The 144,179-nt window shown below is 41.4% G+C and overlaps 2 protein-coding genes across 6 annotated transcripts; both read left to right on the forward strand.

Annotated features, from left to right (window-relative positions):
• Positions 1–2,936: 2,936 nt before the first annotated feature.
• LOC140915185 (uncharacterized) lies at positions 2,937–6,892 on the forward strand. The gene is made up of 3 exons (XM_073354762.1): positions 2,937–2,970; positions 3,425–3,609; positions 5,773–6,892. Exons 1-3 carry the CDS (start codon positions 2,937–2,939, stop codon positions 6,775–6,777), a joined length of 1,224 nt encoding a protein of 407 aa, XP_073210863.1. The 3' UTR covers positions 6,778–6,892.
• A 7,647-nt stretch (positions 6,893–14,539) lies between these two features.
• BMS1 (BMS1 ribosome biogenesis factor) lies at positions 14,540–54,545 on the forward strand. Of its 5 annotated transcripts, none has more exons than XM_073353246.1 (23): positions 14,540–14,618; positions 16,799–17,042; positions 17,450–17,640; positions 20,680–20,759; positions 23,920–24,108; positions 24,799–24,941; positions 26,618–26,739; positions 27,388–27,584; positions 28,279–28,418; positions 31,961–32,766; positions 33,445–33,546; positions 34,977–35,131; positions 35,752–35,833; positions 37,562–37,638; positions 40,949–41,131; positions 43,088–43,276; positions 44,190–44,370; positions 44,949–45,007; positions 48,862–48,984; positions 50,101–50,248; positions 51,743–51,918; positions 52,980–53,141; positions 54,004–54,545. In XM_073353246.1, exons 2-23 carry the CDS (start codon positions 16,867–16,869, stop codon positions 54,232–54,234), a joined length of 3,912 nt encoding a protein of 1,303 aa, XP_073209347.1. In that variant the 5' UTR covers positions 14,540–14,618; positions 16,799–16,866; the 3' UTR covers positions 54,235–54,545. The 5 variants fall into 5 exon arrangements, with proteins under 5 accessions (XP_073209347.1, XP_073209344.1, XP_073209348.1 ...); XM_073353243.1 differs by lacking the exon at positions 14,540–14,618 and adding an exon at positions 14,852–14,959; XM_073353247.1 differs by lacking the exon at positions 14,540–14,618 and adding an exon at positions 14,852–14,959 and having other exon boundaries at positions 31,964–32,766.
• Positions 54,546–144,179: the final 89,634 nt, after the last annotated feature.

The raw sequence follows: 144,179 nt of genomic DNA on the forward strand, positions 1-144,179 counted from the left end.
AGCAGATGCAAGTCTGCTGCAGTTTCCACGGTAAACATCTGATGAAGTGAGCTGTAGCTCACGAAAGCTCATGCTCAAATAAATTGGTTAGTCTCTAAGGTGCCACAAGTACTCCTTTTCTTTTTGCGAATACAGACTAACACGGCTGTTCCTCTGAAACCTTTCTCCCCTCAGTTTCCCCACAGCTGCCAATGGGCTGCTCTGCACAGTACTATGATATATTTTGGTTTCTGCCACCAACTCTCTAACTTTTTTTCATGAGTAAAGTACCCGAATGCATGGATGCTAAATAGCTAAACTGTATTCTTAAATTCATTCACCTAAATGTGGGTTATTGCTGATTATGCACTATATATATTTTATGACTTTAAAAACAGACTTTGTATTTGTGGATAATCTAAGCACTATGCCCAGATGTACAGACACTCTTTTCTCAACCTATGTATTATATAATTTTTTTAACATTAGCTTTAATAATTTTTTAAAATCTGTTCCTTGTTACCTGTTGCTGCCCCCCAGCATGTGTCTAAGCCTATGCTGCCCCTGTGCTGTAAGTATTTTCTGGGTATTTCCTGTCTGTTTTCGCCCTCTCTTAGGCCCCTTTATACCAGCAGACTGGCCTCCCTGAAATCAATGGCAAAACTACCATAGTTTTCAGTGGGACCCTGATTTAGTCCCAGATACCTAAAATCAGGGCTCATTTTAGGCCAGGTCACATTGGATCAGTGGTGACCTGTTTTGGTGGGAGGTGGTGTTTTTGCAGGGTTGGGAGGGGGACCTTTGAAACTGCCATCTTGCTTTCTGGAATCTCACTTTTTTGTTTTTTAAATAAAACCTAAATCTCTAGCCATTAGCATTGCAAAGAAAACCTTGGAAACATGGAAGTGTAAAGAGTCTGCTCAACAGAGTCTGAAACAATAGCTCTGAAAAGTGTGAACCACCCTGTTCATCTCAATGGTGTGCTAACCAAGGCCTTCTCTTGCTCTGAGTCATCATCAGTTAATGGCTAGTCACTGCACCAGTTTTGTTGCTAAACCCAACTGTAGACAAGGAATCCCCTCCCCTGACTATGCTTCCTTTCCCTTCTCTCCCCTCTTCCAGAGCAGCAGATATGTAAGCCTGGTCTATACTAATAAATTAGGTTAGCATGACTACGTCACTCAGGGTGTGAAAAATCCACACCCCTGAGCAGCGTAGTTAAGCCGACCTAAAAGTCCCCGTATAGACCAGACTAGCTATGCTAAGATCACATTGTCAAGCTTTTCTTGGCAGCTATGAGAGCTAGAAACATAACTTAAAAATGAAAGTTCCTATTCAGACATGCTCACATGACTGGAAGCTGACGCTCTATGCACATGCTTGTTGTGCCTATGCCTTAATCCAGACCTGCCCCGGGCATATCTAAACCCCAGTAAAGAGGAGCCAAAGCAAGAACACAGATGGTCATATTTTAAACATCTGCACAAGATTTCATGAGTACAGTCTCACATGGGGAGAATGTGGCTTGTGGGCTAAGTTTGGGAGATTATTGCTGTGTGTCCACCCTCTCCACAATCTGAGCCCTACCTAAAATGTATTTATTTATCATTTGAATGGAAAGGAAAGTCTTCCACATAGTTCAGAGGGTTGGTGGTTGAAGATGGCTAGCATGAAGAAGATCACATGGAATTGTTGTGTGCCATAACCGCCCAAGTTACGGAAGTGATAGGGTAAAAGAAAGCAAACATAACAAAACAAAAATCACGCAGGACAGGGATGAGGGTAGGGAGGGGATTGTGGAGGGATTGGTCCATTCCATTAGTGCAGAATTGTTGTCTACACAAAACCCAGAAGTGTTTTTTCTATGCTATCATATATGTAGATTTTATTGGATAGTGCATTTGCCTTCTTTTCTCAACTACTGTGGTATTGCTGTGTGTTTAAGTTGTTGTGTTGTGACCCAGCGGTGGGTGATGTGAGCTCTGTGTATAGAGTATAAGGACTATAGGCTTTGGCCCTTAATGTGACTGAAGTATTCATGTTCCACTGTTTGTTTTTTATTTTAATACATGTTTGGTAGGACCACTGGCATTTTAACTAACTAATTTCCTTCATGTCAATGATAAAACTCCCCTGATGGAAACAGAACTGAACTAACAATTCTAAACAGTTAAAATTTATTTATTTTGTTTAAAAAGAGAAGCAGAAAAAACAAGTAATAATATCATAAAAGCATTAAAATCTGGGTTTGTTTTTGTTCTAAACTGGAATAAATCCACAGCCAGGAAGCCCATCATCATAATTAGAGCTCTACTAATGTTTAAGGTAGACCTGGATTTGCAGAAACAAACAATGCCTGTTCTGTTGGAGAAGGAAACCTGCTTTGCTCACCTGGAAGCAAGGAGAAACTACAAGGCCTTCTTTCCTCTGCCCCTCCTCCCTGCCCCCATAAAATGTTATATAAGAGGGGGAAATTGTACCCTTGAACGTTTGAAAACCCTATTTTCCAGTTGCCAGCACCGGCTTTATATATGAGAGTTTGAAGGCCTCCGTCAGAGACACTTTGGCTACTACTCAGGGGACAAGAGCTAATTGTGTGTATTTTGGTGATTTGATTACAATAGAGGTGTGGGACACCTTTCTGAGTCAGACTTTAAGAAAAAAAAAAAAAAAAAAAAAGGCAGCCCAACACAACACAAACCTACAGCTCAGTTTTCTTTTTAAATTGGGAACAAAATAGGACATGATAAAAGCACTTTGTCCCCATTGGATGCAGCAGAGGCAGGGGGAGGGTTGCTAACTGCTGGGGTAAAGGGGACTATAAAAGGATCCACTTTTACTCAAACGAGGAGCCTGCAGCTAAGTTAAAACGGGTGGGGCCTTATCCAGTCTCCTGGAGTGAAGATTTAAAAACAAAGCTGACAAATTTTGCAAATTACCAAACTCCTAGCTCAAAGATGGAACCTGCCAAAGTGAAAAACAGCGTTACAGGTAATTATTATGATATTCAGAAATTTCCCCAAAGTTTGATTAAAATTAAATGGTGGTCCAAGTATGGATGCTATTGGTTTGCAGCTGTGTGGATCCTGTCTAATATTAACTTCAAACGCTTTATTTCTATAACGAAGTAAGTTCTTTTAAAACTTACGAGTGAAACTTACAAGAGGTCCCATCCAGATCTCCTTCTTAAGCCCTTCCGACAAACCTTACTTGAAATTAGTTTTGGCTGTGTCAAGATTGTAAAATCAGTTGCTTTTTGCTATCTCCAGAGGTGGATCAAATCGAGACCCGTGTGGCGTATTGGGGCCAATACCATTGGTTTTTCCTCTTCTTGTTTTACCAGAGGAAAAAGTTCAATGGTTCTTTACAGCCGCTTTTGTGCTTCGTGAAAGGTTTTAATACTTTATTTCTCAAATATCTTGTCTTACCTATTTTTTAAATGCAGAACAAGTCACGCAATGCCCCATTATTTCCAATACGCCGAAAGAAGGAGGCAGGAGGAAACGGACCACGTTTAGCAAAGCCCAGCTGGACCTCTTGGTTAAAACGTTTGAAAGGGATCCCTACCCTGGCATCACCGTGCGGGAGAGGCTATCCAGTCTGACGGAGATACCCGAGTCTAGGATTCAGGTAAGAGCTTAAGGGGAACCATGTGCTTTGGTCTTTTTTGTTTTACAACGTCTGTTCAACACCCTGTTTGCCTGGTTAAGGAGGCTTTTCGGATTACTGCTATCCTGCCACTCTGTAAACAAACCACCCTAGAGCTAATTCTTGGGTGTCCCTTGACTGCTTCTGCCCCAAGGACGGGCCCTGGCACTATTCCGGGGAGGTTCACAACAAGCAAGGCCCCGATAAGCGGCGGAGCTCGGAGCAAAAATCCTGCCCTCGAACGACTAAGGCTATCCCGTCGGTCTATAGTAGGGTTCTCCTGCCACAGGGCGTACGGATCCCGGAGTGCCGGCTTGTTGTGAACGGCACTGCAACAGTGACCTGACATGGCTCTTTCTTGTAACGACGGGACCCGAATCCCGCTGTACCGGCTTCAACGAAACTGGTATTGGAGGCGGGGTGGGTTGGGGTAGGGGGTTTTAAAGACTGGGACGTGTTTTCCCATGGGGAATACCTGGAATATACGTTTCCCCCTTTTGCTGGCTTAGCGTTTAGAGAGAGGCGCCCCGCGAAATGGTGCTTTGCCCTCTCCTTGCTTCCCCTTTCTTTGGTGACTGGTCAGGGACTAGAGCTCTTCAGCAGGCCGGTAGCAACCACAAACGCCCTCCGTTGCGCCGTGTAAAGGGATATTGGGGGATCTGGATCGAGAAGTGTCTCCAGCAGGAGCAACGCGCTGCTGCCCTCCCACATGAGCTGGGAGGCTTGAGCGGTCTGGAGAGTCTCCCTTCTCCTGTCCCGTTTCGTTTTGGCTCCTCTGCTGAGTTAAAGGCTTTGTTGCACTCTCGGGGCCAGATCCTGCAACTAGATGTTGGCGGAATTCGGAGATCTGTTCCCTTCCCCGCGATTGTAACCGCTGTGGGCCCCCAATCTGGCTTGATCTCCCGGGGAGTTGAAACCTGAAAGAGGGCACGGGGCTCCAACGTGGCCTTGCCTGAAATTGTTACAATCTGCGGAGAAAAAATAACTGATGTCCAGATTACAGTATTTATTTGCGGGATGGGAAATGCCTGCCACCACTCACTGGAAATGTTTGTTTGTTTTGTTTATGTTTAAAAAAAACTACTGTAGGGCCTTCAAAACCCGCTGTTGTACACAACCCCAAGCAGCCTTTTGCTTGCAAACCTTATTCCCATAGCTGTGGGGCCATCAGAGGTGCAGTAAAATTAATAATATAGCTTAAATTAATAATAAAGCTTTGATTTAGAGTCCTGTGTGCAGTCACTATTCAAACTGAGCCCTCACTCAGGCAAATAATTCCACAGACGTCCATTAGACCGGTGGTTCTCAACCAGGGGTACACAAAGATCTTCCGGGGGGTTCATCAACTCAGCTAGGTATTTGCCTAGTTTCACAACAGGCTATGTAAAAAAGCACCAGCGAAGTCAGTACAAACTAACACTTCATACAGACAATGACTTGTTTATACTTCTCTATAAACTATATTTTGACATGTAAGTACAATATTCCAATTTATTTTATAATTGTATAGTAAAAAGAGAAAGTAAGCAATTTTACAGTTCTAGTGTGCTGTGACTTTTTTTGTAAGCAAGTAGTTTTTAACTGAGGTGAAACTTGAGGGACACAAGACAAATCAGACTCCTGAAAGGAGTACAGTAGTCTGGAAAGGTTGAGGACTACTGGGGAGAGCAAGCCCTGGCCAACATAAGGGGGAGCACAATCTAGCCCTTACTGGGGAGCTATAACTTGAATCTGTATTGTAAATAAATTAAAACAAAAACCCTCCAAGCTTAGCTCCTCACAAGGACAGGGGAAATTGATCTCTGCTACTCCCATTGAGGGCAGAAGGGTTCAATTGAATCATGGGTGGGGCCCATTATTTGCCAAGTAACAGGGCCAAACCCCTATTTTCCAACTGGGTGGAAAAGGGAAACTAAGGAACTGGAAAATGGGGGGGCGAGGGCCAAACTGGGGCCATATTCTGCACTCTTGCATGCTGAACTGCACTGAAGCAGTACATTGACTCCAGACTTACACTGGTGTAACTGAGGAGAATTTGACCTTGTAGATTTGTGTGGTAGGGGGCTTACATCAATAAATTCACCTGCAAAGGCCCCTCTCACAGGAATGATCATGGCTTCTTACTTTCTGTTAATTTCCTTCCAGGTTTGGTTTCAAAACAGAAGAGCCAGGCAGCTGAACCAAAAGAAGAGTGAAGCCCCCACCTTTCCCAAACCTGATTATGGCAACAAGAAGCTGACACACTTCACTGTCAATCTTCCAGACAGGCCAAGAATGACACAGACTCTTGCATCTGGTCAGAGTCTACTCAATCTACAGCCATGTCTGCCAGGAGGGAATCAAAATGTTCCTAGTCAGCCCATGCAGTATTCAGAGCAACAACTTCCTAGGTTAGATGGTCATTTCAAGAGCTTGGACAGCACTTTTAGAACAGGAACCCAAATCCAGACCCCATCAACTCATTTAAACTCATCTTATGTGTCAAGAGAAAACCAGTTCAGTTTAGGAGCCACGGGGAGTCCTTCCCAGATTCAACACCCTGTGCAGCCACTACAGCAACATCCATACTATCAGATATCTTTACCTGAAAACTACTACTCAGATACAAATCTCTTCCAGGCTGCTGCCCCCCTAGTTTTAGGGGGGCAGCAGTGCAGTCAAGGTCCTCAATATACAGCAGCCAAAGAGAATGTATACAGGATGCCTGTCACTATCAACTACTTAAACTCTAGCCAAGGAGTGATCAATGAGGAGTGTTCATCTGTCAAGGCAAGCACTTCTCATCTTGGTAAGAGTCCAGTTTTAGGTCATGATGGAGGAGACCCACAAGGAAAAATGGAGCCTGTGCAGGCTGAGTGGAACATTGATTCACCTGTTTCTTCTAGCATTACTCTTCCCCCTTCAACATTTGCAAACTGTCAGGTAACATCTCAGAGGATGTTGACTCCTCTGGTTCCTTTGTTTGGGCAACAACTGAAAGATATGATAGATGAATTTGATCCTTGTTGGTCATACATGAGAAATGAAGTCTTAGGTACTGGTCTAGATTTGTTATTTGAAAGTGAACAAAACGTAGAGCCAAGTGGTGGTAGAAGTTACCTCTTCACCACTGGTGAACAGCGTTCAAGCTGCCACTTAGGTCATACCTGAAAATGAGCTTGGTGGGTATGTTCATGCCTTATAAATTTGCATGATTGTCAGGGTGAAAGAGGGAAGAGGCTGAGGAGTGTTGCTGGCCAGTGTGTTTTGGGTTTGTTATGAGAGCTGTGGGTGAGTCAGTAAGGGGTGGGGGGGAAGGCAGGCGTGTAGAAGTTGGAAGGTGGCTGCTAGAAATGAGTGGGAAAACTTCATCACCGAGTGTTTTCTTGCTTGCAGTGATCTTGTATTAGTTTATAATTAGCTACCAGATAACTTTACTGGTCAGGGACAGTTCACTGAGTATTTATTTATTTAGTCTCTGGTAGTCAAACTGTTGGTTAGCTTTGACTGGAGGTATGGGAAAGATTTTAGGGGATTATGTCTGTTTCCTCATGAGAAGAATGTGCTACATATCTGGTGTGACTACCCCTGTTTAAAATTCACTTTCTATACAGTATACTCCATTTCTTTCACTGACAGCTAACACAAGAGGTACAAACACACAAAAAAGCAAATAGCGTGTATTTTTGTTTTTAAATGAAAACTTCAGTGGAAATTTCAGGGAGGTGGGGTGGTATTTTTCCTACTTGATATGTGCCTTTAGTTAAAGTCGCTAGTATCCCCTCTTTCAGAAGTATTTAATATACTTTTTTTAAGTGAACAAAATGCGTAGTCCTTAAAAGGCAATGTTTTTGTGCAAATTGGTGGTATTCGAATTGAGTGAATTCTGCTATAAGAAAGGGTTTTTCAAAACCTTATATTCTTTACCATTTCTTTCTCATAGTCCTATTCCTCTAAGAAAAAAAAATTAAGAATATCCTGATTAATATCCTGATTAAGTGGGCTGTAACAGGACTTGAAGGAAAGCATCCTTTTGAGCTGCACTCTGAATACTATATTGTAGAGCTTGATCCTGAAGAAGAGACTGAGACCCAGCTCCTCAAAGGTTTTAGGTGCTTAATTCCCATTGATCTTGGACATCAATGAGTGTTAAGTACCAAAAGACCTTTAAGAAACTGTGCCTAGAGCTCAAAATGCCTAGAGGCTACTGAATGGGCATCCCCATTTTTGCATGAGGTTTGACTGAAGTCAGTGAACTCGGTGGGGTTCTGACCAAGCTCCAGCAGTTGCGAGAGTTTGGCCAGGATGTCTTTATTATGTCTCTTTCATCAATGTTTGTATAATGCTCAAAAAATGGCTGTAGATTCTTTTTAAATGTGGGCTTAAAACTTTAAGATGTTAATTTTTTTAAATCAATTTCATTGCTCATTTTATAAAATAAGACAAATATAAGCTAAGTTTCTTTTTTTTTTACATTGATGTAGCTACAGAGAGGTAGTCCAGTGGCTTGCATATGGATTGAGAATTAACAAATCCAGAGTTGTAGTCCTGGCTTTTACGATGATTCCATCTGTGGCCTTGGACAAATCACTTAGCCTCTCTGCCTTCATCATCCCTATATTTAAAATAGAAATAATACTTAACTACCTCATCGTGGTGTTACAAAGAACAATAGGCTAATATCTGTAAAGCGTTTTGCACACAAGGCACCATGTCAGTGCTAAGTATTGTATTTATTATCAAATGATTTGTACTGATTTTTATGATTGAATTGTCTCAGTAAACTTTTGTTTCTAAAATGTATTCAGTAATGCGTATTTATTGTTTCTACTTTAATCTCTTGATTTTCTGGGGGAAAAACCTCTCTCAAGCATCTTCTAAAAAATTTGCTGGATTGGGACATGAGTTCTGATGTGACAGTGTTAAAACCACTTTCAGTCCTACTGGTTGCAATAGACTACTCACACTTAAAGTACATGATGAAAGGTTAATTGGGGTCTAAAGGCTAAACTTTTATTCCCCTACTTATTTAAGTAGCCTGGTGTGGCACAAGATGGTTTCTGTCAGGCTCCAAGTGGCCGGGGGGTGAGACTCTCAAATCTGGCTGCTGAACAGATTGAGAGCCACTCTGTAGCTCTTATAGTAGTCCTGAGACTGCATTGCCCTTTCTGCTCTGAAGGACAGTGTTAATGAATTCATGTAGCACTACAGGTGAGCTCTTGAAATCACAGCTCCTTTGAAGTCAATGGGTTTTTTGCCATTGACTTCAACAGGGCCAGGATATCACACCTGTGCTTTCTGTATGGCTTCCCCAAACTGGCCTGTACTGTAGAGCTTCAGTGGTTCAGCCCCTGCTTATTCTAGAGCAGTGGGCAGTCGTTGCTAATAAAAACCACTCGGGAGATCTTTGCCATGACTTTCAGAAGCGCTGAGCACCCAGAACTCCAGTTGACGTTGGAGCAGGTGTGGGGTCTTTTGGCCTTTCTGAAGATTGGGCCAGTCTTCATTTTAAAAGTGGCTCAGAGGAGGAATGTGTTGTCTTAAAGACACTTCTATGCAGCAGTGTGAATGACAAGATTTAAATCTCAGATGCAGAAATTTTCAGTTTTCAATTAAACAAATGTCAAGTGGAAACTGTACTTTTAAGAACAGAAGTATCTTTTTTTCTGTTTAAAAAAATTATGTTCCAATGGAACATAATTATAAGTGTAAATTTAGAGAGACAAGATAGATGGGGTAATATATTTTATTAGACCAGCTTATGTGTTGTGACTCTCCCAACAGTGCTACAATACTGCAGATAAGAGTAATTGTCAGGAGCCGTGCCCCTTCCATTTGTATTTGTTACGGATGTTAAGTGGGGCAAGTATTACTGAATCTGATCCTATGTCCCCAATAATTTTGTAACACCTTCTAGATGGCTACTAACTTTGGCCCTTGGGACCTGCTCCATGCGGGTTGGAGAGACTGGGGCTGCATCCCCTTACAGCCACCTTAGTTAATAGAATCAGGAGTGGAAGGGACCTCAAGAGGTCATCTAGTCCAGTCCCCTTCACTCATAGCAGGACTAAGTATTATCTAGACCATCCCTGACAGGTGTTTAGAGATTTTTTAAGAGCAGGTTATCCAATGATGGAGATTCCAAAACCTCCCTAGGCAATTTTATTCCAGTGCTTAACCACCCTGACAGGAAGTTTTTTCCTAATGTCCAATCTAAACCTTCCTTGCTGCTTGTCTTCTCAGAGGTTAAGAAGAACATTTCTCGCCCCTCCCCTGTAACAGTTTTCAAGTACATAAAAGGTTATCATGTCCCCTCTCAGTCTTCTCTTTTCCAGACTAAACAAACCCAATTTTTTTTCCATCTTCCTTCATAGGTCACATTTTCTAGACATTTCAAATAATTTTCAAAAACAAAAATGATTAAAGAAAACAAAACAGCATCCACCAGTCTACACTTTGAATTTTTTTAATTTGAGAGAAGTAGCACATTACTGCAGGTGGTGTTTTTCAAAACACATCAGATTAATTACAGCTGCTGGCAAGGGTTCCTGTGGCTGAGTTCCCGTTAATTTGAGAGTTTTTGGCTTAGTAAGGACTTCAGGAGTGGAACCTTACAGTCTGACCACTCTTCTCTGCTGTGGCCAAGGAGGGGCTACTGTGGAAAAGGGGGGCAAGACTGGGGAATCATGCAGAAGATCTGCACTCTGCATGCACTACGTGTGAAGGCTTGCTGTATCCCAGCAAGCAGGGATTTTAGGGGAATGGATAGCAAGTAGCAAAACCTTAATTTTCTAGGGTAAACTAGGCCTAAATCAGCTTAACTACATTGCTCTAGGGTGTGAAAACTCCACATGCCTGAGTAGCTATAGTCAAGCCGGCCTAACCCCTGGTGTAGACAGTGGTAAACTGACAGGGGAATTCTTCCCTTGACTTAACTACCGCCTCTCAGGGAGATGAATTACCTGTGCCCACAGGAGATGCCCTTCCCATTATTGTAGGTTGTCTAGAGTGAAGTATGGCAGTGATGAAGCTGTGTTGCTGTAGCATTTTTAGTGTAGACCTACACTAGCTAAGGGTATATTCAATTAGACAAATCCAAAAACCACTGTCTGCAGAGAAAAGAATTGCACCAATGGTGTGGGCTACTACAGCCTCAGGCCTTCAAAGTTGCAGTTGTGCCTGCAAAAGGTTCTGTAGCTTAGGGGGGCCTGAATCTTTCCCTCCATGAGTAGTACCAGCATGTCGCTCTGTCATACACTGGCTCTACACAAGTTCCAGAAGTCTTTCCATTGACAGGCTTTTCATCAGCCTTCAAAAACTAATGGCATCTCTACTTCTGAGAGACTTTAGCTGAATGTTACACCACCGAGTGTCAAGAGAATCAATTTCAAGAGACGTTCTTTTGAGAATCTCATCCTAATAATTTTTTTTTTTCCCAAGAGGGAGAGGCTGATGAAATCATCCCCTCTCCTTGCATGGACTGAGGGTATGAAAAGCGCAAAAAGTACCAGCTAAAGATGGCCACTGACTGAGTAGGAGGTTGGTGGATAGCCTAAGCAGCATTGTGTACCTCTCAATGTGCACCAGCCCTGCTCTATAAGGAGAAGGTGTAGTTGCGGGGGTGGGGGAAGGGAAGTACTGCATATGGTATTTTCTCCTGTGCTACAAAAGAGCACATAGGCTAACAGTGAGTCTGTGTAACAGTACACAGGGCCCCCTGTCTCCTGTGGGAGCTGGTTATTTACCTTGTGACCTTCCAGCTGCCTCTACCCCTCAGACAGGTGCAGAGCCTGCAGAACTGCTCCACGGGCAATGTGAGGTAGCTACACTAAATTTTTTTTTTTCTCTTGGAGGAGCACAGGCTGTTCCCATTTAGTATCCCTTTGTGACTGCTGCAGGGCTTGTGCTCTGTGTATATGAGGAATTGCTTTCTTCTCATTGATCAGTCCTGTAGTTTAAATATGAAAGCAGAGTCTATTATGGTTACTTCTCACAAGCATGCAGTATCTCAAGGCCACATAGAATACATGTTTTTCTACACACAAAGAATTTAGTAGCAAATATCCATGGCACACTGCAGTGCTCTATCCAAATGAGCTGGTAATCAGGTGTGAATTATTTGTCCTCACCCTTTGTTGCAAATTGCATTTATCTTAAACTGTCAGTCTAGCATGAATTTCACAGTAAGGAAATCTGCCTGGACTTGTTAAATACAAACACTCTCCTTTATAATGTCACTTTAAAGACTTTCCACAATCTCTTTTTAGAAGACTTTATTGAATTACATTTACTGCTTGCAGAAGTTGCAGAACTCAGAGCTTTGGAGACCAAAGTCTTCTGGTTATTATTCACAGAGCAGGAATAGCATAGGCAATGACATTACAAGCTTCCCCCAGGTTTGTATACCCCAAGTGCCAGAGCTCTGCTCTTCAGGGAGTAGTTCAAGATAAGAATGGATAGATTCTGAGACTGCCAAGAAAGAGGCCAGTTAATGCCATTTGTGGTGGTGGTTTTGGTACAGTGAATGTCTTGTCAGCTGGAAGCTTGATTGAGACTGACTCACTTCACATAGAGAGATGGGTAATATCTTTTATTGGACCAACTTCTATTAATGAGAGAGACAAACTTTTGAGCCACACAGAGCTCTTCTTCAGTTCACATAGGTCTTTTCACATAGGTCATGGAAAAAGAATTAGATGGTAACAAAAGCTTTATTCACTTACTAACTTGGCATGGATTCAAACTGGTAAATTAAAGGTAAAGATTCTGTAACCCGCTGTCAAGTCTCTGAGCCATTCAGTCCTTCATTTTCTACCTTTAACATACATTCTTATCTTCTCAGAAATGTCACTGAGCACAATGAAACCAACTGGAAGCTTGAGGACCCTTATCCCATGCAATCTCTATCACAAGCCGCCCCGCTAATCTTTGGCAGCAGGACTAGAGAGAGAGGAACACAACCAACCCTTTGCTCACTTCTTCTGTTAGCAGCATCACAGCGAAAAGAAATTAATGGCCTAAACCCCTTTTTAGCAGCTCTGCTTCCTGTATTGTTTGGCATAAGGCTGTTCCTGCATTTTCTTGTTGCAAATTACTTCAAAGAACAGCTGTCTCCATTTAATAAATCAGGGCCCAACCCTGCACCCTTTACTCTTGCAAATTCCTTATTAAAATTTATAGAAAATTTGCCTAAGTATGGAGTGAAGGTTCAGATCTCTGCTAAACAACTATGTCTTACTACTCCGAAGATATTTGAAATCAGATTCCACATCTTGCTATCATGTATTTAAGATATGTTGGATTTTGCCCCTATATGACGCATAGTTATTTCAGTGTATGGTTTTAAAAAACTCCTGCTCGTTTTCATTAATAAAAAAGATTTTCTATACTCCTTGGAAATGTAAACAATATATAGTTATGTTCATAGCAAGGATTATTAAAAAAAATAGGGGGGAGGGAATCAGGCAGATCTTTTATATTTATTTGCAGAAACACAGACGATTCCTCAGGGGTTGACTCAAGTAAACACAAATGTCTGCACGGTCTAGATATAAATGGGCAGCTTCCAATTATTATTTCATTTATTTGTATTTCACTAGTATCTAGTGGCCCAAACTGAGATTAGGAACCCATTGTGCTGGGTGCTGTATCTGAAGAGTTTACAGGCAAGTCCTTGATTCCACAAACAAGCATGTACTTAATTTTATTCCCATTGATTTCAATAGGACTACTCAGAACTGTAAAAATTAAGCATGTGTGCAAATGTCTGCCAGAGTGGGGCCTAAATAGACAGGACAAACAAAAGGTGGGAAGGGAAGTACTGGACCTATCAGATAAATAGTATGTAGCTGGAGAGAAATGGGGCTTTACACTTTTCCTATTCTACTATAATAGAAAATGTGGCACTTCACTATGTAATTAAAATGGTGCTATAATCAGACTACAGAGAAACACCACTATCCTATGCCATACTTTTTCTATGAGTTTTCCCTGCTCGTCCTGTAGATTCAATACAGAAGAAAGCTGGGTTCAGTGGTGCTTCAAGTATCATTAACAACATTGTCAACTAAACTAATTGCACAACCTTCACACTGACACCAAAATGACAGCTTTATCACCAAATCTGAAGCTGAGTTTGCAGGACTTTTAGCTAGAAAAAAACCTTTTGACTTTTGGCAAGGAACTCTGATACAGATTTACTGAGAGAATAAATATGGAAAATCATACCATTTTTACAGAATCACTTTTCTGCCTGGTGTGTATTATTTTTAAAGGCTACTGTGAAAGTAATAAACATTCCCTCAGGGAATCTTCAGCCCATGTTTAAATGAAAATACTTTTTGTTTACAGGTCCCTTAATTTAAGTCTCATTCCTGAAGGCTTTAAACACCTGCTTACCCTTCCCTCTCCCCCAGCCCCGTCAATAGCCCTGATTATCGCAGTGGGACCATTCACATTGCATAAAGTTAAGCAGGTGCATAATTATGTGCCTTAACTGTTGAATCTCAGAGCACAACATGAACAAGATGGGCCACGTGCCCTTTTTACGAGTCCACTTACAAGTCACGATTCGTCTGAAAATTTCCAGCGACCGTGTTGTTACAATGTTAGCCCTGTTACAACAGGCAGGGGTGCTAAAAAGGAAGGAAACTAGAAAACCCCACCACCAAGTCTGTGTTTCGCCGGTGTGTTAACTTTGGGCGCGCTCAGCTCCCCAGCCGAGGCGGTTTCACCTCTGGTGTGTGGGAGCCTCGCACACAGCGGCGAGGGAGCCGAGGAGGCAGACTGTCGGCAGGACGAGGCAGACCCGCCGTCGCTGTCGGGAGGGGGGGATCAGGGCCCGCAGCCCAAACGTCCTCGCTGTGGCTGCGGGCGGCGCTGACGGACCCCCCGGCGGGGACGGGCCGGCGCCGGGTCCTGGCGTGACCAGCCGGCGGCCGGAGGCGGAGCCAGGGAGCCGATGGGGAAACACCCAGCACCGGGGCGCTGCCGTCCAGGGGCGCTGTCCCGAGGCAAGGGTCCTGGGTCCCAAGCGGGTTTGGGGGGGAGGCTGCTGGGCGCCCGCCCGCGCGCCCGCCTCCCGGGTTATCCAATAGGTGCTCCCAGCGCAGACAATGGCAACCCCCCCGCGGCCAGTAAGGAGGGGAGCGGGTCAGCTCCTCGCCTAGCTCTGCCAGGGGGCGCCACGCTCCGCGCCCGGCCTGGTGTCCCAGCAATACCCGCCCCCCGCCCGGCCAGCCGCTGTTTCCGGGCGGGAGCAGTTGGGTGGGACGCACTTCCGGCCGCGGCGCCCATGCGGCGTTGCTGGAGGCGGCGGAGCGGCGGGATCTCCGCGCGGGGGGGAGGCCGGGCTGTGAGTCTCCCTTCTCCGGCGGGTGGGTCGCTGGGGTGTCCGAGGCCGGATCCTGCTCCCAGGGCAATCCGTGGCTCACCTCTCCCGGCCGGCTGTGGGGGCGGGGAGGCTGAGGACATGGGCCTCCCCGTGGGCGGGGATTTTGGGCTGCCCCCAACCCCACATCCCCCCCCCCCCAGCTCATTTTTTCCTATGCGTGGAGAAGCCTGCCTCAGACTGTGCGGGGGAGCGGCGGAGTGAGCTCTTGGTCGCGTGGCGATACCCCCAGGGCGCTGGGAGCGGGGCCGCTGTCGTGAGCCTCAGGCGCCAGCTCCTCCGCCGACCGCCCTGGCCACTCCGACCCCATCCTTCGCCAAGCTCCCCGGCCCGGGGCGGAGCCACTGGGGCTCTCTGACAGCCGCCGCGCCGGTTTCTGCGGGGGTCTCCCAGGCAGCCCCGCTCCTGCGGCGAGCTCCGTGAAACTTTGTGCCCACGTGGGGCTCTGTTGGGACTCCCCCCTGGCAGAGAGGCACAGGGCTTGTGTCCGAGGCCACCCCAGTAGACTCGGGCCCCTGCAGATCCCGTTGTGGAATTGGGGCCTAAATGTTAAACATGCATTTTATCAGTGACTATCACAATACTAAGTGTAAGATTTGCAGCTGTATTTTGCAACATTTGGGCAAGTAGAAATAAAGTTAAACATTTGTTATATATCTGGAATGAGAGAGTGCGCCTACTGCTGTTTAATTAACTAGTGTTAATGGAGCCCAGTGGTTGCAAACTTTTTATGTTATCCAGGGAGTTGAAGCTGCTTAAAGAAATCTTAATTCCTGATACACTTCACAATTCATGCTGATTATAGGGCATTGATGATCTTGTGTTTAAAATAGCGGACTAGGAGTCTGGTTATCTAATAAAATCTGTCTGTGGATTTTTTTTTCTCCAGCGGCATGTATTTTCATGGTAGTTAAGCACTGGTCTTAATGGACAGGTTTCAGAGTAACAGCCGTGTTAGTCTGTATTCGCAAAAAGAAAAGGAGTACTTGTGGCACCTTAGCGACTAACCAATTTATTTGAGCATGAGCTTTCGTGAGCTACAGCTCACTTCAGTTCTTCTAGCTTTGTGTATGTGTGTGTTTTGATCATTTGCTTTCTGTTCCTCAGTTGTCTTAGGATGCTTTTTATCAGGGGATGTCTTATTGACAATGTAGGGCTTGCATTTAGACCTGAACACTGTTAGGGTTAGTGTCAGTTTACTGATAAGAGTTCCATAGCTGAAGTATTCCTGCTGAAAGTACTTTGTCCCTTGAACTACGTCTGGAAGATCTGAAACATTTATCCCATGTCACGTAGTCCAAGAACTAAGCCTACTTCCTCGACTAAACTTTGCCTGCCAGTGCCCCATGCCATGAATCTCACCACTTCCTGCCTGGTCTCCCACTTATTGAATTCTGCCCTCAATTAGTGTAGGACCCTACCTCCCTTCCTCCCTCAAACCTACTTAATGAATCTTGAGTCACTTCTAAATAAAACTCTTTCAGTCCATCCAACGATAAACGGATGCTGGGCAACCCCACTGACCCTCAAAGCAATTTATACCATCCTCACCCATAGATCTCAGTGGAGATGATGAGCCTTTCATGAACAAGGCCCTCTTCCACAATCATCAAAGAAATATTCAAGTGGCAACTTCATTTGTCAGAACTCGCTTGAGTTTATTTTCTTTTACATAGGCATGACCCTCCTAGAGGAAAATTCAGCCTTTTATGTCTTAGGTGAAAAATAGGTATTTAAATAATCCTGCTTCTCTTTTGTGTGTATGTTGCATAATAAGTGTGTGTGTTTTTCCCCATATGCCAGCTATGCTCTGTATCATTGGCAAAAGCAATCCATTTGACACTGGTGACAGGTGATCCCTGAGAAAAGAGATGGAGGAAAAGGACAGGAAGAAGCACCGTAAGAAGCACAGTGGGCCAAAGGCTGACAAAAAAAGGAAACGTCATCTGAATGATCTAGGACTTGGAGATGATGAGGATGCTCGGAAGAGAAACCCAAAGGCCTTTGCGGTCCAGTCTGCTGTGCGGATGGCCAGAACCTTCCACAGGTGTGGAGTCTTTTAGAGCATGATGGGCTTGATTGTTTTGTTTTCCCCAGTAAACTCATTTTTAGGTGCTGAGAGAACTGTGTTTTGTGAATTAGTCTCTGACATGCTTATACAACTAACACGGTTTACTATGTCCACACAGCAATATATTTATTCTCTGTTATAAATGGGGCAGTAGTGTGGGCCTAACTGAGTCTATCATGCAGTACTAGTGTGTTTGTCTGCGTTATGGGAAAATCTGGTTAGCTCCTTAGTTGATGGAGTTGTGCATCTCTTCGTGAGTAGCTGAGTCCTTAATGATTACACCTAAGTGAATGAGTCTTTGAAACACTTAGCACCTTAAAACAAGTGTTCTTGCTTTTTTGTAACTTCTCATTAAACGTTTTCATGAATTTCTTCATAAATAGGACTCAGGATTTGAAGACGAAAAAACATCACATTCCGGTAGTTGACCGAACTCCCTTAGAGCCTCCTCCTGTGGTGGTGGTTGTCGTTGGCCCTCCAAAAGTTGGGAAGAGCACTTTAATAAAATGTCTAATTAGGAACTTTACGAGGCAAAAATTGATTGAAATACGAGGTCCTGTAACGATCGTATCAGGTGAGAACAAAATATATATGTTTGAAACACAATATGTAGGATATGGATAAATAGTGATAAACAGAAGGGTGACTTGATCTTAGCACATGTGCATGTTTTCTCTCACACAATACATTTTGTTGTGACCTCACATATTTAAAGTATTGCAGGCAGCGTACATTGATACAGTAATCTAAGGAAACTGTCAATTTGAAAATATCTTTTAAAAAAATGAGTTAAAAGTCATTTAAGGCACTACTCGTCTTACCCATTTTTGTAGTTTTATAATCACACTTTCCAATTTCTTTTTAAAAATTTGTCTCTCCCTGTTGTTGTTTGGAAAAACACAAGCAAAGGTGAGATTGACAAACTATTCACAAAGTGATATCAAATGCACCAAGTAAGCAAATATTTTCCTCCAGTTTTTCAATTACAGTAATTTTAAATGTTGTTTGTAACAGTAGTGTGTAAATATTTCCTAGCAGATGCGTGGCTTTCTTGTGCCTTAAGAAAATAAGATACTTTCCTTATCATAAATTTTTAACATTTCGTCTATACATTACACATACAAAAACTGTTACAAGAATATTAGTAAAGTTGCAAAATCAAGCACCCAAAAGTTAGGAAATGCCATAATTAAAGTTATCCAACCTTTGTGCATATTAATTATGGTACAGTCTTTAATTATATGATCATATACACTGGACCCTCGCTAGAACACGTGTCTATATAGCGTGAATTCGCATATAACACGGTCGCGGCCATGAATCCCAAATTTAATTACTTTAATTGGAATTCATTTTAATGCGGTCCATGCTGTAATACGGTGCCACGCATTGATCCCAAGTCACACGTTCTAGCGAGGGTCAGGTGTACTAATTTTTCCACAGCACCCCATTTCATTCAGCACACAGCCTGGATGGTGCTCAATTAATAGTTAGCTAATCAGTATTTTGTTTTCTTCTCATTTAATGTGTGGTACCAGGCCTTATTTACTACGTGCTATTCAAACCCTGCTCTGAAGACAGAATCCTTAATTTCTTCATGGATTTTTCTGTGGCGTTCATCACTATAGTATCTGAACCGTCACAAATATTAATGTTATTTTCACAACACTGTTGTGAGGTGAGGGGAACCAGGTGGCATTGTCTACGGCGCAGATTAAGGTCAAAAGTGTCTGTTGGTTTTTGGGTGCCCAATTTGAAATTTGGGTGATCTAATTTTTTGAAGTACTTTGTGCTTTGAACATATAAAATCCTAAACCCGTTGTCTTCAGTTGTAGCTGAGTACTCCGCACTTTTGCAAGTGTGGAACCTTGGTCTCCAGTCAGGCCACCTAAAGCGAGGAACACACAATTAATGACTACTTGTGAATAGTTTGGTTTAAGTGGCTTGATTAGCATTGCATAGGAACTCTGTGGTAGAAGTGGGGATAAAACCCGGTTCTCTGGGGCAGCATTCAACTGCCTTAAACATTATCCTTTCTTTGTAATTCTCCGGAAAAGTCAATACACACCTGCTTTCTGTAAAAATGAAACAGGGATCCTATAGATAAGGCTGTGAGTCTGTCACCGAGGTCACAGATTCCATGACTTTCTGTGACTTTTGCAGTGGCTGGTGCTGGCTCAGGGGCTGCCCAAGGTAGGCAGCCCCTGGGCCAGCAGCAGCAGTTTGGGTGTGTGGGAGGGGGCTCAGGGCTAGGGGTCGGAGGGTGTGTGTGTGTGTGTGTGTGTGGGGGGGGCCACTCCCCGGCTCCCATTGGCATGTCCCCCCTGCAGCTCCTAGGTGGGGGGTCCACGCCGCATGCTGCCTGAACCTGCAGGCCCTGCCCCTGCAGCTCCCATTGGCTGCGGTAGCCGGCACTTGTGGTGGAAGTAGCGGAGCTCCTGCCCTGGTCCCTGCATCTGCCACATAGGAGCTGCAGGGATGCGGAGCTGGGTAGGAAGGCCCTGCTCCTCCCTCCCCCCCCCCCCCCGCCCGCCCAACACCAGTTGGGGTCCCAGGCTATATCCCGCAGCCCAGCCCCCCTCTCCCCCAGTACCAGCGGGGGTCTCAGGTCACATGCCTCAGCACCTCTGGCATCCCTGGATTGCTCCCTCCCCCAAGCACCCACGGGGCCCCCCCGCCCAAGTTTTAGGCAAGGTGGGTATTTTTAGAAAAGGTCATGGTCAGGTCACAGGCCCATGAATTTTTGTTTATGGCCTGTGACCTGTCCATGACTTTTTTAGTAAAAATACCCGTGACTAAAACATAGTCTTACCTATAGATAACTGTTGTCTCTATTACTCAGTCCTGCTCCATCCCTAGAACAGGGCTAGCCTGTGGACCAAGTGAGACAGAAGGCCTGTGGCAAAAATAGTATATGCTCATGTAACAGACTATCGTAACAGAGCTTTGCAACCTGATCTGAAGCTGTCAGAACCAGATTACAAGTGCCTGCCTCTCGCCAGAGCCGTTCTCACTCTTTCTCTGGCCCAAAGACTACTGTTTGTCATTATGATTTACCACTGTAAATGTTGAATAATCATGGAAAATTTCAGCCCAAGTGGTTAAAGTTTGGCAAAGTTACAAGCAACTGAAAAATGGGTCTTATAAAATGGGGAATATCAGCCAACCAGAAGAGTCAGGGGGTGCTCCCAGCCCCCCTATCATTAGGCGCGTAAGAAGTTTGAACTGGGAAGAAAATGTTGGCTAATCTAGTCCATCCCTTCTATTATGGGAGAGCAACCTGTAATCCAGGAGAACAGCTGCACAATAAATCAGCACAAAGCCAACAGGAATTTAAAATTCTGCTGTCTCTGTCTGTTTAATCTCCTTCTGTTGGATATTTTTGATAGAGAAATAAATTTATCTATCAAAGGTGCATTACTTGGTATGAATCCTCACAATAAATAAATCTGAGTAACATTCCAACATGTAAGCATGGCTAATTAGAGAAGTCAACTATATCAACACAGTATTGTAGCAGAATTGATGAAATAGCTGAGACTATTGAGGTTAAGATAAAATATCTTTAGTTGGTTCACTTTTGTTTTTCCTTAAATTTGCATTTTCTTCACAGGTAAAAGGCGTAGGCTGACCATTATTGAATGTGGATGCGACATTAACACAATGATTGATCTGGCTAAAGTTGCAGATTTGGTAAGTCAGCAATTGTGGAAATAATACCTTTGCCTAGATCACACCTACATATTATTGTCTTGATCTTTACTCCCATTGCAGTCACTGGTAAAACTCCCTTTGACTTCAGTAGGAGCAGGAGGGGTCCCTAAAAGGCCTAATTTTCTGGAGCAGTCACTGGGACTTGACCAGAAGTAACAAGGGGGAAACTGCCTTTGAATGTCTACTGACCCTCTGTTGCCCATTCCACTTCTGAACCTTAATGAAAAATCTCTTTAAGAAACCAGAACGGAACAGCAACTTTACGCTAAACAAATTCCAGTTCAGCCCTATTGACATTTGAAATGGTTTGTTAAAACATAAGAATATAAGAATGGCTATAGTGGGTCAGACCAATGGTCCATATAGCCCAGTATCCTGTCTTCCGACTGTGGCTAATGCCAGATGCTTTAGAGGGAATGAACAGAACAAGCAATCATCAAGTGATCCATCCCGTCATCCACTCCCAGCTTCTGGTAAACAGAGGCTAGGGACACTCAGAGACTGGTGTTGCATCCCATTGATGGACCTATCTGCAGTGAACTTATCTAGTTCTTTTTTGAACCCAGTTATAGTTTTGGCCTTCTCAACATCCCCTGGCAAACAGTTACTCAGGTTGACTCTGTTGTGTGAAGTACTTTTTAATCTCTCCTTATATGGAAGTTGTTCCATACCCCAATAATTTTTGTTGCCCATCTCTGTACATTTTAAAATTCCAATTTTTTTTTTTTTGAGATGGAGCGACCAGATCTGTATGCAGTATTCAAGATATTGGTGTACCATGGATTTATATAGAGGCATTATAATATTTTCTCTTATCTAGTTTTTTCCTAATGGTTCCTAACATTCTGTTAGCTTTTTTTGTCTGCTGCTGAATATTGAGTGAACTATCCACAATGACTCTGAGATCGCTTTCTTGAGTAGTAACAGCTAATTTAGACTCCATCATTTTGTATATATACTTGAGATTGTTTTTCAATGTCCATTACTTTGCATTTATCTACATTTAATATCATCTGCCTTTTTGTTGCCCAGTCACCCAGTTTTGTGAGATCCCTTTGTAACTCTTTGCAGTCTATTTTGGACTTACCTATCTTGAGTGATTGTGTATCGTCACCTCACTGTCAAATTTTGCTACCTCAATGTTTACCCCTTTTTCCAGATCATTTATGAATAAGTTGAACAGCACTGGTCCGAGTACAGACTCCTGGGGAAACACCACTATTTACCTCGCTCCCTTCTGAAAACTGATCATTTATTGTAATCCTTGGTTTCCTGTCTTTTAACCAGTCTCTTATCCATGTCTCTTATCCCATGTCTGCTTACTTTGCTTAAGAGCCTTTGGTGAGGGAACTTGTCAAAGCTTTCTGAAAGGCTAAATACACTATATCCACTGGATTATCTTTGTCCGCATGTTTGTAGACCCCCTCAGAGAACTCTAATAGAAGAAAAAATTCTACAATGATCAGATTGTTCACTAAAATGTGGAAAGGGAAACATACTGCTACATCATTTGGGTTCATCTGATGCATCTAGCTGGTGAACCTTGGATTTGAAGGTCTGAGTGCTGCAGTCAGAGTGTTTTCAGATGAGAGCATCAATTCTGTAATTTACCTCCCTCTTTGGTCAAGCATATCTGAGTCTGTTGATCTTCAGGACAGGGTGCAAAGCCAACTTGTCTACTCAGATTTTTTGGCTGAGGTGGTGGATATGGAATATATTTTTGCTGATAGTTGATTGTGGGGTTATTTTTGGCAATTGTTGAATTGACCAGCTAATCTGAGTAGTCTTCTACTGCATACATGTTCTTTGAGACAATGAGATGCATTTAAAACATAAATAATAGATATGATATATGCCTGAGGTTATGAATGTATATGATGCCGAGAAGCACTATATCGGTTTGATTGTCACAAGGTTAGGAGGACTTAGTTACTGACGGAGCCATAAGCCATTAATTCATTTGCATCTTAGGGCTTGTCTACACTTACCGGACCTGCTAAATCAACTGCCGATCGCTCTCCCCTCAATTCCTGTACTCCCACCTAATTGAGAAGAGTAAGGGGAGTCGACAGGAGAGCGTCTCCCATCGACGTTGCGTAGTGTGGACCCCATAGTAAGTAGATCTAAGGTACGTCGATTTGAGTTACGCTATTCACGTAACTTAAATTGAGTAGCTTAGATCGACTTCTCCCTTTAGTGTAGACAAAGCCTTAGGCTCCTTGTTGCTGAGGACCTAATTAGCTTTGCCTCATGTTCATGTGACTACAGGAGACGATTATCCTATGTCAATGTTCTGCTCCGTTATCATCATCTCTGTGACACATTACAGTAATTGCAACATATGAAGGAAGTTTGTTTACCTCACTTGTACCAAAGGCCTGTTTATGATCTTAGATGCTCTAGTCCCTTAAGGCATTACTGCAGTAGTCTATTGAGGTAACCTAATCTTTGGTTGCATTTGTCAGATACCCAAAACAATCAGGGCCTTTATCTTTACTAATTTAATCAGACATTCCTGCAAATATTGATAAAAGCTCAGTCTTGCATGTTTTAAGAGCGGACAAAGTTTGTTAGCTGAGGAGGGCCAGATTCTGATACTCTTACGCCTGTTACGTATTATCTTACTTCTCAAAGAGCCTCATTACTGTTTGAGCAGTAAGAGGCTACTTAACTAAATAAGGATCTGTCCCTCGTTGCTGGGACTAACACTTTTTTTTGCAGAGGAGGAAGGTGGTGATTGTCCAGGGGGAGACTTTTGTTCTGACTCTTGTCTGTGGGGGTGTGGTTTTTGTTTGTTTTTTTTGTCCTCCTGTAATTTTTCTGGAGAGGGGAAAACAAAGTGAAGAAAAATTATAAATATATATAGATTTAGGAGAGGGGATTTGATTTCTTAGCCTTCTCTAAACTAAGAAGGGCTTAAGACACAACTTTTAATTTAAAAGGCCACAATTGGTTCACTAGGTTGTGTGAAAATCCTTGGGAGACTGCCTGACTCCTTGAGATTAAAAATTTATCAAAGCCAGCAACAGACTGAATGAAGAGATGGATCCTGTTTAAAAGCATGACAATTAAATTAGTTGAAGATGCTGATGAGGACATCTCAATAGCACCAGAGAAAATTGTTTTCATTCACTTTCAGGTTCTTATGCTCATTGATGCCAGCTTTGGATTTGAGATGGAAACCTTTGAATTCTTGAACATCTGCCAAGTACATGGGTTTCCCAAAATCATGGGTGTCCTTACTCACCTGGATACCTTCAAGAACAACAAACAGTTAAAGAAGACCAAAAAGAGATTAAAACACAGATTCTGGACAGAAGTATATCAGGTATAATACCAAACAGTTATTTTTCATAAATGTTTGAACTGTGGAAATTGATTTAGGGGTGGGGAAAATATTCAAGTATTTAAATGTACTGCATTTGTTTGTTCACAAATGTTACTGAAAGACAAGACACTGCTAGGGTAGCATTTAGCATTGACTCAGATTATACAATCTTTCTCTTTCTTGAAAATTGACTTGTGTAATTGAGCTCTATCACTAAACAATAGAGCTGTTACAGCACTAGAGCCCAGTAGTCATTCACACAAGTAATGATGTGCGTAGGGGGTTGCAGGATCAAATCCTAAATTCATAAAAGCCAGATGGTGTTGCTTTGCAGGCTTTAATGCGGTGTCTAACAATGCTAATGTTGTGTAGCTTCTGTATTTGTGTTGTGCCTGCTGCTGAAAAAATACATGATTTCTATGAAACATACATCTGCCCTTTAACAGATGCAAAAGCAAGTCTTTGCTGCTATTGTGAGCCTTGCACACCTGGTGCCAAATTGTTGGGGATAACTTTTTGCCTTGATGGAGGGAAGATAATTAACAAAGTTAACTCAAATCTATTGAAGGCAATTGTAACTTGTTGAATGCAGTCTCTTGCTTTAGTTTTAATGAGGTAGGAATTTAATTGGGGTAAGTTGTTTTTTTTTTTTTTTTTTTTGGTTAAACTTTTAATATAAATTTGATTTAGGGTGCCAAGCTGTTTTATCTCTCTGGGATGGTACACGGAGAGTACCAAAAGCAGGAAATTCATAATCTGGGACGCTTTATCTCTGTTATGAAATTCCGTCCACTTACATGGCAGACATCTCATCCATATGTCCTAGCAGACAGGTACGTGGTTTTCTTTTTTCCTCAATTCTCTGTTTGTCCTCTGCACTCCCACCCCCAAGTTCTGTTTTTATAAGAATGTAACAGCCAGTCAGTTGATAATAGCTAAATTAAAGTTTAATCTCTTTTTTCATTACTGACATAAATGAGGGGAAATCAGTGGTGTAAGAGGTGTATTTTCAATCCTGTGCATGTAAGTTTAGCCACGCAGCTCCACTCATATCCGTATGAGGGAATGGTGTAATTCTATTCCTGTACACTTCTGAAAAAAATTATTTTAATAGTACAGTTATGTAACTGTTGGGCATGCAAATGACCAATTTAATGTGTAGCTAGAATTTTATAGAGTTATCCATTACTGTGGCAGCTAGTGCATGGTCTCTATTGCTATAAATGAGTGCAACCCCACTAAATTAAAAAAACAGTTATAATAATTTGCCATCTGACTTCCGTGGAGCTGAGCCCACTTAAATCAGTGGTAAACTTGGCTTGGTGACTTCAGTGTAAGTTTGATTTGTTCACAGACTGTAGGATGAGGCAGTAAATGTGTCTTTAGAATGCTACAGGTTATTTGAACACTGTCCATAAAACATTTAAACAAAACTGCTGCGTGATTATGTTGAACTTCTCTGAAACCACAGCATCCCAATAGTTTAACAGCAGATAGTGAACATATCACTCTGATCTCTAATCACTGGAATGGCTCTCCATTGAATACGGAGTCTACTTCAAGGTCTCTATCCTGAATTTCAAAACTCTCCATGGGATTGGCTCTAGCCACCTGAGAGATTGTGTCTCCTTCTGTGTCCATGATCTCACACAACAGCTAGTTCCACTGGAACAGTGCATCTGTCTACAAAAAGGGGGAGGGGAAGTTTGTGGCTTCTGAAGACTGTACTTTCAGAGGAGCTGGATCTAGCTCACTCTTGGAAGAGATTAACAGAAATCAATTAAAAAAAACAAGCCTTGCTTCTTTCAAAGTCCCATTCACTCATAAATGAGGGGAGGGAAATACCTATGAACTGATAAGATTATTTTTCTTGCAATTTGGGAAAGAGTTAAGAAACAGACATTTTGTGTTTTGCTTTTAAATACCGGGGCAGTGCTTAAGTGATGTGGTCGGAGAAGTACTTAGAAAGATGATACACAAAGTTCTCTGAAATGCACAGAGCACATTTGGGGAAAAGAAGAAAAAATATTCTCTAAATCTTCCAGTTCCAGTTTTAGGTATTAGCTTAACCTTATTGTGCATGAGAGCCTAAAAGTGAAATTGGCTAGAAAGTGACTATAAACAAAAATGAAACTGATTCAGTTGTTTTCACTTTCTGCCCCCAGATAAAGGAGAAATGCCCCAAATGAACACACGCGTAATCTTTCAGAGATGTAGTATTAGATGAAATGTTATACATTTAAAATAAAATTATCATCTAAAATATTCACACACAAGAATCTTTAACCAAAAAAAAGACTTTAACATGACAGTGTGCTTTATTGTGTTCCTATTATCAAACAGTGAAAATGTCAAAAAATGAGATTATACAATGTTTGTGATTTTTTTTTTAAATAAAGCTGCAATAGTAGTTTAATGTAGCAAGTGCAATAATTTGCTTCAGTACTTTCTTTTTGGAAGATGATAGTTGAGAGACTGTATTTCTAATATCTCTTCTGATATTCCCTAGAATGGAAGACTTGACAAACCCAGAAGATGTTCGAGTCAATCCAAAGTGTGACAGAAAGGTGTCACTTTATGGCTACTTAAGAGGAGCATACCTAAAAAACAAAAGCCAAATTCACATGCCAGGTAATGTATCTAATCTCTTAAAATTCTTATTATTTTGATGATTTATAGCTTGTAATACTGTTAAAGGGATAGTTTACATCTGCAAAAGACCACCGTACTATAGTTAATATTTTAATATTAATATTTTGTAAAACTTTTAATTGAGAAATCTTCTTGCAGTGCTAAATCTAAACACAATAACAATGTACTAGCATGGAAAACCAGAAAATGAAATTGATCAGTGTAGTTACGCTCTCTGGGATGATTGAAATGCAAAAAAAAGTAATGTTAATAATGAAAAGTATTATGTAGCGTAATAAATGAATACTAATTAATGATAACTTAGTGATTTAAGTTATTTTCTTTTTAACAAGGCTGAGATGATGTTAGTAATGAAGATAAGTGTATATTTACAGGAGTAAGTTGCCAGTGATTTATAGTCCACTAGCTGATTAATTTGTAGAATGTTTTCCAGACTTAGTAGTAGGTCTTAAAAGTGTTGCATGTGGTTTATCTATGCAGCGTACTATTGATGTTAAAACACTTCATGCCACAGTAGAGCCCCTTTACCTCTTTATGGTGAACTGTACAGGTGTGTTGTTTTTTGTTTTTGTTTTTTTTAAATCAGAGCTTTGTCAAAATCCTTTTCTTCCTTGTTCACCAACCCAGGTGTAGGGGACTTTGCTGTGAGCGATGTGAGTTTCCTGCCAGACCCCTGTGCACTTCCTGAACAGCAGAAAAAGCGTTCCTTAAATGAGAAGGATAAACTTATTTATGCCCCACTGTCAGGAGTTGGAGGTGTAGTGTATGACAAAGATGCTGTTTATATTGACCTTGGTGGAAGTCATGCTCATCAAGATGAAGAGGTGAGGAGAAAGTCTGTTTCTTTGAGTTCTCTGTTCTCCAGTAGAATATAGCTTCTGCCTAAAGAGGCAAAGCAATGGTGCTTGGAAACAGTTTTTTTGTTGTTTGTTTTTTGTTATTTAAACATCAACCCAAATGATATGCAAACATATCCTTATCCTTAAATATCTTATTAACCACCTTTCTTTCTACAATGATTGAGAAACAAAATAGTTTGTGTGTGTTTGTTTTTCCCAATTACCCTCTCTCAGAAGCTGTGGAAAACAGCTAAGGAAGTAATTAATAATAAATTCTTACATAGCTTATTTTTCTTCAGATACTTTCCAAGCATTAACTAAGTGTCATGCCATCCCTGAGAGCAGGGCCTATGTATTTAGTCTCATTTTGCAGGTGGGGAAATTGAGGGAGAGTGGTTGTATCTCATCCAAGAAAGTTGCTCTCCGAGGCAGGGCTTGAACTTTTTCTCTGTCTTGTGCTCAGACCATTTCAAATATTATGGTGCATGAGTTAAAATATTGTTAAATGTACAATATGTTTTTTACACACTGGTAAGGAGCCCATCTCTGTAATTTGCATGGTTTAATATTGAGTCTGTTCCTGTTGCCCAGTTTAGGCAGTTTTAAAAATTTGTTGATAGTTCAATAAACATTTGTATAATTGATCTATTAAACAGAAAAAAATCTTTTGGTTTGTCAGGAAGAAGTGAGACCAAATCATGAACTAGTCCAAAGCCTCATCTCCACACATTCCACCATTGATGTTAAGATGGCTTCAAGCAAAGTGTCTCTTTTCATGGACTCCAAACCATTAGGTTCAGAAGATGTGGAAAACCAAGAGTAAGTTTTGAATTTTACCGAGCAGTGGGAGACAGAACAACTTGATTAGAAGAGGCATAACACAGGCAACAGCTTTGGCCACTTGTGTAGCTTAGTTAATAGCTGTTTCAGTGGGCTGATATTAAAGGTGTGTGGCTTGCTTGCATGGCACATGCACAGAAAGAGTTTGGGAGAGGTTTATTGTAGAAGAGAAACAGGAGTACGGAGCTCTAAAACTTAAAGCAGACCTGTTTAAACTTCATGACTCTGTTCCCAACCTTCATTAGAGCAGAGTAAGATGAGATCATCACACTTATTTTCAGTACTGATTTTATCAGGGTTTGAACTTGTTTTATGAGTTAAAAAGCACTGTTTCCTACTCTTCTGTATCAGTCCTCCCCTAAACGTGGAAAACATAATTCAACCTCAACTAAACAATAGGTGGGCATGGGAGTAAGGATGCTTCAGGATGTGGGCATGGATGTTTATAGGAGAAATAATTGTAGAATGGGTATATTTGCTTTATATCACCTTTAGACATGCATCTAGTTTTTTTTTTTTTGGCCATTTCTGTTTTTGGGCACGGTAAATTATGATTATCCATTAGGTATTAACTTTTCAGAATGGAATAATCAGTACAAGGTTCTTCTTTTGTCAGGTCTTAAGAGGAGAAGAAATCTAAGCTTTATTTGCACTTTCTCTGTTTAGTGTAGTTAGTCCTAAAAGATAAGTAATCATGGTTGTAAATTTCACTGGTCTTTGTTTGAGCAACTCTGGGATTGCAGACTTCAAAGTAATGTTCAGAATAGGAGTATATTTCTAATTATAGAAGAAGTTGGTAATGCCACCCTACAATTAGATTGCTTATCACTTCCCGTTATAAGACTGTTTTCTGTTGCTTATAACTCTTTTTAACTGTTCAGGCTGAAATGTTCCATGTTGTCCACCTTCAGCTAATTATTATTTAACTTTTGCTTAAACAGCTAAGCTGTTTTTTTAAAAAAAATTCTTATAATTTCATAAAGAGATCCTTTAGTGTACCTCTATGCCTTCTGTTAATGAAGTTTTTCGAGACAAGGTGGGAGAGGTAATATTTGTTGTTTGACCAACTTCTGTTGGTGAGAGAGACAAATTTGCAAGCTTAATAGAGCTCTTTTTCAGGTCTGGGAAACATATTCAGGGCAGGTATACACTTAAAACGCCGCATTGGTGCAGCGGCACTGATGCACCTCCGCCAGTGTAGTGCTTTAATGAAGACACTCTAAGCCGACAAGAGAGAGCTTCTCCTGTTGGCTTAGGGCATGTCTACACGTACAGCGGTGCAGCTGCATTGTGTCTGGTGAAGATGCACTATGAAGATGCACTATGCCGAAGCTCTCCCACCGACATAGCGCTGTCCACACCAGCACTTAAATCAGTGTAACTACGCCAATCAGGGGTGGAGTGTAGATCCAGGGCTCAGAATGTCACAGCTAAATACAAGGTAGAATAGATTGTTTAGCATAAGTAGTTAACACATTTCAATGGACCATTCAAGAAGAAGTGGCCTATGAACTCCCTTCTGATAGGGAGAAAGGAAGGTGGGAAAGCAGCAATATAGGGAGTTGCTAGTGGGTTGTATATCATTGTAAAAAGCCATACATCCAGTATGTCTCTTCAGTCCATGATGTTTAGTGTCCAGCAAAGTTATGAATTTAAGCTCTCAGGCTCGCCTTTTGAAAGTGTTGTGCAAGTTTCCTTTAGGCAATAGGTCAGATAAAGAGTGTTCACTTTGAAAAGTGTTCACCCACAGGTGATGAGGTGTTTTTGTCTTGCATCATTTTCCTGTATGAGTTCATTTGAAAGCATAGTAATTGTCTGGTTTCACCCTGGCACAGTTGCTATTGGGGCATTTAATTCACTGGATGGCATGTTGTGATAGGCAAGTGTAGGCACAGAGATTTTGAAAAGTGTGGTGGGGGGGGTGTAGATCATTGTAGTAGTGGAAATATGTTTGCAGGTTTTGCATCTATTATTCTGGCAGGGTCTGGTGCCGCTTTTTGAGTTGTATCCTGGTCTGTGGGGAGCTTGCTTCTGATGATGAGCTTAGATTTTTAGTGTCTTGCTAGATTCCTACACTCATGGACTGAATAGACACACTGGATTTTAAGGCTTCTTACAACAGTCTATAACCAGCTACCCCATATCATCCCCCCCCCCCCCCGGGTAGATCCTTCCCCTTTTCTTCCTATAACTGCAGGAGTGTTGATGGGACTCTTCACCTTGAATGATCCCTTGAAATATGTGTTAACTACTTATGCTAAATAATCTGTTCCATCTTGTCTTTAACTATGACACTAATAATCCACACCCTTGAGTGACATAGTTAGACCAACTCTGTGTAAAAGGGCAGGTCTACACTACAAACGCTGCATCGGTGCAGCTGCACTAATGTAGCACTAATGTAGCACTTTGATGAAGACACCCTAAGACGACAGCTGAGCGCAATCCTGTTGGTTATTCCACCTCTGTGACAGGTGGTAGTTATGTCGGCGGGAGAAGCTCTCCTGCTGACATATCACTGTTTGCACGGGGCGGGGCGGGCGGCGTAAGGTCGGTATAACTACGTTTCTCAGGGGTGTGTATTTTTCACACTCCTGAGTGACGTCATTACACCAAAGTAAGCATTACGCCTGCTGGAATTTTGTGCCACTTCTTAATGCAGAATTTCTGTTTTCCACCTAAATGCTTCCTTTTTCCAGGGCTGAATGCGGGAGCCCCAGCTGCGCAACGTTTCCTGGATCTATTTTGTTGTCTGTATTGTTACAGATATACTTGCTGACAGATATTTTGAAATAAATTGCCAAATAATTGAAACTGGCATGATTGTATTGTAGTGTTTTGACAAATAAAATATGCAGAATTTTAAAATATTGTGCACAGAATTTTTAGATGCAGAATTCCCCTGGGAGTAAAGTGTGTATGGGAAACCTGACCTAAGCTTTAAAGCTTCTCTCTCACCAACAGAAGTTAGTCCAATCAAGCTGACCTCATCCACCTTGTCTGTCTAATATCTTGGGATGGACATGGCTACAATAGCACTGCATACAACAATAGGTTTTTTTGTCATTTATTTCTCCATATAAAACAGTACTTTTCTCCAAGTTAGAAAGGTTTGAGACTCCATCAGCACTGAACACAGTACATTTTTTCTTCAATTTTTTTTTTTAAATAATTCACTGGCATAGCAACAGGTGATACATTTTTAGTTTTTGTGAGGGTCCTGGGAGAATGGCAATCATAATCTTCAGTAAAAAACCAACAACTTAGTGCAGGCACTCGGTCTAAACTAGTGGACAACAGTGAAGAATCGCTAATTTAGTTGTGACATTACCACAATGAGGCTTCTTGAACTAAGAGATTTCTTTGTCAGACAGTGTTGCTACTTGCTTTGATGGCACAGGTAGCCATACTTCTGCTGTCGGAGTGACACCACCAAAATGTTCTTCCGTATTTGTTTGTGACATCAAATGTTTAATTAAAGCCAACTGAATTTTTTTTTATCTTGTTCTCCATGGGGAAAGCAGATTTGTGATGCCAAAAGAAGAGAAACAAATTGATTTGAAGACTGGGAGAGTACGTCGGAAGGCAATGTTTGAAGAAGAAAATGATGATGGAGCAAGTGATGAAGAGAAGGGACAAGATGAAGAAATGTCTGAGGATGAGATGGATGGAAGTGAAGGTGGTGATGGTGACGATGTGGAGGGAGAAAGTGACAAAGAGGTACCAGGGCAAGAGCTAGGTCTCAGGAGTGCCAAGCGTCTGAAAAGAGAGGAGACTACAGAAGAAACTGCAGTGGAACTGCCGGCATTTGCTAATAGCGATGATGATCTTGAGATGAGTTCAGGGGACGAAGGGGAAACTGACCTTGATGAAAGCAAGGAAGAGGCAGAAGACCATGGAGATGAAGAAGAAAGTGACGAAAAGGAAAGTTCAGACAGCGCTTCTGAATCTTCAAGCAGACAAATAAGTAAATTCACACCCTGTGAATTAGGCAGGGAAGATAAAGAACGAAGAGAGAATCATAACATAGATCACCGTTTGGGTAAAAAAGTGGTTTCCACTACAGATTCTGGAAACTGCACAGCTGACGAGGCATCTGAATCTGAGGCTGAAGGATCCTCCCAGGAAGAGGAAGGATCAAATGATGACTCAAAAGTTGAAGAATCCGATAGGAAAGGGATTCAGAGTGCTCCAGAGAAGAATGTAGATGGTGTTGAATGGGCTGAATCAAAGACTGTAGAAGATGAGGATGATGATGATGTTGAAAATCTACTGAAGGAGGAAGAGGAGTATGGAGAAGAAAATGACTTTTCTGCAGACACAGCAGGTAAATTTTAAATTTCTCATTTTCCTTTACTGTGCATTTGGCATAATGTTCATTGCTGCAAGCAGTCTCTCTTTTTCTTCTTGGGAAGCACTGTTGTCCAGTAACTAGAGCAGGAAACTGCATCTCAGACCTTTTGTAAGCCATTGATTCTCTGCTTAAGCCTCAATTTCCCTGACAGTAAAATTGATTATACCTAGCTTTTATAGAGTTCTCTGATCAAAGGCCCGAAAGACCAGCAGAATTGTTATCTTTACTGTGATATGTTTTCAAAAAAGTGAAACTTGTGTATTGCATTTGGAAAAAGTAAACTACCTTTCAGTGATTTTATTAACAGATGTCAGTGGTGAATTTATAATGATGAAAATAGTCTATAGTTTAGTCTGCAGGCTCTGGTCTTAATCTTTCTTTTCCCCTTTTTCCTTCAAAAGTTAGAAACTGTCTACACTGCAAAACCAACCAAATCACAGGAGAGTGTTACAATACAGGATGAAAAATTAGAGCCAACCATGTGTATCTGTGTCACGTAACCAGTATAAAGTCTTGATCCTATCTACCAATTTTAAGTGTATTGTAATTGACTCCCTGTTTAAGTTTTCTCCCTAGTGCAGATGGTCCCTTAGTCTAATGCATTGCCAGTGGAGGAAGGAATTTACAGTGTTCTTCTCCCTCCCCTTTCAGGTGCACTTAAGTGGAAGGAAGACCTTACCCAAAAGGCAGCCGAAGCTTTTCTGAGACAACAACAGTCTGCTCCCAACCTTCGCAAACTTGTTTATGGAACAGGTAAAAATCCCATGTGTATAAGTGTAAGTTTCTCTCCCAGCCTCATGATGCTATTGTTCTGATCCCTGTATAGCCTTTTAATCATAGGCATATTAGTTAGCCATAGCTTTTGGAGTCTACTCTTCCATGGGTGCATGAGGAAATAATGGAATTAACTCTCCTTATTGGTAACAGGAGTTCACATTTTAGTTTTTCTACAACCCCCCCCGCACCCCCCCTCCGAAAGATAATTTTGTCTTCCTAATTAAACATATTTTATGCTAGTTTGACCTAGTATTTATCCAGAGGCTTGCTAAACATATATTGGTTGGGTCCTTCCTTTTTGAGATACAGCAATATTTTCCCAGGTGGATAGAAAGAGTATTGAGTTCCCTTTGGTATATAGTATTTTCCCAAAACATTTAAGCTCATCTTTTTAAAAATAAAAAAGATCTAGTAGTAGATGCTATACACATACCACCTATTTTGGCAACTGGTTATTTATGATCTGTCTGGTCACATGAGATTTTTTCTCAGTGAATTTTGTCTAAATTTAACCAAGCCTTCTTCGAAAGGTGAGGAAGTGTTCATTCAGACTATGAATGAGATTAATTTTATGATGTCTGTTATAGAATGTATTTTTTAAGATAATGATGGTAATTTGTCAAGAATCAGGCAGTTGGTTTAAAGTGAAGATAAAGCTGTCATTTACATGATGTATGCACCCTGTTTAATTAATAAACTGATACATTTCCAAGCAAGAGACTGTCCTCTCAACATGTACAACTCCTGTTGACGTTACTGGGAGTTCTGTATACTAAGGTTTGCAGTATAATGCCCTAAGAAATTACCAATACATTCACAAACCCAGTGTTAGCAGTTTGCAGATGGATACAAAACAAATGGGATTTGGTTTTGGAGAAATAGACAGCCTTTTTCTAATAGGCTGGGTTTTGTTTTGTTTTGTTTTATCACTTTTGTGTGAAACAGTTTCTACATGAGGTGTTGAACAAAGACCTCACAGTGGCTTAATCAAAGAACAGATTTTTTCAGATAAATCCAATCATCCATGAGGCACCTGATTTTTCTGTTAAAGTATGTGAAATTTTACATGTGTAATACATTTGTCCCACAGTCCCGTCCCGTCCCATTTGCTCTCCAGCTAAAGACCTGACTTTGGGTTCTGATCTCAGTATAGAATAATTCGCTTGCTGCTGCTTGCTCTGTAAGGGAATCAAACAATGTATTCGTTTTGCTGCTTTCTTAATACAAGCTGGAACGCTGGTCTCCTTACTAGTACACTTGTGCATAAACCACTTTTATGATTTAATTCCTCTTTCCTCAAACTACATCAGACATTTAAAGATGTATGGAGCAAGAGAGGTTTTTGATTAATTTAATATATACGTATGATTTGCAGATGATGCTTTTAACTATGGCATTTTATTTAGTGGCTGAGGATGCCGATGAAGAGGATGATGCTGATGAAGAGCTTGGAGGGCTGTTCCACGTCAGCCGTCCTGACAAAGAATCCAAACAAAAGGCTAATGCCCTTGACTGCTCCAAATTTCCAGTGGAAACCCCCCAGGATTGGGATTTAGATGAGGTACTGCTTTTGGACAGACAGCTCTTACACTCTTTACTCTTAGTATGTATCCACTTACACCAGTCTTGAATTTCCCTTATAAAGAATTGCTGATATGTCATGGAGACGTGAAACGAACCCATGTGAATTACAGACAGTTCTGCCTATGTGTCGTCTTCAGAAATTCTCGTCTCCTCTTTGTCCTCACCAGAGACATTTACACACAAACAAGATCTTGGTGGTTTTGTTTTTTTTAGCATAGGAAGGGGAAATGAAAGTAAGTAAACTTAATGCTAGTGAAAGATGCTGGATGGATTGCTGTGATGACTGACGTCATCTTATTTATTCACTAAATGGTTACCCCAGACTCACATTAATGTGCTGACTTTAATGAGCTTTTGCCTTTTTCTGGCAGGATGATTTCTGGGGGTAGGAAGAGGTTAATTCATTCCCCCTCCACCTCTCTGTGGAGGTTGCCAGCAAGGAAGACAGTTTTGATAGTTGTGTTGCGATGTGGATAGCAAATGGACTGAGAGCAAGCCGTCTCTCTAAGCCAGAACAAGTATTACAGACAAGGTGTGTCAGCTGTTGAGGTGCTTTGTAGTCATGAGAAGTGTCCAAGTAACACTTTCATTTTACAGGTTATGAACAGTATTCAAGACTGCTTTGTAACAGGAAAGTGGGAAGCAGATAAAGATGCAGCAAAACTGCTGGAGGAAGATGGTACGTCTGATGCTCTTAGAATATGAGTAATGGAGAAAAAACTTCTAATAAATGCTGTGACTTAATATTTAACCCAAAATTCTGTTATGTATTTAAAAATGTTTTACATTAGTAACACCCTTGCCAAGTTCTCTACCTGTTTTACATATTTGAAGCACTATGCAAGCATTAACTGATTTTATTACTGTAGCTGGTATCCATCTGTGCACAAATAGGAGAGAAATAGCAGTTTGAGAGAGGGAACAGTTTACGCTCTTTGAATATAGAATCTGTCTATCATATAGAATAGAAAATAGAATCTCCACTCAAGGCTGGTTGGCTTCCACTCAGGGCATGGCTACACTTGCAGGTGTAGAGCGCTTTGAGTTAAACCAGCCTTCGTAGAATGCAGTAGGGAAAGCGCTACAATCTGTCCACACTGACAGCTACAAGTGCATTGGCTGCAACATGCTTTTCAAATGGGGGGTGGGGGGGAGGTGGAGTGTGACAGGGAGTGTGTTGTGTTTGCGGGGGGGGGGTGGAGAGCATATCAGCATGCTGTCTTGTAAATTCAGACAGCGGCAGATCATCCCCCCCGCCCCCCCCCTCGCTCTCTCAAAAACAGCATTCCACAGGTAATGGTTGCTTTGCCTCGGAGCAGATAAGCAGCTGGTTGTCAGAAACAGAGCTTTCAAAGGGCATATCGCATTCCTGCAGCGATTCCAAAACAATGAGAAGAGTGGCCACTTGATTTAAGGGGATTATGGGATGTTTCCAGAGGCTGATCAGAGCTCAGTAATGCAACACCTTGTTCACAGGGCGCCTGGGCGTTTTAGCCAAGGCACAACAAGGGTTAATCCTCTTACCGAGGTGGAGTTCCAGGAGAGCTCTAACCGTGAAGTCAGAGCTCTCTATGTGCCTTGCCAGTGTGGACCGGTAGTGAGCTAGGGCTCTCAGGGCTGCTTTTATGTGCTCTAACTTGCAAGTGTAGCCAAGCCCTCATAGATAATCAGCTTTCAGTTTTGTAGGTGTGCTTAGCTGTTCCTTTTGTACAGATGGGATTGAAATGTACAGAAATCCTATTTGCAGTAAGTAAGTCTTGTCTCTTAGTTTTGCTGAAAAGTTGGGATTTTAGTGTTGGCGAATTTATGGAGATACTGTTTTTAATTTCAAATATGATTATATTATCTCCAAAGCAAACTGTTTGAATATTGATAACTTTTGTAGAGCAAACTTCCATTTATTTTTCAACTTTCTGAAATTACTGGATCCATTTTAGATTTTTGCTCTCCCTGCAGTCTTTGCCTCCACATCTGACGGAAGCTGGAGCCCAGGTTGCTGTGCTGATAAATTAGTGGGCAGTGCTGAGTCAGAGATAATGAGAGGGTGCTGTCAAAATTAAGAATTGTTTCACTCTTTCCACCTGTGTGGCTTTCACTCTGAGAGATGCAGGGAGGCGAGGCATGTGGGCTTTGCTAGAACTTCACTTGAATTTTGAGGCGCTGGAGATGTGTGAAGAAAGTTGCTGATGGTCCATTACTGAAAGGAAAAAGGAAGAGCTACTGAAAAGCTGGGCTGCCACTCGTTTTCTACAGAATGTGGGAAGAAAATGTGATAAATCTGTACAGCAATCAAAATGTGAAGTATTAGTGAGAAATAAATATGCACAAAATACAAGCGCTTAGAAGTGTTACAGAGCAGTGCAAAAATGTTGCTAACTTGCGGATTTCTTGGCTGCTCTATTTACAGAAGAACTGTATGGTGATTTTGAAGACCTAGAAACAGGGGTTGTGCACAAAGGAAAACCACCAGCAGAAGGAGATGAGGTATGATCTCTAGCTTGATTGTTCATCAGCTGCTCTTATTTAGTGTGTTTCTCTCTGTGTGGTGGGTTGTTCTGTTTCGAACATCCTTCAGCTCAGGATCCCAACTGGAAAGTTGCTCATAAATCAGTAGAAACAAGGCTGCTGTAATGAAGAGAACATTTTGGTATCTGAGGGACTGGAATGAAATAGATAAAGTTTCCTTTCTTTTATTTTCATTAGGATCAGATGTGCTTTTAATTTTAGGGGATCTAATAAACTATATTATTCTTTACATGGAGCTCATAATTGTGGGGGAGCAGAAATCAATTTACCATAGTTAACAGTAGAGGGCAGGCTTGATCCACTTGCTGGGTCTGAAAATCAAGTTTGTGATGCATGGTACAAGTTGAACATGATCCTGACTGCTAATAACTTGTATTTTCATGTAATCTTTCTGAAGTACTGTCATATAAAATAGAGGAAAACAAATGGAAGATTAGGGTGGATCTTAGACAAAAGATATATACGTGAATTTATGCTGTAGTGTTAAATGCTGCTGTGTAACATGCCCTAGTCTATGGGCTTGTCCACACTTGAAATGCTCCAGAGGCACAGCTGTGCCACTCCAGTGTTTCAGTGTAGACTCTACCTACACCAACGGGGGCGTTCTCCCATCAGTATAGGTAATTCTTTTGTTGATCTAGTGCTATCTGCAGTGCGGGTTAGGTTGGCTTAACTACTCCAGTCAGAGGTGTGGCTTTTTCACACCCCTGAATGACGTAGTTGAGCTGACTTAATTTTCTAGGGTAGATCAGGCCTGCATGCTTTCAGTGCAATATATATTTTGGGGGAAAGGGCACAATTGTAAACTTAGTTTCAGTAATAATTATGGGAAAATATTTGTATTATGTTGGTGATATGTTGCTTTTAACTTTGCCCTCAATAGGGCTTTCTAATTTTGCCAGGCATAGTAATGTAGAGTGTACCTGTGTGTTGGTGACATTCACCTTTTTACAGAAAGCCAGCCCTTTTTTGAGGGCTAATGTGGCACCTAATTGGTGATGGGGCCTTGTGCTAGCCCCAGGAGGATGAATTTCACCCAGTGTTTGATCTTTCATGGAATCATAGAAATTGGGAAGAAAAAAAGAAAATTTGGCCCACCTAACCCTGACTAGTACAAGATTGTTCCCGACAGTATATTCTCTGGTGACTTCAAACCATGAGCTTCCACCCTTTCTTTGGCGGGACTATTCCACTGTCTCATAGATCTTACTGTTGTATATGTATTTTTCTGATATTCAGCCTAATTTGTTCTTTGCTTAATTTCATCCTATTACTTCTGTTTAAACCTGCCTGAGTTGTTCTTTGTTGAGCAATATAGAGAGAGATACTGGGAAAAGCACCTTGCTATCATAGTGAGGCAGTAGCTCCACAATGGGTAAGGATGAGACTAGCTTATTGTTTAAAATGCGATTTTTCTAAATACTCAGAAATGTACACACTTATTTGCAAATTACTGTGCCTCATGGTGTGTGGTTCTAATTTGAGGTTGTTTGAACAAGGGGTTTCTGAGATACAGCTCCCTTAAAAAATGCATGGCATGAAAATATTACTTACAGTTTTTCCTGTACACACTTGAGCCTCAAACTATGGCTCTGATCCGTCCCAAACTGGTATCATCTGCTCAGGATTGATTTCAGATAAAGAGCTGACTGCAGTAATGAAAATTTTCTAAAGCTTACCTGCAAAGCAAAATTGTCTGGGAAACTGGTATTCCACAATAGGAACTGAGAGAGACTTTGAGGGAAGGGAGAGGAGAAGGTACTTTAAGATGAATGGGTCAGTCTATGACAAAAGTGCTCAGAGCTATTATATCAGCTTTTGTTCATCTTCATGAGGTGTTCTTATTGATTTGAGAAATCCCACTGAGATGACTGAACCATTTCATACCTCTGCTGCAGAAGGTTGTGCAGAGCGCCTTCCCTCTAAAGAGGAGTCTGGGGCTCCCTCCACTCTGTTTTGCTGCGTCCTGCTGGTATACGTGCTCTTCATAGCCCATCAGTCACCACCTTCTCTCTTTTTCCCGTGGCTTCTCCAGCCCTACTGGAAGGGACAGGAGACAGGCACAGCTGGTAGCTGAGTGGGAGTAAGTTTACAAGGAAGCCTTCTTATGCCCTCCCCGCCCCCACAATCATGGTCCTCTCAGTATCACCACCTACTAAAAAAAACAAGGAAAATTCACTGCTCCAAAACTTTGTTAGTGGAGAATTAACATTCACTGGCAGTGCCTTTTACCCTTCCAGAGCATCAGTGCACCTATCCTTAGACCTTTGAAAACCAGGAAATAAAAAGTTAAGAAGTTTAAGTATAGGCTCATTCAATGTTCTGGACGGGTATGTGAATTCGGTTGACAATGGAATCATGAGCTAATCTGTAGTAATAGGGACCAAATTTATTTAGGGCAAATGTTGAAGACATACAAAATATTGCAAATTTTAGGGTTTTTTTTTTTTTTACACTGTTTTTTTTGTTGTTGCTTATTTGTGAAATTATTGCTAATCATAGCATCTTGAACTAGGCGTTATTCATGTCCAAACTTCCCCCAGTCCATCATCTCTGGCATAGTACCTCACTCCTGATGGGCAATACTCGTGTATTATTCAAGTCCTGGGCCACTCTTATGCAGTCTTCTTTATTAATATGTTTATTTTAACTTAGGCATGGTAAATTATGCCAATTCCAAGCTCTAAGTAACTTGACATACATTAAAAATGCAATCCATAGCAATAAAAATACCATTTATTTTAATATTGGTTTGAAAAGCTTTCTAATGAGGACAAAAGGAATGAGACACCATGGAAACACATTTCCACTTCTTATGGAAGACATTCTTCTCCATATGGTGAATTTATTATTAAACAGTTTATCTTCTTAGGATAAAAAGCTGTGTTTATCACCGTTTGCATTATTAAATAGACCCTGGTCTGCCCTTGAAATTTAGATTGACCTGCCTGTGGTGCCCAGGTGTGTGTGACGTAGCCACTGTTGTAGATGCAGCTAAGGTCAATGCAAGAACTCTTGTCTCGATTAAGCTACCAGCACTTAGGTGGATTGCCTACGTTGATGGAAAACCGTCTCCTGTCAATGTAGGAAACGTACCCTGTGGTGTGCTACAGCAGTATAGCTGCAGTTGCTGCCCGTAGTATCGAACATACCCTGTGTTGCTCCTTGGTCATGTTCTGTAGGTGTAGTATATAAAATGTTGTCCAGACAAGGAATTTTGTGAACTAACTTTTCAAAAGCTGTTTGATAAACTTGTCTTTCTTTCTAGGCTGGAAGTGAAGGGGAGGAAGAGGATAAAGAAGGAAAAGAACCCAAACCAGGAGAGGAGGAGGAGAAGCAAAAGCGCATGGACAAGAAGCACAAATTGAAGGAGATGTTTGATGCTGAATATGATGAAGGGGATGCCACATACTTTGATGATCTCAAAGGGGAAATGCAGAAACAAGCTCAGGTAGAAGCTGTCAACTTGGCTATTTGACTATGAAGCTTCTTAAGTACCACACACTCTTTCTCTGGGGGACTCTTAGGGCACATCTTCACGGGCAACGTTAAAGAGCTGCTCCCACTGGTGCACTGTCGACCCTGGCTCTTTACAATGCTGAAACTTGCAGCACTCGGGGGTGTTTTTTCACACCCCTGAGCAAGAAATTTGCTGCGCTGTAAAGTGCCAGTGTAGACAAGCCCTTAGATTCAGCAGCCACTGATAGCTCTTCAGCATTTATGTGCAAAACACCATATGTTTAGAGGGAGTTTTTTAATTGGTGAATAGTGTGATTCCATTACCGTTTTTAAAAAAAACCAAAATACTAATTCTTTTGAAGCTCTTCTTTTTAATTGACTTATTGAATCATTATTGCTACTAAAATGTGGCACTCACCTAAAGCTACTGTGTAAATGTTAGCTGTTCAGGGGTTCCCAAGCTGTGATCCGTGGAGCAGAGAGCGAGGTGGTCACGTGGCAGGTGTTTTCAATGGAAAGAAATATCAGATGAGAAGGGGAAATGAAATTAAAAGCAAGTGTAGTCTGTGATTTAAAGAGGTCAAAATCTTTATTGCACTGACTACAGGTAAAAATATTTCGCTAATAATTACTTTTTCTTTTAAGCAATTGCTGTGGTTGCCATATGGCTATTAAGGCATCACAAGTGAGTAAGTAAGTGTCCACAAGGCAAAGTGTACATCAGAATGTATTCCACACTTGAAAAGTTTGAAAATCCCTGTTCCAGTTGTGTGGTGAGAATTTTCAAAGACATTTGAGAGACAATTTGAGCTGGTAACTCTGCTGCAATGTTTAGTTGTTAAATGAAACCCTGAATGTAGTTTTTAATATAGCTTTTTGTATTGCACTGACATCTTTCTGAAGAACCTTGCTGATGTATATCATAGTGTAAGGTTATTTAAAAAAAAAAAAAAGAGACCCACAGTGTACACCACCCTCTTATCTAACAAAATCTTGCTCAGATTAGCCATTAACTCAGTTGTACAGGTTTGCATTAACCTCTGACATAAGTACCAAACAACAAGACCTTGTGTTCCCATGTGCTTGCATAAGAACACTTAAAATGTAAACAAGCCTCTTCCAGGAAAAGAATGAGCCAATTTAGAGCTCCTGCACTAAAGGCCTGTTAGGGAAACATGTATTATAGTGATCCTTAAGCAGTGTATTGCCATCACAGTGTATTGCCAGAGAGAGAGTCCAAGTAAATTGGAGAAATCCAAAGACTTCAGAAATGTACTTGAGCCACAGGATTTATCCTATATGTTAGATTCCAACATCTGCACAAACAGCATCCAGAACAATCGGTAGTGGTATAGCAAAATATAGATGTTCCTAGCAGTACAAAAACAGAGGGAAAGAACCCTACTGTTAGTTACAAGGATCTTTTTTTAATTGCATAGAATCTTAGGTACACATAGCATCTCACAGATAAAGATAGGGCCCTCCTCTCTGGCACTTAAGGTAAAAATATTTCACAGATGCTTAGATTTAGAAGCTCACATCCCATTTTCAAAACTGATTTTGGTGCCCCGATCGTTTAGGCACTTTTTGAAATTTTACCCTAAATTCAGTATTCTAAGGATCTGTCCAAAAAGTCACTTGTTTCTTCTGGGCACTGTACTCGGGGTAGAGCAGTATGCCCAGATGTGTTTTGGACTTTCCTGTGTAAAGCTGGATCTGCTGTTTCCTAAAGGGAACTGCAAAGGAAAGAATTTGTGGTGGCAGACATCTGTTACTCTGAAGTAAGTTACTAGAACTATTCGGGCTATCCAGACAGATACCATGTAAATTAAACATTAATTTGCTTTTCAAGTAAAACTGAAACCTTCTGCACAAGCCTTGTTCATACATGGTTTTTCATGTTCCATTTTCTACCCATTAAAACTTTTCCCCCGTCTTTCTCACGTAGCTTAATCGGGCTGAATTTGAAGACCAGGATGATGAATCCAGAGTTCAGTATGAGGGCTTCCGCCCTGGGATGTATGTTCGAATAGAGATTGAGAATATCCCATGTGAATTTGTGCTTAATTTTGACCCTCACTATCCAATTATCCTGGGTGGTTTAGGCAACAGCGAAGGAAATGTGGGATATGTACAGGTATGGAGCCAAAGCTGTGTGTGCTGTGTATGGTGGTACAGCTGTGTTTCAGTAGGCATGGTATTGCTGTTGGTTTTTATTTCCTATTTGGCAAATGTAACTAATAGCTAAAAAAAGTTGAGACCTTTGTCTGAAGGTCCTTGTGCTGAAAAAAGAGAGGGCTTTTGGCATAGTTAATTTAAAAGTCCAGTGTTTGAGATTATAACTTGGCTGCTATCCTGTTTTAATATTTTAATGCAGGTTTGATGATCAGAAGGAAAATGTTATCAATATTGTTATTTTGGTATTTATTCGCACAAAGAGGCCCCTCCTCCCATCATCCTAGTTGCTGAACAAGCTCATGCAAAGACATTTGCGGTTCCCTAGGGTCTATAATCTAAGGCTTTGTCTACGCCACAGACCTTACAGTGGCACAGCTGTAAGGTCTCCTGTGTAGCTGCTGTATACCAGAGGGAGAGAACTCTTCTGCTGGCATAATTAAACCACCCCGACGAGTGGCGGTAGCCATGTAGGTGGGAGAGCATCTCCCACTGACATAGCGCTGTCCACACCAATGCTTTTGTCAGTGAAACTTTTGTCGCTCAGTGGGGTGTTTTTTCACACCCCTGACCAACAAAAGTTCTAGTGTAGACAAAGTCTAAATAAGGCAAATTACAATCAGAGGTTTGGGAAAGGGGATAGATAGATGTGTGTGTATGTATATTGTATACACACAGTTTTAAAAAATTTTAAATAGATGAAATGCCAGCTATTTTAAGTCACCCTGACCATCATGAATAGACATGTTTTAAAAAAAAATAAAGTTCTTTGGTTGTTAAACAAGCATTTAGGAAGGATGGAGATTGCTTCAATAATCACTGATATTAGGCCTAATGCTGTGCTTTTAATATTGTCAGTCTTTTCTTTTAACTAGTTACGTCTGAAAAAACATCGTTGGTATAAGAAGATACTTAAAACACGGGACCCTATCATCTTCTCCTTGGGGTGGAGGCGATTTCAGACTATCCCTATGTACTATATTGAAGATCATAATGGTCGTCATAGGCTTCTTAAGTATTCACCACAACATATGCATTGTGGAGCAACGTTTTGGGGTAAGGATTTTATTTAGATTTACAATCTACAGCCACATGGTGAACTGCAAAACTCCCTAGCCTTAGAGGAGGCATTAGGAATTTCCTATACAAATAACCAGCTGATCACTTTGGGGAAAGAGAGAATCACTTAAAACAAATGTTTATTCCCATAGGATATAAAATAATACTAAGAATTAGCAAATGTGCAATATGGTTAAGAGAGAGAAGGGAGGTCGAGAGGGAACTAACTCCTTCATGCAGGATTCCAGTCAAATTCTGATCAGCCTGCTGGGATATTGCATCAAGGAGGAACTGGTGACTATATGTCCAGAAAGAGAGAACATGTTAAGGACCCAGTCCTGCAAACACTTGCTTGTGGGAGTTACTTCACTCACACAAGTAATTCCATTCACTTCAAAGTGGGACTATTTATGTGAGTAATGTGCTGAATGGCTAGTTTAACCATCTTATTTTTTTTGGTGGGGGATCTAGAATACATAATTCTGAACATACTAATGTTCATACCACCTTTAAACAATAGCCAGTTGTTGGTTAGCCAAACACGTCGTCATTTGTTTTTTCAATTTTGCTTTTAGGCCCCATCACTCCCCAAGGGACAGGATTTTTGGCAATTCAGTCAGTCAGTGGCACAACGGTAGGTTTATTATCACAAAATGTTACTTGGCTCTTTCTGTAGATCATTGTATCAAACAGTGAATTTTTTTGAAAGCTTACGTATGTTTAAACAAGGATATGACAGGCTCTTAGAGAATCTTTTAAAATTTGTAAGGCACTCAGATACTGTGATGATGAGCATGGGATGAAGACCTAGAGAAGAAGCTAGATACTTCATTTGATAAAGGTTTGTATGGAGGGATGTATTCCTACTCCTGCTGGGCTGATATCCCAACTGTATAGGATAACCTCATTATAGTTAGACCAGATTAACTGAAAGGCAGTGACATACCTGATGCAAGAGTTTCTTTCCTGCACTGTGATTGATCTGAAATCCTGTTTGCCAAAAATATTACAGGTGTCCCTTCAACATTTTTATCAATGATGGTGGGCATACTATATTAAAGTACGTTTTTTGTTGTGTATACATTTTGTTGTGTATACATATGTGTAACACTTAGAGCACAGGTTCCCAACTGTGGGTTGCACCATCAGCAGATGGAGTTGCAGGTCCAGGGGATCAGTTTCAGCCTGCAAGACGATGCCATCTGCCCCCAAATGTCTCCAGACCCGCTTCATAGATGCTTCACCAGAAGAATGCCTTTTGTAGATCAGATGCCTCCTGGTGCGGCATTTGTGGAGCAGGTCCAGACATATTGCCTATGCGGAGGTGGCTCTGCGGATGCCAATTTGGGCATTTGCACCATCCAGCTGTGCAAGCATCCAGCTGAGGGACTTGAATGCAGAAGATCCTTATCTGTGGGCAGCAGCCTCATCAACAGAGCATCCTTTCTTCTCAAGCTGGTAGGAGCCTGCGCTAGCCTTTTCTGAGATGGAAATCGGCAGTGGCTTGTATGGGCCCTACCTTAGGGAGTTTATCTTCTTTTATGCCACTCTGAGCACCCTGTTGGCACTGAAGGATAAAGAATCATTGTAAGTCACTGTCTCTGTGCTACCCTAGTTTCACCACATGTGGCTTTCCTAAGTCCTGGCCTCATGTGCTTAACAGTGAATTCCTCTTTCTGCTCTGTGGTAAGAAGCACAATGGACTCATTTTTATGCATAATATCTGCTTCAACCTTCAGTAGTGAGTCTAGTGATGCAGTTATGAACAAAAAACAAGAAACCAAGAAAAATGCTCACAAATGTGAGGCTTTCTTTAATTATGGCGTCACCAGTGTTTTAGTCAAGAACGAAGAAAGGCCAAAATGCCTGGTGTGTTACACAGTGTTATCTTGTGAAAGCATGAAGCCTAATAAACTTAAACGACACTTGGAAACTCTTCACAAGGACCGCATAGGAAAATCAAGGTCATTTGTCCCGCTCCAGAAAGAACTTTCCCATCAACACGTGCAATTCGAGAGAGCCATGTCCATCTCTGACCAAGCTCAAAAGGCATTTGAGGGGAGTTACGACATCACACGGACCAAGAAGCCTCACACAATTGGAGTGACTTTGATTTTGCGAGCTGCAATTGATATAGTGAACATAATGTGCAGAGAAAACAAGGCAAACAATCTGAGCCATACCACTCCCCAATCCTTCACTTCAGCATGCTTTTGAAGTGATAGCAGCAGATCAGGAAAACACATGGCTGGATTATCCAGAAAACACGGATGCTTTTGCTCTTCAAGTTGATGTGAGCATGAGTGCATTTTTCAAAAGCCAAGAAATTGGCATGGGAGGGTGCAGATCTTGAAGACATTCTGTTCTGTCTCCCTCTTCCCGGACATGAGATACAATGTTTGCTGTGCTACATGCAAGACAAAAATATACCATGTGATCGCATGGTGGGCTTTTCCACAGATGGAGCTCCAGCTATGGCAGGCCACAAAGCAGGTCTGTGCGCCTCGGTAAAGAAAGTTGCTGTCTGCTGTGTGGATTCATTGCATAATTCACAGAGAACAACTGGCGTCTAAAACTCTTTTGAGTCCAGAGCAAGGTGAAGTTTTGCAGCAGGTCTCATCTATTGTGAACTACATCAAGGCTCGCATCTCTCTGCAAAACTGTATGAAGAAATAGGGTCTGATCATGATGTGCTGTTGTTCCACACTGAAGTTTATGGTTCTCAAGAGGAAAAGTACTGGGATGATTTTTTCAACTGAGAGACGAGCTGCATGCTCATGCAATAGACTGCAAAAAGAGTGAATTATTTGATTTTTTTTTTTTGTGACCAAAGGGAGATGTGCCTTCTTGCCTATGTCAGACACATTTGGGAAATTGAATTAATTGAAAACATGCCTGCAAGGACACCCACACCCTTCAGCTGAGTATTAGAATCCCAGGATTCACGAAGAAAATTGTTTCCTGGAAGAATAATCTGTTGAAGACAAACTATGAATTCTTCCCACAGCTTTGCAAGTTCCTATCTGACAATGTAATTTTTCTGCCTCCCACACAGGTGATGTCTGAGCATCTCAGCCAGCTGGAGGAACGGTTTTCATCCTTTTTCCACGACTTGGATATGACAAAGTATAATTGCCCTTTCAGTGCAAGCCTGATGCCATGGACTTGCCAGCAGCTGAAATCAAATAGCTCATCGAAATTTCCTGTGATTGATTCTTGTGAGGAACATATGTCCAACTTTCTCTCCTGCAGTTCTTGTTCACTGTCAAGAATGAATATCCTGCACTCTCAAACATACATTGTGAAACTGATGGTGCTATTCACAAGCACATATTTGTGTGAAGCTGGGTTCAGCACACTTGTGTCCATCGGCTGGTATCAATCTACCTTTGACGTCACATTGGAGATTAGAGGTGCAATTTCCACCACGCCACCAAACTTTGAGAAGCTGTGTTTCAACTCGCAAGCCCATGTGTCACATGAGAGAGCATTAAATAAGATGCTTAATGTGTAAATTCCTTGGATGTTTTTGGCTGCTATGTTGCTGCCTGGGGTTATAGGAAAGAGTAAGTTTCAAAATGGGGTCACGCAGGCAAAAGGTTTGGAAACCCCTGACTTAGAACTAGAGTTGTGATTCTCAGCACGCACACACACACATACATGTGCTAGCTCTTGCTGACCTAGCATGCTAAAAATGAGTAGTGTGGCCACAGGAACTTAGCAGGGCCAAGTATGTACCCACAGGAATCAGCCGAGTTGGTTCTAGGCACAGCTAGCCTATGTTGCTATTTTTAGCATGCTAGCTCCATGAGAGCTTGTGCAAGTATATCTGTGTGAGGTGGGAATCACAACCCTAGCTCCAAGTGTAGACGTTCCTTTAATGTACGTACACTTGTTTGCACTTACACCACATATTAAGGAATGCCGATCGCTCCCTGGCTAGCCAGGTAGTATCTCTTGAGTGGTTGTTTTGTTAACCCTTAACCCAGCCCTAAGAGAAGTGCATGTGTGTCTTCTTTTATATGGCCTTCCTCTTTGGTTTTTAAATATTTAAAGGATATCTTCATACTGTCTCAACAAGAGAGGTATGATTGCTATTACAATACACACAAAGTCCCTTTGCTCTGAGCCATTCTGCATGTGTGTGCGTGTAAAATTCTTTTTCATGAAGAAACAGAGTGCAGAGTAGAGTAGAAAACGGGGGGAAAAAATCTTAAAGATGACTTTAAAATTAATTTGAATAGCCATTCCAAATAGCTCATTAATGGGTGCTAGGGATATGACATTGGCAGTAACTCAGCCAGTTTTCATGAAGTTGATTTTAGTTTGCCATGCTGCAGCGCTACTGTTAGTTGTAAAGTCTGTGAACTCTGGCTATGGCATGTAATGAAATAGTACCTGTCAAGTGAGTTCTTCAGTCGCTGGCAGTAGGATTGTTGTTCTACACATTTAATGATCTATCAATCATCTATATGTTGTATATTTCAGCCTGATTTCCGGATAGCTGCCACAGGAGTCGTGCTTGATTTAGATAAATCCATAACAGTTGTGAAGAAATTAAAGCTGACTGGTTTTCCATTTAAAATTTACAAAAACACATCATTTATTAAGGTATGTGTGTGTGCTGTAATCTTGCTAGAATGAAGGAAATGCAACTTGGGGCTCAGTTCATCAGTCTCTTTAAAGTAATGGAAATTTTGCTCATTTTTTTTAAGTATATTCAATAAGTTTTGTAAAAGTATTTTACAGGGAATATAAATTATTATGATCTCCATTAGCCAAACCTCACTCTTCTAAACTCTGTTGTGCCAAATACAGTACTGTCTTCCAGAGGGTTTCGTAAAAGTGGGGTGTGGATAATCAGTTGGCCAGCTTCCCCAGTGTCTGCCATCTCAGCAGTATGTTAACCCAGTCTTTTCCTTCTCCAGCAGGGTTTAATCCTATAGCATTTACAAACTGCAGGATGGAAACTGAGCTCCTGCAGAAATTAAGACTTCCTGTACAGTTGTGGAGCTAGCTGGGGGAGGAGGTGGTGTAATACTGAGTTTCCAATGAGCCAAACAGCTTTGGTGAAGCCTGCAGGCTACCTTAAACAGAGCTTTAGGTTAGGCGATTTGGGGCTTGAGCCTGCAAGTTGCTGAGCACTCTGCACCCAGTCCAACAAAGCACTCAATCCCTCACTTAACTTTAAGACCATGAGTAATCCCACTGATTTATTGTATTTTATAAATGCAGAAACTCTTGTCCTAGAATGCTGCATTATATTAGATACTCTCCCCCCGACGCCTCCCAGTGATTTAAGCCAGTTACACCTTACAAGATGCCTGCCAAATGTTATGTTATGGCAAACAAATCTTTGAAGGAGAAATGGGCAGATGCTTTTTAACTCGTTCATGGTTGAGATGGATGGGTGCAAAGGTGAAAACCTGGATTTATTGTTAAGAAATTTTACCTCTATTTATATGGTGTAAATTAGATAGTTTTTAGTTAGATGGCTATCTTAGAGGAAAAAAATAATCACGATCATAGATACTTAATGTGATCAGTGTCAGTATAAATTTAAGAACAACAATTTATGATCTCAGTTCCCTGTTTATGATAAACCACTTGGGGATGATTGTGCTTTTGTGGCCTACACAGGTCTGTGTAGAGAGTGGTAGGATTGTATTTTATTCATAATAAACATGCCATCTTTAATAAATGATCTATAATCTTTGTGTTTCACAGGGAATGTTCAATTCTCCATTGGAAGTGGCTAAATTTGAAGGGGCGGCCATTCGCACTGTGAGTGGTATTCGAGGACAGATCAAAAAGGCTCTTAGAAAACCCGAAGGGGCGTTCAGGGCAACATTTGAAGACAAGCTGCTGATGAGTGGTGAGCAGCATTCCCCAAAAAAGAGATTATCATCCCATGCCTTTTCTCCTCCTTCCCCAAGAATGGAAGCACCATTTGTATTCTTGAATCTCTAATAACCTAAATGTGAATTCAGAGAGAACAGAATCTTTTGATTATTTATCACATGTGGTGATGAATGTGTGTGTGATAAAGAGTTTCACTTATGTTGGTTCTTTTCAATTATGCTGCTGTTGAGAATAATAGGAAATACAGATGAAGAACATCTATTAGGTGACCTATTTCTGCCCTCAGTGTTAGTTTATTTTGTAAACTATATTCTGGAGAATTTAGAACTCTGTTTGCCTAGAGAACTCAAGCATATGCTATATATAGTGGTGTGAGTGCTAGAAAGGGATTTTTATTATAAATCAGCGGAGAGTTGATAGCCCTTAATCAGAGGGTTTTCTCTCATCTGATGTGTGATGACAAAGCAGATGTTTAATTTTTAGTGATCTGCTGGGGATTCCCTACTGGACTGCAGTCGGATGATATGTGCATCAGGTCACTGTGCCCTATGCTCTTTTCTCATATGATTGTAGTTACACCATATTGAATTTGTGCTCCTGGAAAATAATAGCAGCATATAGTTTGGCTTTGAAAAGCATGTAGAGGGAAGACTAATTATTTGGATATGCTGCTACTAATAGGCACAATCTATACGTGACCTCCTTTGCTATAGATCATTATATGTTTTTTTAATCAGGTAGGAATATCTAGTACAGTGATACTGAACTTGGGACTCTTCAGGAATATGCTTCTCTTTGGGAACTTGTATGCAGGTTTTGAGGAATCCAGAGGTATTAATACATGCATTGCTCTGCCTGATGTTCTAGAGCAGAGATGGGCAAACTATGGCCCGTGGGCCACATCCGGCCCGCGGGACCCTCCTGGCTCGGGAGGGTAGCCCCCTGTCCCTCACCTGCTGTTCCCCCTCCCCCGCAGCCTCAGCTCAGCTTGGATAGAGGGCAGGGGAGTTTGGGGTGGTGGTCAGGGGGCGGGGAACAGGGGGGTTGAATGGGGGTAGGAGTCCGGGGGGGGCAGTCAGGAAGGAGAGGGGGGTTGGATGGAGTGGCGGGGGGGGGGCAGTCAGGGGAAGGGAGTCCGGGGGTGGTCAGGGAGCAGGGGGTAGTGGATGGGGCAGGAGTCCCAGGGAGGCCATCAGGGGGCGAGAAGCAGGGAGGCGGTCAGATAGGGGGCAGGGGCCAGGCCATGCCTGGCTGTTTGGGGAGGCACAGCCTCCCCTAACCAGCCCTCCATACAATTTTGGAAACCCAATGTGGCCCTCAGGCCAAAAAGTTTGCCCGCCCCTTTTCTAGAGACTGAGGATAAGAAGAGTGTTCCTCTTGTAAAATAGAAGTTAATTTAGTGTGCAGTTTGCAGTTCAGTTGACTTCCTTATTCAAATGTCTATCTGTAGCATGGATACAGTAAACCACATTGTCAAAAGCTAAGTGATCATGTTCTTTCCTTTCAGATATTGTCTTTATGCGGACATGGTATCCTGTTTCCATCCCAGCCTTCTATAACCCAGTAACATCCTTGCTGAAGCCAGCAGGTGAGAAAGATACTTGGACAGGAATGAAGACAACTGGCCAACTGAGGCATGAACGGGGCATCAGACTGAAGCAAAACAAAGATTCCCTCTATAAGGTATCTTCTATATTCTTGCAATCTGCGTGTTAAAATATGTGTGTGTGGCCTCCGCTGCTCCTAAAATCATTGTAAAATTAAGTGCAATATACGTGTGTGTGTGTGTATGTATATGTGTGTGTGTGTGTGTGTGTACATCTCGTCACTCACAGAAGAGCTGGCATGGCCCTTCTTGGGTGGTATGCAGAAAAGCTGTGGGGGATCGAGGTGATGAGTTGGATGGTGGATCAATGAGAGTTTACAAAGTGACCCATGAAAAATTGGAGAACCAGTGGGACATCCCAATTAAATGGCATTGGATTAATATAGGTAGACTTCTTAATTACCACAAAGACATTTTTCTTGGATGGCAAAGCTAATATCCAGAATCTCTTAAAAGCACATCATAGGATTTTTTGAAGACCTATAAATGATAGGGGCTTTGGTTTTACATCTCACCCAAAAGATGTAATGAGACACAGTTAAGGCTATAATTTTGTCACATAGGTCATGAAAGTCACAGAATCCGTGACTTCCAAAGACCTCCATGACTTCAGCCCTGGTGGCTGGGAGCTGCAGGGTCCCACAGCTTCCCGCAGTGGCAGGGAGTTGTGAGGTATCCTTGCCTCCTGAGGCTGTAGGCCACCATGGGCAACGGGGCTACCTTGCAACTTCCCAGCCCCTGTGGCGGGGGCAGAGGTACCCAGTTAGCTCCCCAACCACCTCGGCTGGGGGCCCTGGAACTCTGAGCCCCCACGGGTGGTGGGGGCCCTGGAGCTCCCGGCCACTTTTCAGCTGCCCAGCCCTTTCCCATTTTATCATGGATATTTTTAGTAAAAGTCAGGGACAGGTCATGGGCTTCCATTAATTTTTCTTTATTGTCCATAACTTTTACTAAAAATATCCATGACAAAACCTTAGCCTTAGGTTCACCTGTACCATTCTACTATGTCTGTCATCCCCAGCCAAGGGCAAGAATGACAGAGAACTCATTTTATTTGAAATGTAAATGTGCACAGGAAAAAATAGAAATACGTTATAGAAATACGACTCTTACGTGTGTGTGAAATTTGTTTTTTCAGCCAATAGTGAGGGAGAAGAAGCATTTCAATAAGCTCCACATTCCTAAAGCACTCCAGAAGGCACTGCCATTTAAGAACAAGCCTAAGAATCATGAGAAGAAAGCTAAGCCTACAAAGGACCAGTGGAGACCAGCGGTTATCAGGGAGCCTCATGAAAAGAAGGTAAATATGTTTTATTGTGAAATTAACTCTTCCTGTTTAAGATTGTGTTGCTTGGATCATGTATGACTCTTAATTTAGTTTTAGGATCACTGAAATGTGCAGCTATTGCCAAAAATTTGTTCCTGAGATTATATCTTGCCTCCAGCCATCATTCCATCTCTGTATGTGGTACATAGCAGAGCTCTATGCTGAATTGGTCCTGAGCAGACTACAGAGCAGATGGTTGCTAGGAATTGTTGTACTAGATCATGTATGACAAAAGTATGTCTCCCCAATTCTCCTAGTATGTCTTAGTCGTAGTATTCTCAAGATGTTTAGGTCACTGGTGTGCAGTTATGGGAGTTTTAGGTATATAATTGCCTGCTTCTCTTTGCTCTTACATTTGCCATCTATTAATAGTAAAGAGAGGCTTTGAACACAAATAAAGAAATTGTGATGATGCAGGATTTGGGGAAAGATAGAGGGTTTGTAAGGACGGGAGGATGTAAACCTCAGTTTAGCCTTCCTGTAACATTAAATAATCTTAATAATAACAATAATAATAATAATGATGCACAACACTTTTCAATAATACCTTCAATGCAAGGATCTCAAAATAGCTTCATAAATAATAAGTAAGCCTCTTAATGTTCCTAGGATTAGGCATGGTAATTATCCCCATTTTACAAAGGTGTGAAACAGAGTCACAGTGAGAGTAAGTGATTTGCCCAGTGTCTCGGATCCTGACACTGTTCATTAAATAATATCTTTAACTCATGGTTCCCCAGGGGTTAAATTTGTTCTTTCTTTTGGAAACCGTTCTGTGGCTCACCTCAAATGTAACTATTTGTATATTTAACTGTTTGTTTTCTCTTTCAACCAGATATCAGCCCTACTTACTGCTTTGGGTACTGTGCATAGCTACAAAATAAAGAAGGCCAAATTAAACCATCATCAGCACCGTAAAGATTACCTCAAAAGGAAGCACAAGGAGGAGGAAGAGAAATTTAAGAGGCAAAAGGAAGCCAAGAAAAAACTCTTTCGAATTATGGGACAGAAGGAGAAAAAAAGGCAGAAATCAAGTTTGAAGGGATCTGGTGAGAGAGAGAAGTGAGTTTCTGGAGGTCTCATCAGATCTAAAATGGAACTGGAGGATAGTTATCTCTGCAGTACCTACAAACATCTAGTCAAAAGACAATATCTGAAACATGCCTTGGAATAAACTGAACTTGCTATTGAGAAGACAAGGGGAAAAATATTAATATGACTTCTTATCATTTGGAAATGCATATAAATAGAAGTTATAAATTATTATTTGGGGGGGGGGAGCGTAAATCTATTGGAGAACTGTCCCCTTAGTATTTCCATGCAGTTACATCCATACAGCATGCTCTGCAAGCAACCATTAAACTATTTTAATGTTAATTATTGAATGTCATTCATTTATGAATGGACCACCTTGATTTCAATGGACTGCTCGTGGAGTAAGGTGCTACTTAATGTAAATAAGGGCGTCAGAATCTGTCTCTGGGTTGGTAATGCTCAGGCCTGGTCTACACTAGAAAAGTCAGCGTAACTACATGGCACAGGGGTGTGAAAAATCCACACCCTTGAGAGGCATTGTTAAGACAGTACAAGTCCCTGTGTAGACAGCACTAGGTCGACTTCTGTCGACCGAGCTACCGCCTTTCAGGGAGGTGGACAGGAGAGGTCTGCCCATTGGCATAAGTACTGTCTACTTTGAAGCGCTGCAGCCTCTGTGATGTTCTGAGTGTAGACAGGTCTTCAGTCTTTTCCTAATTCTGCCCTGCAGCAGAGCTACTGTGAAAAGGCAGGACGCTCACTAATCCACAACAGCCACATCCTGGAGAGAGCAGGGTGCGTTATTTGGCTTTGGTGTTACAGTAAATGCCATGGAAGTAGTCACTTCCATATATCTGGGTCTTGCATTCCTGAACTCGAGCACCACAGAAGTACTTCCCATATGCCTTCCGCTATAGTTCAAAGCCAAGTGTTCAAAAGAAAAAATGATTCACCAGCATCCTGCCCCTGGACGGTGGCTAGAACCATGCATGCATACTCCACAACTTGTGCAAGTACTTTGGGACCTGTCTGTCTGGGAGCAAAAGGTGTGATTTTTTTTCCCCCCTCACCAATCAAGTTGGCTTAGTTGAGTTAGGATAACTCTATTGAAAACACCCTTAATGCTCATGTCTAACCAGCTCAATTGATCGTAATGATACTAAACTGCCTACATGGTGGTGGTGGGGAGGGAAGGTCGAAGGGGGTTTTCAGTCATGTTAAAATAACTCAGTTGGAAAAAACCCAACACCTTTTGGGCTATGTGGACAAAGCATTAAATTGTAAGCTCTTAGTAAGATAGAGGGGACTATTTTCATTTTGTCATGTATAGCACCAAACATTGCTGGCACAAAGCTAATGATAATGCTTCCTCTCCCAGCTGGCAGTGGTCAGATAAAATTTTGGGATTATAATCTTTTGGGGTCTCATTCAGAGATGAGATCTTGTTTCCTCAAACTGAATTTCCTCATTATTTTTATTTTATTACTGCAGAGATCCCAATCAGGATCAGGGCTCCCTCGTGCTCACATTGTCCATAAAGGCATTATATTGAATGGGGTGGTTGTGGATTTTCATGTGAGCATTTAACATTCTAGGATTCTCTTAGTTAATCTCACCATGTTGGGGAAAACTTTTAGTATTGCAGTTCTAATGCATCTATTGTTCACGAGAGGTGGAAACCAGGCCTCTGTGAAAATATAACTATTTTCTTCACATGAAATGAAAAGTGCCTAGGTATGAGAAGAGGGGGGTTCACTTCGAAATAAAAGCAGACCCTCTCTGCTGAGTAGTTGAGTGGCCACCCTTAGATTTTTACCATGCAGCTCATGACGGTTCATCTGAAGCATGGAGGAGTGACCCACTGTTATTTTATTAGTGTCCACTAGTGGTTCCAGCCTCATTGTTCTAGGCACTGTACAAACATATAACAGTCCCCACTGAGACTTCAGATCAGGATGCATGTACCATCAAACCTGAAGTTTGCATGCTGCCATCTGTAGCTTCCACAAGCCACTCCTCTGCATTCTTCTCTAATTTATGCCAATTAGATGTAGCCCTTGGGTCCTGTCAGGTTACCAGTGCAGCCCCTGCCTGCACGTTTTTCTTTATTAAAGGTAAACATGGGAACCTAAAGTTGTGAACTGTTTCTGAACTCTGATCACGACACACTGAAGTGTGTAAAGCTTTGCTGATAGTACCTTTGCTGAAGAAGAAGAAAAAGGAGAAGAGAAGGACTGCAGTTGTGTTTTTCCTTGTGGTCAGATCCACTCAGAGCACTGGTCCAGGTAAGAAAACGTGTTCTGTGGCAGGCCAATTCCAAATGTGTGTTCTGATTAGGCTTATACTATTTTTTTTCCTATGCAGCCTCGATAAATATTGTCTAATTCAAAAGATGAGCAAATCCATTAATTTAAACAGATGCTTCCATATGAACAAACCAAATACACCTCAGTTATATATAAGGTGGGACACAGCACGCTAAATTTTTGAAAGGACCCATTTTTTAATTCTTAAATTACTCATAAATTCTCAAATTCATTTAAAGTAAGAGCTCTTCTTTTCCCAGAGTTGCAGTGTTTTAACTAAAGGTATGGTTTATCTGAACTGGGACATAGGAAACTTGGGCTTTATTCCTGGCTCTGCCACTGGCCTGCTGGGTGACCTGGAGCAAGTCTCTTCTCTGTGCCTCAGTTTTCCCATCTGTAAAATGGGCATAATGATACTGGCCTACCCGCCATTCCACCTTTTATTAAGCACACTGAGATCTATGGATGAAAAGCAGTATATAAAAAATAGGTTTCATTTTTTTATTGAACTGGTGCAAAAGGCTGAATAGTCTCTACATCAACACAAACCCCTGGTTTATATCAATTTAGCTTAAATTAGTTTAAACTACCCTGCAATAAATCATTCTTAAACTGACCTATGTTTAAAAATATCTTTAAGTAAAACTGATGTAACGTGTGTGTTTGGGGAGGGTAAATTGTATCCATGTTAAACCAAAAGGTAGAACTGCTTTAAGTGGAAAACTCAACTCCACCTTAACTATGAAAGTGTAACTACCTCCATAATAGAGAAAAAACTATTTTAAAATCACCAGTAGAGCCTTTTTATTTTGGAAATTTATGAGGGGGAACATATTAAGTAACCATCAAGGCAGATTTGTTTTTCATTGTTTTGGACTTCAGGGGGCCCCCACTTTTATGATGATAGAGAATCTGGCCAAGTTCCAATACATTTGTTAATTGTTCCTGTGCTTTGATTTAGTATGCTCTAAGGTAGGTCCCTATAAATCCCTGCCTATAACATGAGGGAAGTGTGACACGTAACATATAGATTAAAATGACCATGGAAAATAATGGCTATAGTACAGCCTTTGCACAGCAGGGAGAGCACATTAATACTTTATGTACCAAAAGTGAACAGAGCCTTGGTCGCATGCAACTACATGGTTTTCATTCTAAAGGACTGGAAGATATTTCTTTTTAATAACAATGGCCTCTAATATACTACTTTGGCCTGTTTTTCACATTCAAATGTTTTAGTTTTCTCTCCATGGAATAGGAGAGGGAAGTGGCTTGTTCTCAAATGTTCTGTAATGCTAGAGGGGGGCTAAATTCTAAATGGGTCCCTGGTGCGACACCATTGATGCTGGTGGACTTGCAGCTGAGAGTGATTTGGCCCAGTTCTGTGAGAACACCTGGGAAGCTTTCTGAAAGGAGTAAAACTGCTGGTCATTCTCTGGGCCTGGAGAAATGAAGGGCTTCATGCTACACTGGAGAAACCACCAAAGTGGAAGGGGAATGCCCAAAGTTTGTACTTGGGGAGTTTATTCCAGATTCTCGGGGGGGCAGAGGGGAGGGTTGGTTTTGCTCCCATTCAGAATGGGCACAGAGTTTGACATTTGAACACAGGTGATTCTTGTGGAGACCTTGTGCCTCTGCACTGGCCCTTACCTACTGTGCTTTCCGCTAGCATACTGCCCTCGCTCCCCTGACCTCTGCTGTGCTGTCATAGCCTGGCAGGAGGTGCACAGATGGGTTACTCCTGACTCAGCATTCACTCTTCTTGGTTTGGCATTGGGCTTGAGAGGGAAGAGGGTGGCAAAGCCCAGCCAGCCCCCTGCTCTAGCCTAGCCTTTCCCACATACAGAGCCTGAACGCTGTGATACACCTGCCATGTGTGCGGGTGGGGCATATCATGGAACAGTTGCTCCCCAACCCGTTCTGTGCCCTATGGGCCAGAATCCACAGGTCTAGGCTTCTCTTGGCTCCCTTCAGTAGAGATGGGAACACTTAGCCCTAAATTAGACAGCAAAAATGGCCTTTTTATGGGGCCGTTTCACAAATTGACTACCTTTTATCTAGCATGTTATCAAATATGGACTATACTTGATAGGGCAGGATATTTGCAGATGTTTCCAGGAGACATGTGGTAGGATCAGTCTTGATGAACATCCTCTCTGTACTGTACTAGGTAACGAACAGAAGCTTGACCAGGCTCTGATCACATTTCACACTCACCTACCTGAAACAATCAGCCTCCTCTGTGTGTCTGAAGATTGTTACAAGGTAAGAACTATCTCTGTCACAAGAATAATGTCTCAGTAATATATGGCGGGGAGAATGTTACAACAAAGCCTGAGTTATCTGAGAGACTCATTGGCTATGTTCCTACCCGTGATAGAACAAGGGTCCACAGCTGTTCTTATCTTGAGTAAACATGGTGAATGTCACAGGAGGTACAAATAACAAGCAATTTTGCTCATGCCTAATCCCCAGGCAAATGTAACAACAACCACCCTTTTACACGTTTTCCACATGCAAATCTTCCAAGTCAATACACCATCCAGCTCTCTGGGAGATGGAATAAAATATGTGCTGTGCAATCCATTTGTATTGATGCATCCAGCTATATAAGTTTGGAACCAAGGGGAGACATTCCAGCCCCAATCAGCATTTGGGAGATTTTTATTTTAAACCCATTATGTTTTTAAAATTGGAGAGCTACTCTGTAATGACAAGAAATTATGAAATAAAAGACCCACCCACATGGCAGAGCAAACCTAGTTAATGGATGCAGTATTTAAGCACATTTCAAGGGTTTCCCCTACAGTGGAGAAACTATCATAGAAACATATATATCATAGAATATCAGGGTTGGAATGGACCTCAGGAGATCATCTAGTCCAACCCCCTGCTCAAAGCAGGACCAAGCAGCAGTTTTTGGCCCAGATCCCCAAATGGCCCTCTCAAGGATTGAACTCACAACCCTAGGTTTAGCAGACCAATGCTCAAACCACCAAGCTATCCCACCCCTGTTAGAAGACTGTTAAAACACAGTATCCTGCTGATGTAATTAAAGCATAGGTTGACCTTGTTCGTGTAGGAGTGTGAAAGAAACCCCTCCCTCCCTGAAGCAGGGGCGGCCCTAGACTAGCTGCCAGCAACTGGCGCCCTAGGTGAACCATGCAATCGGCACCCTCAACCCCAAACCCAAGGGCAGATCTAGGCTGACGTTTTTGGTAAACTGGGAAACATTTTGCCCCTTTTTTCCTTTTAATGTTTTTTATGCTTTTTTTTTTTTTTAAAAAAACAGAGGCTTAATTATTAGGTTTGTCGGTCCGTCTGTCCAACCAATGTTTCTGAGATCAGATAAAATAGACACACAAACTTTTCATAACAGATTTGTACACGACCTAGATGATGATTCAGTCCGATTTCAAATATTAAATTAAAAATGTTAATTATAATTATTATTATTACAAATCCAAAATCCTCCATTAGGCTACCCTGCTTTAACTGCCATTACCACCACATCCAATATAGAAAGAAATAAGAAAATTCTTCAATGAACTTTAATCTGTATTTACAAAACACTCCGAATAAAAAAAACACTGCTTTTAAAACATGACTTTTCTTGCTTTAAGTTTTGAAAATTCAGTCACAAGTTCTTTTAGATCCAGTTTTCCAGCTATTTCATGCTCTATTGACATTGTGGCAAGTCCAACAAGTCTCCCTTGCTCCATTGTTGAACACAGATATGTTTTTATCAATTTTAACTTTGAGAAGCTATGTTCCCCACTAGCTACAGAAACTGGCAAAGTTAAAAGAATGCATAGAGCTATAAAAATGTTTGGAAAACTGTCTGAGAGTTTATTTTCATAAACAAACTTCAGTACTTCTTCAGGAGTGGAATGTTTCTTAAGTCCTCTTGAAAAAGCCTGATGCTCACTACACAAATCTGTAGCATCAATGTCTTTTGAATTTTCATAAGTCAATGCCAACTCCAGTTTTATACAAAATTATTTTATCTGTTTTGCTGTTTTCTTTTGCAAGCTGTGGATATCCTATAGAAAGCCAAATGCTGACTCTAGCTTCTGCATCTGTTGAAATCTTTCGTCAACCCAGTGAATAACAGTATCAAGGACTGCAAAGTAGAAATTCACTTTGAACCTTTGTTTTGGGTTCTGGGTGTGTGTCGGCCTTCATACAAAAACTGTGGTTTCTTTTGCCGAATGCGAACTGGCTCTGGTTCAAATTCTGTCAGAAAGTCTATTTCTTCAGCAAGCTCGAGAGAATCTACTGGTATTCTTTCGAACCCTTCATCACTTCTGAATTTCTCCAGAATATTTTTAGTTTGCTGCAGTTTTTGAATAGCAGAATGTATGTTCAAGTTCTTTTCCTGAAGCTGCTTACTAGTGAGGCTAATCTCAAAAAGGATATTATACCACAAAATGAGTCAAGTCACAAATTTGAACTTGGAAAGGCCATTTGCAAGAGCTTCTGCATCTGAACGTGCCATATTGCCGGATGATCCAGTAAAGGTAGTATCATCAGAAATTTCAATTAGGGCATCATAAATGTTTCCAAGTTCATAGCGAAGAGATTTCAAAGCATCAGTGCGACTCTCCCATCTTGTCTGACTAAGTGGTTTCACAGTTAGAGAATTCACATGGCGAGTCAGAATCTCCCTACGGCGTGCTGAGCCTGAGAAAAACACATAAACACGTTACACCAGGCCAAAGAAACTGCTTGCCTCCAAACAGCATCTCGCAGCATCATTGACAACCAAATTCAGAGAATGTGCTCTGTAAGGAATGAAAAAGGCCCTAGGATTGATTTCCATCATTCTCCTTTGCACACCATTGTCTTTACCCTTCATATTACTCCCATTATTGTAGCCTTGGCCATGTAAGTTTTCAGCAGATAATGACATTGTTTCAGGCTCTTGTAGAATAGTTTCAGTCATAAATGCTCCAGTCATCTCCTTCAGTGGTACGAAACCCAAAAAATGTTCCTTTATGAGTACTTCAACGTTATCTTCATCTGCAGACTTTTCCCTATCCACAAAACGAATGACCATCGTCATTTGTTCAACATGACTCACATCTGGTGTACAGTCCAGTATTATTGAAAAGTATTTTGCAGAATGGGCAATTTTCTTTTTAATGGCATTTGCTATTATCAGTTCATTCTGCATATTTTTTTCTAAGTAATGAACCTGTGTTTCATGATCAGTTATTTTACGTAGATGCTCCTTCATGACTGGATCAAACAAAGTTGGTATTCAAAAAATTTTAAAAAGTTTCCATTACCTGGAGTGTATAAATTTTCATTTCTACCATGGCTGTGGAATGCTAAATTTTGCCCACCAAGAACTCTCACTAAAGTAATCAGATGCTCTAATATTTGTTGCCAATATTCTTCTTTTTCCTTGATCACACGTAAATTTTCTTCTTTGATAGTTTTTCCTTTTTTCAATTGTAATTCAAGGTCTTTCCAATTTTGAAAATATTCCAAATGTTCTGTACTTCTTCATGTGAAGAGAAAATTGAAGATATGTTTTTCCAGTCCTTCAAATCATTTTCAGTAAGTGATGTACTAATTGCTTGATTTCTAAATAACTTGCAACAAAAGCAAAACACAGAGTCCTTCTACACTGAATATTGTAACCAGTTTCTATTAATTTCTTCCCCATTACTGAGTTTCCTCTTGTAATGCTGAGCAGATAATTTTCTTTTGTTTTCATCCTTAGGGAAGGGGAATTCATGAACTTGTTCGGGTCCATGTTCCATGAGAATTTGCCGCACACTCTCATCACATCTGAGCCATGAAGCTGGGTCCCCGTACTGTAACTTGTTTGTAACTTCCTCATCCTTTCTTCCTTCTACTTCATTTACTTCAATTTCTGCATGTGTCTCTGAAGGTGAATAAATTTTCTCCACTTCCATATCAGTCTGATGCTGTGAGTTGCCGTCATCTTGAGTTTCCAAACTGCTTTTCTGTGGATGTGCGCTACTTTCATCTCGAAGTAGTATATCTTCATCTTGATGTTCCAAACTGCTTCCATGTAAATGCGAGCTAACCTCCTCTCCAAGTAAAATTCCTTCATCTGGATGCTGTGAACTGCTTCCATCTTTATTTGGATTAAAGAGAAGATATTTCAGGAAAGATCCCTGCTATTTTGCTTGGTCCTTTTCCTTCTCAGCCTTTCATTTGTGGTACTCCACTCCTGAGGGTTTTCTTTTTCCTCTTTCTGCCATGGGGTATTTGAATATTGTTATGTACTGTGCTCCTGACGGCAAGCATTATCGCGTTAAGGATGGCTGACACACCCACCACATAGCTGACGATTTAAACCACATTGCAGCCATCCCAACACGTCGTTTCACTGCTAAAAGGTTCAGTGATTAGTAACATACACTCACTTACCTATTAAAACAGTTAGTTACAGCATTTACATGGAAACAAAATGACCTTTTTCGACATGATAACCTGACACCGATTGTTTGGAAAGTTATCCCCTTCCTCGCGGTTACCCGCTTGGAGTGTGACATCATCACTTTCATAGTCTATTAAGCATTAATGCTGTTACTTTTCTTTTATGGACCTTATTTATTACATGTGAACCAGTTATAACAAAGAAAAGTTCATAATTATACCGCCCAAAAATAACACTAAGGTTTAATAACACTTAAAGATACCCACATTTTGGATTTATAATGCTGAAAGTCGTTATTTTCCACAGCATTCGCTCAATTCTTAACCATCTACCTGCAACGTGTGTTAAAATGACCATTTGACGTGTATCAACTCGTGATATCTCTGCTCTACATGAATTTCTGGCTATGCGACCTTGATGTATATTCAAGTTAGGTGTCACTAGCATTGTAGCTTCTGCGGCTGGTGGATGTGTTTCATTGTGGCTGAGTTTTTGCTTATCAAAATTGCGGAGTGGGTCATCTTGACCCTACATCGCAAATCGAAAAAAATGTTGCTAAAATATTATTTATTTTTTGCAGTAAATAAAAGATTTGACATACTAATAAATTCTCAGAAATGTAGAGAAATGAATTATAATTCATATTCCCTCCGTACGCACACGGGAATTGAAACAATGACAGCTTCGTTATTTTATTTTTTCATCTTTTTCATGTTTTTTCATTTGATTTTTTTTCCCTAGAATTTGGCGTGCCATTTAATTTGGCACCCGAGGTGAACGCCTAGTTCGCCTATATGCATGGGCCGCCCCTGCCCTGAATGACATATAAGCTTTGCCGGCATAAGTGGTAGTGTGCACAGCACTATGTCAGTGGGAAAACTTCTCTCACCAACACAGCTCCCACTGCTCGTGGAGGTGGTTTTATTATGTTGATGGCAGAGCTCTCTCCTGTCAGCACGAGCGGCTACATGAGCGCTCTTACAGCAGATCAGCTGCACCGGTGCAGCTGTGCTGCTGTAAGCTCACGAGTGTAGACCTGGCCTTAAACATGTCTTAGCTGGGTCTCCAAACTAAGACAAGGTTCTGGTATAATTTAGGGATACAGTTAAAAACACGGGCCTGGTTTTCATAAAGGCTGAGCACCCACAACTCCAAATGAAGTCTGTGGGAGCTACAGGTATTCTACACTTCTAAAGATCAGGCCTATGGTTTGTTCCTATCTACACTGTACTGTGTGTTTTAAGATTCTTTGAAGGAGATAGCACAGCACCTATTGCAATTAGGCATATTAGATATTGCTTTCTCTGGAACCAAGCTTAAACACCACCCTTGCTCTAGTTTTAAGGTCACTGTTGATGAAGCCTTATATTCACAAACACCAGTCTTAATATGTTGTCTGTTTTAATGTATTGTGCCCTAAATTATTGGGTTTTGAGAACAGAATCTATTAGGAAGCTTAATGGAGCACCTCATTCCAATTATAAGAGATGCATTGGTGGGAGAAATTGAAATGCATAGAAGATGAATGTGTTAAATAGTTGCCGAAAATGAGGCAATAGCTTTAAATTAACCCTGTACATAGGAGTACCTTGCTACAGGATGGTGCAAAAATGTGGTGTCAAATTACAGAACAGAAGAAACAGGGGTTCAGTATGTAAATGATTAGAAAAGGCAGATAACAAAAATATACCCACAACTTTTGCACAAGCCAAAATCCTTCTCCAAGATAGCGTTCACAGTGCTTTGGCCTTGGCTTTGCCTTGACTCTTACCACATTGGGCTACACCCTCTTATTTTGGCTTTTCCCCATCTCCTGACTGGAAGACTTTTGTATAGTAAATTGATATGGCAACATATTCATATATCAATGACCCTAGTTCAGTGTATCCAGAACTGCTGGATTTAAAAGCAGGGGTTTCTACTGCTAAACAAGCAGGTCCATTAGTTCCCATGGCAGTAGTGGATTCACAAACCTCTGTGCATGGTCTAACCACCGCTGGGAAACAGAGCCATGCTCTGTTGACAGAGATTGCTCTAAATTCCTTGCACATTCAGTATGGAGGAAGGTTGTGCAAGAAGTTGCTAAGCTTTTTGGCAGGCATGTGCCTAGTAGATATTAGAGATGGAAAAGACAAGAGCTGGTGGATTAATCTGCATTATATAATTTACTTGATAAATCTCCCTCTTTGTTGTTGTTGTGCACCAATTGTCCACAAACAACTGACATTTAATCATAATTTTCCATTTCATCATAATTTAATTAAAACTATTCATGGATATGTTCTGTGAATTATTCCTGTTCTGTAGGTCATTCACAAGCAAGAAGGCTGGTTATAGTCTGCCCATGAATTAGCAGGTGGAGTTAAAGACTTTTTAAAGTTGGCAATACAGAACTTCCTTGTTTTTGTGAGGATTTTACTTCAAGTTAATGGGCATTAAGAATGCATGGTCCTGCCCTGCCCTTGAGGGCTTCAGGTGTAATGGAGCTGAACTGGCATAACAAGGTCCATGTTATGGATCTGAAAACTGTCAGGTCATTCCCTGCCAGTGAACGACATGGGGGTGAAAAAAATGCATCTATGTAAATATATTAGTGCAAGGACCCCAGAACATCTTTAGAAGTGAATTTGGATATTGTACTAAAATGAGACTTCCTGTTGCATTTTTATTATTTGTATTTGGTTAATGGCAGCTGTCACTTGAAGAATAGGTTTGAGTAGCAGCCATGCTAGTCTGTATTCGCAAAAATAAAAGGAGTACTTGTGGCACCTTAGAGACTAACAAATTTATTTGAGCATAAGCTTTCGTGAGCTACAGCTCACTTCATCGGATGCATCCGATGAAGTGAGCTGTAGCTCACAAAAGCTTATGCTCAAATAAATTTGTTAGTCTCTAAGGTGCCACAGGTCCTCCTTTTCTTTTTGAAGAATAGGGTATGCCATAGACTGAGAGCAATATGTGGCTGACTTTACCTGTGTAAGCTCCAGAAAGTGAGAATTGGATGTTATGAAGATTCCAGAAAGCAAGTCTCACTCTGGAAGGGGCATCATTAGCACTTATGGGGGACTGGGTGGTTCAGGGTATTACTAATAGATAGGTCACTGGTTAGAATCCCATGCAGCTAAACAGAGATTAAAAATAGTCCCAATTTAATGGATATTTGATAGTCCCTGGTATAAGATGACTGTGTTTTGCTCTAGACCAGGGGGGTGGGCAAATTACGGTCTGGGGCCCATATCAGGCCCTTCAGAGGTTTTAATCCGGCCCTCAAGCTCCTGCCAGGGAGTGGGGTCGGGGGCTTGGCCTGCTCCAGTGCTCCAGCTGGGGAGCGGGGTTGGGGGCTTGCCCTGCTCCACACATACCGTGGCTCCATGCGGCTCCCAGAAGTAGTGGCATGTTCCTCCTCTGGCTCCTACGCATAGGGGGAGCCAGGGGGCTCCGCATGCTGCCCCTGCCCCAAGTGCCACCCCCACTGCTCCCATTGGCTGGGAACCATGGCCAATGGGAGCTGCAGGGGTGGCGCCTGCGGCTGGGACAGCACACAGAACTGCCTGGCCACCCCTCCAAGTAGGAGACAGGGGGGACATGCCGCTGCTTCTTGGAGCTGCCAGAAGTAAGGGCCGCCCGGAGACTGCATCCCTGACCCCTTCCCATGCCCCTCACCCTCTGCCCCAGGCCTGGTCCCCCTCCTCCCCTCCAAACCCTTCAGTCCCAGCCCAGAGCACCTTCCTGCACTCCCAACCCCTCATCCCCACTCCAGAGCCCGCACCTCTAGCCAGAGCCCACACGCATACCCCAACCCCATGTCCCAGCCCAGAGCCCCTTCCTGCACCCTGAACTCCTCATTTATGGCCCCATCCCAGAGCCTGCACCCCCAGCTGGCACCCTCACCCCTCCCCACACCCCAAGCCCCAGTTTCATGCACATTCATGGCCCCCCATACAATTTCCATACCTAGATGTGGCCCTTGGGCCAAAAAGTTTGTGCACCCCTGTTCTAGACTGTAAACTTTCTGGTCCAGGGATTCTCTTATTTCTTCACTCTCTATAAATGTGTGAGCATTGGCAACACCGACATGCCTTGGGGGGTGGTCAGGAGCATGTTCAGCAAGGGAACATGAATCTTATGGGGTCTAGAATCTTATGTCCCGCGTATGTATGTTTGGCTTATGATGTTGGCCAAGATGCTCTGCAGGTGCTCAGGACCAGGAGTTACCTGAAGAAATGGCTGTGGAGTCCACAAAGTGCTGGGTTGTGTTCTGTTTGTTAGAAATCCCCAGTCTTCCCTTGCCCCCTTCCCTACCACCCCAAAATGAAACAGAAAACAGTGCCCCTACCGGAGATGACAGGAGCCTGGAGAGCACCTTTGAGTGTTTGATTCACAAATAATCCAAATAGGTTTAACCAGCTTTAATTTGGGCTTTGATCATATCTCCCCATTAAAGTAAATGGAAGGGATATTCATGGCTTTGCTACTGTGGCTAATGTTAACCTGGAGACACTTTACCGCTCTACCCCACCAAGAACAGACCTCTCTTCTTTCAAGAAAGAAGGGGAGATAGAATTTGCCACAGGATGCCCCCTTTGCTGCTGAAGTATGCTCCAGGAGCTAAGCTTTTCATTAAAAATGAATCCAGTGTAACTAATGCAACCTTATCTGCCTGACTCAGCAGACGCAGGGCAGGAAACAATAGCTCTGAAAGGTGTGAAATGCCCCATTCATCTCAACAAGGCATCAATTTTTGGAATGGAATAATGCCAATTTAAATGTCAATGTCATTAAGGCATACACAACAAGGTCAACAATGCAAGCTTAGCAGATAAAGCTTACACTTACCATAGGCATGGAATGGATAGGTCACGCTTTTCTTATGAGAGAAAGTTTCATGTTGATTGGCTTCTGACTCAGCCAATCACTGCATGGGGCCACTTTCAGACGGGGTCCCTCCCCCCAACCAGAGACCTCCTCAAAATTTGGATCTGTATTTGCCGTCAGATGCAGACAGAGCCCTGGTGTTTTTATCACTGTGCCACAGAATTTCAGAGCAGGTTTCAGTGGCTGCAGTCTCTGCTAGTCACTTGGTACCGTTGCACCTAGTCTGGGGCCAGGAGTTCCTGAAATACAGGTACTAATTTTGCCAGTGCATATGCAGCTAGGCTTTTAACAAAAGCCTCAATTCCTCAGAAACTGATGGGGCTGTAATGAAGTTCATTGTAACTTGGAGTCAATTCCAGCTGATTTTGAGCCCTATGGAAAACATGTTGGAATTAAGTGCTTAGAAGGCTGGGATTTTTCACTGAGCTGTTCTACCCCCATACTATTTGTGAATGTACTCCACAAAATCAAAGGAAGGGTGCAGAGTACTCTCATCAGGTGAGATGAGCAGTGGAGGATGGTGTATTAAACCAGCAGACCAAGCACAGCTGTGTTTCAACAGCCAGTTATTGTGGGGGGTTTATTACATAAAGTTGGGACTGAGCAGCGGTGAGACCAACTGGAGGGAGGGAGAGAGGGGGAAGAAAGCTTGTGTGTGTTGATCATAAACAGCTGCTGCCTCTTCAAAAATTACTCAGCACTGTGTGCTGTTATGCCATAGTTCAGCTCTGTGGTTTAATTGCAATTAGCCTACCTCCTTCCTGTGGGCGGGGCTTATTCTATAAAGGGGCTGCCCAACTGAGGTTTGCTTTTGACTACTATTCTTCGATCAAATGGTGTTCCTGGTGTAGAGAAGAAGGTAGAGTTGAAAGAGAAAGGGGCAGGTGAAAGAAAAGGCAGAAGGAGGAATGATCCAAGTTTTGACAGAGTGTAGTTGTCACTACAAGCTACTCTCATTCTCTTTCTCAAGCAAGAAAAGAAAGTAAGGGAAGGAAATAAATGAAATTACAGGAAAATCTTCTGTTTGAGCTACCTCTGTGGGATATGAGAATATTAGGCATCTCCTTGTTCGGAATAGAAACCACTATAAGACATGTTAATGCTACAAAAATAGAAGAAATGTTTTAAAAATTAAATAACTAGTACAAGAAGATAGGTAGGAGCAACAGGGATACATTTAATAATCAAATATGATGTTACAAAAATAAGAACTGATTAGAGATGACCCGATGTTCTGTTTTTCCTCCTAAGCATCTCTGATTTTCAGTTTGTAGGTGAGATATCTAATATCCAAAAATTCCAATCTATTTACCATTATAAACAACAACGAAAAATTGACTGTGGTGACCTATAACAAAGTAATGCCCAATCCTACAAAGATGCAGGCATATGTTTAACTCTGAGTGTATGCAATCCCATTGTCTTCAGTGGGACTATTGCACATGTACAAATGTTTGCAAGGTGGGGTCGAAATACACAGGGATTATTTTACTCATCAAGGACATGCAACCATCCTATTAGTGTGCTGCCAGCTGGCCTGAGCAGACATCTGAGTATATGTGACTATATGGGGCAATGAGGCAATTTGGTTGCTGCCGAATTCTAATTCACTCACAGTCTGCCTGAAAGCGTTGCCAGACAAGGAGTAGCCTTTGTTCAATAAGCAGTGCTAGGTGAAAATAAAAGGGCCAAAAGTTCAGACCTAGGAGAACAATCACCATGTTAGGGAAGGAACTTTTTGAGGAACTGTGTTCTTGTACTTGCCCATCTCTTGGTGCCCCCCTTTACTTGTTGGTTTAGGAGCCTAGCTGCACAGTTTAATCTGTTGTTTGTGTGGGGTGGGGACTGTATTATAACAGGTTGGCCTTGTTTGAACATTGTTTATGGGCAAGCTTAAGCCCACAGGTAAAATACAGTTTGGTTCTATCTACACAGGCAAGAGACAACTGGTTAAAATTAAGGTCCCAGGAACAGTTACGATCCCTAATACTTGCCTGTTGTATGTGGTTTGTGAGGTTTCATTAACATTTTTAAAGTACTTTGAGATTCTTAGATGAAAGGCAGGTATCATTGTAGGTATGGCTTGAATTAGTGCTGTCTGCTTGTCCATGTATAGCCAAGGTTCATAAAAGGAGATTTAGAAAGCATAAATCCTCAAGTAGTTAAAGCAACCCCATTAATCTGAGGCAACTCCAGAGTTAGAGTTTTTTGAAAGCTTCACAGTGCTTTATAAACCATATCTGATACTCTCTGAAAGCTGAAAACTCACTCTCTCCCCTAGCAAGCCAGCTTTGATGCCAAGAACACTTAGAGCTAATTTTCTCTTCTTTGCCCTTGCCGTTGACCTCATTTACAGAGATGAAAGGAGAGAAAACAATTAGTTCACTGAGAAATTCTATTATGTGCAAGGGATGTGGACATTTGATCAATACTCTAGGGTTATGGTCTCAGCTAGAAGGGGATATTTGTCTCCGGATTGACTGATGCCCATTAGTCCCAGAAGTCTTTGCGAAGGAGTAAGATAGTGATCCAACCTTTTACTGCTGAAAATCTAAAATATACCATTTAATCTTCTCAAGTGGTGGGCTAGGATGGATTTTAAACCTAATTCATCATGCTGAGGAAGCATAAGGGCTAATTAGGGAAATGTGCCTGCAGTTTAACTAATTTTGTAAAAAGATAACCGATTATTTCTTTGTATGTTTGTGTCTATATTCTCTACCTCCCGCCATCCCCTTAAGATACTAGCGAAAGTCCTAGTCCAATAAGATGGTCAGTGCAGGCTGGATCCTTCTACCTACCTGGAACAACATGGGCTTCAAGTTTGGAGCTGGTCGTGTTCTAGGAACCTACACGCTGCTGCCGTTCTGAAGATGTTCTGTCTGCTGCCCACCACAGCTCTCATTTTAGCCTTGTCAGTTAGCTCGCTTGTACCAATTCCAGACTGTCAAATATTTTGAATAAGCGATTCTTAAAATATTAAATATCGTGTTCAGAACCATAAACTGTAGCAGTCACACATGTACTCTTCTTTCAGCTACTTTCAAGTTACAGTAATTTACTGTCTTTTTAAGATGGGACAGAAATCAGCTGCACACAAGATAACAAAGAGGTTATTTCGCTGCATTATCTTACCTCCCTCCATCTCCTTAATATGCTGCCGTAAACTTAATCTGATGAGCTGATCTGTGCAGGCTGGATAGTTCCATCCACATGGAAAAACATGGCCTTCAGCACATCTGTTAACAGGCAGTAAAGGTTGAATGAATCAGCGTTCCATTTTCCAACTCTTAAGCAGAGACATAGCTGGCCCACAATTGTATAGCTTGTCATGTTGTTAAAATCTCATTGAATTGAGCATCAAGGTCAAGACTGTGTGACTCTGCAGACTCCCTATTCAAGTCAGTTGGGTGGGTGAAATGGCCCTGGCTCCTTTTTAAATTGACACTTCATTGAGGCACTGTATGTGTGTATTGGGGTTTCAGGGTGCAATAGAGTTATCGTCTTTGAGGCTACTGTTGTCTGTATGGGAGACGGTTTTCTGCAGGGCTAGACGCAAGGGTAGCTGTGAGTCAGCTGCATTGTTGAAGGCTCTTTGAAAAACAGAAGTGTTAAATACTGTGCAAAGCAGCAAAGGTAGGGCAAAGACACCAAAATTGTGGGTCTGATTTTTTTTTAACAGGATCTATGCAAATAATTTCCAATGAATGAAGCGCTGATGCTGTTATAAGAAAAGGGTTAAATCAACATAACACCCCTATGAAATGTACAGAAGGATGGCTGGTGATATTAATCATAATCAGCACTTCCTATACTAATGCACTTTAAGCACATTTATTAATTTCATGCCACTAGCAGCCTCCAGGAACAGATGATTTACCAGATTGAGTAAGACAGTTGGTCCTTAGAGTCAGTCATCCTGCCTCCAGAAGTGGCCTATGTCTGATGTGACAGAGAACAGATATTTTGCATTTGAATAGCACCTTCCATCCATAATGTATACCTCACAGCAACCCTAATAGGTGGTAATGAGCCGTGTTTACAGAAGGGGAAATAAGCATGGAAAAGTTAAATGACCTGCATAAGGTAACCCAAGCTAGTCAGTGGCAGAGCTGGCAAAAGTGCTGAAAACCCCTGGTTAACCTTATCTTTGCATGTATGCCTACACTTGTTATCAAGCACCAGAGCTGCTGCTGTGGGGCTGTGCAGAGGGATGGCCAAGAAACAACGCAGCTTCTGGATATAACCATTTTGTTGGGGCTGGGGGCTTCTTTCAAAGAGCCGTTTTGCAATGCTGCTCCCCTTTCTGGTCATTCAGTGTGTTCTCCTGAGCATTATCGTCACCACACATGTATATGGAGTGTACGAGGAGCCACCCACACTGCCACTCTGGGATTTGTAGCACGCTAGCTCGATCAAAGCTAGCACATGTCTGAGCTGGAAATTACATACCCTAAGTATCTGTGCAATGCTCAGCTCAAAGGGGGTCTTGATCTCAGATTGGAGGGGTCTCAGCACTGCTGTAATGTAAAAAATTAAAAGCTTCAAAGTTACTGGCCAGCTCTTTTAGCTTTGATTTTTTTCCCTTTCCGTCCCCCACACCTCAAAGATTAGACTGGCTAAATGGGGAATAAAGATTGGTTTATTATTGTTTCTTTTTATAAGAGCTGCCATACTGGGTCAGACCATGGTCCATCTTGCCCTGTATCCTGTCTCTGATAGAGCCCATACTGGAACTTCAGGGGGGTATACTGAACAGGGAAATTATGGAGTGATCCACCCAGTCTTCTACACCAGCTTCTGGTAGTTATAGGTTTAGAGTTGCCCTGAGCTTGAGTTTGTGTCCCTGTCCATCGTGGCTAATAGCCAGTGATGGACCTGTCTTCCATGAACTTATGCAGGTTTTTTTTGTAACCCATTTGTACTTCTGGGCATCACAACATCCCATGGCAATGAGTTCCACAGGTTAGTCGTGCATTGTGTGGAAAAGTATTTCCTTTTGTTTGCGTATTACTTTCATTGGGTGACCCCCAGTTTTTGTATTGTTTAAAAGGGTAAATAGCACATCTCTATTCACTTCTCCCAAGCCAGTCATGATTTTACAGTGATCTATCATATCACCCCCTTTGTCATCTCTTTTCTTAGTGGAACAGCTCAGTCTCTCCTCCTGTGGAAGCTGCTCTGTATCCTTGATCATCTTTATTGCCCTTCTCCGAACCTTTTCCAGTTCCACTATATCCTTTTTGAGATGGGGTGACCAGGAATGGACACAGTGTTCCATTTGCATTGTGGGGGCGAGGGCCTCTCAGAGCTACATTGTACTCAGTGCACTAGAGGATGGCCTTTGTCCCAAAGAGTTTACAGTCTCAGTTTGTAGATACTCGCTGAATTAAAAATCAACTCTGCAGGAAAAACAAAGCTGGTGAGACTGGACACACAGGTCTTTTCTCGAAATGGGACAAACTCCCAGTGCAGGCAAGGAACATAGGATTTCATGCAGAGGCAGTGGGCTCAGAAGTGCCAGTTGTAATTAAGAGTTTAAGACAGAGGGTTGGGGGGAAGACCACCACAATGGATTAATAGTATGAGGTCATCTAATCTCGTGCACTGTTAGGCCATTATTTCTTTGCTCAGGAAATCATGTTTTTAAAATATGTTGGAAAATGGTTCAAATGCTGTTGCGGCCTGTGTTAATCCCAGGAGCCAATTTGTAATGCCCTTGGTTAGAAACTGTGCTTGAAACTACAACAGACCTAGGGCTTGTCCACACTTGTGATTTTGAACCAATTTTTGCATGGATTTGCAAATAACTGTTCACATTTTTGCACTGCGTCTACACTGCAATTGAAGGTGTGCTTGCAACTCAGGTAGGCATACCCATGTTAGTCTAGCTAGCACGTGTACAAATAGTAGTGAAGACACAGCATGCGGGCTTCAGTGTGAGACATCAGTGCGAGTGCATACTCTGGTTCTCTGAGAGGCCCATATTGTCTTTCCTGTTGCTTTAATTTACCTAGCATGGATAAAAGTTAGTGCAGGTATGTAGGTCTGTACCTTCACTTGCAGCATAGACACATCCTAGAGTTCCATGGTCAGACTCTAGAGAGAGGCTAGGGCCCTGTCAAGGTTCCTCCCCCACTCTGAACTCTAGGGTATAGATGTGGGGACCTGCATGAAAAAACCCTCCTAAGCTTATCTTTACCAGCTTAGGTCAAAACTTCCCCAAGGTACAAAATATTCCCCCCGTTGTCCTTGGACTGGCCGCTACCACCACCAAACTAATACTGGTTACTGGGGAAGAGCTGTTTGGACGCGTCTTTCCCCCCAGTTACTTCCCAAAACCTTGCACCCCACTTCCTGGACAAGGTTTGGTAAAAAGCCTCACCAATTTGCCTAGGTGACTACAGACCCAGACCCTTGGATCTTAAGAACAATGAACAATCCTCCCAACACTTGCACCCCCCCTTTCCTGGGAAATGTTGGATAAAAAGCCTCACCAATTTGCATAGGTGACCACAGACCCAAACCCTTGGATCTGAGAACAATGAAAAAGCATTCAGTTTTTTACAAGAAGACTTTTAATAAAAATAGAAGTAAATAGAAATAAAGAAGTCCCCCCTGTAAAATCAGGATGGTAGATATCTTACAGGGTAATTAGATTCAAAAACATAGAGAACCCCTCTAGGCAAAACCTTAAGTTACAAAAAAGATACACAGACAGAAATAGTTATTCTATTCAGCACAATTCTTTCTCAGCCACTTAAAGAAATCATAATCTAACACATACCTAGCTAGATTACTTACTAAAAGTTCTAAGACTCCATTCCTGTTCTGTCCCTGGCAAGAGCAGCATACAGACAGACACAGACCCTTTGTTTCTCTCCCTCCTCCCAGCTTTTGAAAGTATCTTGTCTCCTCATTGGTCATTTTGGTCAGGTGCCAGCGAGGTTACCTTTAGCTTCTTAACCCTTTACAGGTGAGAGGAGCTTTCCCCTGGCCAGGAGGGATTTCAAAGGGGTTTACCCTTCCCTTTATATTTATGACAGGCCCTTTGAAACAGATTGCTACTTAAAACATGGACTAAGACCATGTCTACACACACAAGTTGTATAGCTTTAACTATACTGGTGTAGTTAAAATGGTATAGTCCCTCCCACTGTGGAGGCTTATTCTCGTAGTGGGAGGGGAATAAGTTATACTGGTATAAGGCAATATTACAAGGGGGAAAGGCAAAAGAAAATGCCTGATTGCTTTCTTTTGGGTACATGATGTCAGTCGCCTCTCCCTCCGTGAAAGCAATGGCAGACAATTGTTTTGCGCCCTTTTTCCATGCGGGCGCCATACTGCTTTCAGCAGATGGTGCAGTAGGACTGCTAACCTTCGTCATCGAACAACTGCTTCCACTGCCACACTGCTCTCCTGCTCTGGCAACAGACAGTGCAGTAGGTTGGAAAAACCCATCTTCCTACCACCGCTTCCGCTGCCACTCTGCTCTCCTGGTGGTCTCGCAGGTCCTTGATATCACCATGGTCATCCGCCGCAACTTTGCTCTCCTGCTCTTGTCTCGCTATACCATGGCAAGCATGCAGCCTGCTCAGCTCTTGTGTCCTGGCAGCAGATGGTGCAGTAGGTCTGCAAAACTGGTTGTCCAACCACCGCTTCCCCTACAGCTCTGCTCTCCTGCAGACCACGGCTTACCACTGCAAGTATGGAGCCCGCTCAGATCACCACAGCAGTTATGAGCATTGTAAACACCTCGCACATTATTATGCAGTATGTGCAGAACCAGAACCTGCAAAAGCAGGCGAGGAGGTGAAGGCAGTGCGGTGAAGAGAGTGATGAGGACATGGACACGGACTTCTCTCAAAGCACGGGCCCTGGCAATTTGGACATCATGGTGTATAGTTTTAACTATACTGGTGTAGTTGGACATCATGGGGCAGATTCATGCCGTGGAACACCAATTCTGGGCCCGCGAAACAAGCACAGACATGTTGTTGCAGGTCTGGGATGATTCCCAGTGGTTGCAAAACTTTTGCATGCATTTCATGGAACTTTGTGACTTGCTTTTCCCTGCCCTGAAGTACAAGAATACCAAGATGAGAGCAGCCCTCACAGTTCACAAGCGAGTGGCGATAGCCCTCTGGAAGCTTGCAACTCCAGACAGCTACCGGTCAGTTGGGAATCAATTTGGAGTGGGCAAATCTACTGTGGGGGCTGCTGTGATCCAAGTAGCCAACGCAATCACTGAGCTCCTGCTATCAAGGGTAGTGATTCTGGGAAATGTGCAGGTCATAGTGGATGGCTTTGCTGCAATGGGATTCCCTAAATGTGGTGGGGTGATAGACGGAATGCATATCCCTATCTTGGGACTGGAGCACCAAGGCAGCCAGTACATAAACCGCAAGGGGTACTTTTCAATGGTGCTTCAAGCACTGGTGGATCACAAGGGACGTTTCACCAACATCAACGTGGGATGGCTGGGAAAGGTACATGGCGCTCGCATCTTCAGGAACTCTGGTCTGTCTGAAGAGCTGCAGCAAGGGACTTACTTTCCAGACCAGAAAATAACCGTTGGGGTTGCTGAAATGCCTATAGTTATCTTTGGGGACCCAGCCTACCCGTTAATGCCCTGGCTCATGAAGTCAAACACAGGCACCCTGGACAGTAGTCAGGAGCTGTTCAACTATAGGCTGAACAAGCGCAGAATGGTGGTAGAATGTGCATTTGGACGTTTAAAAGCACGCTTGCGCAGTTTACTGACTTGGTCAGACCTCAGTGAAACCAATATTCCCATTGTTATTGCTGCTTGCTGTGTGCTCCACAATATCTGTGAGAGTAGGGGGGAGATATTTATGGCAGGGTGGGAGGTTGAGGCAAATTGCCTGGCCGCTGATTACGTGCAGCCAGACACCAGGGCGGTTAGAAGAGCACAGCAGGGCGCGCTGAGAATCAGAGAAGCTTTTGAAAACCAGTTTCATGGCTGGCCAGGCTATGGTGTGACAGTTCTGTTTGTTTCTCCTTGCCCTTGGTTCACTCTACTTCCCTCTAAACCAACCACCCTGCCCTCCCCTCCCACCTTCGATCACCACTTGCAGAGGCAATAAAGTCATTGTTTCAAATTCATGCATTCTTTATTAATTTGTCACACAAATAGGGGGATAACTGCCAAGGTAGCCTGGGAGGGGTGGGGTGGGGGAGGAGGGAAGGACAAGGCCACACTGCACTTCAAAACATCTTGAATGCCAGCTGTCTGTTGCTTGGGCAGTCCTCTGGGGTGGAGTGGCTGGGTGCCCGGAGCGCCCCTCCCCCCTGCGTTCTTGGGCGTCTGGATGAGGAGGCTATGGAACTTGGGGAGGAGGGCGGTTGATTACACAGGGTCTGCAGTGGCGGTCTGTGCCTTTTCTGCACCTCAACCATACTCCGGAGCATATCCGTTTGATCCTCCAGTAGCTTCAGCATTGCATCCTGCTTCCTCTCATGCTGCTGCCACCTCTCCTGTTGCTCCAGCCATCTATTCTCCCATGCATCCCTCCTGTATTTAAAAAGACATATTGGCCTTTCAAAAGGAGGGGCTGATGTTTTTGGGTTAACGGGCAGCACAAACCCAACGAACCCCCCCCGTTCCCAATTCTCTGGGATGAGCACTTCACCCCTCCCCCTAACGTGTGGCTAACAGTGGGGATGATTTCTTTTCAGCCACAGGCAAACAGCCCAGCAGGAACGGCCACCTCTGAATGTCCCCTTAATAAAATTCCCCTATTTCAACCAGGTGACTATGAATGATATCACTGTCCTGAGGATAACACAAGAGATAAAGAACGGATGTTGCTTGAATGCCAGCAAATGCTGCCATGCTTTCTTATGCAATGATTCCAGACTATGTGCTACTGGCCTGGCATGGTAAAGTGTCCTACCATGGAGGACACAATAAGGCTGCCCACCTGAGAAACCTTTTGAAAAGGCTTTGGGAGTACCTCCAGGAGAGCTGCATGGAGATGTCCTGCTCCGTCCCCAGACACATTAACAGACTTTTCCAGTAGCTGTACTGGCCGCGGATGCATCCCAAGTCATCAGGACAAATTAACCATTAAACACCCTTGGTTTTAAACCGTGTATTATATTTACAAAGGTATACTCACCAGAGGTGCCTTCTCTGCCTTCAAGGTCTGGGAGCCTGGGTTGGGAGGGTACTGTCTCCAGGGTGATCAACAGTTTCTGGCTGTCAGTGAGAACGGTTTCTCCGCTTGCTGGTGTGCACTATCTTCAACCACCACCTCCTCCTCCTCGTCTTTCTCTTCCCCAAAATCCTCATCCCTGTTGCTTGAGACTCCCTTGCAGGAGTCCACGAACAGGGGTGGGGTAGTTATAGGGGCACCCCCTAGAATTGCATGCAACTCATCATAAAAGTGGCATGTCTGGGGGTCTGACCCTGAGTGGGTGTTTACCTCTTTGGTTTTTTGGTAGGCTTGCCTGAGCTCCTTAAGTTTCATGCAGCACTGCTGCGGGTCCCTGTTATAGCCTCTGTCCTTCGTGCCCTTGGAGATTTTTTCAAATATTTTGGCATTTCGTCTTTTGGAACAGAGTTCTGATAGCACGGATTCTTCTCCCCATACAGCGATCAGATCCAGTACCTCCTGTTCGGTCCATGCTGGAGCTCTTTCGCGACTCTGGGACTCCATCATGGTCACCTCTGCTGATGAGATCTGCACAGTCACCTGTGCTGATCAGCTTGCCACGCTGGCCAAACAGGAAATTAAATTCAAAAGTTTGCAGGGCTTTTCCTGTCTACCTGGCCAGTGCATCCGAGTTGAGAGTGCTGTCCAAAGCAGTCACAATGGAGTACTCTGGGATAGCTCCCTGAGGTCAATACCATCGAATTGCATCCACACTACCCCAAATTCGACCCTGTGATGTCGATTTAAGCACTAATCGCCTTGTCGGTGAGGAGTACAGAAATTGATTTTAAGAGCCCATTAAGTCGACAAAAATGGCTTCATTGTGTGGATGGGTACAAGGTTAAATCGATCGAACACTGCTAAATTCGATCTAAACTCGTAGTGTAGACCAGGGCTTAGGCTTAGCTGACCTAGATGTGTCAGGGGTGTGAAAAAACCATACCCCTGACTAACATAGCAATGCTGAGTCCTAACCTCCAATGTAGACGCAACTATGTGGACAGAAGAATGCTTCTGTTGGTGTAGCTACTATCGCTCAGGGAGGTGATTTTCCTACTTGGATGGAAAAACCCCTTTGGGTAGTGGCATAATTTTCATAGTGTAGACACAGCCTTCATGCTTAAATGGCCCTAATTAAGGGCTGGGCTACACTGAAAAGTTACATTGTAAAAAATCCACACTCCTGAGACATCTAGTTAAACTGACCTAACCCCAGTGCAGACAGCCCTTAAGCCTGAAGAATTCCTGTATCGACTTAGCTACTGTCTCTCGGGAAGGTGGATTACCTATGACGATGGGAAAAACTCTTCTGTTGTAATAAGTGCTGCTGTAGCATTTAAAGTATAGATATAGCCTAAATTGTGAAATCACCTCAGGGAGGTGAACTGGGCATCTTTGCTGCTGCTCTTGTTTGCCTAGATCCTGTTTTTTCCATAGTGGGTCAACTAGGCAGCAGCACATGCGGTACTGTTGTGAAAGCTGCTTGCAGTGGAAAAAGCTGGGAGCGGTTTTTGTAACGAAATCTCAGGCCTGGTCTATGCACTGTTTTTGTACCACTATAACTGTTTAGGTTAGGGGTGTGATGCTTTTACTAAATTTCGAATGCTGTGAATATAGAAGCAAGAGGGCTGTTGGAAGTTGCGGAATCATCCAAATTCTTGTTCTTTTCTGAGTTTGAGAGTGAGAGTTTTTGCTCCTGTGAACAGTTACCTTCAAAAGGAATTAATGCACCTTGCTAAAGGAGTTGAATTGATTACTGTTGCCTGTGAAAAACTGCAACAAAAGAGACTCTGAAGATATTTTCTCAGAGATTTCATCCAAGCATCCTGTTTTGCAAGATGCATGTGACGAAGCCTAACATTAACATGTGCCACCAAAAGAACCAAGATATTCCCCCAGAATTTCAAGATACCATAGTCACTGAGGATTTAGCAGGATTCCAAAATGTAAATGAGCATCAGTGGTGAACAGACTTGTCAGGAATTGATTGATGAAACCAGTGGTGAATTGCAAAGGCGATTTTCTGAGAAGAACTCCAAGTTATACAAATACTTGTCAATAATCTATTCCACTGCTTCTCCAGACTTCATGAAATTGGAATCACTGTGTGCTTTGATTGAATTGCTTGGATTAGATATTGAGAAAGTGAAAGTTGAAAGGGCTGTATTTAAACTGAGAGATGAGAGAAATTGCAAAGAATTTAAAGAAGTTCTAGGTCCTGCCAACGAATTAAAGGAGGCTTTCTTACGTATTTTTGATATGTCTATAGTGGTCTTGTTGTTTGGAGCATCAACTGCAGCTTGTGAGCATTCCTTTTCTTGTTTGAAAAGAATTTTATCACACCACTGGATGAGAATGATCCAGGAAAGGAAGAGAAACCTAATTCTCATGTCATATGAAAGTGACTTGACTTCAGAACTGAACCTGGATGTCTTTGTGGAGGAATTCAGATATCGTTATTAAGAAGACTACAACTTTGGTTTCATGACTGTCTTTGTTACATAGCACTTTTTGTGTTAAGATCCATACTTTTTCTGTTTTTGAATCTTTGAATTTTTGGAATGCTTGAATATTTTCAATGTTATATTGAACAATCACATAAATATCATTTTTTCTTCTTGCATAAAAATAAAGTTTAAAAAAAAAGCTGCTGACTGAGATGGCATTTTTCATGATGTATGTGAATTTTTGAAGGCTAGGACAACTGCCCCTCTTGTCATTAATTTGACACGCCTCCCCCTCATGTTGATGTCCTTGCTACATGGCTGTTTTAATACCAAGTCCGCACAGCCCAACCCAGCTCCAACATGGGTTTTCAGATGGGCTCTGATTATTTTACCAAATAAATTGTTCATCCTGGAAAATATTTTGATTTTAGCCAGTCAGCAGGAAAAGGCTTTCATCCAGCCATTCTGCCCTTAGGCATAGCATAGGCTAAATAGTTTGCTGCTCAGGCCTTTACACATCAGGTGTCATCTCAGTTAGCATTTGATCCATTGTGATCTGTCATCAATAAACCAGTCCTGAACGGCTGTTCTCCACTGTGGAGCTCCTGCACACAACTGAGCAGAAACTGAGGCATCCTTTAGAAGGAGGACAGGATACTGAGTGGGCTCAGAGCAAAATGGGAAGAAGGATGAAGGATGCATCACTTTCTGTCTTCGCTTTGAGCATCTATATACTTATGGCCAGTCCTTCACTGTGGGCAATTACTCTTCCCCTATCCCTTGTCTTTCACCGGTGTGCTTCTCCCACATTATGGGCAGAAGGAATAGAACCTAGTTTTAGAAAGCTGCAGCTCAGTGCTTATGAACTGTGAATTCACATATAGCATTATCTAACCCACACACAGTGTTTGCCCTTTGTTCAGTGCACCTTGGAAACACAGCGCTATGTCTTAGACGTCTAATCTAAAGGCGGGAGTTTGTGCTCTTGAACTTGCAACACTATTTCACATCTGCATTGGGTCAAGGTCAAAAGTTGTTTAAAAAAAGGGATCAGGAATTATACTGGAAATATTGAGGTGTTGGGGCGAAAATCTCAGTGGATTAGACAGTGTCAAGGAAAGGAAAGCATTTGTGAGTTGCCAAGGAACCTTTCATCATTTATTGATTCTCTCTGAGTTAATAGAAAATGACAATCTAAGGTGTGTGGGTTTTTTTTATAAAAAAATGGTGAACAAGCATGGAGAGAAATACAAGGCTTGATTTAAAAAGTTATGAAGCTGATCTCCAAAACTTCAGAAGGATTTTTGTGTCGAGGTTCTTTCCCTAGCAGTATTTATAAATAATCTGGAGTGGATTAGATCTTCATGATTGAAAATTTCATTCGGGGTCATCTTTAAATGAACTCTAAAAGCATTAGATTTCACTTGGCTGGGCTCTTTGCTTTGGGCGTAGGCCCAACGTATCTTCAAATCAATTCCAAGGTCCCTTTATAGCCCAAGCGGCTATTGATTTTTTTTTTCTTTTTACAAAAACTCGTCTCTAAACTGATCGTGTTATATATCTTGCCTAGTAAATCAATAGGGCTGAATTCAGATCAGGAGAAACTGCTGTACCAGGAAGTATGTGCACCCTGGCTTTTCTGTGACTGGGGAGGACACCTGGCAGTTCCAAAAAGGATCAGCAGGTGGCATTTCAGGGCTAAGACTCAGTCAGCGAACGCGGTTTCTGTTCTTACAAAGCTTTTTGTATTCCTTGTAAAGAGTGTACAACCCGAATGCATAGTCATAGTCTAATCTTCTAGTATTCCTTTCTGTCAGAAGGCCTGGTCGATACCATACACCTCATCAGTGAACCATTTTGAGGAGTTACAGAGAAAATGTGCTATGAATTAAATTCTTGTGACCAGCTCGACATACTTGAAGGGTACGCAGTGGCATATGTTTTTAACAGAGAACGTGCACAACATGCAATACCAGCCTGGGTATGTGAAGCCCTTTGTAGGGCCTTACTTACAGCACACAAGCAGGTATTGAGTGCATTTCCTGAGAACCCATTCACTGGGAAAGCTGACCGCATACTTGGTTGGACTGACATGACAATCCTGCACAGTGACAAGGATAGGAAATCAGTGCATCAGCAGTTCTCTTTCTTGTCCTATCAGTGACAGGTCATTCAGATTCATGTATTTATTCATTTGTATGTGCATTGATGTCAGGAGCAAATGTGGCATGACACAGTGTATTCTGGTGTCTTACTGAAGGATAGAATACATTCTGAGCACTCTTTTGCTGGGAAGGCAATTAACAATCAATAGGACCATATAATCCAGAGTACAGTAATAGTGAATTGACTGGGGGGTGTGTGCGGGGAATATGATCCAGGCCTATAAAATCATGAATGGTGTGGAGAAAGTGAATAAAGAAGTATTATTTACCCCTTCACATAATACAAGAACCAGGGGTCACCCAATGAAATTAATAGTTTAAAACAAACATAAGGAAGTGCTTTTTCACGGAGTGCATAGTCAACCTGTGGAACTTGTTGCTAGGTGATATAGCAATGGCTAAAAGTGTAACTGGGTTCAAAAAAGAATTAGATACATTCATGGATGATAGGTCCATCGATGGCTAATAGCCAAGATGGTCAGGGACACAACCCCGTGCTCTGGGTGTCCCCAAACCTCTGACTACCAGAAGCTGGGACTGGACAACAGAAGACGGCTCACTTGATAAATTGCCCTGTTCTGTTCATTCCCTTGGAAGCATCTGCCATTGGCCACTGTTGGAAGGCAGAATACTGGGCTAGATGGACCATTGTTCTGACCCAGTATGGCCATTCTTGCATTATTCTGAATTGTTTTTCCATTTCACTAGCTTGGTTGCTTTTTTGACCAGAGAAGAATGTGCTTTGCTATAAGGTCCATTGGTTTTAACCTGAGTCAGGTTTACCTGCTACAGAAAGTGTCGGGAAACTGATTGTTTCTAGGAGAATCTTGAAAAACACAACGTCTTGCTGGTATTGTGTTTGTGTTTTCACATTTTGGACTGTTATTTTTAAGGTGTGTGTGTGTGGGTGGAGGTGTGGTGGTAAGGAGCCGCTTGTAAAGAACTACCAGAGGATGGGACATCCTTTTTCTTTCTGCTCACTTCACTGTCTTTTGTTTTAGGCTATGGCTACACTACGAGGCTTTTAGCAACACAGCTGTGCCGCTAAAAGGCATGCAGTGTAGCTGCTGTTTGTTGGCAGGAGAGACATCTCCTGCCAACAAAAAACTTCCATCCCACATGAGCGAAAGTGGCTTTGTCGGCAGGAGAGTGCTTCTGCCGACAAAGCGCTGTTCTCACTGGTGCTTTTCATTGGTAAAACTTTTGTCGTTCGGGGTGTGTGTCGTTTTTTTTGGTTTTGTTTGTTTTTTTTAACACCCCTGAACAACAAGTTTTGCTGACAAAGTGCCAATGTATACAAATATTTAGAGAGACAAGCTGGGTGCAGGTAATATCTTTCAGTGAATCAACTTTAGTTGATGAGAGAGACAAGCTTTCTAGCTCACACAGAGATCATCTTCAGGTCTGGCAAATGTATTCCAAGTGTCACAGCTACATGCAAAGTGGAACAGATTGTTTAGCATAAGTAAACACACATTTTGAGTGACCTCTCAAGGTGAAGTAGCCCGTTAACACCTTTCCAGTCAGGGAAGAGGGAAAACTAGTGTGTAGGGTCAGTGGGTGATAGATCGTTGTAATAAACCATACATCCTGTTTCTCTATTCAGTCCAGGATTTTTTGAGTGTCCAGCAAAGTTATGAATTTCAGCTCCCAGGCTCGTCTTTTGAAGGTGTTACGCAGGTTTTCTTTGAGGTTGAGGATCGAGAGATCAGATATAGTGTGATCGCTTGAGTGTTCAGCCACAGGTAATACGGTGTTTTTGTGTTTTATCATTTTTCTGTGAGAGTTTATTCAAGAGTGTAGTGATTGTCTGGTTTTGTAGTTGTTGTTGGGCATTTAGTGCACTGGTTGAGGTATACCACATGTTGTGATAGGCTGTGTAGGACCCATGGGTCTTGCAAGGTGTGCTGTGTGGGAGTGATGATCATCGTACCAGTGGAGTTACTTCTAGAGATTTTGCATCTGTTGTTTGGGCAAGATCTGGTGCCAGAAATTGGCCCAATAAAATATATTACCTCACCCACCTTGTCTCTTAATGTCCTGGGACCAACATGGCTAGAACAACACACCATATCTTTTTTTTTTTTTTTTTTTTTTTGACATTTGACATTCCTGAAGCAAGAAATGGACTTAGATCTACATACAAAGTTGCACTGGTTTTACGAAAGGGGTGATTTTAAACCAGTTTAGTTACATCAGTGCAACTGTCTGTGGATGGATTTAAATCTGGATTATGAGTTTGGCATTTGCCTATAAATAGGCTAGGCAGAATTCAATTTTGATGATTGAATAATTTCGATGGCTAATATCAGTGTTTATTTTTAAGCATTTTTCTATTTTTATCAATTTAAATGTTCACAGTTGCACAAAATTACGAGTTAGATGCATTTTTATTTGTTTGTGTGACAGCCCTGTAAAAATTTAAACTATGTGAAGGGTGTGTGTGTGTGGGGGGGTGTCAGACAATAATTATGAAAATGACAGCAGACATTGAAATTCAAAAAGTTAAAGCTTTATTACTGTTAAAACACAAATGATCAAAGTTGAATATCAAAATATATAAAGTAAATACCCTTACATCAAACTCTGTTTTCAAGCAGCATTTTTCTCATTTTGCCTGTCTGCAAATTTCTGTTATCGATGGAAATATTTTTTCCCATGGGTTTGTGTGTGTACTGTGAAATTGACATTTACTGACCTTTATCAATAAAAAGCGAATCCTAACAAACCGACCTATAAATTACTAGTTTTAAACCAATATATGTGGGTCCTCCATACAGAGGTTTGCACTGATTTGACTAAACTAGTTTAATTAAACTAATGCAAGCTTCCATGTAGACAAGCCCCGTGTCTCTTATGTTAAGCAGGATGTATGTGTAAGAACTAGGGGCCACCAAATGAAATTAATGGGTAGCAGGTTTAAAACAAATAAAAGGAAATTCTTCACTCAGCGCACGGTCAACCTGTGGAACTCCTTGCCTGAGGAGGTTGTGAAGGCTAGGACTATAACAGGGTTTAAAAGAGAACGGGATAAATTCATGGAGGTTAAGTCCATTATTGGCTATCAGCCAGGATGGGTAAGGAATGGTGTCCCTAGGCTCTGTTTTTTCAGAGGGTGGAGATGGATGGCAGGAGAGAGATCACTGATCATTACCTGTTAGGTTCACTCCTTCTGGGGCACCTGGCATTGGCCATTGTCAGTAGACAAGATACTGGGCTGGATGGACCTTTGGTCTGACCCAGTATGGCCATTCTTATGTTCTTATGTATATAAAGACCAGGGTCTTGGATATTTCTAGGGAGGGTTCAACCTGCAACCTCCAGACCTAGTGTATGAGCTTCTTCAGCTTAAGCTAAAGGGCTATGAGTTTGATTTTCAAAGGTATTTAGGTGCTTAAAGATGCCAATAGGGGTCAAGTGGGATTTTCAAAGCATGTAGGTATCTGATGCCCATGGATTTTAAATTTGCTTTTGAAAATGCCATTAGGCACCTGTCTGCATCTTTAGGTAACTAATGCCTTTGAAAATCTGGTCCTAAATACCCTAGTTTGCAGCTGGCACAGAGGAGCACCTATAACATACACTTAACACTTGGTTATGTGTTGATACCTTCTCTTCCTATCAGCACTACCTTCCACTTGGAAGAGGAGAAAGCTGTTAGGGCGTCTTTTCCCTTTGCATTTGAACAGTGTTGGTTGATAGACTGTCTATGATTCAGTCTTAGGGACTGGGAAGGAGACTTGCTTTTGTGATCTTGTGAGGAAACTGAGCTGAAGACGTTTGTGTCCACCTGTAATACATGAGTATTTACAGGGCGTAATTGAAGTTTGTAAAGTGCTTGGAGATTCTCGGATGAAAAGAACTGTATAGAAGGTGTACATTGTTATTGGAGTCCAGTATAGTGAAAAATAAGGATCAGATATGAACATAATCTTGAACAAGGAACACAGTGAAGAAATAAGAATTAGTCTTTTAAAATAAAGACCAGGTGGCAATGCAAACCAAAGTACCAGAGCCCTATATGCTGGCTACTAACTTGGTTAGTGCAGTTACCAATAATTACCACATCCTTAAATGACCATATTGTATTCACTAATGTCAGAGGTCAATTCCCAGTCATAGGATATAAAGAGGGCAGTGCAGTAGCTCCTAATGTGCATCAGGATGAGAAGATTGATACTGACAAGGTGACCTCGGGCTCTACAGAGGCAGTTTATTCTGAATGCCTCTAGTTGATCCTACTTATGTTGGAGACCCCAAGCGATAGGACTTGTCTTTTATTTCTGGCACAACACAGTTTACATGGGCTCTTTTAGAACAGGACAGCAGTGGTGGAAATAAATGGAAAAGGGTAACTCGTCCTATGGAAACTTGTTGCCATCCTAATACCCTGTGCCCCCAGGATGCCCTTTGGTCGGTCTCTGAATGACCGCAGTGCTGTGTGAACATCTGGCAGACAGTTCCGCAATTAAAATGCGTTGCCTGACATCAGTTCCGAATTTGTCTGTCTTTCAATTTTTCATGTCCATCCAAATTATGCCCTTATCCACTTAACCATCTCTGTGCCAGATAAGTGTGTATATGATTCCAATTCTCCTGTTTGCCTTCAGTTACCAAGTTTACATGCCACTGATTTTGTTTGATCTGTTTGTTTTTACATTAACTTTCGTGTTGGAAAGGATTTTTCACTGATCTTCTGTTCGGTCTGGAATCTGTGGTTACCTCCTCCTTGTTAATTTGTTTTAGTTTTTCAACTGATGGCAATTTTGCTTTGGAGGAATTTGGCTACTACTATCTTGTAATTTTAGCCTGTTAACATATTTTTGTCAGGGTTTTACATCCACGGGTCTGTCATAGAAAATCCATTGATTTTTTTTTTAAAGTCACAGAACAACAGAGTGTAGCATTTGTAAATGCTAAGAGTCAGGTTGTCAGAAGTATTCATCAAACTGTAGCTGGAATTTTGCACATTCAATTATATATGTATTTTAAAACTCTCATTTCTGTTTCTAAGATGCACTTAACAATGTAGTTTTGTGGGTAAAATGTGACCCTAATTACAGAGCACTTTTTGATGGTACAGATAACTTCAATGTTAAAACCTAGTTGATGCGATTTATCCTGAGAGGAAAAGAAACATGGGAAGCAATATTAATATATTTGCATCTTCTTCAGGATTTGAACTCATTACTTTTGCAATACAAGGTGAATATTTTGTGCATTATGCTGCACAATCTGTGTTTCATATGCTGTGGAATTAACTGATGTAAAATCAGCTACAGAAGGTGTCTGAGATTGTTCCTTGAATGAACAGAACAATCGTATTGAAACATACTGAGCTGTACAAGGAAAATGTGAATAAAAGTGCACATACATACCACCCTCAGCTTAAAAGAAGCCTATTTCCTTCTTCATACTTAAGGTATGCACAATGTCCTGGCAATTAGGGTCAATTTACAGAATATTTTGCTGCAACAAAACAGTGAAATGAAGAACAAGAGTGCTGCATTTTAGCTTTAAATTTTCCCCTCATTAGGGAAAATTACTAATGTGACTTTTTGTATGATCATGTTGGCATGAAAACGCAAACATGTCATTGTGGGTTTAAATACAGTAATGCTGTCCACAGTGTAAAATGAGCCTGACAATTAGGAATCCCAGTCTTACTGTCCTAAACCATGTAAGGATACAGTAAAGAGCAGAGTGGGAGGTTGTCTTTGCAGGCAGAATGCTCCACAGAACAGGTTAATGCACGGCATAAAGTTTCCCAGTATTTGGTGTTTAAAGACAATAGGCTTAGCTTCACCACTAGGTTCTGTTATACATACATAAATAACTTAATGCTCAGTCTCTGAGTCAGGGGAACTCTCAGGGCCAGATCTTTACCTGGTGTAAATTGACATAGTTCCATTAATTTCACTAGGCCTGTGCTGATTTGCACCAGCTGAGGATCTGGCCGTCAGTAACCAAAACCGTACTTACTGCTAACGGCACTTATATGTGAATCTGCACAGAAGTACTGTAACTTCAGACCTAGTTAATCTATGCTTGCCATTTGTTTGTCTTGATATATAGTAGCAGTATGTGTGCTTATACTACGCTGTGTATTGTTGTCTAACATCCTTACGGCAGGGGCGAGAGAAACACTCTTTTCCAGCTAATTTGGTTAAGCTAGGTATAACCGCCTGCCTTGTAACTTTCCTGTTAATCAGATCATGGGACTGTTCTGAAGAAACTTTGGCCAACTACTAAAACAAAGTCAATATGTACGTGTTGTAATAAGCTTGAATCGATTTTGCTCATATATTAAGATTTATGCCCTCCAGAGTCTAATATATCTGAGGTGGAAGACAGGTCAATATATGTCATTATACGCTGTCACTGGGGAAATAGACTTTCCAAAGAGATGTCTGGCCCTAGAGATTCATACCATCAGCCTGAATATCTAGCGTTGAAAAGGCTATTCTTTTTACTTGTGATGGTTTGATGTTCAGGACTTGGCTTGACAAATGGGCTCGGCAGTTGTTTCAGATTAAGGTGGCTCTGTGGTCCTCAGCCCTAGTGGGAGAGGTATAAAATAATGTAAGGTCTGGTTTAGACCTAAAATCTGTGTTGATTTAGCTACGTCGCTCAGGTCTGTGAAAAATTTCACTCTGCACTGAATGGCCAAAGGTTGGGAGATCAAAGGGGAGTCTCCTGATTGCAGCTGGTGCTACGCATTCTGTAAAGAAAGCATGTGAGGTAGTTTGATTTCTGTTGTTCTAGAATTAATTTTAAAGGGCTTGTTGTTTTGATAAACCCTCCCGCATCTTGCAAGCTCTGTCACCAGCTCCTCTGGCACAGCTAGAATCTGGGCAGGGTGAAAAGAGACCCTAGTATTGGGATTTACTGTTGCTGTAAGGCATTTAACACGGCCTGTGCTGCCCTCGTGCAGGTAGAGAGCCCATTCCCCAGAGGGGTAGATTATCAGTGAATGCTCTTCACCCATGACTCTGGTGAATGCAGCTGTGCAACTGAGAGGAGGGTACAAACCTGCAAGGTCTCCTTTTGTGGTTGGGAGCATCCCACTTTCAGCTGCATTCTGTGCAGCCCCTGCCCTGGAGCTTAAACCTCCAGATTTGGAGATCTGAGGAGACGCTCGAAGATATTTCTTGATGATTAGGGCTATACTAGGCTGGAGCCTTTCAGATTGAGGACGTTAACCATAGATATATAGCCTAGAGCTTCAACCATCGCTCTCTGGCCATAGTGGCAGGCAGGACCACAGACAGAGTGCCCCCCAGCCAGGCATATAAGGGAAACGGAGCAGCAAGAGCCAGACTCCCGAGCTAGGGTCCAGCAGCCTGGCCAGAGCATCCTCAGTTGATGATAGGTAGCAGTTTAATTGCAGTCCCAGTCCAGGGTAAGCAGCAGCCGGTACCAGGATCTAGCAACCTAACCCCAGCCCTCCTCCTGGTGCACGAGAAGGAGCAACAAAACCCAGAGCCTCAGGAAGCCGCTTCTGGACGAAGGCCAACCAGACCAGGGCAATTCCAGAGGCAGCTGGGAGCATAACAGTTCTTATGTTCCCAAACCTCATTCCATGCTGGAGCCTGTGTAACCATGCCTCGTGGGTCACAAGTGAGAATGCCAAATTCAGGACAAACTGCTGAAAAATAGGGCAGATACACACCAAAACTGGTGGTTAATTCCCCATAAGATATACCAAACCAGCAACAAAAGTAAACTGTCTCATCATACTGGCGAACAAGAAGTTTCAAACAAAGCTCTCAGCACAGCTCATGGAAATTCACAGGTGACAAGATGGTATTTGGAGTCACATGGGCAAGGTCCATGCATGATTCCGCTTAGTCACAGTAGAAGCCATTACCTCTACCTCAAACAGCAAGTTCCCAGGAAAGTCAATTCAGGGTAGGTGAGCATCTTCCATTGTGAGTTAAATGTTCTTTTGATGGGCTACTCAATTTGAATAGTCTCTCCGAGATGTGCTGGCTAACTACCTTGTGGGCGCTACCCAGGAGCAAACATTTTGAAATACAGGTATAGAGCAAACAATCATAACTTCAAATACCAAAATGGTACATGCATACAGATAGCAAAAGCATAACTAGCAAATCATACCCTTTCTATTGACACCTTACTTGATGCATTTTGTATAAGATTTGTTGCAATTATATAACCATGGTAGCAACAATGATTTGCATGGTCATATTATAATCAGATAATGTCACAGCCTGGGTCAGTGTTAAGTTTGGGTAATCAGCACATTTATCACTACTTATTTAATTAAAGTAATGAATATTCATCTGTTATGCAGGATATATATAAAATGTCCTTTTTTCTGAATCCTCAGGCTGAACAGGTATGAGCTTTACGGCCTGGCCACAAGATGGCTAGTCAGGGGCTCCTGAGTCCCTAATCCCAGTTATGGCAGAGTTCCTCTGAGGCAATTTCACCTGCATGCTCTGCCTCTGTTTCCCCTCAGTAAAATGGAGAAAATTCTTCCATGGGGTGTTCTGAGGACTAATTAATGACTATAAAGCAGTTTGAGGGCTATTAGAGCTAAGTATTATTACCCTGTAGATAGTGTTGACTGAATAATTTATTTGTTAAAATTGTTGCCAGTTTCTTATATTCACCCAACTCCTCCCTTCCCAATTTGATACCTCTAATTGCAAAAGTGCTTCTCGCTTATCAGCAGGACAAGGGTGGAGGGTATTGAACTCTAATCTTTGTCCTTCATTAGAGTATTGAATGTGTCAGCTTCTTGTGGAATGATTTGCCATGTTTGCCTGAACAATACCTGTATAAACTCGCTTGTGGGAGGGAGAGGAATGGGGAAGGCGTTGGCAAAGATTTAATTCTTTGCTAAAACATATAGGTTTTCCAATACTTGTGTGTCCTTATTACTGCACCCAGGCGCATGGTATCTGATTATATTGTTTTATATATTCATTTAGATGGAGGAAATTATATAGAGAGCATGGATGGTATTTGATATTCAGTCAGTCTGCCCCTGCTGAACAGAATATTAGTGTCGTCTCCTGTACTGTCATCGTGGACAAAGCCCCTGTGAACAGTCACATCCGTAAGTAGTTGACATTATGTTGGTCCTTTAATTTAAACAGAAGGCTTGTGCTGATCCAGGTCAGTGTTACTATGTGAACAAATGGATTTCAATTTCTTTTAGTATGGCTTGTGTGTGAAAGTCCTCTGGGCATATATAGTACAGTATGTTGTGTGTTTGGCTGAATGTCCAAGTGTGCATTTCACTTCACTCTCTCAACCATCTTGTCACTGCAACTTTACATGTTTTTCATTTGTTTCTGCTGTTTTATTTGTGTGCATATTATCACCACAGCTTCATTTCCCCAGCCCTCTGCCCCACAGTAATATAGTAATAATGAATAATTGTGATTATTTTTCTTGTTTTTCATTGCGGTGTCCTCTAAGGCATAGAAACAATCCCAACAACCCCCTCATCTTCCCCCTTGTATTCTGATTTGGGAAATAATCAAAGGATTCACACTGTTACACTGAAAAGTCACCAAGGCTGTTGTAGCAGCTGCGAAGTGCTGTAAAGTGTCTACCTCTCAATAGCTGTCTCTCTCTTTTCTTGTATTGTAAGAACTCACCAAGGAAGAGATGCACAAGCTACCACTTGTTCCACAGTATCAAAGAATTTCTCAGGGTGGCATTTCAGCACTGGTCAAGTGCTGAAATGCCACCATGAGGACCAGAGGTTTAAGCGTCTTATAGATTCATAGATTCATAGATATTTAGGTCAGAAGGAACCATTATGATCATCTAGTCTGACCTCCTGCACAACGCAGGCCACAGAATTTCACCCACCTCACTTTAGCGCTACAGCAGCGGGGCCGGTGCAGCGTTTTAAGTGTCGACCTGCCCTTGGTAATTACAACCAAAATATGTTGTTCCTCATATCAGCAGAGAGTTCTGTCTTAGGGTATCTGAGGGTTTGTCTACACTTGAAATGCTACAATGGCACAGCTGCACCGCTGTAGCACTTCAGTGTAGATGCTACCTATGCCAATGGGAGGAGTTCTTCTGTCAACCTAGCACTGTCTACATTTGAGGTTAGGTTGGCTTAACTACACAATTCAGGAGTCACTTAAAAGAAGGTATTCCAGGAGTGGTCCTGAGACAGACAAATGAATTTAAGATTCCTAATAGTCATTAAAGTTAAATCCCACGGAGATTTATATGTAGCTCTTTCCATAATTTCACTGCAGGAGGAAAGCACACCTCTTTCCGGGGATTGGCTAGATTTAAATATCAGCTGCTGTCATCCATTCATTGGCTCATCACCTTCATGAGATTGTCTTGTTGGTATTTTCAGCTCCTGAATATGCAATCTGATGATGTATTCGTAGCAGGTTATGAATTGCCTTTATCCTTGTTGTGGGAAATTTCGCAGTGGATCATTAAAGTATAAAATGTTAACTTTCTTCTATTCCATTCATTTTCTGAGATATCTCTTTAGTTCCACCAGGGCTTAATAGGAATTGGAATTTTGTTTTAAATGAGTCCAAACACTGTTGTTGCCTATATAAAGGTCTTTTAGCTCTCAACTTTGTCTTTTTTAACATATTTAATATTTGTCTTTACACATAAATAGTCACTGTTCTGCTTACCAGTCTTTTGAGAGATGATTCTTGTCTTTTTCTCAATTTGGCAAGAAATTGCTTAAGCATTGTAAAATAACTAATGTCCACTTAATATCGATAATTTTATACTCAGATGCCTTCTTACATTAGCATCAAATTATCTTGCTATATTTTTACATAAATCATCTTACTATTTATATGGCGATGGCATTGGGCAGTTATTAGATGAAGGTTTGCATTTAGGTTCAAAATATTGGAAAATATACATCTCAAAAGGCAAAGTGGGTGAGGCAATATCTTTAAGTTTTATTGCACCAACTTCTGTTGGTGAAAGAGACAAGCATTGAAGCTACACAGAGCCTTTCTTCAGATCTGGGAAAGGTACTCCCAGCATCACTGCTAAGTACAATGTGGAACAGATTGTTAAGCATAAATAGTTTAACATATATTCTAAGGGACCATTCAAGGTGCAGTGGTCCATTAACACCCTGCAAACATAGGACAAAAAGGGTTAGAGGGTTACAGATTGTTCTGATAAGCCATAAATCCAGAGTCTTTTTATTAAGACCATGATTTTTAGTAACTAGTAAAGTTATGAATTTAAGTCCCCAGGCTCATCTTCTGAAGGTGTTTTGCAGGTTTCCTTTCAGGACAAGGACTGAGAGGTGATTGTTGGAGTGATTGTTTTGTGAAAAGTGTTCACCCACAAATGATACAGTGTTTTTGTCTTTTATCATTTTTCTGCATGGGTTCATTTGAGAATGTAGTGATTGTTTGGTTTCACACACAAAGTTGTTGGATTATTTAGTGCACTGGATAAGGTACACCAGGGATCAGCAACCTTTGGCACATGGCCTGTCAGGACGATTTGTTTACCTGCAGCATCCATAGGTTTTGCCAATCGCGGCTCCCACTGGCTGTGGTTCGCTGTTCCGGGTCAATGGGGGCTGCAGGAAGCAGCGCGGGCTGAGGGATGTGCTGGCCGCCACTTCCAGCAGCCCCCATTGGCCTAGAATGGCGAACTGCGGCTAGTGGGAGCCGTGATCGGCCGAATCTGCGGATGCTGCAGGTAAACCGTCCCGGCCCGCCAGGGGCTTACGCTGATGGGCTGTGTGCCAAAGGTTGCCCATCCCTGAGGTACACCACATGTTGTGCTAGGCATGTATAAGATTCACGGATCTTGAAAGGTGTGCTGTGCTGGGTATTGATCATTGTAGCTGTGGAGAGATGTCCGCAAGTTTTGCATCTGCTGTTCTATCAGTGTCTGGTGCTGCTTTGGGTTGGTGGGTCCTTGTCTGCCTAATATCCTGGGGCCACCATGGCTACAACAACACTGCAATTGAGACTCTCAAAAGAGGTATATGTCCTCTTAAACATTTCAGGGATAGTCAAACATGAATTAGAAGTAACACAGGTCTTCTACAAAACATTTCCCAAAAATAAATGTTTTCCTTTAGAGTTTAAAGAATGAAGACTTTCAAGTGTTTATAAAATAAATTATTTTTCATACAGACATGTCTAGACTTTGTGTGGTTTGAAACTGAAGGATTTAATTTTCTTGTAAAGGAAAATCCCTTTTTATTATTTAGTTTATGGCTCTGACACCATCTCTCAGGCAGCACTCCTCTTTGAAGCATCCTTATGTTCTTTTACATGATAGCTTACAAATTGCAATTAAAGACTTCTATCACATATTCTAAACAAAACACAAATCACAAAAACTCACATTTATATACACCTTTCAAAACATAATGTAGAAGAAAACCAGTATAGAATATTGAAGCAAAATAGATGTTATAAAGCTGCATTTATCCCAGGGATAAATAGCGTTTGGAAAGAAAACCCATTACTGTCTGTTTAAGGGCCTAGGACAGGAGCCTTGTAGGGGGCCAGGCTTCCCGTTCTCCCAACCAACTGCAGATGAGCTGAGAAAAAGGGACAAGCATATCTACTGTCTCCTCCCTCATAGCAGGGCAGATAGTAGCAGGAGAAGATTGGCTTGCTGAACTTTGAACCTGAGGACTAATTGGGGAAAAGGGGCCAGCTGAAGGAGAAGCTGGCTAAGGCTTTACAGCCTGCCTAAATTACACCCCCAGCTCCAAGGAGGAGAGCTGGGAGGACTTCTCCTCTGTTAAGGATGGAGTGAGAGCCTGTCTCTGAAATATGACAAAGCCACTGCCAGAGAGGCTGGCAGTGGCCATGAGGAAGCTGGCCTTGAGTAGCTGGTTGGGAAGTAACCACACGAGGAGATAGAATTCCACAGCAGGAATATGGGAGTCTGCAGCCTGTGAGGGATGCTGACCAACAGGGAAAAGGTAGGAGCAGCCAAAGGAGGCAGCAAGGGATTGGAAGGCATGGTCCTTAGCTGCCTACCAGGGTTTCTGGGCTTGATCTTAGAGGAGAGGATGGGCCTGGGTTCCTCTGCCACTCCCCCAGCAAGAGGGGAAGTTACAAGCAAAGACAGATGGGTCCCAATTGGGGGCTGATGGCCTGGCATAAAGACCACTAGAATTTGGGTTTGTTCTGTTTGTACATTTTCTGCTACCCCAGAAGGGGACTGCATTGAAAGGCCACACCACAGAAGCAGCAGACTGCTGCAGAACCAAAACAATAAATGATGGGGGGTACTAGAGGAGAAGAACCCCTGAAACATAATATCCTGGCACAAGGGGCTGCTGAGGCAGTGAACCTGTCATGCTGACAGAAAATAGGGATCTCCTAGGAATTTTATTAGCTTGAATATTTTATGCAGTTAGAAAAGTAACAAAAATGTAAGTGAGTTATATTCTCCAAATGTTTTGCGCATGAAAGAAATTGTAAGTATCTCCTAAAACTTGGTGAAGGGTAAGGAAATTTGTAATAATCAGTTATAGGAATACATGATATACTTTTTATTGTTTTTGCATGAGTATTGAGGCTTACCTCCCATAATAGAGTTGTGCATTTAGCTTTTTTTTGCATAGAAGTTGTAGGTACTTGATATGTGATCAATGTTCAGTTATTTTTCAATGAATCAACTGTGACTATGCAAACCTCTGTGCTCTGATTGGATATTGTAATCCTCTACTCTGGCTGGTTTCTCTATTTGGAATATTCAAGCTGCTTGCCAACAGCAAAGCCCCTTGCCTCTGCTTCTCAGTCTGAAAGCAAGCTGAAAATGCTAGAGGAGGAAATAGATCTAAACCATGGAGAGGTAAAAGGATTCATTTCCTTCATTCAGGCCCAATCTCTGCTCCCTTTGAAGTCAAAGGATATTATGCCCATGACTTAGTTTATAAACTCTGAGGCTTTTGTTTATGTGTGTGTCCAGTGCATAATATAGTGTATCTCTGATAGGAATCTGTAGTCACTACCGCAATACAAGTAAAAAATTACTTCAGTAGCAACAGTTGGGCTAGTTCTCAGACTCCTCTTCCATCCTTACCAGTCAGCAGACTCTAGCCTTTGTAATAACTATTCTGGATTTGCACATACATTGTTTATATTGGGATTCTCCTGTTGCCTCAGTGTGGCTTTGAACCAAAATGTGAACAGTTATATTGCAGCTCTTCTGGGCAGAAGAGAAAAGCTGGAGCGGGGGAATAAGATGGAGGGAAGGACAAAAACAGAAAGGGAAACGATAGAATTTGTTTCCTTTCCTATTTTCCAGCCAGCTTTACTATTAACAAAACCTTGGGCTAGTAAACTCCTTGGCTATTGACTTCTGAATTTGTTATAAACATCTAACTCAGAGTTTATTCAACCCTGTTTATGATTGGTATCTCATAAACAGGAAACATCTTCCAGTTTAACATTATAATATACTGGCCTGGGACCCCTACGGGGCTTTCCCTGAGAGAGGAAAAAGTTATGGGACTTAACAGCAAAGGGCAAGCAAAGAATGGTCAGGAGTACACAGGGATGGCGGAGCCATGTTTGTGTCCTAAGCAATGTGCAATAGGGCAGGAAGGGTTCAGATTCAGAACATTTAACAGCCCAATCCTGCTATTGCCCTGCACTCCTCATTCCCCTTCGTTTCAGCATAGTACCATGCACAGATTGATGGCAGTCTCAAACTTCAGAAAGGAACTTAAAATTTGATCTTCTCTGTTTGAGGTGTTATAATTTTACTGGAGAAACAATATTTGAATATTCCCATAACTATTACTGCTGCAGGAAAGTAATATTTAAGATTCCCCTGGGCTCTATGCCCTTTCATCTTCACAAATGCCTGTCATTATGGAGGGGTGGAATTGCATCACCTTTAATTCACCCACTGCTAGTATTTTACTCAGGATCATTTCTGGAGAGAAGAACAGGGAAAATTTACAAGTTTGTTAGAAAAGCCAAAGTTCATTTGTTGGAACAGAGATCAAAAATTTATGGGCAGAATGCCAGGAAAGGCACAAATCATTTTGAAAGTGTTTCCACAAGAAATCATTGAAATTGTTCAGACTCTAAGAGCCCCAATACCATTTTATTTCTTCCCAGAAAAGGGAATATATTTCCTGCACATATTTTAATGAGGAGAAAACCACTCCCTTAGCTCTAGTTGTTTAGCAGCCATATAAATATTATGATGCAATGGAATGATGATGTATATATGTTTGTATTTGATTTTATATGTATATAAATATATATAAAATTTTATTTCACACTGGAGTCGAGATGTGAGACTTTGATTAATTCAATGGTTAGATAGTTTAACTGGGTTTAAATATATCCATGAACAATGTTGTTGGTGAGTGAATATTTGTGTGTGTTGCTGATGGAGGATTCAATTTGTCTAGGTGATAACAGCTGATCTATTAATATGTAGTGTTTATAGAACACTTTTCAAATCTTGATGTCAAAGCCTTATTATAAAGGTATTACCTTCATTGTGGAGGTGGAGAAATTGAGGGACAGATATGTAAAGAGACTTCATCAGGGTCACACAGAAAGTCATGGTAGACCTCTGGACAGATCAAAAGTTTCTTGACTTGCTGTCCTGCAGCCTATCCAGCTGACCATAATGCCTCTGGTAGTAAAAGGAGTTCATATATGCATTGGTGGATGTTGATGGGAATTTATGCTGTCCTATTAAAGACAAAGCTAGGGTCTGGCTCTAAGGACTAAACTTAGCAATTCATGGGAGGCTGGTGCTTTCCTATAGAAAATATATTTTGCTTGGTTTTAGACTTTCAGCTCACCAGCTCAGCTTCATATCATCTTATTGAGAAATATTAGTTTGACTTGCTAAGCTTCTAATATAAATAATTGAAGGCTGCTCTGTTGGTTTATTTGTGTTGGATAACTACATCTTTCTTAAGCCATGGCTTTTTGTTGTTGTTTCACCCTATTTTTCAGTTATACTTAGAATGTGTCATTACAATAATTGCTAGCAAAATGTTGGCTGCTACGTAGGGGATTTATCATATTTCAGAACTATTCCATACATAATTGTATACACTTTGAATTTAAAATGTTAAGATGCAGAGATAAGAGAGCATATAGTTTTCCTGGTTTATTATTAGTATTTATTTATTTATACTGTGAAAAGGTGTGCTACGAGCCTTAAGCTAAAGATGGGCTGAACATCCCCCCCCCACCTCAGATCTAAATGAACCTTGTCTGCATACAGTCACCACAGATAGTCAGCAGGCATTAAATCCAGGACTGTCAGCACCAACGCCCTGATTCAGCGAAGCATTTAAGCATATGCTTCAGTACCATGTACTTCAGTAGGATTTAAGTATGTACTTAAGTGCATTGCTGAACTGGCAGTCCAAAAGCATAGTCATCTGCCTCTGCACTTAACTGTTAGTAGCCTGTGCTCTTGATGCTGACCGCCCTGGATTAAAATCCTGCTGATGAGTTATAGTGTGTCTGTGTCTGAAGCCATTTCACATCAAATTCAAACATGCAGCATACCTGTATGTTGTTCTGATGTAACAATACAATTTCCCCTTGTTTTCTCAGCAAGCAGATGGCTAATTAAGTTCCCTTTTGTTTGTGCTTTGCACCATGGGGAAGAAAATCTGATACCACGCATAAGAAAACTGTGATGGACACCTGCTAATTCCATTATACACCAGATACAATATATACCCTGGTTTTACTTAATTAGCATAACCCTACCCATGGGAGGGCTTTATTCTATAATTAGACTCCTCCCATTTGAAATTCTTTGGTGACATAAATACACTTAGAGGAGAGCAAGAGATGGCAAAAGGAAAGAAAAGGAACAAACTCTTTACTCCGGGGAGCTCGCTGGGACACACATCATTGCACGTGCCCCTATGTCTCCCACCCCAATCACAACTACTTCAAGAGTAAACTAGAAGTTGGCTTCTCCTTCTGTTGCACTTAAGGGAGTTCTGAGATGACATCTCACAGCACTTATTTTAAACAGAGAAACATCACCATTAGAGGCCATCTTAAGAGCAAGAAAGTAAACGTGAAAAGCTAAACTCATTCTCACTGAACCTTGCAATTATGCTACCTCCCTCCGTCTGATGAAGAATACTCAACAGAAACATTTTCCCATGACAAATGCTTTAAAACTGATGAAGCAAAAGGTTTTTCTCTTGTACTATTGACTTCATCTATGCGTGAAGCCAAGATATTCAAGTATTGAGCTGACCTACAGAAAGTCTTTACATTTATTGAGAAATGTTACTTAGCAATATGTAAGACCAGCAAACAGAAGTCTCTTCTACCCAGAGTGAACTGAGAATAGAGAGGCAGTTTGAGGCTAACACAAAGAGACAGGCTGTCAGGGTTAACACCAGCTGGGGAAAGAATGAGAAATCAAAAAGAAGGAGGATGCTGAATGTCTTTCTATGGTTTATGAGGCTTTGGAGATCTATGTTCTCTTTTATAATTAGAGTAAAGTGATTGATGGCCTCCTGTTACCCCCCAAAAAATCTTAACACACCTCATGTTGTTTTCTGAAGGCAATTTGTGACCAGTTTGTATTGAATCTGCTGTGTTTAACTCAATACATTCAATATTATGACAAATAAATCCTTTGTTATATTTTGATAGGTCTCTGATAATCAGGCTTGCAGAGTCAAGACAAAAGATGTGATTTCTTATGGTTACTTTTTTTGCCACATATCCGTGTTTAATCTTGTCATTTCCCCAGATATTTGCATAGTACTGCCTGCTAGATATATGGTGTTACTTTTAATTTATTTGTTTGTTTGGTGAGGGAGATGTGGAGTACCTTTCCAACGGTCAGAGTTGAAGCAGATGCAGGGCTAGTCATTTGACCTGTCCAAAAATAGTTGGTCAATTGACTGGTCAAACATTGGTCAAATATTGTCAGATAATGTTAAAAAAAAAAAAAAAAGGTCAGATGTTTCAAAGCACAAATTTATTAGAACAGTAACAAAAAAGAGTAAGACTTTTTGTGGTTTCTTAGCCTGGCATGCTTATGTCTAATTACAAAACAAAGTTTTGTTAACTGTGCTATTTTAATTCAGAAAAACGTGAAACACAACGAAATGAAGTTCTAAAACGTGAAAGAATAATTATCTTTTTTGCTATGTGAGGTTAGTATTTAAATGTGAAAGTTGCAAAAGAACAATGACATTAAACAGAAATAAAACAAACACATAACTATAAGAAAATAAGTCATCTTTAAGTGCACTTACGCTAGGAAGTCAGGAGGCCAACTCTTCAACTATCTTGCTTTTCATTATCTTTTTTCTTTATCCGCTTTAACCGCTTCATCTGTATCTCCATTCCCATCATCGAATCCACCAACATCTCCTTTCTCTTCACCTGATGAATTGTGAGTCAACAGTACATATGCCACTTTCTTCTCTAATCTTAAATTGTCATAGAGGGTCACCCGCTTCCCAGCGGTAGATCTTCAGTTTATTTCTGGTTTTTGAATGGATGATTCCCCAAATCAAAGAATTTTGTTCTGCATATGAAGTAGTTAAAAGAATTTCTTCCCATGTAGTTAGAATGCAAAGAGAGCACAACACTTTCCACCATGAAATTTAGTGCTGCACTAAATGACACTGAAAAATGACTGCTGATACTTGTTTATTTTTGAAAAACTTGATAATGCTTTTCTCTTCTGGCACATGATGAGAAAACTGTCAGATTTTCAACATCACCTATAAAAAGTTGCATCGCCGGGGCAGCACATCCACAACACAAAGGTATAGATATTTATTTGTCAACAGCACCCAAGCAGCTTTCGTATTAGCCAGCACAACCGAAATAAGGATTTGTGGGCCCAATTCACTGATTGTTTTTATACCCATCAGCAATATATTGGACTGTGTGCTGATGCTCAGTTGGAATGAGTAAAGCACTGGTGGTGAAGTTGATGGCACCCTCACTGGGAATATTGCTTCATCTGTCGGACAGGTGAAACACGTGAGGAGCATGTGCCATAAGGACACCAGCTCACTCTCTCTTTCACTTCATGTGCTTCAGCATTCAGAAGACTTCTTGCAAGCTGTTTTCTTCTTGGTAGTTTGTAAACTCGATACAACTGATGGAAAAATTCTAGCATCAGGATTTTTTACTACCTAAAATGATGGATTGCTGGCATTAATACCTCTATTAAGTGTATGGTTAAGTTTGTTGTTCTGGTCATGGGACATTCTATTCAGAAACCTCTTAATACCACTTTGTTGAACATTTGAAGACTTTCCAGGAATAGGAGTTTTTGATCCTGAAGCAGATGATGTAGCAAAATTCTTATTCAAAGATAAAAAAATAGAAAGTTTCACTTTCATTGTCACTCATATCATTATCTTCATCAGAAGACCCTGTGCTTCCCGAGTTGCTGCCAAAGAGAAGTAGAAGGAGAATGCACAGAAGAAAAATTTGACGCAGATGTGTTTTCCTTCTCTTGCTGTTTGACTGCAATAATCTATCTTTGACAGTAGCGGGAAACGTACCACAAGAATTCACCAAGTGTTTCTCTATTCTGTCTACATGTCTCACCTACTAAGAACAACAGAACTTGCACTTAGCTTTAACAGGATTTCCATGTTCATGTCTAGTAAAAGAATACCATGCAAATGATTTGGGCTTTCCCCAATTTTGCCTCATTTATTAGGTCACTGTTATTAAAGTCTCACTACTTCTAGGGTATCTGTTTATGAGGTATCTGTTGTATTTCAATCAACCAGTTTCGAATTGCTTCTCTTCCGGAAGATACCAGCAAATCAAAATGTTTCTGGGCATGCTGCCTCTCAGTAACCTTACAGACTCCCAGATGACATGGAGGGGTCCAGCGGTCCCTTCTCCCGGCAGTAAGCACAGTGGACTCATAATCTTAGCAGGAGAAACACTGAGCAGTAAGGAAGGGGCCTGTACAGAGATGTGATATCACATACCATCCTTAGCATAGAATTTTTCATATTTTCAGCAAGGTTTGGCTGGGGATATGTGGTGGTAGGTATGAAGGGATTTTTTTATTGAGAAGGGGGAGGTGGGGGACTTATTTACATAAGCATTTAATATAGGTTGTTTGCTTTGATGAGGGTCAGGGAGGCGTTAGAGGGGTTAATAACTGCAATACTTCAGTTTATTGAGGTTTAATGGCATCTTTTCTCCTTGTGTTGGGGGAGGAGGTTTAATGACCATGAACACGCCTTTCCCTTCTGAGTTAGTTTCTGTATGTTTTTCGAGTCTGTTTCAGTTGTAAGCTTTTCAGGGCAGGGACTGTGTCTTTTAACTTGTTTAATATGCTTTCAAAGCTGCCATATACATTGATGGCCTGGTATACAAATATATACATACATACAAAAAATGTTGGTTCTAGAAGATTCCGGACAATCAAGGTTCTTAACCTTTAGTTAATTCAGCTTTTTCTAACAGGTGGTATTAGCATGTAGTCAAGTGAGTGAACAAGACATTTGAGCAGACTTGCTAACAAAAGGAAACAAGGGTTTGGCTACACTTGCAAGTTAGAGCACATTAAATCAGCCCCGGGTGCCCGAACTCCTGAGGGGTCCACACTGGCAAGGCATGTAGAGTGCCTGGACTCTGCAGGTAGAGCGCGCCTCGTAATCCACCTCCATGAGAAGCATAAAGCTTGCTGCACCCCGGCTGAAACGCCCGGGTGTCAGTGTGGACAACGTGTTGCATTACTGTGATTGACCTCCAGAAATGTCCCATAATCCCCTGAAGTCAAGTGGCCACTCTTGTCATTGTTTTGAACTCTGCTGCAGGCTTGAGGCTATCTCCTTTCAAAGCTCCATGTCTGACAGCAGGCATGCTTATCTGCTCTGGGACAAAGCAAACCATTACTGTGGAATCCTGCTGTTTGTGTGTGTGTGTGTGTATGAGAGAGAGAGAGGTGCGGGAAAGGGGTGGTCTGTTGCTGTCTGAAATTACAAGACAGCATCCTGACACACACTCTGCTCCCCCAAACACAGTGTCTCTCCCCCCACATACACACAACACCCTCCCTGTCATGCTCCATCCCCCCATTTGAAAAGCACGTTGCAGCCACTTGCACACCAGCATAGCTACCACAATGCATTGCGTTTTGTGGCATTGCAAGAGCTGCTAATGGGGCCACGCCAGTATGCTTGCAGCTGACAGTGTAAAAACATGGCAGAGTTTTCCCTGCTGCAGTCTCCGAAGGCTGGTTTAACTCCCAGCGCTCTACATCTGCAAGTGTAGCCAAGCCCTAGAACGAAACCAAAAAGGTAGGCAGCCACCTATATCGGGACAGTCTTTCTGGAATATCTGACAATGTTTGACCATAGTCAAGTAATAGTCGGTCAATTGCTGCTATTTGATGGGTCGATTGACTGGCGTGTCAAGGCTAAGCATGTGTTATGATGGAGCCTACTATTTATTATTTTATTATTTGTCTTTTGATAGCATCTAGAGGACAGAATAAATAATTGGAAGTAGTTAATATTTAATTAAACTAAACTATACCAGTAATATATTTAAAAAAACTTCTGTAAGATAAAATGTTGATGGGCCTACCCACCTCTGTCCTGAAGTCAACCAAATCTTTTAATGAAACTACAGCAAAGGAAAACAGAAATGAATTTGGTTGAAATGTATTAGAATAACAGAGTTTAAGGCTAGAAGGGACCATTATGATCCTTTAGCGTGACTTGCATCACATGGTAAGCTGTTCCAATTGTTAATTACCCTTGTTACACCTCAGAGAAGTGTATTCATGATGGCCCAGAAGTGCAAAATATGTGCAAATTCAGAAGAGACTAAACATACTCCATTATACATGCATCACATTCAGAACATAACATCCAGGATACATGTCTGAGGCAATCTCCACTAGGGTTAAGACACAAATTTCATGGCAATGCGTCAATTCAGGAACCCAAAATGAAGGGATTGTTCTGGTATCAGAATCTGCTTCCTTTTCCTGTGCCCATTTAAACTACTGATTTTAAAGGAACAAGGTTAACTTGTCTAGGACCCAAAATACATAGTCATTAATAAAGGTTAAATCCTACAGCATTCCTGGAAGAAGACATATATGATCATTGTTTAAAATCCCTTTGTAAAATATTTGTTACACCAACTATAAAACAAGTTTCCTGGGTGGTATCCTCAGTTATGAATAGCAACACATGAGTCTCACTGTGAGATACTTAAATATTCAGCTTAATCCTGGCCCCTTTTGGACGTGATTCAGGATTTTACGCTCGGTGGCCCGCTCCAGAGCTTTTATTTCAATAACGAGAAATGGCCAGTCATTTTTAATAAGCCTTTGTGGACCCTCATTTCATTTTCACTTCCTTGATCTGACACTTTCAAAAGTTGAGGAAAACTGCCATATTTTGGATAAAAAATCAACCAACCAACCTAAGGTATTCCTGCCCAGCCTTATGCCTTAGAGCTCCAGTCCAGTTCTGCTCTGTGACATGCATATGGACACTGCACAGCCTATCACATTCTGTTGAACATGGCCAAGAGCGAGAGAAATAAAGCCCCTCATTACTCCAGCAGCTGTTTCAGCCATTTGAGACAAAAGCACCTTCACAGACTGTTCTTCCCCTTCTTTCCAGGAGCAATGCCAGCACTCTGGTGAAGGGGAAACTTGGCAGCCGCAGATGCCTTTCTTTATTAGTGAACTGCGCCTCTTACCTTTTATTCTCACCTAGCTTAGGGTTCTGCAGGGAAGAAAAGAGATGCTCTTGGAACCTAGAATCTTGGGGTGCTGTGGAAATCCATTATCCTGGATTCAGCTGTGATTGCCTTATTGGAGTGCAAATGGTTTCATTTGTCCTTTTCTTTTTCAAAACAATTCCCCACTAGATCATATGAAGCTGCTTTCTCTAGGGGTGGGAAGGAGTAGTTGCTGGCTAGCTATCAAAGCAGCAAGGCCGAACTGTCAGGTGTGATTAAAGTCAGGCATTGGAAAACACATAGACCATGACATATGCCTGATGCTGATGTTCATGTCTTGTCTAGTGAGTCTTTCTTTGAAGTGCCTGACTCTTATTGGGAATGGAAAGAGAATAGACTGGTAGGTTAAGCAATCATACTAGAGAGCATCTAAGATAATGTAGTGCATCATTCAGAAATTCAAATGCACCAGGTACATGTACCACCATTGAGGCAGCTGAATTACTGATGAAGCAGTGTCCAAAATTCATATGATGCTATTTGTACATCTGCTAATGCATTTGCTCCTTTTTTTCTCTTTGCAAAATTATATCTGGTATTTTCATTGGGGAGGGGTGATTCTACTTGCATACATTTAAATGCTGCTTGTCACCACATTTATAGCTTCCCAGGGTCTGAACCTTCACTTATAATTAGATCAAACTTTGTTGAAGTTTGCATACTTTTAGTTATCTTTTTGTCTCCATTTTTTTTAACTTTCTTTATGCTTAAGTGTTTGGCTGAATCAGGGCCACAGAGGAGTGTGATGTCAGTCTAGTTGCTGGTGGCTGTACACCATAAAATCATCAAATTGACATCCTCACTGACAGTCTCCATAGGGAAAGCTAAATACTGAAAATTATACTCTTTCTTTCCCAGAGGATGTCATTCCAAAGCATAGATCAGTGGCATGGTACAAAAGGGGATGTGTCTGAGGAAGCTTGCACTCCACTGCATATTCTATAAGTGCTCTGATGATAGATAGAGGACTTCTCTTTTTAGTGCTATCAATCTGGCACTTTCATCAGCTCTAATTTAATTTCTTATAAGTATGTAGGATCAAACGGTCCGAGAGCATAGCAAGTGAATAGACGTTCCACTTCTTGACTTTTATGCAAGGCTTTTACGCTGGATTTTATAAAGCATTCTTGCAGTGAGCTCTTTATTGATGCACTATTTTTGCCTATCATAGGAAAGAGAGTAGTATCTTAATCACACACAAACAGTTCACCAACACGGTGATCAGGTTCCCTGGCTACACTTTCACTGTCCATGTATGGTACCAAGTTGTTGCTATCTCTGTAGTTTTTGTGATGACCAGTTAACAACTGATTAGGGTAAAATGATCTTATTGTGGAAGGCAACCCAGCCCTTGTCAGTGCGAGGTAGCAGGTAAAATGATCCCCATTCATTAAGTTACACAGTAGAAACTGTGCCAGCCACCCTGGGTTGTTTGATAATCGAATCCCATTTGTGTTGAGGTACTTGCCTTCTGTAAGGTACCTGATGATAAGGTCTCAGTGAGTGAAAGCTCAGTTTGTTTACCTATAAATACAACTAAATTATGAAACAGAGGCAGACGAACTTGCAGATCGTGTTTTCTGCTTTTGAAAGCACTGATCCTCCTTCAGTTTCATTACAGGAGTACCTAGAGGATCCAACTGTTGTGGGTTCCCAGTGCCAACGTGCTATGCATACGCCTAGGATATGCCTACACTCAGCTGAGAGTGTGCTTCCCAGTCAGGGGGACAGACTTGCACTAGTTCCACTTGAGCTAGCGCACTAAAAATAGCAGTGTAGCCAGGGCTAGCATGGTCAGTGCTCAGGTGAGATGCCCTAGTGCAAACCTGCCCACACCCTCTGGATATTTGAGCAGATAACCCGAGCCTACGCCCATGCTACCCCAGCTACAGTGCTATATTTAGTTTTCGAGCTCAAGGAGAGCTAAGGCATGCATGTCTACCAGTGCTGGGAAGCACACTCCCTGCTCAAGTTTCGATGTACTCCTATTAGAGTGTAAAATCAAACTGGTTAAACAGACAGGACTATGATTATTCCAGTTTTATGGGTGAGGAACATGAGGTACGGAGATTAGGTGGCTTGCCCAAGATCACACAGGAAGTCTGACTGTCAGGAATTGAACCCAGGTTTCCTGCGTCTCATTCTAACATTGTAATCTTCCAGTGCCAAGACCATGTTCCTTCCTTATTCTCTGAAACAATTCAGTGCTCTCCTAGCAGCTCTTTGCCACATTATACATGTTCTCTAATGTAGTTTTTATTTCCTAGTTAAACAACAGGCTTGGAAAGGTGTATCAGAAAGGAAAGGGTTTTTTGGGGGGGTGGGGGAGCACACCATCTGTTACAGTGATTCGGCATCTAAGATGATGCACATTATTTGGAAAAAGAATCCATTAAAAGCAGCAAGTTTGAAAGCCAAAACAAATGACAGGATGTGTGAGGGATTAGTTGCAAGGAGCATCTGTTGTTAATACTGAAGAGTGCTTTTTGAAAATGAATGTGAAGCATTAACATGAATGCAAGAATGAATTTTAATGCCTTTCTGTGAAGAGAGGATGAATGAGATTCATGTTGTTCTTTTTGTTGGTGTAGAGGTACTGTTTTCATTTCTTGTTCTACCTGAGTTTTACCAAACTTAACCCCAATCCTAGTTGGTAAACAAATACTTAGAATCTTGGTGTGGCTGTGCACCTTCTCTGGGCACCCCTGTACGGAGTGGCATGGCGTGGCAGGGCTCTGTCTCTGTTTCCCTCTTAGTCTTCCACTTTTCCGTCCAGCCTCCAACACTTACCTTCCAGGCTGAGGTGACTTAGCTCACCGTCTAGGTCACGTGACAGTTCCACCCCTTCTGGGGTATTCTAAATTCAAATTAAACGCAAGGAAATGTAAACTCTTTCAGAGAGGACCTGATAGGTAGCAGTCTTCCCTGTTTCCTGGCCCTAGCTGCATTTTCTCCTGGAGCAGTGGGTCCCAAACTTTAACAACCTGTGAACCCTTTTCACTAAAATGCAAGTCTCGCGAACCCCTCCTAAAAATGAATATTTCCAGGGATTTTCTCCTTTACCTGAGTATAAATTATAAAAGCAGTGATCTTGGAAATATAAAATTTGCTTTTAATGACATGCTTATTACACACTATTTATTATTAATTATTATTTATCATTACAGTATTTTATTACATTATGAAAACGGCAACACTCTTCCAAGATCTCACTTTCATAGCTTGTATCACTTTGAATAAGCCTGTTATAAGACAAGGCTCCTATGTTTCATCAAGGAGTATCAGATGTGAAACAGCATGAAGGTATTTAAGAAACCAACTCAAGAGTTCCTCCTACACAAGCATTCAGGTCTTGAGCAGTCCAGGCAAACAGCGCACATTACAGCAAAGCTTAAACTTGTTCTTTATAATAATTTTAAAAACAATACTAGCTGCCGATTTAATTTTAAAAACAGCACAAAATATCCACCTCCCTTTCCATTTCTTATAAGGAGTCTTGAAGTTTAAATCTCCTCAGTGTGATAGATGTGCTTGGTTTGATCTGCTTAGCTCTTGGAAGTCCAGGGGCTCTGGGCTGCTGACACCATGCTACCCAGGGTCCCTAGGGACAGCTCTGTCTGCCATCAGGGAATTTTCCCCCGAGACCCCACTGTAACATTTCGGAACCCCCCCGGGAGTTCACGAACCCCAGTTTGGGAACCACTGTCCTGGAGTGAGAGCTCAAGGTTCTCTCTCCCAACCAGGCACCAACTGAGCTGGGCTCTCCCTTTATAGTTCCTTCCTTGAAGACTTGCACCTGATTGAGGTGGGCCTGATTGGGTCCCCAGCAGCCCATTAACCCTTTTCCTGATGCATATGGGTTTGTACACCCCATCACACTTTTTTATTGCTGAACTTCCAAAAGGGAGACTAGCCTGTCAGTGACCCAGAAAGCGTAAGTATGAGCTTTTCAGGAGTCATAACCATACATTTCATACTCAGTCAGGTGGAGAGGCAATGGAGGAAAGGCAGGCGAGGTTAACATTCTATTATGGAAGATGAGCTGCTGCAGTCAACTGTGACACATTCCTAGGGATTTACTGATCTAGTTTCCACACAGAACAAAGTTCTCCAAGAGAGAAATCCACCTCCTCTCAGGAATTGAAGGGTGTGTGTGTGCTTAAGTTTCATTGAGCCTAGCAACCATGGTAAATGAAGGTGGTTTCCAAAAGTTTTTCTCAGCTGGTACCAAACTACAAGTGTTCCAATAATCCAGTCTTAGTTCTTTTCCTTTTGTTATTGACACTTCTCTGTACCTCTCTGGGCACTGGAGTTTGAGGCATTTATAGAGTGCTCACATCTCTCTTTCCAAGTTTACAATAGCAGCCTTATACTTTTTCATCACTACCTCATTTGAAGGGTGACAGTGACTGCTATTGCTGACACATGAAATGTGATTGCCTGCCGCACTGTCTGTAAAGGGGATGAGCATCAAGGGCTTGCTTTGTTTCCCATTAAAGTCAATGACTTTCCACTGACTTTAGTAGGACCTGGATCAGGGTTAGAGTGATTTGAGCTGAGTCAGAGACTGTGTATTCATTAGTTACTACAGCAGTCATTTTTGAACCTTTGTACTGGTGACCCCTTTGACATAGCAAGTCTCTGAGTGTGACCCCCCCTTATAAATTAAAAACACTTTTTAATACATTTAATACCATTATAAATGCTGGATGCAAAGCAGGGTTTGGGGTGGAGGCTGACAGCTCATGACCCCCCCATGTAATAACCTTGCGACCCCCTGTTTAAGAACCCCTGTACTACAGGCTGTGTCAAGATAACACTTTTCATGAATATAGCGGCAACTTTCATCAAAGGATTTCCAAACACTTTTCAAATATTAAAAAAATAAACTCCTATGAGATTAGGATTATCCTCATTTCACATCTGGATTAGAGAAGTAGTGTGGTCTGGTAAATAGATGCTGGACTTGGACTCAAGAGCTGGATTCTTTCCCTGGCTCTGTCAATAAACTCCTGTGTGATTTAGGCAAGTCACTTAATCTTTCTGTTTCCTCCTCTTATCCTTTTTTATTGAGATTGTAAACTTTTTGGGAAAGGGCTGTCTCTACCTATGTGTTTGTACAGTGCCTAGCACAATGAGGAACGGGTCCTCTAGGCACTATTGTAATACAAAGAACAATAATAAAAAAGTCTAAAGTTAGGCACAGAGAAATTAAGTGGTTTATTCAGGTCTTATTATGAATGCTCCCTCCCCGAAGATACTCAAATCAGTAGACAATCCTAACTTGTTAGCTTTCGAGTGAAGAGGTCACTTGCATCTGTACTTGTGACCTGATAAACAGCAAAACTGGGCTGTCTGACCATGACAGGAAAAAGAGAAACAGTTGGTATGTTGTGGCTGTTAAGCACATTCAGAGCTGTTTGCAGGATTGTCTGGATTAACTTTAAATATTACATCAAGTAACTGCAGCTTTACATAATTTTGGATGAAATTCTAGCCCCACTCAAGTCAATGCCAAAACGTCCATTGACTTCAATGGGGCAGAGATTTCACCCTTGAACTTGAATTCATGCTTACTTTCATTCTTTAAAATCAAAGGGTAAGAATTCAGTGAGCGCCACTAGAAAAACTATATCTGTTCTCCACACAGATTAGATTCACAATTGCATATAGAAAATGCTAAATAGAGGGCCTAAGTAGCTCAAGATTGATAATGCCATCGGTAGCTCTTTGTATCTAGCCCCTCATTGTAAATCACTTCCAATGTCTGGCAATTTTTTGGTGACCTATGTGAAAACAGCTCCCAGTCTAACTCTAGTGGACAAATAGCCACATTACAAAAACTACCACTAATTTGCACTAATTGACACCTTTATTTGCAATATCACCAGAAAGAGCAAGGACTGAACAATAGTGTGGTACTCCCCCACCCGGGTACCCTTACTACAGGCATTGTGTGAAAGGGGCAGTCCTTCTGGCTGCTCATGTAGTAAGATTTCTGTGGATACCTACAGGATTTTTTCTTGAGGGCTCTGAAGCCCACCACATTTCACAGCACTTAGTAGAGGAAGGTGAAAATATTAAGCAAGTTTTTCATGAAGGTTATGCTTGAAATGAAATGAGTCACAGATGCTTCACCTTCATGTTTATTGGGTCTTTCATGTCAGCTATGTTAGACAATACTTTTGAAACAAGAATACATTTTTCTATTTTACTTTTGATTAAAATAATCACAGCAGATCCAAAGTAATGATTCTTTCTGAAGATTCCGGAATTTTTAGAATTGGGAAGTAAATTATTTAATATACTCAGTCCCTCTTCCTTGGAGTTGTCTGATAAGGCTGTACAGGAGGTCACCCCTATATCAGAGCAGCACCTTTCCTGCTTAGCTACTGATGAGGCTTACTAATGCATATGTGTACCAGCAGGGGCCATCATACACTTCTGTAAACAATACCACTGGTCAAATGAGAAAATATTTTAATGCACCTGGCTCCTGATGATCTCCGGGTTCTCCTTAGTGTTGAGTAATCCACTGAGGCAGAGAGCAGCCCCACCAGCAGGGGTGGGTAGGGATTTGGTAGGGGAAATAAACTACACTCGATTCCCTACAAGGTCAATTTGACCAGAGGCAAAATTCAATAGCTGGAGGAGTCCCGACACCCATGGTTCTGAATTAGCCTCTTAGTGCACCTTGTGTGTCATTTTAAAAATGGATTTTCAAAGTAAGATTGCAGTGAATGAGTGCTTGAGGTTTCATGAATTACAGCATTTCAACAAAGGGTTGGACTAGCCACAGAAATGAACTTGTATCTTATCTTTTGCCAAAAATTAAAAAATGGACAAAACCAGGGATGTTCTTGGTATTTTAATGCCAGCCATAGTTAGGCGCTGGAACTCATCTTTTATATCTTTTATCTTATATATAATCAAGAACATCCTTGGTTTAATTCATGAAATCTCAAGCGCTCAAAGTGAGTGCGGTTCAGATAAACAGTTCCAGTTTTTGCTCATCTCCAGTAAAAATATTGTTGTTTCTGGAAGCTCTTCTTTCACGGATATGATCAGGTAGGGACGCCCCCTCCCCCCCCAAGAAACCACACATCTGAACCCTCTCATTTCCCCTCTCCTGCCCGCCCCCCAACTGCAGCACTCCCAGCATAATCTGGTCCAGATGACCGTTTAATTGTGCTAGGGTAGGTCAGTCTAATGCAAGGGGGAATCCTGCGGAGTTGTACCTATAAACGGACGAAAAGATTGGTCTCCAAGGCTGTCAGGCGGGCACCTTTCAACCCACTGTATTCTACAAGGCTAGTTCAATTGCAACTGAGCTCTACTGTGATTGAATGTTAACACCAGCTGATGGCTTTGTGGTGGTTGTGGGATGATCTCCTCTGGACCAGGGCCAAATCACCAAAATGTCTGCTACTTTTGCTGGCATCCTTGGCAATGAAGCCAAGGATCAGTGGGTTTGGAGACTAACCCACTCCTTTCTTCCCTTTTCACATGGTTAGACATGGTCCCTGCAGAGCCTGGCGGAAGCACCACTGATGGGGCAGCATAGGAATCTTGCACTGCTTTTGTATGTTGTTTCTATCTGTGCTTTCTATCATGACTAATTTGAGAATTTAACGATGGAAGGCCTGGGGGTTTAATAATGGTTAGCTGAATGTATGGTTCTGGTGTGGTTCTGTTTGATGCAAAGGGGTGATGACGGGTGGGTTTTTTTTATTAATCTAAACTGATTCAATCATCTCTAAACAGAAATTTAGAATAGAAGCTATTAGGTAGGTAAAAGGAGGAAACAGTTAAGTGTGACTATATGGGGTTTTTTTGTGTTGGCAGATATGCTCCTTTTTCTGCTGGGATCTGCTTTCAAGATGTAAGCTTATCAGGGAGTCACAAAAAAGTATTTCCAGTTTGACAGCAGTAGCAAAGAGGAGGTCTCACACCATTTGCTTGTGAACAAGATTACATATCATAAAGCTGTCACAAGCTGGCACTAATCTGACAGTTTGTTGGCTCAAGAGACTCCAAGATTGCGAATGCAGGGGATGGAAATGTCTTACTGATGCCATGAGGTTCACACTGAAGGCATTGATGAATGGGAGACACAGTGCACAGGCAACTGAAGTTGTCTTGCAAGAATAAAAAAAAACCCTACACATTTTGTATGCAAAAGTATAACCATGGGAAATTGTAGATCCGTTAAAATTTGGAGTGCTTTAATTTTTATGTTGGCCCACAATATATGGACAATTTTCAGAGGACTAGCCTCATAGTGTGTCTGTACATTCTCTCTTTTCGTAATTGGTTGGGTCTCTTAAAAAGCTTTTTATAGTGTCTGAAATCTATTGATCAGAAACTGGAGTGACAGGTCAGCATTAGACTTTATTACAGACTGATTTTTGTGTCCCTCAGGACAGGGACTGGTGAGGGGCAGAGTAGGATGCAAGATGGATGGTATGAAAAGTCGATGGGGAGAGAGGAGGATTAGAGGTGAAAGATTGACAACATGTATGGAGGAGAATAGGAAAAGCAGAAATTTCCTTGGTTTCAACCATGTTTTTAAGGGTCGTTTCTGGCATATGTCAAAGCCCATCTTGGAATCCATTTTGGCCTGTGGTGAATGTATGATTAAAAATATTACTTTGACTGGTATTTCCTGGTTTACACCTAACAGAGAACCATTCACCTTCGAGTTAGACCCATGCTGAACACCAGTCCAGAAACTACCTTGAATTCTGTGAAAACTCAGATCTTAATTTCCTTAGCTTGACTCCATCTCTTAATCTACACAGTCAATGGACCATTATTTTTTATAAACATATAATGACATATATGGTCCCCAAGCCACAGTAGTCTCTGGGTGCCTTAAATAAAGTTACTAAGACAATATTTTCATAAAGGGCAACATTATCTTTTGAGACCATCACTTTAAATGAGCTGCAATATAAACCACAATCTAGATGGAGTTGTATCTGTTGAGTATTGGTGAGAAGTCACGGTTTGGTCTTTGGTCTTACATAAGTGGATTTTGTTAGTAGTCCAGCCAAACAAGCAAATAACAGTAATCTGTTTTTCAAACAGATGATCTTTGAGTTACTTTTTTTATCCTGCTGCTCTTGTTGTACAATGCTCCTCTTTGCAATTTGCCTACAACCACCCAGTTGGTAATCAGTGCTTTGTGTGCTCCTGTAAATTAGATATTGACCGGATGTGCTGGCTTAATAGTATAAACTTGTTCTGAGAACAAAACAAACTCCTTTGCAAAGTGTGGCTGCATGCTTGCATAGCCCAAATGAAGCAACGATGGTAAAGCATAATCACGTACGTGGCCAAATCCATTTCTCAAACAGGAGTCTTACAGCGCATGTTACGGCCTTGTTTGTGCCATAAGATGCTGCTTAGCCAAGGCATGTGTTGCCTACCTGAGCCATGTAAATAGCCACATTTTGGTAGAAGGCCTAATCCTCATTCCCATAGTGGGACTTGCCCTGTGGAGGATTTTTTTGAGTTCAGTGATTGCCCTTGTCATGCTGTCTGGAGTGGCTCATGACTCAGAGTGCCAACCTCAGGGCAGACTATTCAAAAGCAGGGCTGACACCCCAAGCTGGCGGTATGTTTAATTAGTTTTCACTAACCCAGTAACAAATGTAAACTCCTAAAGTACTACAATAGTCTTATAACAGAGTCATAGACTGTCCCCTTGGACGCTCCAGTTTATCTTGCCACCCAGGCAAGCTGGACTGTGTGATAAATGGTCACTTATACCAAAAATCACAAAATATTCAGGTTGCTTCCCATCCCAAGAGACTAGGCACTTACCTCAGATCAATTTGTACCTTAGATCTCTCACCAAAGACAATGCTGGTAGCTAATTAAAGGTATATTAACTAGGAAACAGGAATAAGAGAGTTATTAACAGGTTAAAGCAAGCAACATATACACACACATGTTTGTGATTCAAAAGGTGATAGATGTAGGAATCTGTCAATTCAAAATGTCTTTCAGGGCTAACCCATGTCAAGTAGCATGGGAATCTCTTTGCTTATGTTTAGTAATCTTTGCCACTCAGAGTCCAGACAGCATGAAAGAGATTGTTTCTTCTTGTCAGGGACTGTTATCCCCCTCCACTCCAGAATCCAAACTAATGAGATGAATTCATGTGTAGGTCTCTCCTTCCTGGAGGGTGTTTGGAATGAAATCAACAGGGCCTCTCTCCTTTGATGCTACACAATACCTTATTTGCCTTCAATGGGCCATCTTGAGCACTTTACCTTAATTAATACTACCTTTCCTGTTTGGTGAGTTACACAATTACAGAGGTTTACAGTGCAAACACTCAATATAACTTTAGACCAGGGGCTACAGAGATAATAACTGAGATCAATACATGCAGCATCCCACAAGCATTTTATAAAATCTAAACAATAAACACACTTTTATCAACTTAACATCTAATGTCTATTTTGATGACGCTAACACACAGGTAAGCAAGACTGATTTCCAACCGTGCCTTTGTAAATGTTCAGTGAGGCCTTGGTATGAGCTGGCACCTGGTCTGCCAGCATCACAGCCCTCTCCTATAGCAAATCCATATGTTATTTCGAAAGAGCTCTTGTACGTTTTACAAATGGAAAAAAGGCCAGATGAATAGCAAGGCCAAATACAGATGCTGGGGAAGTCCACTTTCAGTGATGCTGATGACTGGGTGCATCCAACAGCACAGAAATCATATTAGAGCAACCATGAGAAATTCTTAAAACAGGCTGGGAGGTCTGGAATCTAGAAAAGCTGAAGGAGCCTCAACAAGCTGTGTTAAGACACAGCCTTAACTACAAAATATATTGCTTTGGTTCACCCTGCAGAGGAATAGGTATAAAATGGAGGCTTTGGATCGGGAGACTGAGGTTTTGGCCCAGCTCCAGTGATGCCTTATCAACAGCGTCTGCTAGGAAGATCTAACTGCCCCTTGTGGGTGAATATATATGTCAGTGTGTGTGTACATGAAAGACTAGACCTGATACTTTGATCATAAGAAAAGCTTCAGTTTAATCTAGCCAGGCATGTACTCAGAGGTCACTTTTATTCAGCAAGAGTGGTCAGGAGGGTCTCAAAAGTCACTTAGAGGTGGTTATTGATTTTCTTTTTCTTTCAGCATCTGATGTGCTACTGAGAGGAACATGAAAAGGGCAAATGTTTGTACTTATTTAGTGCCTAAGAGAGTCTCTGTGTGTAAGGTGCATTAAATTGGCACCAGGATTAAGGTATAATGGTGGTTAAAATCAATGTTTTGCTGAATTTAAGTCCCCCCGCTCTCCTCTAAATCACCAAAGAGAGTGAGGGAGAATGCTCTTTCACAAGGGTTGGTCATTAAAATTAACTTTTCCCAGTGGCCTCTGCCCACCACGGGCTTCGGTTTGGATGAACGAGAAGGTGAAATTTAGCAGTTATGTTACACTTCACTTAATGGAATATCAGTTAGAGATGCTCTGGGTGTTAACTTATGACTTGACGTGTGTCATTAATTCTCACAGCAAAGTCAGGAACCTGGGTGTTGAGGCGTTCCATATGGCTTCAGTGATGACGGAGCAATAGACAATGAGGTCTGATTCTGCTCTCATTTATGCCAGTGTAAATTAGGAGTAACTGCATTAAAGACCACTCCCGATTTTAACGTGATTTTGGCCCCTCCGTTTGTTTAGTTACGGAGATAACAACGTGTGCATGCAGAGTTTAAGATCCACACAAGCAAAAGTAGCAGTATAAGGACAAGGGGTTTTCAAAAATCAGACTTTAACTAACTCAGAGAGCTGGGAGGTAAGATCCTATGGGAAGCAAATCTAAAGGATGAAGGCGTTCAGGAGAGCTGGGTGTAAACTTGCAGAACTGAATATGAAGCCTTTAGGAATAAATTATATGGTAGTACAATATAAATCAGTGCGAGGGCATGGGAGTTGAAAGTGTGTGTGTATGTGTGTGTGTGTGAAATTAAATCCAGGCCACTGCATTTTTGCAGGACACACTTATACTTTTGTCCATGTTGCAATGCTGCCGAGCTCCAAATGGAAAAATAGGCTGTTTCTAGGTGACGGCTCAAATAAACATGGTCGCATCCTGACAACTGGTCACTCAGTAATAACAGGATCTGAAAGACGCCCAGTGGAAAATGCCCTGTTTACTTACTTTAAATGTCATGAGCAATAAGGGAAAATAAAAGGCAGAACAGATTATAGTAGTCAGTGCACTGGGAGTGACCCTCTTACTTTTGGAAGCAATTTGAGAATAAGTATCCCAAGAATTCTTGAGAGAGACAGAGCTGGAACAGCGGGATTTACCATCTTCATGAACCTGGATATCCCTACTGGGCTACCCTAAGCTCTAGGGCACGATGAATCAGCTACTAAATCTTTAAATTTCTTAGAAGTGAAATCAACTGTTTGACACCATCAACCGCTGAAGAGCGTCTGGACCAGGAGCCAAAGTAGTATTGTAACATCCGGATATGGGGAATTGATTACAGAATTGGTAAAAAGAAACACAGCCTGGCTGGATAGTCCAGCTGGATATACTTAACTGGGAGTAGACTTACACAAAAGTGTTTTTAAAAACTAACGGAGGGGGCAGAACAATAGTGAGCTGAGGAGAATGAGGAAAAGGGAGCATATAGACTATTTTAGGCGAAGGACTGCAGGATGGTCTGGTGCATAGTGTCAGGGACTAGGATTCGAGAGACCTGGATTCTGTTTCAGTTTAGCCACAGTCTTTCGGTGGGACCTTGGCCAAATCACGAAGGCCAAATCACTGTGAGCTAGAGATGTGATTCCCCTGCTCGCTTTCCCATACTTGATGGGAGCTAGCATGAGCATAAATAGTAGTTTAGCTGTGCCAGCATAGGCAGCAGCATCATAGGCTTGGCTTAGCCATGCCAAGTATATACCCACTGGTTTCAGGAAGGTTTGTCCTTGGCACAGCTAAGCTGTGCTCTGCTGCCGCTGCTCATGCTACCATGGCTATGCAACTATTTATACTTGCGCTAACTTGATGAGCTAGTGTGAGTGTATGTATTTGAGCAGGGGAATCGCATCCCTAGTTCACAGTGTAGGCCTAGTTTTGGTCCATCCTGTGCCTGAGGTCCCCATCTGTAAAATAGGGATTGTACTTCCCTGCCGTGGAGGGTGTTCAGGGATAAACTCCCTTAATGACTGTGTGGTGCTCACATACTGTGGTGACGAGGGATGTCTAAGTACATAGATAGAAGAGGTTGTGATGAACTTCTCCAACAACGCTTTGGCGGAAGACGCAGGTTCAAGGTAAACTTATCAGATTTGTTTGATCTACATTAATAGCCTGTAGCAAGTTCCCAGATACAGCGGGAGACTTTGTTCCTCTATCATCTTTCTCCCTAGTCTAGGTCCAACTGCTTATCTTCCCTGCCTCCTGTAGGATTGTTTTATGCAGAGCACCGTTCGCTCCTGAACCTGCACCAAAACTGTAATGGGGCCATGGAACCTGGTTAATCATTACGCTAAATCCTTGGTCTGATCAGGATTCTAACCTAGTCATGGGAACACAGTTAGATCCCATCTACACCGCAACATTTAATTGGGCCCTTTGAATTTGCTAGAGTTGTAATTTTTACAGGGCTTAAGAGACAGTCCCAGCACTTAAGAAGGGTTTATTACAGTAACACTTCAAAAAGTGTGTGGGTGGGGTGATGGAAAGAAGCAATTTTACTTAAATCTTCTGATTACCTTCTCATCCCTCTCTCACTAAGCAAACATCCATTTCATCTCCCACCTTACCTTTCCTATTTACACAGCTCCATTCACATTTGCAGTAGGAATTATCAAGAGGTTATTATGGAACCTGGTGTTGCCTCTTAGGCTTTGAAGCATGAAACTTTAGAAGTTCAGTGTGTTCTATCTAGTCTACTATTAATCAGCCTTTTTATTCCTTGTGGTTCAGTTAACTTATTTTCAGCTTCTTATATTACTTTTAAAGGACAATTTCCTACATTTTGCTTAAGACATGCACAACCTTTGCGTGACCTTTTCCAATGTAATATGTAAAATAGGTTCCTACCCTTAAAGAATAGAGCACATCTGCATGATATTGCACGAGATATTGGGGGGAGGGGGAATGCAGGGGAGGAGATAGCTCAGTGGTTTGAGCATTGGCCTGCTAAACCCAGGGTTGTGAGTTCAATCCTTGAGGGGGCCATTTAGGGATCTGGGCCAAAAATTGGGGATTGGTCCTGCTTTGAGCAGTGGGTTGGACTAGATGACCTCCTGAGGTCCCTTCCAACCCTCATATTCTATGATTCTATGAGATTAAATAATGCAACATAAATAAGATGTTCATTTGGGTTAATATAGATACGATTTTATAGCAGTTCTAGGCTTTAGGCAGAGAAGCACAAAATAAGTGAAAACACCGAAATAAATATTTTAAGTGAAAATACAAAAAAGAAGCATATTCAAGCCTGTTTGCGAGGCAGTTCCTTTCAAGTGAAAAAGCAGTATATTTTAATTTTTTTCTCTTTGCAGGAAGTCCTATGAATATTACCACCCCATTGAAAGTAGAATATTCTAAGTAAAATGTTGTGCCAACAAAGCAAATAATATAATATTACCGAGTTCTTATGTGGTACTTTTTGTCAGTAGATCTCAAAGCGCTTTGCAAAGGAGGTCAGTATCATCACCCCCATTTTACAGATAGGGAAACTGAGGCACAGAGGAGTGAAGCGATTTGTTCAAGATCACCTAGCAGGCCAGTGGCAGAGCCAAGAATAGAACTTTGGTCTCCTGAGTCATAGTCCAGTGCTCTGTGCACCAGTCCCCACTGCCTCTCTACATGACATCTTTACCTATGGTGAATTTGTTTGATTTGTGTTTACCGATAGCCTCCTTATGCTGCTGTTATGGAACACAGTTGTCCAGGACTGAGCTTAGTAGTTGAAAGCCACCAAGAGACGACCAGGGAAGTACCGTATAGAGATGGCAAGAATGCACTAGAGTATAAGAGCGATAGACCTCCTTTGTGTTCAGTTTTTTTCACTTTGGCTCCTTTTCTTTGCACATTTTCAGATATTTCCCATCCCTTCTCACCCATAGGCCTAATGGATGAGCACAAAAATTGGTACACTGAAGACTGAACAGCTCGCTGTAGCAGTGGCATTTTTAAAGCCACCTCGAGCAATTGGAACCGAGTGTGATCAAGTGGAATCATAGTGGATATTAGCAAGGCTGGGAATAGGTTTGCCAGCTGTCCTCTGTCTGAAGTTGAGCTCCAGATCATTCAGAGCCTGGCCGAAGAACAGCTACCTCTCAGCCACCAGGACGAAGGGACTCCTTCCAGAGTCCAGTGCCAGATATGAGGTGCACTAGGACAGAAACACTAGGAAGGCAGGTGTCTTCTGTTTGGTAATTGAGAACAAAAATGTTCTACGTGTAGTAAAGGAGGGGATCAAAAAGCCTAACGTCAGCCCTGACTGGCTTGTGGCTGGGTCCACTATTCAAACCCTCGAACGAGCACATAAGCTGTAGAAATAGCGCAGTCAGCGCTCCTTAATGAAGACTGGCACCTTAGACTTCACCTGGCAATTGACTGGTACAGAGTACAGGTAATGTGCACTCTGGGTGAAGCCCTGTTTAACGTAGAGACCACTGTACATCAGTGTGGCGAGTGCTCGCTTTAAGGATGTAATCCCAAGTCAAGTGCACAGAAACCATTTAACCACGAGGTGACAAAGTGTGGGTTAAGGCATGACAAAGACCACATCCGAAAGAAAAGGGCTGCAACCTTCTTGCCAAGCGCATTTGAGAAGAAGCATGTGTGACAGCCATTGGTACTGGCTCTCTAGTTGCTCTTGGATGCCCAATAAGGCCCATTGATTGAGAACCTAACTCATTGGGAGTTGAGGGCGCCCTTGTATCTGATGTGATGTAGGTGATGCTCTGCTTCAAGGATGAGGAATACTTGGAAAGCCGTTTTTGTTGGTTTCCAGCCTCTAAGTATAAACAGCTGAGACATCTTTTATTGGTAAATGACCAGGAACCCCTCTAAAGCGAATCCTGTATAGGACACACACACAGAAGTATTTCAAGGCAAGTGCCATTCTTTGTTCTCCTTTCCCTCATGACCTATTTCTCCACCCATCCTCCCCACTTTCTCTTTCAATAAAAGATAAGGATGCACCCTTCGGAAATTGATAGTTTGATGTACAAATATGTTTGAATTCACAATCTCCAGGATTTTTTTTTAACAAGAGGGGAAGCAGTGCAGTATAGTGTGAGGCTTGAGTTAATGTTAGGCTAGCCCTGGGATGTGGGAGATGATAATCTCCAATAGTGATATCAAAGATGAGCAATGGCTTTTAGCACACAGCTGTGTGTCGTCCGTTATAAAAAATGATGAACAGAAAAATGCAGAGAGGAAATAAAATGGGTCCCACCCACATCTATGGAAAGGAGAACTAGAAGCAGCTGTTGATGGGCTTGTTCTGGCCCAACTACCACCTGCTAGCAGACAATTCTGAGAGTGTCTCTTTAACTGAGAGTCTGATTAGCTGGGCTGAGTCTCAGTGATTTCACTACGTTTGTCCAACTGCTGTACAAACTAAAATCGCTCAAAGGCTGCCAGATTGGAAAAGCTGTGCAGGGGAGTTTTGTTATATCTTTTCTTTGACTCTTGACTTAAAAGAGTAGACTAGGCAGTGACCAGAGGTACAGATCTAAACAGCCCAAAAGCATTTGGGCTCTTAGATCTAGGGTTTTGGCTTATGCCTAACCCCTAGTATCTATGTGGTATAGATACATACTTTTCAGTTCTAAAGCATGTCTCACCAGAGAACCAGCATTTAAATTAAAACAGCCTCACAATACACCTGTGAGGTAAGTTTAATCAGAGGATTTTATAGCTGGGTAAAACAAAGCAATGGATAAAGGTCAAGTGACATGCCTCATCTGGTTTCCCAGAATCCTGCAGAACTCACTCATGTTTAAATGTGTAAAACTACAATTACTGTATTGTACGATAATTGCACAGGCAATTGCCCTGGGCAGCTAAGTGAAGTGTGGTATGTTTGCCTTTTCCCCCGCATTATTTTAACCAGTCCCAAATATTTGATATGTCGTAACTGGCATAAGAAGATAATTTCTAATATTCTGTTTTGGGATATGTTGTATACAATCAAAGGACACCAAAGATAAAAACATATATTTAAAATGTTCCCTTAACTCTGTTACTAGTAATACTAGTAAGGGAGGAGTTCAAAAAAATCGATAAAACTTCAATTGCTTATTACTTGTTGTCTATCACTGGGCCTGCAGTTAGAAACAGCCAAAACTTTTTGATGAATAGTTAATACAAGAATGCAGCTGCAGGCTGACCGAAACTGTTCTTAAATTTGGGTCAAATTTGGTGAATAGTTTTGGCAAAAATATTAACACGTTTCGGTTTGACATTTTCTAAACAAAACATTTAAACTTTTCATTTGAAACAACACTTTGCTTTGTTTTAGAAAGATTTAACTACCCCCCAGCCCAAACCTATAATGGGTAAAAAACCACCCAAAAATAAACAAAACACATAATTTTGGCTAGAATGAATCATTTTGACCCATAGGAAAATGAAATGTTTAGTTTGGCCTGAAACTATTTATTTTTGGTTTTATGATTTGGTGAGAAAAACCTAAAAACACCCCCAAAAACGGTTTCAGGTTGACCCTAAATAATTTTTTTTTCTGTTCAGCTGCCAAATCAAAAAATTATTTTATTTTCCCAGTTCCACCAGCAGTGACTAGACTTTTCAGTTTCACTTTCTCTTGTATTCACTTTCACTTTGAGTCTCATGTTCTTTTGTTTTGCCTTCCATTACACAGGTAACTTTTAATTGAAAAGTATCATGAAGATCTGTATTTTAGAAATTTACTCCCACCTCAATCAAAGCTAAATTTTGGTCCAAAACTACTGACAATATCCCTTTTAATAAATGAATGAAATGTCTGGCTCCAGAGACTAAGCAAAGGACTGAACCAAATTCATCCCTGCTGTAACTCATTATACTTCATTGGTGCAATTGCTGGGATGAGCTTGTCCCAGAAAGTTTGTATGCAAGTTGGCACTCTGGGATACACAATTATATGTATTATAAAAGTGGCTATTTAGGCACTTCATTTTCATTTTAATGCCAGACATTTATTTTCAAAAATCCATCCTCATTTCATTGCTAGACTGCAGCCAAGGACAGTATCAACCTTTGGACTAAAATCTATGAGAATCCTTCAGTTTTCCATTTTCTTGTCAAGGATGGGGTAAAATATGATGCCAGTAACTTGAAATCCTCTGCTGTCTAAATACCTTAGACAAACATTTCAATTACAATACAGACTGGCTACCTTCTTGCATAGTTAATCCTGTCTAATGATACATGCACCAAGTGCTGGTATTTTGGCCATTTGTGATCAGTCTTTAGGATCACCTTTATCTGTCTCCTTTCCCCTTAGGAATAAAGGTGTGTGCAGTAGGAATAACATCATGACCTAGGCAGAGTTCTCTATTGGATGGAATCAGAATTGGTACAACTGGCTGTCATACACTCTGTTTTGCTAATTAACAGCTTCTCTCTTAGCTCTATTGGTAAGGCTTGTGCTTTTGAAGCAAGGAGAACTGAGTTTGATCCCTTGTGCCTTTGTGCACCACACTCACTGCTCCAAGTCTTCTTCCCTTCCATTTAAAGATGAATGTTCTACCTTGGCCTGTTTCATAGCCCAGCATTAAGCAATGTGGTTTAATCCAGGATGATGAATGCTCACAACTGAATGGGAGAGAGGCCCAGAGTGATACCTGCCCATCTTAATGGTAACAAAGGGAGAGAGTAGGTTGTGACCTGAAGGGGAATGTGGATGACTGAGCTACGTTCCACTATTCAGATTGGACTCTTAGTTTTTATACTTTTCTCCCTGAACCTCTTTGAGGAATTTCTGCACCCTGTGCTTTGTCTTGTAGTGTAACTGCTTGCTCTTTTGGGGCGACACATGCCCTCCATGCAACAGACAGAAGGTTCAAGAGCCATCAAAGTCACTGCACAGCATTTAGGTTTTTCTAGATCTCATGGCAGTGTGTCCACCCCCAGTGAACCTTCTGCCTCTTCAGGGAAAAAGCCGTGGAGCAAGGAAACCCACATAAATGAATGCTCTTAGGCTTCCTCCGCTGCCATCAGCAGCTGGGATCCTGTCCCTCTCTACACATAGAGCACGATCCATATAGAGCTATCACAGGGGGCATTCTCAGGGTCAAGGCTGAATGGTAGGCAATTGGAGGAGCATGCTCTAAAGATGTCATGCTTTTGAGTTCCCTCCAGTCACTGTAACTGAGGAGAAATAATTTAGTCTATAATTCGCTAAATTGGTATGGTTGCCTTAAAAGGGGGCGGGGTGGGATAAAAGAGATTTTAAACCCTAGCAGGATTACTAAACTGAAGGAGTAGAGGCTTAAATTACAAAGATAGTTTTGCAGTCCAAATATGTTGTTGCTTTAGTTAGGTGTACTTATGCAGATCTGGATTCTTTATATCACAAGTAGTGATTAGTAGGTATTGCTGTTTGATTAGTCTTGTCAATTGCAATTTTAATTTCTTGTTAATGGGGTCTTTACTAATGAGCCAAACTCTGCAAAATGTGAAACTACAAAATTTAGAATGAAGAAATGCTCAGATTTGCATGTGCTTAAATGTGTACTCTGTGTATAACGCATACACGTACCTGAAATACAAGATGGCATAATACTATATGAAGTGTCTTATTGGCATGAATTTGGTACTCCTGCGGGAATTCTGCGCCACTGCACAGTGCAGAATTTTTCAGAAATTAATGTTGTGTGAACAGAATTTCCTTCCCCCTCCCCGCCACAGAAATGGGATGCAATGCTGCTGACCACCACTAGGGGCCGCTGGACCCAGAAGAGCCTAGCCCACACATAGTAGACACTGCTAGGGGGAAGGGGAGGGGGCAAGAGGGTTTGTGATAGCTGCAGTTTCCTGCATACCCTGAGGGAAGGAGGCTGCAGCACACAGGAAACACCACCCAATCCCGAGAACTAGCATCAGGCTATTTCTCCATCTGGATTCCTGGGCTCTGGAAGAGAGGGTGACAGGTATCTGGGCTGGGGGGATCCTGTGGCTGGGCTCAGAGGGCAGAGAAAGAGGGACTAGGTTGTCATAGGTCTTTCTTTAACTCTCTATTCCTGGGGGGATTTTTATGTGTCTGTATTGTTACAGACATACTTGCTGACAGGTATTTTGAAATAAATGACTGAAATAATTGAAACTGCAGTGATTATGTAGTGTTGTTTTGACAAATAAAATTTGCAGAATTTTAAAATATTGTGCACAGAATTTTCAATTTTTTTGGCGCAGAATGCCCCCAGGAGTAATTTGGGATAGCCACATCATTTACCAGCATTGACTAATTGTTTCCTCCATTTCTTTCCTCCTTTAAAATAGTCATTTTAAAGCATTAGTAGCTATAACTAAACTTAGTTGCCATACTGATGCGAAACTGGTGGAGGAAATAAATGACTCTCTGTGCACAACCTGTCCTATTCTTTCAGTGTTCCCTTTAAATTAGAGATGGACTGAAGAGATGGCATTTGGATCTGGATTAGTGTTTGATCAGGGGTGGGACCTGGGTACAGGCCAAAATGGGAGCAAGAGTTAGGATTCAGATGTGACAGTGGTACAACCTTGTGACCAGTCCTGTGAGGTTTTGGCTCAAAATGATGGAAATTTTGCAAGATCATTGGTCCTCAGACTCTTATCCCAAAACCAAACCTGGGCGTGGTTAGGTTTCAAATTGGGCCCATGACAGTATGTGGAGGAATTTGGAATTAGGGATCCAGATAAGTTTTTAAAAGTTTAACTGTTATGGTCATTAAATATATAGAAAAGATTTTTTTTAAAATGCTGCTGATGGGTATAGCTGTGTACAGGCCACTAGACTTGGACTCATTCTGTCCATCAAAACCCCCAGTCAGACAGAATTATTTCTAGTCTTTTTCTGCTTACAGTCAAAATATCTGTCCCCAGCTTCCCTCTTTTTGTTGGGGGACTTGGATGAAATCTGTGGAAGATTTGGATCATGACATCACAGGACACTAAAATTTGAGCTCCTGCTCTCCCAGAATTTACTTAAGAGATCAGAATAATGCTGAGTCTTAGCCTCATTTGAGGGCTAGGAATCGCAGCTAATATATACGCATTTTCTTACAGGAAAATGGGTAGTACATATACATGAAAGGAAAAAACCCTTTGTTTTAAAGTTACAACATCAGAAGGTTGCTATTTCTTCCCAATATCAGCTGTGAGCAAATAGGATATAGAGAATGTGGGGTAAAACTTAAATTTCTAGATTAAAGGTCTGTAACACTAATGATTATGCACAATAGCAGCAATAGTCCATTTATGTGTTTAGCAATGTCTGTGGAATGGTGGATAGTGATGCTACCAATCTGCTCTTATTACAGAAATTAGTGGTAGCTGATTGTAACTTCCAAGCTAACAACTGGACCTGACTTCTTTGAAGACTTCCCATTACTCTCCATTTCCTCAGGAAGTCCCTCCATGGTTTAATGGACATGTACTGCTGGTATAAATCCACCTGTATAACACATTTTCTGTCTAGATGCAAACATCAGTTTATAGCTAGATTTTAAGTGTGAAAATATATAACCAGACAACAACCAATTGGTTCTTTCATTTCCCCCTCTACCAGATCTGTAACCCTGGGCTAAACCCATTTGCCAAATTGCTTTTACAGGAATTTAGCTTTCCTATCGTCTTATTAAGTGAACTAAAAGCAAACACTCAACCACAATTTACTTGACTGAAGAAAATTCCTTAGTTCAGCTTTTTGTGAGGGAAGTCTTCCTTTGTTTCCATATTCCCTTACAGGAGCCTCCCTTGAAAAACATACTTAATAATCTTCCAACCCAAACCTCTCTCTTACCAAAGCAAAACATTCAAGAAAAGACAATTTTTCGTTTAAACTTTTTGGGTCCACATTTTTCTTATGCGTCGTTAATTGCTTGAGGGGAAAAGAAAACTTTGAAGAGATTGACGGCTGTCAGGCACTTCTTATGGCGTTGTGTTTTTGCTGGGTGAAGAGGAAATGGTTAATGCAAACAGTCCATCTCAATTCATCAACCTTTTTATTATGAAGACTTTTTATTAAATACTCATAATGTTGATTGATAGTAAATATTAGGTCTCTCGTCACTGATTTGATGCAAAGCAGCAAAATGGGATGTCTCCTTGCAGCATGCAATTAACAACAAAACTTGAGCTCCTTTTCAATTATTTTAACCTGTCAGCCTCCAATTCACCACACTGGATTTCAGATTACATTGCCTTGCTGTAATTTTTGTGAGAGGAACAAACTCTTGCTTGAAAGACTTCACCAGAGCTCTTAAATCTTGAGTCTGTTATGCTCCCCACTGATAACACTAATTTCCTTTTACCCTTGGGGACAAAATGACATATAGTGTCAAGTAGACTTCAGTAAGAATGTTGAGTATTTTTTCCTCCTAAATTAAAGCGATTGTGTCTTAATGTTCTGTGGAAGGGAACAGAGTTCAATATCGGTTCCCAAAAGGCCCAAGTTAGGGGAGAGGGAAGGTGTGAAGAATGCAGGGTTGGAGGGCAGTGTACATTCCCAGAGTTCCCCAGGACCTCAGTCACTTTGCCTGATGAAGAGGAGAAGCCTGAGAAAGGTGTGTGCAGCAGGAATAACATCATGACCTAGGCAGAGTTCTCTATTGGATGGAATCAGAATTGGTACAACTGGCTGTCATACACTCTGTATTGCTAATTAACAGCTTCTCTCTTAGCTCCATTGGTAAGGCTTGTGCTTTTGAAGCAAGGAGAACTGAGTTTGATCCCTTGTGCCTTAGTGAAATTCTGATTTGCTTTAGCATGCATCATAGTGACAGTTGTGATATCCTGCATGGCCACAAATTTTTAAATGGTGGTTATGTGTGCACTAACTTCCTGAGAATCTCCATATTGAGTAGCCTATCATAAAGCTGAGGCATCTAGAATCACTAGTCACATTTGAAAATCTTCATATGTATGTGTGAACATGTGCTAAATTATTAGTAGAGCTGGTCAGATCATGTAAAATGTTCACAAAAATGCATTTGATGTTTGAGGGAAGATTTCACAAATAATGAATCTGAATATTACCGAGCAATTGAAAGAGTTGGTTGAGTAATGAGAATGTATTCAGAAGTAATTTATTTGACAATGATAGGGGAAAATTTATCAAATAAATTAGTGAATATTATTCATCCAGCTCTAATTCTTATATTAAAGATTTCAAGGCAGCCACTTGTTTTGTGAGAGGCCACTGCTTGTCAGCTGCCACCCAACCTGGGCTGTTCCCCAGAAGGAAAAATGAAAGATCATTTGTAGTAAAATATGGTGAAAATAACTGGCAATCCTACTGTTCGATTTCACTCAGCCTTCTCTTTAAGACTGTGCTTTCATGGTACATTAATTCTGAATGTAATTGAATGTTGTCATCTGTGTGCCATTTCACTGCAGGGAGCTAGTCTGAAAAATAGCAAAGCTTTAGTTTATGGACTAGAGAAAGATGTTGGCAATTTCTTTCTATGCTAAAGGAGCCATTCTTCTTTTAACAAATATGCACAAATAGCACATGATCAGACCAGTTAAAAGCTAAAGTAAAAAGGAGTCAGTAATGTGCTTTTATATTAATTCACAGTGTGCTACAAAATATATCTCTATATATCTTTAACAGGTTCTGTGTATAAAAAAGGGCTCATTGACAGCTAGTCATTGAAGAGAGGCAGGTTGGTGTGCTCAGCTGCTGGAATCAGGTCATTACCTGGGAATCTCAGCTTTCTTTTAAAAGAAAAAGCAAGTGGGTTGTACAGAAAAGCTTGAAAATGTGAATCGTAAAGGCTCAGACACCAGAACACAAATAAAAGGAACCCCAAATGTATTAATTTAAATATTTTTGTGAGTTTTGCGGGACATGATTCGTGGTGTCTGAACACTTGTGGTTGGCAATTCCAGTTTCTTCACAATGATGTCAACAGATGTCTTTTGAGTGTGTAAGAAAAACCTAGAATAACTTACAGCATTTTATTAGCTTGTAAGGTCACATGCAATCAAGTGTATGTCCCTTAAATGTGTCTGGTTGGTTCATCTTGCATTGTAGTTCACTTACTTAAAGGAGTGTTCCAAAGCTCATTTGAAATCAGATTTTAAAAATACACTGGAGAGAGGCAATTCCAGAAGGAAGCTCTATCCCTGTGCCATGCAGGAGCAATGGCCAGATTTTTGCTCTCCCAAACCTGAAAACTGCTGCTTCTGTAAATAAAATTTTACAAGAATCAACATGTCTGAAGATAAATGAACATTTTTGAGGTGGAGCTGGGTTTTGTTTTGTTTGCTTGTTGTCCTGGTATTAAATATATAAATATTACAGCACAGGACAGAGGTTGAATAAGGCAGAACATGAATGTGAATGATTTCCATTGGTGACTCAGAGTATGGAGCAGATATATGTCGTTATCTCAATACATGCTTCATCATTCATTTGCTGTTTTAACACTTTTCAAACCACAAGACAACCTGGGTTTCTGAGTGTTCTGCTTCATGTTAATAATTTTTTAATTCTTCGCTTTTAAAATATTTATCTGAACACAAATATTCACAGTATTCCTGTGCACAATTAGATCTAGGTAAACGTTTGCACTCCCACTCGTATTAGTGTTGACACTAGAAATGATTCTGAACCAAGGATCTGTGCACCTTTGGACTTTGAGAAAGTCTGGAATTGGATGCAGACTTTGCATCTTGGTACAAATGCTAATGGACACAAAACACGTATGTACAAGTTAACCTAGCACTGCAAAATTGTCATGCAAAACCTGGTTATTCACCATCCACAACAATGTTAGTAAAATACAACGAAATAACTCATGATATTTCTCTCTCCTGTGGAAAAAGTGGGTAAGTAGAATTTAGTAAGGGTGAAAGCCTAACCCCACTGAAGTCAATAGCTAAACTACCCATTGGTCCAGGGGATCTCACTAAGATTTTCTCATTGAAAGGACTTATGAAAGATCTATAGATCCCTTTGGGAACCATTCAACATTCAAAAAGCCACTGAAGACAAAATTTAAAGAACTGCGTGGTAGGGTGTAATTTGGGGTCCTTATCTGAATTTTAACTAAGATTTTAAAATGTGAAGTTAGGATGCCATATGATTTTAAAGGGCTAAAAATAGATGGCTTCCACTGATTAAAGCCATAATTATAGGCTTTTCAAACACAGATAGCATTTGTGAGACAGCGCAGGTGTATGGTGCTGGGAAATCAGGAGCCGCACATTATTTGGCGGTCTATAACACAGACACGCCTAATGACAGACTCCCAAAGCCTGACATGCTCTGAAAGTTTCCCACTATCCAATGACACAGAAATTTTCCCAACCAAATAATTATGGGATACCAAGGAGCTCTGAAAGCCATTGTGATGAAGCCATTACGACCAATAGTTTTGCTCCCCTGCCCAAAATGGTTATTATTGAACGATAAAGTAATTACGATAAAGTAATTTCCCTTTGATTACAGTAATGTTTCAGATTTGAACTATGATCTTGATGTCACCAGTTATTAATGATCTCCATGCAAGTAATATACAAGTACACAAATGTAACTTTTTTAGATTTATTAGAATTATTTTATTTTGCTAGGACACACTCTGGAGAAGACATTCATTCAATTTTTTATAGCTATTCATTTAGAAACTATAAAAAAAATGCAATATTGACAACTTTGAAAAAAATTAGTGTATCACTTTCTATTTGAGAGACATCATGAAATAATATAGTCAAGTTTTCCTTTTAGGTATAATAATACCATGTTAGAGGATATCGTCTGTACCATTATTTTAATTTGTATTATTAAAATGCAATTTACTTATTTTCATATGGTAACTCCTGGTGTGCTTGTGAAAAGTGCATGTGTATGTTTAAAAATACATATTGTACGTAATGACGTCATGGGCTGTGAATAACAATATGAAATTTGTTGCTTGCTACCACGTGTGTGCATTTCCACAGGCAGTTTGACTTCCTGCATTTTTAAAAATATATATTTTTCAGAGCTTGATTGTTCATTAACCTCCACAGCTGGAGTTATGGGTTATCCTTAATATGCACAGTGTCTGATAAAATAATCTGGCACTGACCTGTTCTGGGTTTTATTCATTTATTAAATAACTATTCTTTCGTTGTGAACTCTGTACTTCATTAAATGGTGTGTTTTTCATGGACCCATGGATTTTAATTAACTGGGGCTGAATTCTTACCTTTGATTAATTCATACTTTTACAGTTCCCACAATTAGATGCAATATATATCTATATAGTAGAATTAAATAAAGGCTTTTCCGGATATGAGTGCTATATTTGTGGCAGAATTCACCTTACAAAACTGTAATCCTCCCTCTTTCTCCCCCTCCCCCCGTGACTATAAATCCTACAGCATGCTGCTCCACCCCCTGCTTTTACTGCAGCTATCTCTAATGCTAGGTGCTACAGACGAACTGTTTAGGACTAGGTGGTCAGGACTTTCTGATGCTCAGTGAGGACTACTTAATTTTGAAGATTGGGATATTTAGATCCAAGGTCAAATTCTAACAATTCACAAGGTTAGAAATTAGCAGCACCGAGGCTTTAACATGTGACAGATGTTAGTCTGATTGCTTAGTGTGCTCCTGGAAGACGCTCAGATAGTATGGTGATGAGTGCAGCATCAGAACCAATAGAGAATTGAATTGTGTCTTAAAGAATTTTTCCCCTCCTTTTGAATCCTTTTGCTGCTCTAAGGAAAGGAAGATTTGGAGTTGGATTTCATGGTCCCTCTTTATTTTCTTACTAATTAATCCTGTATGGACATGTAATAATTGTCCACGTATAGAGATTATCACCAGAAACCATCTCCCAATGAAGTCAATGGAAGCTGTATCAGGCTGTATGAGATTCACATAACTAGCAATTTGTGTGTGTGTTTGACCTGTAATAGTTTCTGATTAGCAGGTTTCTTGCATGTTTTTTTATGGATATCAGTTTAGGCCTCAATCCTGCAAACTCTTCAGCGCACTAGTAGTCCCACTAGTCAATGCTGGTACTTCTGTGAGTAAACTTATGGAGGTACTTAAGAGTTTGCAGGATTGGGCCTCTGTTATTGTTTCTCCTATCTTGTACTTCTCATCTCTTTTTAGTCACTTCCAAGCTCATTCCCTCTGCTTAAAATACAGCTGACACTAGTATTATTTCTTGCTCACCTTTTATGGAGGCTGACTCCTTAACTCCAAAGGCTTGGAATGTGTCACCTTCACCAAAGCAGAGTGCAGCCTGAAATCAATCTTAGAGCAGTAGATGCTAATGCCATTGGGTTAATGGGTTATATAACAGTCACCTTATGCTTTTTAAACTTTGTTCTAATCCATGGTCTATAAGCATTACTCACAGGCCGGACCACAACACACCTGATGGGAGGATGCTCTTTAATCTATCCATACTCTCTTAATTGAGAATGATCAGCAGAGAAAACTCCAGACACCCTCTATCACTACTCTTAGACAGCTTTAAGACCGTCTGTGAAATTCTCATAGTCTAAAAGCATGTGGGATGTAGTAAAAGGAGATTTATTAAGAACTGAGAGAGGAAATCAGGTTAAAACCAAAAGAACCGTATCCGAAACAAAAGCCACAGATTTAAAATGGCAACAAAAGCCACTGCTTCTAATTGGAAATACAAAAGGAGTTGGACACTGCAGCTCTCTTTGACAACCAGTGGGTAATACTCCTCCAACAGCAGAGCAGAAACAAGACTGTCAATTCCCCCCAGCTTCAATTGTCTTTATTGGATCTCATCCATCTCCACTTCTTCTCCACTGCTATCTCAACATAGGGAAATTAGGGAGATTATACTGTATAGTTGTGACAAAATAGAAGTAACAGCTGAATATCACCATCAATACCAGTAGCAACGCCTACCAAAAAATGGAATGCCTCACCCGCATGGTGAGCAAGAGGGGTGACAGCATGGAACTCTGCAAGAATCCACAAGAGAAGACCTTCTGGAAGGTGAGAAATCAAGCAACACTAACCTCTGAGGTATCTTGGAAATGGAGGAATTAGTACTATTGTTACCCTGTCTAGAGCCAGATTCTGCAGGCAGAATAACACATCTCATGGCAGTGGTATCAAAGGTTGCTGATAGAGCTAATAAAATAAGCATGTCAATTGCCAGAATAAATCATTGAGGCAATTTCTGTACCCAGGCTGTAAACCAGATTGATAGGGAACTGCAAAATGTGATGAATCTGGAATTGCAAGTATTAATTATTTCTATTTATCTTAGTTCTTAAACGACACCTTTAGTCATGATATCTCTTTATCCTCTCGTGATCTTGATAACTTTCTCCAGAAGTGGAGGGTCAAGATGCAATTATAATTAGTGAAGTCACTAATGTCAAATGGTTGCTTCTTCAGTTAAGGGCCTGGGCTAGGAGTATAGAACTCACTGATTATGGCTATAGAACAGCTTCCATATGAGGAGAGATTAATAAAACTGGGACTTTTCAGCTTGGAAAAGAGGTGACTAAGGGGGGATATGATAGATGTCTATAAAATCATGAGTGGTATAGAGAAAGTAAATAAGGAAGTGTTATTTACTCCTTCTCATAATACAAGAACAAGGGGCCACCAAATGAAATTAATAGCTAGTAGGTTTAAAACAAACACAAGAAAGTATTTTTTCATACAACGCACTGTCAACCTCTGGAACTCCTTGCCAGAGGGTGTTGTGAAAGCCAATTCTATAACGGGGTTCAAAAGGGAGCTAGATAGATTAATGGAAGATAGGTCCATCAGTGGCTATTAGCCGGGATGGGCAGGAATGGTGTCCCTAACCTCTGTTTGCCAGAAACTGGGATTGGGTGACAGGGCCTGGATCACTTGATGATAACCTGTCTGTTCATTCCCTTTGGGGCACCTGCCATTGGTCACTGTTAGAGGACAGGATACTGGGCTTGATGGACCTTTGGTCTGACCCACTGTGGCCGTTCTTATGTTGTTTTTTTCAAAAGGTGGCATTACTTAATCCCCAGGGATAATGTACTGAAAACTGCTTTGCTGGCTTTCACCTGAGGGGCTTAAGTTCCACCTTACAAATGGTAGAATGCAGCTTTTCCAGCACAACCAGAGCCACATTACATGAGAATGAGAGAAACTCTGTCAAAGAAAAGAGGGGCATTTGCCATATTCTGCTCTGGAATTGTTTTCAAGGAAAGAGTTGGATTAGTTTATGTAGGATTATCTGCCAAGCAAATGGATAATTTATACCCAGAAATACTCAGTTTTGTATCAGGTGTAGTGGCAGGGTGGACGCACCAAGCTGCTAACCACCCAAAGAAGTTCCATCAGAGAAAAGATTTCTCTCAGCCTCCATCTCAGTCACACACAGGAATGCAAAACCTTCCTATGTGACAAACAGTCATATTAGCAGTGAGACAACCACCACCAGCACTCTTTTTTTCTCCTCCCTTTTTCTGCTTCATTTTCATAAGCCATCTGCCCTGGGAGGGGAAAGTATATCCAGGGTCCATTATTGATGCTTGAGGACTAAATATATGATCTTCAGGCCCTACGCTTTCCAGAGGGTAGTCCAGCAACTGACGAGAATGTGGGGACTGATAGTAAGGTTGTTGTAAGCCCCGTTTTTGGCTAAACCATGATGTAGTTATCATAAAATTGGCCCCTGCCTGGACTTGGTACTCTGTCAATGCAAATGCTGACTTGGACTGTGGGATCATTTGAAGAGAGATCTATTGTCTGGAAAATGAGATAAGGTTACCATCTCAGATCCATTTCAGAGCTCTAAGAAGATTGCAACCTGTGTGAAAGAGGAATTACTAAATCCCTATCCTTCTTCATGGTTTTATTTTCAGTTGCTAAACTCAATACAGTCATAGCTTTTAGAGTCATATTAATAAGCTTGAATGCCCAGAAGCATAACCTTTGGGAGAATGCCTGTGTCACACTGTAGTCTCTGAGGGTTGATAGAGGTCGTCTATATTTAAATTTCCAAACAAATATCTTTAGTATTGTAGTTCCATGATATTAATTTTGCTTTACTTTCTGTTTCACAGGTTATTAAACGTGGCCTGTACACAATGCTGATTTTGACAGGACTGAGTTATGCCGTATTGACAATCCTAAAAACACTATAAATTATTTACATTACTTAATTGAATGTGTTTGTTCCATTTTAGATGTGTCATATTTAGGCAGTAACTAACAGTGTGGGGGCATTTCCCGGGGATTAATGACTGTCTGGGAGGAGTTGGTGACCTGTAGAGCAATAACTGTCCCTTCATTAATCCCCAGGAAATGCTTGCATATTGAATTCATGATTGTGATTAGAACTAGAAAACAAAACAATCGTAGGTGAGTGGAGCAAAAGGAGGGTAAGGAGAAGATAGAGAAGCTGATACTAGTCTGTAGAGAGAGGATAAGGAAGAATCCTCATCTCTCTATCTCTCTGTAGCTGGCTCTGTCAGGGAATTAAGGGAAGCTGGTCTGGTTTTACTGTATTCTTATGGGAATAGGAGTACATATATGGCCTTCCAGATGTTTCCTACCCTACAAGTACAGGTGATGTAGGATTGCACCCAGAGTCCTTTATAGCTATACATGGAAGAATATAAAATAGGATAGATCATTAAGGAATGCCAGTTATCATATTTCTTGGTGACAGCACGCACTCATCAGTCACCGTACATTTACTCCTGTCTCCTGGGTACAACTTACACCTTACAAAGGGAAGTTCCATGACATGCTACTTTTAATATTAGCCACAGTATTGCTGATGTGATGCTACACTTCCTTTTCCAGCCACAGGCAACAATGTGGTATTGTCAGGCATTTCATGTTAATGATGAAGTGATTATGCTTTTTAGGGAGATGATTTTTTGCTTTTAATAAAGCACCTTTATTGAGAAAAGCCTTTGGGTTTCTGTGCAGAAAGGTAGTATCGCCACAGAACCCTGATTTGTGGAGGGGGAATCTTCAGATAAATACGGGTTCTAATCTTTGAGGGAGCTGGCCAGCAGTCTTTGCAGAGTCTTCTCCTGGCACCGAGAGCAGTCTCAAAAGATGGCTGGCCAGCTCCCCCAGCTATGAAGAGATGGGGCCAGCTGAATTGCAGTACTGCTTCTCCTCCTTGCCCAAACTCTCCATTTTTCTTCTTCCCACATTTGGCAATCTCTACGTAGGTGATTGTTGAGTTCAGAGCTTTAATCCTGTGGTGTTTAAGGGATTAGATTAGACACAAAGTTGTGGTAATTCTCCCAACCCTGCTGGCGTAAACATTACCTTCTCCACCTGTCCACCTACAGGGATATGGCTCTGTTTTGCATCTCAGAGTTTGGGATGAATGAGATCTGAAGTTCACTATGCTCTCTGTATCTGATATGTAGGTCAGTTTTAGGAACGATATGTCCGAATACAAAACTACATGTAGAATTACAGTGCTCTTACAGTGAGCGACTGGTAATAATCTGCCACTTGGATGTCAGGCTAAAAGCAACCAAATAGAATGCATGACAACCTCTTGCTCCTCCGATTGCCTGACCATGGAATAATACAAACCAGATCATGTTCTCACGTATGTTGATAAGGCTAGCTGTTCCAGTTGTGGGTTTGCCCATGTGAATCATTGATATCAGATATGTTGTCTTTCATCAGAGAGAGCCATAGCTGAAAACTGATGCTTTCTTCCCCGTGTCATTGTTGAGGATAAAAACTGTGTTATTTTCTTAGGTGCTGTCTAGAACAACCCATTTTCTGGTTTGTCAACTTGACTTCTGCATTTTGCTTTTGTACCAAAAGAATTTCACAATGCCTGAAAGGAAAAGGGTCATCTTGGTCATATATATTCACTCTCAGATCTGACTGCTGCCTTGAACTCTGGAAGCAATCATGGTAAACACATTTCTGTGCTCAAACTACAATACATAACTAGAGGTCACAGGCGAAGGAAGCCACACTGGATTTACAGCCACAGTTACTGAACACCTCTGGACTTTTACAGTGACTTTTCCTTGTGATGCAGAATGAGCCCATTGTATTGGAGCCACAGCATCTGTCTGTTTATAGAAATACATTGATATTGCAGCTACAACTGTCAAATGCCACAGTATGTATATAAAAAGTAAAAACCAGGATATACTCAGGATTGTTTTGGGTCATCTGTTCCTGGGCAAATCAAGTATCAGTGAGGGTATGTTGAATTTGAATTATTGACATCCCTTTCTACCCAACCTCCTCAGAAACACCTCCCCCAAAATTTATTCTTAAACAAATCAATATATACAGCAGCAACAAAAAAGTAAATTAATAAAATCTAAAAAGGCAAAGACAAAACTCTGTCCCAAGCAGAGTTTTGATCATGGAGCCATTTCAGGAAGTCCACTAGGGACTTCTCTATTGGAAGGGGCTCTAGCTATGGTGATGGGCTGCTGTATAAAACCTTTAAAAAGGAAGCATTTTAGATAATACTTCAGATTTTAGGGTTTCACATTTTAGATAATGCTTCAGGTACATCTGGTACGGAGTTAAAACAGTTTTATTTTAGAACTGCTTGTGTTCCATTTTGTACAAGGTTATATGTAGCTCATGGAATAGATGGGAAAACATGAAGTTATTTCACCCTTTATAAATGGTCATATTTATCTTTTGGAAGAATTAAGATGTTCGACTCCAAAATCATTGCTGGCCATGTGCCTTTGATAAGCCAGGTTTTTTTGGGGGTGGGGGTATGTGTGGATTAATTTTACGCTAATGGACTGAAGGTCAGATGCTGCATAAGGCAGTAATTAAAATATTATGTTACAATATCAAGAACAGCAATCTGTTTTTCTAATCAATAAGCAGTGTCAGACAGCTGAAGAGCTGCAAGTTACAATTCCCCAGTCACATGTACAGGGCTATTACACTGCAACTGCGTAGTTAATCAATTGACTAACATCTGTGAAATGTTTCCTCTGTTAGATGCTGGGAGTTTTTTCTCTTGGATAAATTCCTGTGTAGCATTGACTGCTGTTAAACTTGACTGAGGCTTTGAAAAGAGTTGAAACAGTTCCTGCTCTTATCTGATGGAAATAAGAGTTCATCAAATGGTTGGTTTTAGAAAGTTTCATCTGGGCCAGCATTGCCTGAGAAGCCTAAGATTTTTCCATAGAGAAAGAATACACAAGCCTAGGGAAAATGAGAAGAGGAAAGCTATATTGTTTGAATTACCGGTTGGATCTTTTCTGCAGAGGGTGCAATCAAGCAAAACCATCCATTGCATTGGTGGAAATGACCCAGCCAAAAACAAACAAACAAAAACAAATTAAAGCTGCTCAATCCATATGTTTAAAATATATCTCCACAGGTTTTTTTCAAATCAGACTGGAGGAAGAATTACCCCTATAGCCACATTTATAACATGTTTACTTCATAGTTGCTGGATGGTTCAGGGGAGTGATTATTTTCTCGAGGTGACCCATTCAAACCCAGCTCAGATCACCTGTGATGGAAAGATGAAAAGTGGCTGATGTGTAATAAGCTGATGGGGAAAGCCAACAGGCGCATGACAGATATGTTACAATACTGTGTATCGAGTAAAGGATAGGACATTCAATTTACCTAGAACAGGGATAGGGAAAGACCTCAGAGGAAATTACTGTGAAAACAATAGGATGTCACATTAAGGAGGTAAATAAAAACAAGCACCTGGTCAAAAATAAAAACAATCTATGTACAAATGCAAAAAGCCTTGCAACAGAAGAGGGTGTGGAATGTAGAAAATCAATGGGACACTGTAATATATGGCTATAAACTATATAGGAAAGTCAGATTAGGACAGAGCCAGGGAATGGTGCTGTATCTAAAGGGGTCCCTAGAATGTAGCAAGATAAAAATTTTAAGTACCGCATGGATGAATCTGTACAGTTAAAAATTCCAAGCTTTAAGAATGTAAATAAATTAATGGGACTACATTACCAGCCTCCAGCTTAAGAAGAGGATATAGAGAGCACTATATTGGGAGAGATCAAAGAGGCAGCAAAATCTAACAAATGGATAATAATGAAGGACTTCAGCTACTGATGTATAAGCGGGTTAGAAGAACATAAAAATGGCCATACTGGGTCAGACCAATGGTTCATCTAGCCCAGTATCCTGTCTTCTAATTGTGACCAGTGCCAGATGCTTCAGAGGGAATGAATAGAACAAGGCAATTATTGAGTGATGCATCCTCTGATTCAGTCCTAGTTTGCCAGCTGGCAGTCAGAGATTCAGGGACACCCAGAGCATGAGGTTTGTCTCCCTGACCATCTTGGCTAATAGGTCCATCAATGGCTATCTTCCATGAACTTATCTAATTCTTTTTTTAACCCAGTTATACTTTTGGCCTTTCTAACATCCGCTGGCAATGAGTTCCACGGGTTGACTGCGCTTTGTGAAGAAGTATGTCCATATGTTTGTTTCAAGCCTGCTGCCTGTTAATTGTATTTGGTGATTCCAGGTTCTTGTGTTATGTGAAGGAGTAAATAACACTCCCCTATTTACTTTCTCCACTCCATTCATGATTTTATAGACCTCTATCATATTTCTCCTTTAGTTGTTTATTTTCTAAGCTGAACAGTCCCAGGTTTTTAATCCCTACTCCTATGGAAGCTGTTCCATACTCCAGTCATTTTTATTTCCCTTCTCTGTACCTTTTTCAATTGTAATATATTTTTTTTAGATGGGGTGACCAGACCTGCATGCTGTATTCCAGGTGTGAGCATACCATGGGTTTTATATATTGGTGTTACAATAACAAGAGAGAGAGAACCTCTTCTGGACTTCTCTGTTCTGTAACCTCCATCCCTCCCTTTGCTCGGTAATCAAAATGCTTAATTCTAAGAACTATCAGTGACTATTTTGCCCAGACCCCTGTGGTAGTCCATAGATGACCATGTGAAAACCACTGTTCTTTTGAAAATTCTAGTGTGAGTTCAATTATTGTTAATTTAACATCTCCCTGACACACAATACGGTGTGTGGGGGTCTTCCAGTTAAACCTTAAAAACTGAGGAGTCTGCTCTTCGTGGACATTAGAACTTAGTGGCACTGTTTCTCAGTAGTAGGGATTTATCTTGATGTTCTTGGCCCAGAGTTTCTATACCCCTCACTGTTAGGTGGTTATGTGACCTGGCAATATTAGGTCAATGTGGCATTTAAAGCCTTGTTCTGTCAGTAGCTGAGCAATACAGACCCAAGGCCAGGGTACCAGTCTGGATACTCCCTGTGTAGTCTGTTCTGCGTCCGAAACAAGTGAGAGCACAGCAGAGAGGAATGCACTAGGTGACCTTCATAATTTCCCATTTGGAAAGATTCATCTCCTGGTGGAGGCTGCGGAGCTTCAAAACAGGTGAAGATGAACAGAAAGTCACCATGTGCTTGCTGATGGGACAGCAGGCAGGGAACGGGGAAGGAATAGCAAGGGAAGTTATTGGTGGCGAAGAGAACTGGATGGGGACCCATTCAGGAGGAAGAATTAAGGTGCTCACCTGCAGTTCAGGAGACCCTAGGTTCAGTTCCCTGCTCTGCCACAAACTTCCTGTCGATCTTGGGCAAATCATTTAGTCTCTCTGGCTCATTTTCCCATTTGTAAAAAAGAAATAATAGCACTTCCTTTCTCCAGAAATGTTACAAAGATAAATATATTAGATTGTGAGGCATTGAGATACTATGGTAATGGGGGCCATATAAGCACCTTAGACCACATTTATTTCTCTGAAAGCAAAACTGCCCCTTGTGTGCTAACTGTTCTCGCTCTCCATTCCATTCATTGTTTCTCTCTCTCTCTCTCTCTCTCTCTCTCTCTGTGCATATATATATATATATATATATATATATATATATATATATATATATATATATATATATTATCTATACGCACACACGATGTGTAGTTTACTGAACTCTTGTGGATTTTCAGGAAGGAATATGCTATATAATATTAAAATTATTATTACAGTAACTATATCTCGATGCCATTGAAGCTGCTTTCTTTCCTCCTCGAGATTTAATAGGCCACTGTTAAAGTTAGGAAGCATACAATGTAACCTGCTGCTTTTATGTAGAAAGTAATTGGGAAAATACTTTGGCAGTGTCCTTTAGAAATCTAAGCAGAGGTACCACAAAACAAGCAGTGACATTTGTCCTTCAGAGAGTCTTTCTTTTCTTAAGAAGTTCGTATGCACAAGGATGTTGAGGAGATTACGTTGCTTGGAGTAAATGGCTTTAACATAATGCAAACTTATTTGGAGCCTCTCTGTTGCCTCAGCATTTTAAAAAAAACATAAACTTCTCATTCCCCAGGCCCACCACACTTTGAATGAAAGCATGGTTGCCAAACCTTAATCCTTTTTCTTTCTGAATAGTGCGTCTGTGGTGGTTACTCAAGGTCAGCTTGAAGAAGCAGAAGTGAAGCCTGTCGAAGGCAATATTTATGAATGGGCTTTCATCCCGCTGTAACTGAAATTAATGTTGAGTCGTCTTTTCCAGTAACTTCCCAAGCAGACAAATTTGAGTTGACGGAGGGATAAAAGGTCTGAACTTAGGCTCTGCAAAAGATAGCTCAAACTGTGGCCAAGGTTATAAATCACTTCCTGAAATGATAATGCCAATGCTAATTGATCTGGAGTCACATTCCTAGCAGTTCCTGCAGCAAATGTGCATCTTCACTTTTATCAGGCACTGTTATCTGCAGATAATAGGACAGGGAGACCAAGTGGCAAAGTTATAGAAAGAAAACTTTTTTTTAAATTTTCCATTAAAGAAGTCACTTTAAAACATACAGTAGCTCTGCTTTTTATATATATATGCACACACACACAGTATGGAAACTAATCTACAACTGACTAGCTGATTACAGTGAATTTAGTGATGTACTATCCTTGCTTTTTCACTGTGTTCTCTTACTGAGTCAAAAAATTTAGTGATTCACAATAGGTCTCACTCAAACAGCTGTGCTCCTCTGGGACGATGCAGCTTATATTGTCTGGGATAAAACATGTGAGAGCTGAACATAAACCCTTCTCAGTTAAAGGAGTTTGGCTGTGGAATAAGCTCTTTGGAGAGGACAGACTCATTTTAAGGCAAACTGAGAGCCATCTCTTCTTTAGGGTCCCCATCCTGCAAACGCGTGTTCACATGCTTAACTTAAACATGTGAGTAGTCCTATTGCCTCACTGAAACTGCTCACCTGCTTAATGTTAAACTTGAGTGTAAATTTTGCAAGGCTTATGAAAGCTTTCTCACCATAACTGCAGTAAGTAAAATATATATTTGTACATTATTATAAATAAATAACCAAAGCAAAACCTCCTATAATCAAGGAAAAGAAGAGAGGATGACTCCATGAGATCCACCGGAGACTTTGCTAGGAAGGTCTAACTCACCTGGGAGGCACATAGACATTAATGGTGATAGGTGCTACAACTTGGTTGGTTTATATGGTAAGTTAGAATTCATTCTGATATTGAAAAAATGATTTTCCATAAGGAATGATAATACTCTCGAACTGCCCCATCTTAACGTTACTATGCGAGGCACAGCGTACAGTCAACATTTTAGCTACTAGGGCAGCTAATAATAGTAACACTTAATTTTTATGTAGCACTTTATATTTGAAAAGGGCCATACAAACATGAATGAAATAAGTGCTTTCGCTGAGAGGTCTGAATTACAGCAGTGCTATGGGTAAGCAGGGAACTGCAGTCCCTGTTTTATGGATGGGGGAAAAAGAGAGATGGGGTCAAGGCTACACAGTTCAGCCCTTTATTTAAAAAGTAATAGCAAAGCAGACTGGTCAGCAAAGCGATGATTGCTTCTATGCTGCTGGAGTTAGTTCTCTTGCTGTTGGCATTGGTGCATTTATGGCAATGAAGTATTATAAATTGGCCAATATTAAAATAGGAAAGAAATAAACAAACTTGTCAAATCAGGGGCATTCCTATAGTATTCTTTTCAATTAATCACTGTGTTTATGATGAAAGATAAGATTGTACGTGCTGTCAATACCATGTACTGTAGAATAGAGCCAAAACACTGGCAAAGTGAAATTCTTTATTGTATTTTTTAAAATATCCCATCGGCTATAACTGTGCATGTTCTCATTACCCATACACATGTCTAGCCCTAGTCACAGTCCTGTTAACTCTTTCCCTGTGATATTTTGTCAGTGAGTTCTATAGGTTAATTCTGAGTTTCATGAAAACGGATGTGCTTTTATCAATACTTTTTGCCCTCTGTTTAACTGAATGTCTTGTACTATGGGAGAGACCCTTGTTTATCTTCTCTCTCCCATTCATTATTTTACATTCCCCACCCCCCATATTTCCTTTTGTTTGTCTCCTCTGTACTGTAAACACTCTCAACCTCTCTTCACAGACAGGGCAATCATTTTTGTTGCTCATCTTTGCACATCTTTTTGTGGTTTGTTTTTTTTTTTTTTTACTTTTTTTGAGGTTGAGTGACGTGGACTCCGGATGAGGGAGTATTGTTGATTTATATAATGACATTATAATTTGTTTAGTATCTTTCCCTTTTCCCCTTAATATAGGTGTTTATTAGACTGTAAATGTTAGTCTAGACTCTTCAAACATTTCCTCCACATCCTGGATTTGCTTAGGCCTGGATTAGAAATTGACT

This window comes from Lepidochelys kempii, chromosome 7, assembly GCF_965140265.1.
Source record: "Lepidochelys kempii isolate rLepKem1 chromosome 7, rLepKem1.hap2, whole genome shotgun sequence".
NCBI lineage: Eukaryota > Metazoa > Chordata > Testudines > Cheloniidae > Lepidochelys > Lepidochelys kempii.

Excerpts from the sequence above, each read along its gene's own strand:
- BMS1 (XM_073353246.1), top strand. The coding sequence starts at position 16,867 with ATGGAGGAAAAGGACAGGAAGAAGCACCGTAAGAAGCACAGTGGGCCA. Across the intron at positions 17,043-17,449 it reads ATGGCCAGAACCTTCCACAG|GACTCAGGATTTGAAGACGA; the intron begins GTGTGGAGTCTT and ends CTTCATAAATAG. Across the intron at positions 43,277-44,189 it reads GAAATGTGGGATATGTACAG|TTACGTCTGAAAAAACATCG; the intron begins GTATGGAGCCAA and ends TCTTTTAACTAG.
- LOC140915185 (XM_073354762.1), top strand. The coding sequence starts at position 2,937 with ATGGAACCTGCCAAAGTGAAAAACAGCGTTACAG. Across the intron at positions 2,971-3,424 it reads AGTGAAAAACAGCGTTACAG|AACAAGTCACGCAATGCCCC; the intron begins GTAATTATTATG and ends TTTTAAATGCAG. Across the intron at positions 3,610-5,772 it reads TACCCGAGTCTAGGATTCAG|GTTTGGTTTCAAAACAGAAG; the intron begins GTAAGAGCTTAA and ends ATTTCCTTCCAG.